General features: G+C 44.0%; 1 protein-coding gene across 2 annotated transcripts; it reads left to right on the top strand.

Annotated features, from left to right (window-relative positions):
* Nucleotides 1-38,921: 38,921 nt before the first annotated feature.
* Nucleotides 38,922-72,098, top strand: LOC126198753 (uncharacterized). Of its 2 annotated transcripts, XM_049935309.1 has the most exons (3): nucleotides 38,922-39,062; nucleotides 63,236-63,407; nucleotides 70,857-72,098. In XM_049935309.1, exon 3 carries the CDS (start codon nucleotides 70,870-70,872, stop codon nucleotides 71,980-71,982), a length of 1,113 nt encoding a protein of 370 aa, XP_049791266.1. In that variant the 5' UTR covers nucleotides 38,922-39,062; nucleotides 63,236-63,407; nucleotides 70,857-70,869; the 3' UTR covers nucleotides 71,983-72,098. The 2 variants fall into 2 exon arrangements, with proteins under 2 accessions (XP_049791266.1, XP_049791265.1); XM_049935308.1 differs by lacking the exon at nucleotides 63,236-63,407.
* The last annotated feature ends 72,081 nt before the right edge of the window (nucleotides 72,099-144,179 follow it).

Consider the following 144,179-nt stretch of genomic DNA (forward strand, 5'->3'; position numbering starts at 1 on the left):
TCACAGAAGTCTGCACATCCAAGAGGAGGTCACAAAACTTTACTGGACTGTTCTTCCTCATTCACTTTAAGGCCCAGATGTCACCCCATCGGATACCATCTGTTTGGCCCAAAGAAGGATGCACTCCGAGGAAGCAGAATGTGATGATGTGGAAGTTACAGATGAAGCAAGACGATGGCTCCAACGTTGATCAGTAAAGTGGTACCATGCAGGTTTACATACTGTAAGACGTCGTGGTCTCCTGGCCTTCATTTATTACATATGCCGCCCTCACAATCATATTCCGCACATCAAAACGCTTCATTCGAACCCAAATTCGATAAGGTAAAGTCAATGTTGTATGAATTCATGTAAACGATATGCAAATAACTAATAAATCGCAAGTGCGCACCGTGGTTGAAATACTCGAGGCTGGCGTACACACATACATTCCAGACACGACGGTCACAGGAGATTTTAGTTTGAGAGAGGCAACCGCACGCCAGGTGGCCAGTCCCAACCCATCTACGTCGGCCGGTGGAGGTCATTTCTCTTTAGAACGTTAGGAGCGTCTGTCTGACTTCTGTAGTAGTATGGAGGTGGAAATAGCATCTTTCGGGAGCCACAGGGTAAAGGGTACATCTCAGATTAATCCGTTGCACAGAATAACAGAATCTCAGATCAGCCCCACGCTCACAGAAAATGGCGACCCTGCCAGGATAGGTAAAATAGATACGCTACCAGGATAGGAAAGTGTCAGGATAGTTAGGTATGGCGGGTCGCAGCAGCAGCACTTTGAAGAACTTTCTTTCATGTATTAAATAGTTATTTGCAAAGATTTGGATCAGAATAGATACAGGTAGTGAAGAAAGCAGAATTCTAGGGAAAAGGGCGTGTGTTATTGTGTTGGAAAATTTTGCATTTTTTACTATTTTTGTGTAGCTGTTAGGGCATAGAATTTTCAGGTGATAGGCACAGACACAGAGAAGTCACGACGTTGTTGTTGGTTCAACCAACTGGTAAGTGGTCGTACAGTTTTGTAGATAGGGTTGTGGTGTGTTGAAAGAATTTCCATGTTAACGAGAGCACAAGCCAAAAGGTTACGTGAGAGACAGCAAGTAGACAAGATGGGGGAGAATCAACGAGACAGACAACAACTAAACGAGCGTATTGAGAATAGGACAGAAGGTGAACCTGAGAATAGGACAGACGGTGAATCAGAGAATAGGACAGTCGGGGAGCTGCAGAATCAGCAGGCTGAGTTAGACTGGGATAAAATTGAGACAGATCAGACAGATGGGAATCGAAGGGATGAGAACATCGAATTTCCAGAATATGAAATTCCAGGTAGGGCACATTCTGAGCCAGAAATAGACAGCCCACGTAGGAAATGGCAAAGATTAGAAGTGAAAAGAGCACAGGAAACGCGTTTGTTTGCCGCATATTCAGGGACAGAATACGCGTCAATACAGTCAATGAACCGGCAGTTAGCTAGCGTTCAAAGAGAAGTAGACAGTGAGGAAGAGGGTGTAATATCTCTTTATAATCGATGAATTATTCTGGTACAATTCTACCCTTGAATGACGTTTACTAATTTTCTATCTTAAAACTCGCAGAATCCATGTGCAAAGTAGTTTCATACAATAGCTATGCCATGAGCGCATAATTATTCTTTGTAGTACTCTCTCTGGTGGTTGTTAGAAAATAGCTTCCGAGATTGTCTTCGTGCCGATTAGCCTGAGCATTGTTTGAAGAATTGTAATCTGAATATTGTGATTTATGACAAAAGATAACTGATACGAAATTGTACAATTAAAAGGGAAATATATATATATATATATATATATATATATATATATATATATATATATATATATATATATATATATATATTGCTCCTTCATACAAAAGGTGTGTAGCAATTTACATTATTTGACATTTGATAATTAATGATATTCATCGATATATTGCGTAGTTGTTAATGAGAAGGGAACTTCCGAAAGACTGGATACGAACCTGCATTTAATAATCCAAGAGCTCCATTACTTCTTCGGAAGGTTAAACTTCATCAAAGCCAAATATCCGCTTGATCTGAGGTTTCCCGACTGATTATACAACGCTCCCAAAATTACGAGGCATTTTATTTGTACAGATTAGTAGACTGCCGCAAAGCACGAGCCTGCAGAGAAGAAGAATCATCACCTGATTTCATTCTAACAAGTAAAATTTCTGAATCATTTTGAGTGACTGAGTTATGACTGTGTTTCCTATTATGAGCGATTGATTGCTCGAACGAATTGAGAATTACATAACTACATAATTACATAGATAGGAGGAAAAATTACAGTGGTGTCAGTGTGACAGGACTCTCTTGGATTGTTATATAATATATGTATTTTTTGTTTCATGAAAACCAACGAGAACGAGACGTAACTAATCTGAAGAGAGATTCGGTGCCCATAGTAAAAGATTGCTGATACGAAGGAACGATTTCAACTATTGGACAAGACCTATACTGCAGAACAAGGCCAGATAATTCCAATTTTTACATTTTGTAGTTAAAATAGTTTGAAATTAATTTAGAAATAACTTTTTTCCAGATAGTAGTTAGATTGTAGATCTGTATATTGTGTGATTTTCGTATCTGGACATTGAACTTTATACCATCTGTGAAGTAATTTGAAAGTTAAGTGTGTCTACGACAGTAAATTTGAAACTGTATTTAGTCACTAGAACCTGATATTGACAGTTATTTAATGGTATTGACTAGAGCGGCATTTAAAATGTCATTGAATCAACAACGAGACGTGCAATAGCCTTCAGCTCTTTGCGCAGAAGCAGAGGCCACGGATAGCAATTCTGAGACGGTTGTGGCTAGCGGTAGCAATATAAATAATCCCACTGGTTCAGAAAACATTTATACAACAGCTGATCAGACTGTTGTTGACCCATTAGTTGTTATTATGCAACAGTTGTCTCTATTAGCCGAAAATGTGTCAAACCTTGCGAAGGCTCAAGTAGAAATTAAACGAGATTTTGCAGAAGCTCAAGCGGAAGTAAAACGAGATTTATCCGTTATACAATCTGAAGTAAAACGAGACTTATCAGCCATACAAAATGAACTCCAAAATCAATTAGCCGAAAATCAAACAGAATTACAAAATCAATTAAGAGCAACCTTTACCTAACTAGATCAGAGATTAAATATCCATACACAGGAAATAAAAGAACAGGCAGAAAGGACCGAACAGAATCTTATTGCTCAAATTGGGCAGGTCCGCCAACAATGCTAAGACAACAATAGTAAATTAAAAGCGGAACTAACCGAATACGTATCCGTCAAAATTGACACGATACAAAAACAAGTAGAACTGTTTCTTTAAGTAATACAAGCTCAAGAGGACATACAGTGTTCCGTAGCTATGATACCAGAAATTATAGAATCCCAAGATAATCTACAGAAGCAATTTGACGAAGTGAAGGAAAAACAGACGACAGTGGAACATAGAATGAATGTACTTGCGGGAAAGTTTTCAGAAATGACATTAGAGCGGCAAAATTCTCCTTCGGAAACGATAGAAGAAACTGTGAAAGTAGCTTTACAGTCAATTTCAGAGAGTTCCGAAGAGAATTTTTTCAACAAAGGGTTAAAGGAAGTTCGTGAACAACTTGGCGAAGAATTCTCGCGTTGGAAAGAAAATATCGAAAGATTACTAAATCTCTCGCAGGAGGGTTTAGGAACAGCGAGAAGTAGGAAACAAAATTCTCAATCTGCGCGTGACATTCCGTCCACGTCAAGATGCGATGTACACAGAACTGGAACGTCACAAGTTAGATTCGATATAACGGATAGCCACAGGGAAGAGTACGAACAGGATGATTTTTGGAATCGTAGTACCGTTGAGGAAAAAATGATTAAACAGAGACAATTTCAAATCTTTAACCCTGACAAAAAGAATGTTCATCGTGTAGCTTTTATTCGAAGTTTCAGAGGTCTATTTCCACGATCTTGGACAGAATGGCAAAAGATTAGTTTTGTATCTGGATATAGACAAGGATCAGGAGCATTGTGGGAATCCGAACAAACATCTTCTTTTAAATGTTATAAAGAATTTGAGCAGGCTTTTCTAGCAAAATATTGGTCTGCTAGAATACAAGAAAGACTTAGGCAGGAAGTATTATATTCAGAGCTTTTCTCATTTTCTAGAGGATCTCTAAAGAGATATTTTGAGAAATACGTTAATAAATCTTTGTATTGGGATGTACCGATTTCTTTGCCGGATATACTTAGGATACTCAAGTCCAGACTCCCCACCAGTATAAGGAATCAGCTGTTATATATAAATGATAAGGATATAGACTCATTTATGACTACGCTTGATCATATTGATACAATTGAGGAGGACAATAAAAGGTCAAGAGAAACGTCATATCAAAGAAGAGCAATAGAAGCGAATCCGAGGTGCAACTCGAATGGGAATGGCAGTAATGCTAGCAGTAACAATAATCATAACCAACTACACTCTCCTAGGAGACTTAGAAATGGACAAAATGCAAACAATAATTATTACCATAATGTAAACTTTAGTAATGGTGCATCGAGGGGCTATTTTAGGAAAAATAGGAATTTTAATCGATATAAACCAATGTATGGCAACACAAGACAGTTCTACCAACACCAGCAGAACAACAACAATAATTACACGAATCAAGCAAGACAATATAGACCGAATTCACCACAACAACCGATAATCACTGAAGTAGCTGAAGAGACAAATACCAATCGGACCAACAATCAGTCAAACTAAACATGACCGCATCGTGCCCCAGAGGAGCGGTCAGGGGATCTGTTAGGGGCGAAACAGTAAAATTACAGTTGTTTGGATATAATGATGGTGAGCTGTTGACTGACGAGCTAACAAAGGATGTAATAATGTGTCAGAATGACACATCGAGTGTTCCGGTATCGGAAGTATTTGTTGAAATAGAGGAAGTTTCAACGAATGTGATATTAGACACCGCCGCTTCCGCCAATGTCATCTCAGGCGCTCTTTTTAGGAGAATTATTGGGAAGAAGAAGGTACCAATTTTGCCGGTACAGAACTGCAAAATACAAACACAATTAGAGATGAAAATGGGAAATGTAGCAATAAAATGCACTTTCCTTATAGTGGAGAAGTTGTTAGTGGACTGTATTCTTGGTATTGGGAGTATACAGGAGTACAATTGTCAGATTAATTTTTTGGAAGGAATAGTTAAATTTAGATTAAATGGGGAAGAGATAACACTGAATTTAAATAGAAAGGAGACGATGCATGAGAAATATTGTCGCAGTGCCATAATTCAATTAATTGATACTACAAACGGTCGTTGGAAGGAGCTTTCAAAGGATTCGATACAACAGGAGGACTTTAACCAAACAATAATGATAAAAGAAAGGGAATCAAATCAGCTTACCGGAGAACAAAGGCAGCAGCTTCATTATTTGTTAGAGGCATATTAAGAGATTTTTGATGAGAAAACAGGAATTATTAAAGGGTATATTTGTCACCTACAAGTGAAGCCACATCAGACTTACTGTTACACGCACTATCCGACCCCCTGGCGTTTAAAACAATCAATTCAAAGGGAGATAAATAGAATGTTAGAATGGAACTTGATTGAGCCATCAACTAGTCCATATTGTTCTCCGCTCTTAGATGTTCCAAAACCTGGAGGCAACGTAAGATTAGTTCTGGATGCGAGAGAGATTAATAAAATAATAGTACCTGTAAGAACTCATCCGGAAGATATAGATGAATTAATTCAAAATTTCCAGGGTGTTTCGTACTTAACTAGTGTTGATTTGAGCAGTTCGTACTGGCAGGTCCAAATGGATGAATAATCTAGGAAATATACCGCATTTATCTATGCCGGGAGAAGTTACCAGTTTAGAGTTGTCCCGTTCGGACTTAATATTAGTGCCGGAATATTTATTTCAGCGTTGGATTATGTTCTTGGACCAGAATTGCGTGGTCGTATAACTGTGTTTGTTGACGACTTATTAATAGCCACGAAAACATGGGAAGAGCATTTGCATATTTTGGAAAGGATTTTTGTAGTTTTCAAGAAAACCGGAATTACAGTAAACTTAAGGCCCGTCCACACGCAACGATCTGTCTGCGCAAATGTCTGCGCACATCACATCTGCGCAGACAGATCGTTGCGTGTGGACAGAAGATTTGCACCAACCTGAAGTGTGTGCAAACCTGGAAGTTGGAGTTGGAGGTTTGAGCGAAACCTCTCAAATCTGTGGGTTGAAACCACATCTGCGCAGACAAGTTGGAGCTTGTAGACAGGAGATCGCCGCAAATCTGGCGCGAAACAGCTGTTTGCTCAGTCTAGTGTTTGTATTTGTGCGCACGGGGCATTAAAATGGCCGATACTCGTCAGTGTTCTCGAGAGTTTGTAAGTGAATTCATTGACATATATATAAACCACCCATGTTTGTGGAAGACTAAAGTAAAGAGTATAGTGACAGAGACAAAAAGACAGCAGCATACAATGCTCTAATTCAAAAATTGCGGGTATTATTTCACTCAACTCTTGTTTCGATATTGCAGTTGAAAATTCCAAATCGTTGTAGCTCCTTCCTGTTACTAGGAATCTTAATGTTACCACCAGCCGTTCGTGAGGAGAAATTGCCCTTCTCTATACAAGTATTTTTTCTCATAATATGAGGGGTTACAAGCTTTAAGAGATAATTGTAAGTTTCGACATCCATCCGCAAATAATTTCGCCAGTCATTAGGTTTGCCCCGCAACTCTCGCAGAAAATTTACGTGAGAAAACTGCTTTCGCTTTAGCAGCCACTGTCTACACCATCTTGAGCTTTCTCTGTTTCCTGCGGTTGGTCTGAATGTTTTTTGCAACACAAGTTGCGAACACAGACCACAACAGAACTTCCTCCATTTCTATACTTCAAAATAACTGAATTAAATTTTTGACGTTTACAGGTAGTCGCTTGCCACTGATATTTCTTTTCTACACCGACAGATGGCGGGCGAGTAGTAGATTGGGGTTTGTGTCGTGTGAACACACCACATTTGCAGCGATCTTTCGCATGTACAGACATCTGCGCCGATGTCTGCGCAGACAGATCGTTGCGTGTGGACCTGGCTTTACAGAAGTCTCATTTTGCTTTACCACAAATTAAGTTCTTAGAGCATATGATAGATGCGAAAGGTATCCTGCCTACCGAGAAGAAGATAAGTGCAATTCGAAATTTTCCATCACCACTGAATAAAATACAGCTGAAGGGATTTATAGGTATGGCATCGTTCTTCCGTCGTTTCATAAAGAGTCAAGCCATGAATTCTGAGGCATTATACCGGCTTCTACGGAAGGATGTGCCATGGCAATGGACTGAAGAATGTGAACTAGCTTTTCGAGACATTAAAGACCAGCTCGTTAACGCATCCTTATTATATCACCCTGATATGAATTGTGAGTTCTGTCTGTCCACGGATTCATCGGATGTTGGATTAGGTGCTTTTCTCTTCCAAATAAGGATATGAAAGGGGTACCAACATTCTGCCCGATAGCATTTGCTAGTCGAGTGTTATCACCATGTGAAAGAGCCTATACGACCACAGAACTTGAAGCACTTGCAGTTATCTGGGCATTCAAGAAGTTTAACTATTATTTATATGGTTCGAAAACGATTGTGTACGCGACCATCAACCACTAACCTTTTTGCAAACATGTAAATTATTACATCCCAGACTGTCACGTTGGACAATGACACTACAACAGTACCAATTTAAAATTATTCATGTGTCTGGCAAAGAAAATATTATTGCGGATGCATTGTCAAGATTCCCAGAAGGTTTAACGCCGGAAATAGAATCAGTAAATACTTCGGATTTTCCAGTATTACTGTTGCAGGACAATATCTACAAAACTTATTATGTACATCTTTGTAGAGATATGGGAAATTTACAACGAAAAGACCCTCGATGGAAGAAGATAATTCAACTAAAGGAACAACAAAATTCAAGGGCTAGTTTAGATCATTATAAATTAGTAAATGGAGTATTATTCTTCAGATGTGGGAAGGACAACAATCCACGGTGGTGTGTATGTATCCCGAAGGAATATGAGGAAAAATTAATTTGGTTGACCCACTTATCATGGGGACATTTTGGTGTGATCAAATGTGCCAATAAAATAGGAGCATACTGTTATTTTCCGAATATTCGGAGAAACGTGCACGAAACAATACAAAACTGTTTACTTTGTCAAAAGCCGAAACCGGATAATAGAGATAGTAAGCATGTTCTGGATTCAATTATTCCACAAGAGCCAAGGGCGTTAATTTCGTGTGATATCTGCGGCCCTCTTCCACGATCAAGAGGAGGAGTCAAATTCATTGTTGGATGCTTTGACGTATTCACAAAATATGTAAAACCATATCCATTAAAGTGTGCTACTGCCAGAGCTGTTGTAGTGAGATTGGTGCGTGACTATCTTCCTCATGTAGGTTTACCGAAATCCATAATTACAGATAATGCCAGAAGTTTTATCAGATTTAAATGGAAGCAAACGTTAACACAGCTTGGTATTCGACAAATTTTGACATCATGTTATCATCCACTAGGTAATCCAATAGAACGAGTTTCCTGAGAATTAAACCGATTCATGCATACATACTGCCACAGTAAGCAAACATCATGGGCTGATTATTTGTCAGAATTTGAACAAATATTTAATAATCTGACACATACCTCAACTAAATTTACTCCAACAGAGCTTATGTTTAGTCAGATTGAAAAGAACTTCTGGATCAACCATCTGCCAAAGTATGAAGACCAGAATTTAAAAAGGGAGGAAAAGATTCGACTCGCACTTGCCAATTTAACTAAAAAGGCAATACAACGGAAATTGATATATGATAAACGGATTCACCGAATTCAGACGTTTCATCTTGGAGAAAAGGTTTTATTGAGGCGACACATCCATTCCTCGAAACTGATGAAGAACATAAAGAAATCGAATCTTATTTATACCGGACCATATGTTATTGTAAATATACCAAATCCTGGATCATACTTGTTGGCATATCCAGAATCGAAAAGAATAAAGGGATTATTCCCGCATAATGATATTAAAAAATTTTTTGAAGGATCATAGGTCTGTGATACCAAATATGGAGAAGAATTTAGAGTGGAATTTGACTATGAGTCGAATGTGTATATAAATACCAAGATGTTTATGTTGTTTAGAGGGTAAGAGACAGTGAGATTACTCCTGTGATTGGTTAAGAGACAGTGAGATTACTCCAGTGATAGTTTAGCACAAAATTTTAAGATAGGTAGAAGAATTTGTTAATTACTAGTGTTTGTAAGTGTGGACTATGAGCAGAAGCCGTAGCGATAAACAATGAAAGTGCATCTACATTTCCTCAAGACACGGCACTTATGTGAGAATTGGGTGTGAAACTTGAACAGTGCGGGTTATGTAGGTAAATACGCTGTGTGTATGATGTGCGCTGTTCGCGCGAAAAACAAATGAACTGTGAAATGAAGCAACAGTCGATAATGTCACTGCTGCAAACAATTGAAGAAACTCGCTGGTTGCGTGAGAGAAAATTATTATAATTTTTAGATTTTTCATTATGCCTTCTCTACCAGGAGAATTAATTTAAGAATTTTAATTAACATTTTAAGAATAGCAGTTTGTGTTTTTCATATTATGGATATAATTGTTGAAATATATTTCTATAAATGTTCATGAGAGAATGAAGGAGATTCTGCGAGTGGATGATTTGTTAAATGAACATACGTCATCATTAATGATATTTATTTGCAGGTGGATCTATAGATCAATTAATTACAAGAATAACGAAAATTTTTCAGAGAATTTTTTCTAGAAATTATTCCTTTTGTGGAGCCAGTGTCATATGCCTAGGTTTAAAATTTTTTCATCAGGTGTAAACTTAAATTTTATCCATAATTTCGTAACTGAAAGCAAACATCGGACAGATTCAATGCTCTACTTCCACCTGCACTATAACAAAAAGAAGATTATATTAAAAAATTTTTTTTTGAGAGGAATACATTCGATATCAGCTACAACAAAATTTAAATGCCCACAGTCTACATGGCAATGTTTTGGACAATCATCAGTTGTTATTGCAAAACAACTTTGGTATTGAGGACTACAAAAAATTCGCGATTGTCAGGACTGATGGATGTTCCACTCTAGTACAGATGGAAGAATATAAAAATCCACTCCGATTTTGAGTTCAACGATGAAATATGGACTTCGTTGCCTTAACCCACTCTCTTCCAGGGATTTATTCAGTCAGAACCTTTTCTTATTCCACTTTAAACCTGTTCCATGTTCACGACCCTAACCATCTGTTCCTGAGATCATCTTGCTGTTTCTACGGCACATTACCAGCTTCTCTCCTGTACCATAAGCCACCGCCTGTCCTCCGTACCGCCTCCACCAAACGCTGTACATCGCCTACCCGCTGTCCGTACCCAGTGTTCCTGTTCCATCTACTTCACAACGAGATCGCCGGCTACATCATCGAAAGAAGAATTTTGAAAATATTTTTTGGAGCACTATTGTAAATTTTTTTGGCTATGAGGCACTTTTCCTTCGGTCTAATCTATGGAGCTTCTATATATTTCAAAATTACTGGATTTAGGCTTTCCTATCTTCTTTAATACCTGAGCTGGGGTCTATTCTTCCGGGAGGCCAGTTCCCAAATGGGTAGACCTTTTTCGTAATTACACCAATCTACATCTTCCCTGGTTATGTACTCGGGATGCGGGTATACCCCGGTACATGTAAAAGCTACAGCTTAGGTATTCTCGTAACTTACTGTCTTAACATGTTACCCATACTCTCTATAGTAAAATTCTATTAATTCAAAATATTCCTCTTCCAACAATTTTTTTTTGTTAGCTCGCAAAGTGTATTATCATTAACTTTGCTCGCTGCGAGGGGCAATTGTAATATCTCTTTATATTCGATGAATTATTCTGATACAATTCTACCCTTGAATGACGTTTACTAATTTTTTATCTTCATACTCGCATAATCCATGCGCAAAGTAGTTTCATACAATAGCTATGCCATGAGCGCATAATTATTCTTTGTAGTACTCTCTCTGGTGGTTGTTAGAAAAAAAGCTTCCGAGATTGTCTTCGTGCCGACTAGCCTGAGAATTGTTTGAAGAATTCTAATCTGAATATTGAGATTTATGTCAAAAGATAACTGATACAAAATTGAACAATTAAAAGGGAAATATATATATATTGCTCCTTCATACAAAAGGTATGTAGCAATTTACATTATTTGACATTTGATAATTAATGATATTCATCGATATATTGCGTAGTTGTTAATGAGAAGGGAACTTTCGAAAGACTGGATACGAACCTGCATTTAATAATCTAAGAGCTCCATTACTTCTTCGGAAGGTTAAACTTCATCAAAGCCAAATATCCGCTTGATCTGAGGTTTCCCGACTGATTATACAACGCTCCCAAAATTACGAGGCATTTTATTTGTACAGATTAGCAGACTGCCGCAAAGCATGAGCCTGCAGAGAAGAAGAATCATCGCCTGATTTCATTCTAACAAGTAAAATTTCTGAATCATTTTGAGTGACTGAGTTATGACTGTGTTTCCTATTATGAATGATTGATTGCTCGAACGAATTGAGAATTACATAACTACATAATTACATAGATAGGAGGAAAAATTACAAGAGGGAACATTTAGAATAAGTTGAACCTATCGTACACATTCTAAATATGCCCCAACAGCAGACACAGAATTTTGCCGAGTTACGAACGCCACGAAAAGGTTCCGTAACAGACGCAACTGTACCTGCAAACACAAGAGATACACAACAGAGAGGGTAGAATGCGGAGTTGTTTGCGCCACGTAATGGTTGAATGACAAACGCAACTAGTCATCAACATAGATAGCACGGGTTATTGCAGTTATCAAACTTAGAAACGCCACAGCGTAGCCCAGTAAACGATGTAACTTACCGAGTAGAAAACAATAGATGGAGGATACATAGTTCAGCAGAAGGTAGTGTTGCAGGACAGGACGCGATCATGCAGATGTTACAAAAAATGAACGCGAGCATGACGAAACAGAATCAGGATATTAATACATAGGTAACGAAAGAGAATACACAGATGACAAAACAGTATCAGGAATTGAAACAGGATAATCAGAACTTGAGACAAGAGATAAAGACACAGATTCAACAGGTTAAAATCCAGAGGGAAGAAGGGATCGCTAGAATTGATAGATCACTCAAATAAACAAAGACGCGAAAGAATCTAGAGAAAGAATTCAGGTACTAACACAAGGTCAGCAGCAATTACGCACTGACGTGGACAAGGTCCATTTGACATCGTAAACGTTGACAAAAAGGTGGAGCGTTTTACGAAAAAAGCCATTCGAACAGCAATACAAATTTCGGAAGAACAAGCAATTCAAAGAAAGGTCGGAAGTTGCACTGAAAAAAAAAATGATCAGCGGATCAATAAAATAGAACTTAACAACAAAGATCAGTTTGAAAAGCTTCGAACAGAGCTGATACAAACTATCGAAGAAAATATCGAGACCGATTACACCTGTAGCGAAACAACTGACGCGTCAAGTATTAATTCAGTACACGAACACGCGCCGTCTAAGAAAGTTCAAGTAGAACCAAGGCTAGACGTAACACTCGCGCAGAAATCGAAACAAAAAACCCCGATTAAAGTAATACATGGCATGCCACAGGACCAGGCACAGTATCTAGAAAAACGGAACACATACATTCAGCCGATACCAATCAAAAGACAGGTAACTGAACCAGTAAATCCAATGACACAATATAATAGCAGCACAGGTACTGTACCACGAACGACGAGAGTAGAAACACACGAACAACACTTTTGTTCACCAATGATACGACATGACGCGGATATGAGTCAGGAAATTGAGAATAGGCAGACAGGCAGTACATTACCATAGAATAAACACGACGACACAAGCAGTGGCAGATTATTTGAGTCCATGAATCAGCCACAAACCGGATTTATGAGTAGATATGATACAGACCACTTCCTTACAGTTAGAAAATTTCAACATTTCAAGGAAGAAGGCGGTAGCTTGCGTGCACGCACATTCATCGACCAGTTTCAAGCAGACTTACCAAACCACTGGAGCGTAGCTCACAAACTTGACTCCATTTGTGCACACATGTCAGGGACAGTAGCAGAGGTGATGCAAAAGATCGCGGCTACCTGTACGTCTTACCTACAGTTCAGAACAGCATTTCTCGAAAGATATTGGTCCAAGGAGGCGCAAAACAAAATTAAATACGAGTTACTTCAGATGACACCATATGAAAACTCAGGAGAGGAAAGCGTGATAAAATTCTTTGATACATGGACAAAAATAATCAATGCCTAGACAAACCATACAGTAACGGAGAGCTGATACGTCTGTGTAGAATGTAATTACCGGTAAAGTATCAAATCAGTAGGAAGAAATTAAAATACCGAAGAATTCAAAGAGGTTTTAAGGGAACTTGAATTTATGTTTAAAGAAGACAAGGTGAAAGAAAAAAGAAAGGAAAGGCAACAGCAAAAGGAGAGGACTAGGAACGAATATTCCAATAATAATAATCGTAATCCTAACACTAATAATTTCAGGCAATTTAACAGACAAGGACAGTGGCACAATGGAGACAATTGGCATAGAAACGATAAACAGAATAATTGGTACCGAAATAGGAACGGTAATGGGCACTCATACAGTGGTGGATACGGATTTAGGAATCAAAATGCCAACGGTGAAGGGTACTTTGAAAGAGGTCACGATGTTAGAAACAGCAACTGGTGAGTCCAGGGCGCGAATAATTACCGAGGAAATTATGGTCCACAAAGACAAGAACAACACAGCAAAGGGAAACCAGAAGTAGAAATTAGGCCACCAAATCCTGAAAAACGTAAAGATTGACGGGAAAATCCGGAAGAGGTTAGGCAAACTGACGTCCATTCATTAACACACTCAAAAAGGGACATTCATATTTTGGAAGTAGCTATATCAAAATTAGAAAAAACTGAAAACAGCTAAAATTCAGACAAACAGGGACTTAACGAAAATTTCCGATAAAGAGTCAGCACCAGATACACTTGAATTACGCTACATAGCCTGGGAAAACAGCATAGAATGGGAAAATTCAGAAAGCGAGGATGAACTGCCACCACTTCCGTGTATTAAAGAATTAAGCGATGAAGAATTGTTAACCGGACTTAGCAATATGTTTGACGAGAAGCAAGTAAATGAACGCGATAAAACAGAGCAGAGTATCCTAGATAAAAACAATACACAGACGCCACGTACACAAAAGACGTATAATATATACAACATGGGTGACTATGAGGAGATAGAGAGAGAGAGTACATTCGGGAATGTTTGGAAATGAAGGAAAAGGAGAGACAGGAGCTCGAAAACAGACGAAAAGAGGTGGATAGGTCGCAAACGATTTTGCTCACGGAGTTAACACCAAAGCAAACGCAAACACAAAGGGAAGGTACAATTATCCACAGGTTAAACTATGAATCTATATCAGAGGATTTGATGCAAGAAAAGGAAATCGTAACATCCACAATTATACAGCCCATATTAAAGATAAACATTGGTGAAATCACGACACAAGCAATCATAGATAGTGGGAGTCAAGTGACGGCTATATCAGAAAGCTTATTTGAAAGGTGCAATAGAGAGAATGAATTACCGATTTTAAGGACAAAAAGGATAAGAGTTTTTGGAGCCTTAGGAAAAAATGCAACAGAGGTGAAATACGAAACAAGTCTTTCATTCAATAGCCAAGGTTACGAATTTGAAAACAATTTTATAATCATACCAAAACTTACGGATGATGTGATAATCGGTGTAGATTTCATTAATGAGCGCAAGGTTCACATTTGCATACCACAAGGCTTCGTAACAGTAGATGATGTAATACTATATTTTATTCAGACTTTGAACGATGAAAAAGAACAGGGAAAAGTAAAGCAATTACATTTAAGTCAAGAAGGGAATGAAATAGAGGAGGAGAGACACCCTAGATATAAGTTTGAGGAAAACCTTGACCCACTCCCACCCAAAATAATAGAAGAAATTCATCAAGAAATTAGTAAGAAGATAGAGGAAATAGATGATATTTCACTCCACGATAAAAAAAATTTAGAAGGCATATTGAGATCACATGCGGAGATATTGGCACCAAAGACAGGTAGCATTAAAGATTTTCAATACCAATTTGAGGTCAAAGATCATAAACCATTTTGTGTTCCACCTTATTCCATACCATATAGTTATCGAGAGCAAGTATTTCTTGAAATCAGAAAAATGTTGGATGATGACATAATTGAACCCGCCAAGTCACCATATAATTCACCCTAACACGTTGTAAGTGAGAAGGATGGGAGCATACGTTTGGTACTCGATTCAAGACAAATAAATACAATTATAATTTTGGAAACAGATGGACCAGAGAAATTGGAAGAGTTGATTCAGAAGTTTCATGGAGTACAGATTTTTTTCATCCCTTTTTGCGTTCAAGTTTTTGGCAAATAGTATTGGAGCCTTCATGTCGAAAATACACAGCCTTTATTGTCTTTGGTCATTGCTACCAATTCAAACGTTTACCGTTTGACCTCAAAATTTCGTCAGCTGCCTTTATTCGCGGTCTGAATTCTATACTGAATCTCGACATACTTCAGAAAATTACTTGCTATGTAGACGACGTTCTTGTGGCGGAGGCAACTTCGGCAGGACATAATTATATACTGGATATTTTCCTACAAATTATGAAAAAACATGGGGTCACCGTCAACATTACTAAATCGCATTTTGGAAAATCAGAAATTAAATTTTTAGGACATATCTGCAAAAGGTATAACGCCAGACGAGAAGAAGATAGATATTCGTAATATTCCCACTTTCTACAACAAGAAAAGTCTAAGGGTATTCTTGGGGTTGATAAATTTTTACAAAAAATTTATATGGACAGACATACTTGCAGGACCGAGACTGTGTGCACTGAAAGGAAAAAACACAGCCTGGACATGGGATAAACAAGCAGATGAAGTTTTTCACTCTGCAGCGGAGTGTGCGCTGATATGAGTGTGCTTCATTCTATTAATTGTTGTGTACCATTCATTGTTTTTGTGTGCATATTGTAGTGTACTTCATACTACAAGAGATTGTTAGTGTGTATTGTGTCTCTTTTTCTTTTAATTAATGAGTTAATTTGTTGATTCGTAATTTATTTTTTGATTTAGTGGTTAGTACACGATTTGCGATTGCCCCTCTGTCTGTTTCCTTTTTTTCTCTTTTATCATTTCTTTCATTCACATTCTTTTAGGTGGCTCACGTGGTAGATGCCAATACCTTTACCTGTTTTTGGGTTCGTTAGCTCTACGGCATTTTCATTCTGGAAACATCCCCCAGGCTGTGGCTAAGCCATGTCTCCGCTATATCCTTTCTTTCAGGAGTGCTAGTTCTGCAAGGTTCGCAGAAGAGCTTCTGTAAAGTTTGGAAGGTAGGAGACGAGATACTGGCAGAAGTAAAGCTGTGAGTACCGGGCGTGAGTCGTTCTTCGGTAGCTCAGATGGTGGAGCACTTGCCCGCGAAAGGCAAAGGTCCCGAGTTCGAGTCTCGGTCGGGCACACAGTTTTAATCTGCCAGGAAGTTTCAAGCAGATGAAGAATTTCATAAGTTGAAGGAGGCATTGAATGATGCTTCAATTTTATCACACTCATATTTAAGTCAAGATTTCTGTCTAGTAACTGATAGTGCAAAGACCGGGCTAGGTGCGGTACTATTTCAACAAATTGAGGAAAACGGTAAGAAAAGCAGAGTACCATCGAAAGGAGAAAAGAATTACTCCATAACAGAACAACAATTAAAAGAATGAAGAAGTGGTAGGACATAATTAGAATAAAGAAATCACACACACACACACACACACACACACACACACACACACACACACACATATATATATATATATATATATATATATATATATATATATATATATATAATTTTTGCCACTATCAGGAAATTTTTGCATTATATAAAATCAGAGTTTTTTTGTAAATAACAAATATATGTAAAACAAAAATTGTATATATTTCTACGCATCAGAGGGACATCGCCACCAACACCAGTCACCAGCTCCCTTAACACCAGATGCTTCGAGATAGTGACGGAGAGGGTACAGACATGTTGAGAAAGCACTTATTGCAATAACAACAACATGAAGACCAACGCCACACTGGAAATGCAGGTTGCAACCAAGTTGGACTTCAGGAAGACAACGCACAGCATGAACATTTCATATGTCAAGACGCTGCTACACAACAGAAGAGCTTGGGGAGAATCATAATATGACGAGACGACAATGAAGGTACAAAAAATTACTAAGATCTACAAACTCATCAAGTACCAGTTGGAAAGGCAGTCAGATCCTACAAATCCTATACCACTCCTACATTAAAATTCACATATTCCTAGCCCAAGAAGAACAGAAGAATGCAAGAAAGAAGAGAAGAACAGAAGATGCAAGATGAAGAAGGGCAGAAGACAGCAAGATATCTTTCTCTCCTATCCTACAAAGCAAATTGCTACAAACGTCTTTCCATGAACTTTGAGGCATGGCAACTACTACAACCACCTCTCGAAAAATAAACCTTGAATCGTCAAACAAATACAAACGAATGGCATATGGAATATTAAGTAGTGCCAACCAACATTATCTAGAAATAGATTCAGCAAAATGAACAGTATTCTCCCTACCACATCATCAAATCACCATACCAAACCAGGTGTGAAGTACCAAGATGTCACAGCACAATATTGGGTGACGATCATTGGTCGTCAAATACAATCATCGAACTGCCATACCGTCCCATGTGTGACAGCAAAGGAGTACCAAGACATCACTGTTTATGCAGTCATCATCACTGGTTAAAAGTACCACTCCATGATGACAATGTCAACACGCAAGATCCGGCATCACATGCTAGGGTGCTTCTCTCATGATTTGTGGCACCCATACAAATGAGTCGACGCCTTCCAGTATTTCAGTGGGGATCATCGAGCACAGAAACTGACGCAGCAAAAAAGGAAAAGACTGATATAACACAAATGTAGAGTTAAGAAAATGATATATTTGTAAAAATATTTTTTTCCTTTTTTTGTAAACACAATTATTTTATTATGTATGTAAAGTCCACAATTTATAGATACCTTAAAACCTTTTGTAAAGAAACGTAGTTAGTATAATTATATAATCTCATAAACTCATGGAAAGTCTATTTATTTGTTTTATATGTAAAATAAGAAAAGGATTTGTGCAGGAATTTTCTTCTTTAAGTAACATTCAAAAACACCTTTTTTGGGGTAATGATATTAATACCGAGGATGGAATGAAGAGGAAACACTCCTACATTCTTACAAAAAAAACAAAAAAAAAAACAGTAACAAAAAGAAAAAGATAATGCCTAAATAAATGAAACAAAGTAACAAAACAGAGCTTTTGTGAACATTTACGCAAGCTTAACTAAAGAAAAGAAATAACCACACTAAAACATGATACACTGTACACTTACGAGTTTAGAAAAAATTAATATTGTAAAAATAATTTTTGGAAATGAAAAAGAAAAACAGAGACATGTACTGGAACAACAAAGAATAACAACCATTGTAAAGTCTATATTTGCCTAACAAGAAAACATAAATTGTAGAATAAAAAAAATTGTTAAGAATGGCTGAGAGAAGTTTATTGGAAAATCTAAAAGAACAATTTTTGCCGACTTTGTCAATGTTTTCCTTGGCATTGACAAACCCCAGACAAAAATTTTGTAGGAAGGAGGGAGATATGTAAGACGTCATGGACTTCTGACCTTCATTGCTTACATATTCCGCCCTCACAATCATATTCCGCACGTCAAAACGCTTCACTCGAACCCAAAGTCGATAAGATAAAGTCAATGTTGTATGAATTCATGTAAACGATATGCAAATAACTAATAAATCGCAAGTGCGCACCGTGGTTGAAATACTCAAGGCTGGCGTACACACATACATTCCAGACACGACGGTCACACGAGCTTTTGGTTTGAGAGAGGCAACCGAACGCCAGGTGGCCAGGCCCAACCCATCTACGTCGGCCAGTGGACGCCCATGGAGCGGACAGCGTTCGCCCGAGGGAAAGGAGGAAAGACCCCGTGTTCGGATTAAAAGCAAATTCCGGTACATTGTGTGGGAGCAGCCAGCCTACGCATTCTTTACACATAGCACACAGTTTCAGAGGGTTTTCACAGGGAGACAGCAAACGCCAAACGCCGATACTACAGGTTTCCGGATTGGTCGCCTTAAACGAAACGTCGTTCTCCCGTTTTAGAAGTACAATGCTGATTGGTAGACGATATTTCTGACGCCTTGAGCTGAAGGAGTAATGGTAGAGACCTAAAGATATACCCCTTCATGTCTGGCGTGGAGAGGCCCCTTACCGTTGTCGCTCTTGGAGCGAGGAACAAGTCTCTCCTCAGTACTTGACTGGGAGAGCACCTCTGTCGAGAGTGAATCGAGGTGCGACTCTATATTGAGTCCTTGTTCACTGTGTTGGCCAACACACTTATTGTGCAGTGTGAACAGACAGAGTTATAGTTAAACGCCTGCAAACGAATTTTTGAGTGGCATCGCGGTGGACTGGTTATATGACCGGTGTACCACGCCAATAGTTAGACTAGGGGCGAATAGGAATCCTTGACTTCATCAAGGCGTAGGAAGAGTTTGATTGGCGAAGGTCAGTCCTGATAGAACGAGAGTTATCTTATTTGTCAGCAGCGAGCGGAGCATACAGCAGTCATCGCAGCTTACAGTATTCTGTGCTACAGCTATTGTGTGCCCCATATTTCCTCCACAACAGTACACTTCACTGCATTTCACACGCGACAGCCTCGACCGTACCTAGCAACATTCTAAAGGATAATTATTCAAGTTGAGTAGGCGCACCTCTCAGCCATTCTGCCAAGTCAATAACAATCTTTGTATACAAATTTCATTAGTGAATCCTATCCTTGAGCGGTAAATTCACATTCCGAAAAGAACCAGGATATAACTTGTTCAATTCATAACTAAAAGTGCCATTGTGATTTCTCTGAATTTTTGGAAAATAAATAATAATTTTCGTTAGTTTCATGTTTTTCTTACACTAACTAGCACTATTCCAGTACCCTAGTATCCCACTAGTTATGTAAGAAATTTTGTGAATTTTTGTGTCATTTCCTTACAGCGGACGACTCCAGAAGATATTTATTGCTGAAAGTTTTTCAGGCATTTCTCTTTAGAACTTGAGGAGCGTGTGTCTGACTTCTGTAGTAGTATGGGGGTGGAAATAGCATCTTGCAGGAGCCACAGGGTAAAGGGTACATCTCAGATTAATCCGTTGCACAGAATAACAGAATCTCAGATCAACCCCACGCTCACAATACCTACCCAGTAAGGTGGTGTAAGGCAGTGACACTGAACGGAGATTACGAGTATGTTGAAAAATAGGCTTTTGTAGCCAAAACAGTGGGGAATAATAAGGTGTATTGGAATCTGAATAAAGACAACCTGCTTTCAGAAAAGAAAGTGTTCCTGAAATGCGGTAGAGAGCTGGTGTTGAGTGGAAAGGTACTAAGCCATAATGTATTTATTAATGTTTCTAAAAACACTAATGAACTTATTTTTAAAAAGCAAATGTCCAACAATAGCTTTAACAAATTCCCTCCGGAATGGAAAAGACTAAATTTCAATAACACAGCTGATAGCAAACATCTCAAAACGTCAACAGTATAATATCACTTCCTTTTAGTAAACATTGTAATACGAAGTAAAACTATCTTTACATTACAAACAGCAAAACATACGATCGAATGAATATGTCACGAATATCAATTATCGGCTATTGCCAGTAATTATCAAAACGCCATTGCCTTCGAATAGTCAAAATAACTGACAAATTTGGTTCAAATTCATGATGATAGAGGCGGGGGCAGAGACAACGCCATTAGCAATAATTCCGCATTCTCTAGTAAAATAGGACGGCGGTTACCACTACCACAGAAGTAGAAACCTTCATTAAAAATTTCAGTCACGGTACACAAGCATATTTAACTAGACCACAGTTAACTATAGATACAATCAACTATCCTGCAACACAGAAACAAGTCGTTGATTATTTAGTAAAAATTAAACGTACTACAAATGCAGAAAAGTACCAAGGTTTATGCAAGAAACATTGACTTGACTACTGAGGCATAACATTTTTCTGTAGGTTATTTTTTTTGGTAGATGCAAACAATTTAGTAAACAGCTCGAGCTCGTGGCAGTAACCAACAGGTAACTATAGACATGCCTCAGAAATAAGGTAACTAGATTAAACAGTTTTAACTGACTATGAAGTACAATTCTTAAATTAGAAGAATTACATCTGCATTCTATACCCTTAGCTTCTAAAATCAGTTTGGAATAGTGACAGACACAAATCCACACATATTAACTGAACTGAACTCAAGTAGTACAAGGCAAATTCTTCATAAATATCACATTTATATTCATAACAACGGGCAACCAGGATACGGAGTCAAAACAGCCACCACGCGACACCAAGCGACGTGCACACTAATCGGATGCTCACCATTATTTCTCGTAAAAGTCATCGCCCATTGACAAACGTTTGCGCAGAGAGCACCGAGACAAGGATGTAACGAAGATTAGTCGGAAACCCACGGGTAACATCCAGCAGACGCCACCGCGTCCAGTACTTGCGAAGGTCAAACCGGACTTCAACCTGGCACCACAAAGGACACAAACTGCTTGCAACTTCAATAGCAGAGGACACGCCGATTTCTGTGCGTTCTGCAGATGTAGCTGTTAACGAGCAATGTTCACTGCTGCGACCAACACTCGGTCCAGCCAAACCCGCAGTGAGCGAAAGCACAACTCTTATTGCCAAACGAGCACCGCAGACCTTTGGCCACAACAACGAGCCGCCTCACTTTCGCTCTTCGCCACCCGTGTCACACTCTCCCCTTATCTCCAGGTCGTCGCAGCCCTCAACTACCTTCTCTTCCGACTTGCCCTTTACAGGCAAGCTCTTGCGGCCAGAGGCATTCCATATCCGCGGGAATTACGCGAAATGAAACGCGGGCGCATGGCACAGTTCCATTATTTATCGAATGTCCCTCGTAGACTCAAGAACATTTTTATTATTGTTTGTTTACAAAAATTGAACCTCAAAGCTACTAGCATGGGTGGCGAGCAAACTGAATATGTCGTTCAGCATGGGTGTGGGCTTCTGCGCAATACCCAAGTATTAGTGCTGGCTGGACACCAATGTCGTGGCTGCCACGTAAGGGGAAAAATTGGTGGCCAGAGGTTCAGAACCTCATAATAGTAGAGGTGACAGGGACATCGATACTGCGGGACAATACAGGCTGTACATCTCATGGCTGCTCAGCTATTTGACGACAAAAGTTGGGTTTAAGTCTGCTGCTGCTGCTTGTTGACTTCACAATACTGGCTAGCTTTATATGTCACGCTGAATGGTCTGGAACTCATTCCCGCTCACGCTGCGGTGAGTAACGCATAAGCTGATTGTCGCTGTTGCTACTCGAGATGTCGGGACGCGGAAGGGGACGCAAAGCTGCTGCCTTGGCGGAGTTGCTGCTCACGCTAGCAGGAACATCCGGGAAGAAGACGAGGAAGACTGCAGCGCAGTGCTTTCGTTGCCAAAAGCTTGGCCACGTCGCCAAGCACTGCAGCGGAGCAGTTGCGTGGTTGAGGTGTGCGCAAGCACACGACACACGCGACTACAAGAAGCAGAAGGACGCCCTTTGTACCTGCGCCAACTGCGGCGGCGCACACGCGGCCAACGCCCGCTCCTGCGCCTACAGAAGAAATTGGCGCGGACTGGAGAAGAAGACGCAGAAGCAAGTGACCACCACACACGAAGAGGTGGTCACTTGCACAGAAGACGTCGTCGCCAGGCGCCTTAACGATGCCTTTCAAGAAGCCATGTCCGCCTTCAAACCCGCCATGGCGGAAGAGAGGGCGGCCATGCTGGCGGAACTGGGCGAGGCTCGGCGTCAGATTGCTGAGCTGACGCAAGAGCTTCGCTCAGCCAAAGCAGCTTCCGCCACAACAGTCGACACCGCCACCCAGGCGACTCCTCCTTGTGAGGACTTCGCGACGGTGGCCACGCAGACCGACGTGCCTGCCGAAGGGGAGGCAACACAGCACAAGACGGACACCGAAGCAGCAGCGCAAGAAGAAGAGTGGGAAGAAGTCCCATTCCTCCCGCTTCCAGACATGTACAGCGCAAGCGCTGTAACAAAGAAGATTGCTGGCTCGCTTCGCGATGGTACATTCCCCCACCACGACAACCCTTATCCCTTCGTTCCACCTAACCATCCTAAACCCCAACTCCCTCATCACCCTCATGGGTATCCAGAAGGCCTTATTGGTCTTTCTAGGGAGGAATTCAATCTAATTGATTCCTGCCCTATCTTCACACAGTTGCAAATGCGCTGCATCATCATCTCTCTGTTCAACAGAGAGTATGATAAAGCAGGAATCCTTATGCACGGTATCCCAACCGAGGAAGAGCCCTCAGCAACAGCCAAGAAGAAGAAGAAAAATCGTCATACCGACAAGTACAGGAAATAGGTCATCGGCACTCCTTGCCAGTCCAGAAATACCTACCAGTACAGAAAGAAGATTCGACAACATTCCCAGGGGAGTAAAGGCCAAACGGCCACAAACTTCCAATCGAACATCCTCACAGTGAGGAAGTCACAAAAGGAGCGCAGCAGGTCTGGAACAGTGGCAATGACCGGTTGTCACAACTAGGCTGTAGTACTTTGTGGAGACAGGCCTGGGTGTCGGCATGTGTCGTCCGATGATACGAAGAATATGTGAAACACGTTCAGTATAGATTACAACAAAACAAGTGAATAAGACTGAGAAAATAAACAGTAATAACTACCATTAAGGTAGTGTTCGAAAATGTCAGCACTGGTTTACGAACACGCTTTACAGAAAGTATCTTTATTTTTAAGAAATGTAAATACTGAGAAAAGTTAGTTACAAATGAAAAAGAGATTACAACTGAAACAGTCTGCAATGCTTTGAGTCTTTATAGGGTGAGAGCGCTTAGCGTTGCAGCTTATCTGTTTATAGACGATACGGCGTAATTACAATCAGCGTAAATTTTTACCAGATCTATCTATATCGCTCTCCCATCACGGTTCATTCAACAGCCATCACCACGTTTACGTGCGAAACATCTTCCGAAAGATGAAAATCGAATTTCAGAAACAGTTTGGTGCTGTCATATTTATGTGTTAAGGTCTGGAATGGATTTCTATCACTTATCACTTTTGTTACAAATGATTGCTGCTTCACATACATGCATTTTTTGTAATAAAAGTAATAGTTTTATTGACTCTGTTATTTCTAGTTAGTACTTCAGTTGTCTTTTCAATTTTCTGCGAGCTCTTAGGCTTGAGATTATCTTTCAATTGCGTTGGCTGTGAAGAGAGCTTCTGACAACAGGGATTTACATTGATCATTTCCATGTCGATACAAATAGCCTGATATACCAACGTAAATCAGCAGTTCTGAATGAAAACTGTTTTTACTTGTTAATAACACCTGATATCCTTCTGACACGATCTAAAATTACCCAGAGCATTAGATAAACAATTTTTTATAGACTGGTCTAAAGTTATCTTGAATAACGCTATAACTGCGTACCCGCTTTAAAACTGAAATTTTACTCTAAAGGTTCTAGGCGCTACAGTCCGGAACCGCGTGACTGCTATGGTCGCAGGTTCGAATCCTGCCTCAGGCATGGATGTGTGTGATGTCCTTAGGTTAGTTAGGTTTAAGTAGTTCTACGATCTAGGAGACTGATGACCTCAGAAGTTAAGTCCCATAGTACTCAAAGCTATTTGAACTATTTTTTGTAAAATGTTCGATGTCTGTTGTGATACGTAATTTGTTGCGTGCTGAGTATTTTCAAATAATGGTAAAAAGTGGTACAAAGTTACCCAGATTGACTGTAATGTAACTTCATCAGTCATGAAACTGCCATAGAAACATCGTTTTGCTTTGAATGTAATCCTCCACCTTTCATTGCATTCCTTATGTCATAGGCCAATGCGATATAGTTTATGTATAATTCCATGTTATTTTGTGTGCGATCACATCGATCCATACACACAGTTTTCCGTTTCTGAAGTTCCACACACAGTTTTAAAACTGTATAAACTGTATAGTATTCTATTCTGAAAGGTTAGAGGCAGATGTCTTCATGCTCGGTCAAATAGTTTTGCTTCTACTCCACTGCACAATAGGTCACTCCATCCCTGTTAGCCCAATATTTTGAAAATCTGACAGTCCATGCGCGTTTCAAAACCGGTTGTGAATTTACATGGGAGAGAAAATCGATTGTGGAAGTGGAAAAGCGGTAACTACACTCCTGGAAATGGAAAAAAGAACACATTGACACCGGTGTATCAGACCCACCATACTTGCTCCGGACACTGCGAGAGGGCTGTACAAGCAATGATCACACGCACGGCACAGCGGACACACCAGGAACCGCGGTGTTGGCCGTCGAATGGCGCTAGCTGCGCAGCATTTGTGCACCGCCGCCGTCAGTGTCAGCCAGTTTTCCGTGGCATACGGAGCTCCATCGCAGTCTTTAACACTGGTAGCATGCCGCGACAGCGTGGACGTGAACCGTATGTGCAGTTGACGGACTTTGAGCGAGGGCGTATAGTGGGCATGCGGGAGGCCGGGTGGACGTACCGCCGAATTGCTCAACACGTGGGGCGTGAGGTCTCCACAGTACATCGATGTTGTCGCCAGTGGTCGGCGGAAGGTGCACGTGCCCGTCGACCTGGGACCGGACCGCAGCGACGCACGGATGCACGCCAAGACCGTAGGATCCTACGCAGTGCCGTAGGGGACCGCACCGCCACTTCCCAGCAAATTAGGGACACTGTTGCTCCTGGGGTATCGGCGAGGACCATTCGCAACCGTCTCCATGAAGCTGGGCTACGGTCCCGCACACCGTTAGGCCGTCTTCCGCTCACGCCCCAACATCGTGCAGCCCGCCTCCAGTGGTGTCGCGACAGGCGTGAATGGAGGGACGAATGGAGACGTGTCGTCTTCAGCGATGAGAGTCGCTTCTGCCTTGGTGCCAATGATGGTCGTATGCGTGTTTGGCGCCGTGCAGGTGAGCGCCACAATCAGGACTGCATACGACCGAGGCACACAGGGCCAACACCCGGCATCATGGTGTGGGGAGCGATCTCCTACACTGGCCGTACACCACTGGTGATCGTCGAGGGGACACTGAATAGTGCACGGTACATCCAAACCGTCATTGAACCCATCGTTCTACCATTCCTAGACCGGCAAGGGAACTTGCTGTTCCAACAGGACAATGCACGTCCGCATGTATCCCGTGCCACCCAACGTGCTCTAGAAGGTGTAAGTCAACTACCCTGGCCAGCAATATCTCCGGATCTGTCCCCCATTGAGCATGTTTGGGACTGGATGAAGCGTCGTCTCACGCGGTCTGCACGTCCAGCACGAACGCTGGTCCAACTGAGGCGCCAGGTGGAAATGGCATGGCAAGCCGTTCCACAGGACTACATCCAGCATCTCTACGATCGTCTCCATGGGAGAATAGCAGCCTGCATTGCTGCGAAAGGTGGATATACACTGTACTAGTGCCGACATTGTGCATGCTCTGTTGCCTGTGTCTATGTGCCTGTGGTTCTGTCAGTGTGATCATGTGATGTATCTGACCCCAGGAATGTGTCAATAAAGTTTCCCCTTCCTGGGACAATGAATTCACGGTGTTCTTATTTCAATTTCCAGGAGTGTGGAAACGGATTTCAAGAATAGGTTTTGCAGTGTTTACATGGCCAACCAAAAACGATGTTCTTGAAACTGTTTATGAAATCTTGTTTAGGGAGCCACATGTGAACATAGTGGGTGTTGCTTATTACATTTAGTTTTAAACTGCGCATTACACATAAGCATTATGAAGAAACTGAAACACACATTGAAACTTCTGCACATTCAGTTAAAAGAAGGTTCGTGTAGCAATATAAATGAAGCAAAACATAGTAACGGTTCATATTACAGAACAAAAAAAAGTATTCTAGACAACCAAATACGTAGGTACAGAGTAAAAGGAAGCACAAGAAAAGAAGGAAGAAAAACAAAAGAATTGTCTCATAATGAGCAATATCTTCACAAGATATATGGAAGACCTGTGCAAAATTTGTCACCTGTAATGGATGAATGTCAAAGGAGTCATATACGGCGAACATTTTTTTTAAAGAATGGATAATAGTTCGATAGAAAACTACCATATTTCAATGCGTTAGACTTCAAAGTGTTTTCATACGATAATTGTAGCTTATGCAGAATGGAAATACGACCGCATTCATCTTCTGAACTGGACGCTCTTATGCAGTTTCACTCATGGTTTGTAACACAACCTGCATTGGATTAGCTTAGCAAGGATTGCAGCCTTGGAATTCGTCGTTTTTTATCTTCTAATAATGAACTGCCAGGTCCGAAAGCAACTGAAATATGTACGAATTGCAATGTCTAACACTTTGACATTTCAACAGCTGTTATGTTACGTTTCATCTCATGTAAAATTCTGACAAGTCTCTTCGACGTACAACAACTGGACTACAGTCTCTTTGACATTGCAAATTTAGGAACTACTAAGACTCTCTAATTCCAATATCTCAGCAGTAGAAAGTGCAGGTGCATCCTCTACTGGGGCAGAGGAAACAGCTGAGTGAAGACCGGGAAGTAATACCATCTTTTGCACCAGGACGTGCGTTGTGAGAGGTGTTTGGTGAAATCGAGTAGTGAACCGCTGGTAAAACATCCCTGATTGGCACATAGAGTAAATATCTCTGGAGTGAGCATTCACATGCGCAGAACAGATTTTGTGTTGTCAACATACATTGCCGGCGTGTTCACGTGTTCTCGGGACGTCGTGTGTTTGTCCGAATAGCGCCCTGTATACACTCCTGGAAATTGAAATAAGAACACCATGAATTCATTGTCCCAGGAAGGGGAAACTTTATTGACACATTCCTGGGGTCAGATACATCACATGATCACACTGACAGAACCACAGGCACATAGACACAGGCAACAGAGCATGCACAATGTCGGCACTAGTACAGTGTATATCCACCTTTCGCAGCAATGCAGGCTGCTATTCTCCCATGGAGACGATCGTAGAGATGCTGGATGTAGTCCTGTGGAACGGCTTGCCATGCCATTTCCACCTGGCGCCTCAGTTGGACCAGCGTTCGTGCTGGACGTGCAGACCGCGTGAGACGACGCTTCATCCAGTCCCAAACATGCTCAATGGGGGACAGATCCGGAGATATTGCTGGCCAGGGTAGTTGACTTACACCTTCTAGAGCACGTTGGGTGGCACGGGATACATGCGGACGTGCATTGTCCTGTTGGAACAGCAAGTTCCCTTGCCGGTCTAGGAATGGTAGAACGATGGGTTCGATGACGGTTTGGATGTACCGTGCACTATTCAGTGTCCCCTCGACGATCACCAGTGGTGTACGGCCAGTGTAGGAGATCGCTCCCCACACCATGATGCCGGGTGTTGGCCCTGTGTGCCTCGGTCGTATGCAGTCCTGATTGTGGCGCTCACCTGCACGGCGCCAAACACGCATACGACCATCATTGGCACCAAGGCAGAAGCGACTCTCATCGCTGAAGACGACACGTCTCCATTCGTCCCTCCATTCACGCCTGTCGCGACACCACTGGAGGCGGGCTGCACGATGTTGGGGCGTGAGCGGAAGACGGCCTAACGGTGTGCGGGACCGTAGCCCAGCTTCATGGAGACGGTTGCGAATGGTCCTCGCCGATACCCCAGGAGCAACAGTGTCCCTAATTTGCTGGGAAGTGGCGGTGCGGTCCCCTACGGCACTGCGTAGGATCCTACGGTCTTGGCGTGCATCCGTGCGTCGCTGCGGTCCGGTCCCAGGTCGACGGGCACGTGCACCTTCCGCCGACCACTGGCGACAACATCGATGTACTGTGGAGACCTCACGCCCCACGTGTTGAGCAATTCGGCGGTACGTCCACCCGGCCTCCCGCATGCCCACTATACGCCCTCGCTCAAAGTCCGTCAACTGCACATACGGTTCACGTCCACGCTGTCGCGGCATGCTACCAGTGTTAAAGACTGCGATGGAGCTCCGTATGCCACGGAAAACTGGCTGACACTGACGGCGGCGGTGTACAAATGCTGCGCAGCTAGCGCCATTCGACGGCCAACACCGCGGGTCCTGGTGTGTCCGCTGTGCCGTGCGTGTGATCATTGCTTGTACAGCCCTCTCGCAGTGTCCGGAGCAAGTATGGTGGGTCTGACACACCGGTGTCAATGTGTTCTTTTTTCCATTTCCAGGAGTGTATTTAGAATTTCACTACATCCCTAATACAGACGGATTCTTTTCGTACGTGTCTTAGATTATTTATATATGTTACACAGACATTTTAACAGTGTCCATTTGATACCGGGAATAAACCAGCTACGTAACTTTTAAGGGAAAGTGATATTACATCCTGCTTCTTTGCGATAGGTGTCACAGTTCAGATGCACTCGATTTTTGGTAGTTTTCGGTATGATACGGCACTTTATAGTATTACAGAGCCTGACGTACAGTTTCGCAGTGATAGTCTTGCAAAACGACGCTAGTGCTTTTGCAAGTGTCCGAAAAACACCGAATTTGCCAGACTTTAGCGATTATATCCCTGCTAATTCGTCCTTTTTTTCTGCTATTTCTGAATATTTGTTTTCTCGTTTATGCAACCTAAAGCACATTTTTTCTTACTGGTGACACTTTGAAGTATTTATTTAACGCATTTTACGTACTTGCTCCCAGTTTATTAAATAAATAGTAGACTCAGTAATCTATATACATAATCGACAAGTCACTGATAAATTCATGGAGGATAGTATTTGCTGAAACAACTAACCACTCTCTTTCCTGTACCACCAGCAAATTTACGAGAGGAAGCGATTGTTTGTGAGCTTTTGTACAAGCCGTAATATCTATTATATAGTCATAAAATCGTAGAAAAATAGGTCTACAGAATCAAGCCTTAATTATAATGCGTCTCGAAATTTTTAAACATATACAGTGTCTCTTACTAATTTGATAACTATAATTAGAGCTACATGGTATGTAGCCATGAAAAGTTACTATCCATCCATTCACATATTGTTCTTTGCATCCGTAGCAACAACAGTAATTCACCGTCGCTATTACACTATCAACAAACTGTGAAACACAACAAAAACTCTTGATATTATAAACTTCAAACGCTGCAAAAAGCACACACGCACAGCGAAGTCCCGAAAACACGTGACAGTCCTGGTTGAATGTTGACAACATGCGCAGAACGCAATGCTCACTCCAGAGATATTTACTCTATGGTTGAACCGTACTACTGTTCATGTTAGATACAGAGAAGTAGTCACGCTGGAAGAGTGAGCTGCAGAGCCCAGTGAGCTGTTGTCAGCAGGTACACCGGGGCAGCGGCGAGCATGAGCTGCGTCACCAACTGAAACCAGCAAGACTCCAGCTACTGGCAGCGAATGCTCGCAGTTGAATTACAGCTCCAGTAAACGGGCTTTTGGCAGTTTTGACTGGAATACTCTCTTTCAAATTCTAAAGGTGGCAGGAGTAAAATACAGGTAGCGAAAGGCTATTTACAATTTGTACAGAAACCAGATGGCAGTTTTAAGAGTCGAGGGGTATGAAAGGGAAGCAGTGGTTGGGAAGGGAGTGAGACAGGGTTGTAGCCTCTCCCCGATGTTATTCAATCTGTATATTGAGCAAGCAGTAAAGGAAACAAAAGAAGAATTTGGAGTAGGTATTAAAATCCAGGGAGAAGAAATAAGAACTCTGAGGTTTCCCGATGACATTGTAATTCTGTCAGAGACAGCAAAGGAGTTGGAAGAGCAGTTGAACGGAATGGACAGTGTCTTGAAAGGAGGATATAAGATGAACATCAACAAAAGCAAAACGAGGATAATGGAATGTAGTCGAATTAAGTCGGGTGATGCTGAGGGGAATTAGATTAGGAAATGAGACACTTAAAGTAGTAAAGGAGTTTTGCTATTTGGGTAGCAAAATAACTGATGATGGTCGAAGTAGAGAGGATATAAAATGTAGACTGGCAATGGCAAGGAAAGCGTTTCTGAAGAAAAGAAATTTGTTAACATCGAGTATAGATTTAAGTGTCAGGAAGTCGTTTCTGAAAGTATTTGTATGGAGTGTGTCCATGTATGGAAGTGAAACATGGACAATAAATAGTTCGGACAACAAGAGAATAGAAGCTTTCGAAATGTGGTGCTACAGAAGAATGTTGAAGATTAGGTGGGTAGATCACGTAACTAATGAGAAGGTATTGAATAGGATTGGGGAGAAGATAAGTTTGTGGCACAACTTGACTAGAAGAAGGGATCGGTTGGTAGGACATGTGTTGAGGCATCAAGGGATCACAAATTTAGCATTGGAGGGCAGCGTGGAGGGTAAAAATCGTAGAGGGAGACCAAGAGATGAATACACTAAGCAGTTTCAGAAGGATGTAGGTTGCAGTAGGTACTGGGAGATGAAGGAGCTTGCACAGGATAGAGTAGCATGGAGAGCTGCATCAAACCAATCTCAGGACTGAAGACCACAACAACAACAACAAACGAGCCTGCCTCCGGTTGTGTAACACAGCATAGGACAGGACGATACTAAAATTGTCGCCCCGCTTCCAACGAGCTGTACGGGATTACCATGTCATCTACTAATAGTGATAACTCTAAAAAAATTTTTTTTTTTTGCCGAATCCCATATGTAGATGTTGTATCTGACAAGACTGGCAAATGGCTTAGAAAAGAGGGTCTTATACCCTCCTACACCACGCATAATGTCGGGCACCTATTGAAGCACTACGAAACCAGAGAAGACAATCGCTACGCACAGTCAGGCGTCTATCGCATCCAGTGTAGTAAGTGTCCTTCCACATACATAGGCAAAGCTGGCCGCCCCTTTAACGTACGATTCAGAGTCATCAGGATCTTAGCAATTCGAAATGGTTCAAATGGCTCTAAGCACTGTCATACTTAACATCTGATGTCATTAGACTTAGAACTACTTAAACCTAACTAACCTTAGAACATCACACACATCCATGCCCGAGGCAAGATTCGAACCTGCGACGGTAGCAGCAGCGCGGTTTCGTACTGAAGCGCCTAGAACCGCTCGGTCACTACGGGCGGCGAAATTCCAAATCCGCTCTCACCAACCACCTGAAAGATCACAACCATTCCATTTCAAATATAAACACAAATTGCAGCACTCTACATATTCAACTTGAGGGCCCGGTTTTAAACATTTTAGAAGAAAAGGAAAACATCCGCAGCATTTGCCATGATCCGTCTGGCATTTTGAACGAGCAAACTGCTCTTAAGCACGCAGTCCTTTTTTTTTGAAGCAGCGTCGAGCCTCATTTCCTTCTCTTTTTGATTTGTAATTATTGTACGCCATACGTGTATATTTCTTATCTGGGTCAGTGTTTCTCGCCATTATTTTATGTGGCCCTCAATTAGCCTTAACGAATGTACGGCAGATGCCCGTTTCCTATAGTGAGGTCTGCAAGGTCCACACAGTTCATTTTACATAGCTGTAAAGTTGTCCTCTTTTAATAGTAGTTTGCATGTTTTTATTTTATGACTATGACGCATTATTGTACTGCGTCATTATCTGTGTCCTCACTAATTTAAAACTTTCCTGTTGTGCCGTTCCAGCGACGATTGTGTAGTAAAGACATTTAAAAAAATGGAACGAGAAATATTATACGACGAAATAAATTTACGCGAATCTTATGTGTTTCACCGACTGCATAGGCGGCGGAAAATATCCATGTTTCATTGTAAATATTGAATTTTAATCTTAGTATCAAGGAGTAAACTCTTAAAATGTAATAGTCTCTATGATGTTGATAAGGGAGGAAAACGCTCCTAGATTGTTCTTCTCTTCCTCTTCCTCCACTTGTTTCTGGTGTTACGAAGCAGACATCTTAAACTTGTTAATATAGTATGTTAAAGTTTCTGTTTGAGTTATTTCAGTATACTGTGAGCCCTCTGTCTTGTTCCTTGCGTTGGTTTAATTCTTCTTAAGACGTTTACAGTTCCACAATAAAAGCGGCCGCTGATTCAACGGACGCCATTACGCGTCGATCTAAAAAGCGAAATCATAGCGGAAGCGCAGACATCGCCCGCTTTAACATTCTACAAACATGTTTTCACGGCAATGAGCCGCAGCGGAGAGCAACATTAGTTTTAAGACTTTACGTTTGAGCTTACGCCGAGAGCCAGGATTCGACTACGACAGCCTGGATATGGTGGTAAGAGGAGTATTCTTCGAGTGTTGTGTGGGTCCACACTAAATTTTTGAGTCCATGCTCTTTAAACGACAAATATGCCGAGGCTAATTATCATACTGGTATATTTACATCTCACGTAAAGTTCTACGAAGTAAAAATCAGTTAACAGTTTTTTCATTTGGACCACACAATTAAATTTACGCGTGTTTTTAAAGTCACGCAATAATTGAAGTAAATAAATAAATATACTACTTTTCTTAAATACCCATTTCATTTGGCGCCCAACTTCGGCGCATGATAATTTATATATGTATGTGATTTATGTACTTGCATAACCATTGTGTGGTATTAATGTCAATGTAAAAAATTTTTTCGTGCACAACAACTAACACCCTAAGACGAAAGAAAGAAGATATTCTTGAGAAAGGAAACGAAAGTAATTGAAACAGCAAAACCTGTAACAAAAAGGTAAGGCTTAAAGTGCAAGAGTCCTGAAAATTTTGTGCGAAATATCAAGGCCATACGCACACGAGGAATCCTCGGTAAGAAACTTGAACAAAGAGAACAGATTTTAGAGAAACAACTCGGTAGCATACATTCCGAACTTGTGGTAATGCGTAGCGTATGCAAAGAAATACCGGATTTAGTTCAAAACTTAACTAGTCAGATGCAAAATTTGCTAATAGCTCACACTAGCCTTAAAAATGAAGTTTAAATTTTGGCAAGTCGTGTCGAAAATGTATAGCTTGGGGCACGTCAGAACATAGACAAACATCTAGACGCCCAAACAATGAAGGTCGAAAAAGAGTTTGATGAGTGGCGATCACGAAATCTCATCAACGATCGAAGTAAGCGTAAAATCAGCTGTTGAACAAGCGACAACGGATCTGAGCGCGAAGACCGAAGCCAGCGCTGCCGCAACTCAAGCAGAATTAGTTCAGCTAGAGTCGCGTGTACCAGCGGAGTTACCCGCTTGGCAAAGAGATGTCGCTCGGGGACTAACCGAACTGGAAAAGCAAGCCGATAGTCGAAGACCGGTAGTCAGATTCCTGGCTTGGAAACGAGCAATAACATAAACAATGTGCAGAGCGATTACACGCATGCACCACTGATTGACAACAGCAATTCAGAATTCGGAATGCCTTACTGTTCACCGCCGGATATAAGGATGGAAGTGGACAGTGGTCATTTACCGTACCATAAATAGGATAATGTGATTAAACATAGGCAGTTTCAACCGTTCAACAACGGAAAGCGTACCGTACACTCCGTGGTATTCATTAAAAGTTTCCGTAACGTTTTTCCACGGGGATGGACGGAAAGGCAAAGAATTTCATTCATCGTATCACTAATACAAGGTGACGCGGCCCTCTGGGCAACGGACGCATCCGAGAGATGCCATACCATGCAGCAGTTTGAGTACGCATTTCTACAAAAGTTCTGGTCCAATTATATGCAGTTCTGAGATGTTCAATCCAAGACTGGGAACCCTCCGCAAGTGTCTTGAAAAGCATATTAATAAGACTAGATACCAGGATGAATCAATGTTGGACCGAGACAAAATAAGGCCAATTAAAATAAAATTACCTAGTGACATAAAAAGTACTTTATTGATGTACCTGAATATGACCTTGAACAGTTTATGGAGGTTGTTGACTCTGTAGCTTTGCTTATCAAAGATATGAAAAGCGAAGGTAAATTTAATCATGCAGTTTGTAGTAAGCAATAAGCTGAAAACAATTGCAACGGTGTTAACCAACACCTAATGGTAATGGTAACAGTAACGAATGGAGGCAACCGATTCGGGGGCCGAATAATGGTAACGGGTATACGAATCAGTGTAGGAAAAGACGTGACGACGAGTGTATGAACCATGGATACAATGGTAACGGTAAAGCGCAGTGGCGGAGTAACCGTAACCAAGGGCGAGAATACAACAAACAGCCAGCGCAGTGGCAACCAAATACGGCGCCACAATGGGCACAGAATTCCAACCAACCTTCGAATATAACGGCTGGTTACAGCAACCAGCAACAATATCAAAATAATACGGCTTATCAAACTACACCACAGGGGAGGCAAAACAGCCTACCCAACAATCATAACAATAATCAAAATCATGAAGTGAGGATAGTGGAGGTGACAGACAAACTGTCAACCCACTCTAACCGACGCGTCAAACTAAAACCAGCCACAATCTGCTCTCCATTGCTGGCTGTGAGAGGGTGTTGTGAGGGCACATTTCGCACACAAGACGCCAATCTAAAAATGCTGTGGTACAATAATGAAGTTAACATTGAGGTGAATTAATGAACGTGCCTCAGAAGTGTGAACAAACCGATCAAGATGTCGTGCAGGGCAGCGCTGTACTAGCCGTGCGGTCTGGGGCGTCTTGTCACTGTTCGTACGGCTCCCCCCGTCGGAGGTTCGAATCCTCCCTCGGGCATGGGTGTGTGTGTTGTCCTTACCGTAAATTAGTTTAAGTTAGTTTAACTAGTGTGTAAGCCTAGGGACCGATGGCCTAAGCAGTTTGGTCCCATAGTCCTTGCCACAAATTTCCAATTTTGTCGTGCACGCCGTATTACAAGCAGATATCTACGGCGTTCCGGTCCAGGCGATAGTAGACACAGGTGCGTCGGAGAACGTCCTGAGTCTAGAATTGTATAAGTCGAAATAACAGTATACCTGCCTTGCCGGTTAAAAATTGCCGAGTGACAGGCACAATCGGCGCACAGTCTCAACTGATTAGGCACCAGATGCAGGTTGCGTTCAGAGTGGGTTCAAAAATGGTCAAAATGCCTCTAAGCCCCATGGAATTAAACACCTGAGGTCATCAGTCCCGCCGGCCGGTGTGGCCGAGCGGTTGTAGACGCTACAGTCTGGAACCGCGCGACCGCTACGGTCGCAGCTTCGAATCCTGCCTCGGGCATGGATGTGTGTGGTGTCCTTAGGTTAGTTAGGTTTAAGTAGTTCTAAGTTCTAGGTGACTGATGACCTCAGATGTTGAGTCCCATAGTGCTCAGAGCCATTTGAACCATTTTATGTCCCCTAGACTTAGAACTACTTAAACCTAACTAACCTAAGGACATCACACATATCCATGCCCAATGCAGGATTCGAACCTGCGATCGTAGCAGCAGCGCGGTTCCAGACTGAAGCGCCTAGAACCGCTCGGTCACAGCGGTCGGCAGTACAGAGTAGGAAATGAAGCCATAAAGCGCTCGTTATCAGTTTAAGAGCTGATGGTTGCTTGGATCCTGGGAACAGAGTTCCTACGCCACAGGGACGCAATAATCGAACTCTTGTGCGGAGAACTAAGTCTTGTAAACATGGTAAGCGAATCGTATTGCCAATCACGCACGCAAGAAAACCACGGCAAGTACTGCCGAAGCTTTCGAATAAATTATGGAAGTTTACAGGTTATGCATTTAGGCGCAGGCTTATGTGAACCAATGAATTTACAAATCAGAACACCGAAGTAAAAAGGGAACTCATAAATAGTAAAGCGTTAGAATCGGAATATTTGTCTCCTACACAGAAAAAAGAACTGACTCAGTTGCTAATACGAGAATGTGTTCGCAGTTAGGCCGGGTACTATCAAGGGATATACCTACAACATAGGGGTAGTGCCTCATAGCTCGTTTTGTAATGCGAACCACACCGTCCCAAAGTCCAAAAAGGAGGCAGTTAATCAGAGGACTATATACGTATAGAGATTTAAATGGATTTGATCAGTAGAGCAGTACCTAAATGTGTAAATAGTAGTTTAAACTTGTGATACATTTTTTTTCCCTAGTGTGAAGACAGAATATTTTAATAGTTGTGTATAGAAAAAAACCATGCATTAAAAGTTAACTTATGTGAGTAACTGTATCAAGTGCAGAGCAATACTGCTGATGATATCATTTCAAATGTTTAAAAATATAATGTACGACATAAGTTCGTGTATATTCTAAAGACTTATCCAAGCGTGAATGACAGCACAGAATTCTGAAATAATTTTGATTTGAATTTTCCATTAGTGTTTAGAAAAAGTGTTATTTCTTGTTGGTGAATAAGTATGTAGATATAAATGTTGTATATTATGCCCTTAGGCAATATTTTGATAAAAAATGGGAGATGTGTGAGCACTGATTTTAAAGGCGAACATGAGAGTAAGGTGCGCTGACACCAAGGATACCTCATGTGTTGTTTGTACACGAAATTACGCATTTAAGATACGAATCGAAAGTTAGGCCCTTGTAAAATGCAACCTTGATTGAAATTACTAAGATTTTTTCTTGCAGCTCTAAACATAGGAGCTTGCACTTTGAGCCTAAGTAAACGTCTTAGACGTCAGAAAGAAACACAAATAAGTGAAAAATACATAGATAACAGTACAGGCAAAGTTTTTGTAAAGTCGAGCGTGACATGGGACTCAAAGTGCAAAAAGTGACATGGGACTCGCCACAGATAGGACGAAAATACAATAGTATTGTCTAAAAACTGTTGGAGACATATTGTATGTACGCAAAACATAATTATGAACTGTAATTTGTAAAGGAAAGAACTCTAGAACCCTGAGTGAACTGAAAAACAGTCTGACTTGAATTTAAAAATGTCAGTGCCGAATTTGCTAGCTGAGACAATTAACCTTGAACTATGTGAAACTGTAAAAGTTAAGCTCTTTATTGTAGACGGTGAAGTGCAGATACTGAACGTTATATAGTGAAAAGACACGGAAGACGACAATATCGTGCACGAAAAACTGTGTGTGTTTGTTCTCTAAGAGTGTGGAAACTAACACAAAACGAACACAAGGCCAATGTCTTTGAGACAGACTATACTTTCATTTAGACGAACAATACGCATTTGATCTGCTATGCGCAGACTGTTAGAAATACAGCGAACGCAGCGGTGCAACGGATACTTGCTAAATACTCGTAGTAACGTACTCGTCATTGGACGCTGAAATGTGCCTGCAAGTGCGATGTGTGAAATAAAGTGTCATTCACGAAACTAAAGTGAGATGTGTACACGAAAACAATATAACGTGCGAACTGCGCGTCAATACAAAACATCTCATGAGTTCTGCCAGGACATGCTTCAAGGCCGGCGAAAGCTTCACATTAGCTGCCAGATTAATGATTCGTCCATTTCCTACTAGCTATAACGCCTGTAGCGGGAAAGGAGTGTTACGTTGTGTGTGTGATTTTCTATGTTCACTGACGGAGACGAGTTGCTCTGTACTGAGCGGGGGAGGGGCGGCGGGGGGGGGGGTTGGTGGCACCCCCGGGGGGGGGGGGGCGACCCCACTCCACTCCCACTCGCCCAGCTGCGGACAGATAACGAGGCCGAGGCGTTTTACATCAGCTGGCCACAACCGACGCGTCAACGAGTATTGCGTCTGCACGCACCGGGCTTAGACCTCTCTGCTTCCAACGGTTACCGGCCACCACCGCCAGGAACCAGCCTCAACAACACGACGCAGAACAGCTTTCGCCGCAACGAGTGAGCAATTTGTCATACATAACTACACGTTCACCAGGATCATAGCAAAAATCAAACACAACCTATTCTATTATTGAGATCTTGCAGTCGGCCGTGGTGGCCGAGTGGTTCTAGGCGCTACAGTCTGGAACCGCGCGACCGCTACGGTCGCAGGTTCGAATCCTGCCTCGGGCATGGATGTGTGTGATGTCCTTAGGTTAGTTAGGTTTAAGTAGTTCTAAGTTCCAGGGGACTGATGACCTCAGAATTTAAGTCCCATAGTGCTCAGAGCCATTTGAACCATTTTGAGATCTTGCATAAGTTATAGTTCAGTAAGTATGAAAATGGGTCACTTTATCACTCTGCCTAGGTTTTCCCCGGGGTTTCCCTCAGGCCTTGCCCAAATGGGGAGCGAATAGTCAGAATCCCTGGGAATTTTCAAAATATTACACTATCCCATATATGTGTGCCTGTAAGCATAATCTGAATTGCAAAAAGTCAAAGTAAGATACGACCTCGGTTCAGCAATTTAGTTACATCGTTTTAGAAAACCAAGCCACAGAAGATACATTCATTGTAATTTCAGTACCTGTGTATGCAGTGTTTATCTTGTTTAAATCCTGTGTACTTTCATGTTTTGTCTAAGTGACTACAAATGGAAATTAAAACCAAAAGAACTAGTAATCTCGACGAGATGTTGAAGTTGTTACTAAGTGTGAATCGTAATGACTTTACAAAGTGTGCGAGGGCTATGGACGCACGGAAAGAAATATTCGTGACCCACAATTAAAAAAAATTATGTGCCACGAACATTTTGGGGGGCATTGTGCCGTCCCAGCGACGATTGTGTCGTAAATATATTAAAAAAAAACTTGGAACGACAAATATTATACGATGAAATAAATGTACGCGAATCTTATGTATTTCACTGGCTGCGTAGGCGGCGGAAAATATCCATGTTTCATTATAAATATTAAATTTTAATCTTAGTATCAAGGAGCAAACTCGTAGAATGTAATAATCTCTATGATGTTAATAAGGGAGAAGAACGCTCCTAGATTGTTCTTCTCTTCCTCTTCCTTCGCTTGTTTCTGGTGTTACGAAGCAGACATCTTGCTGCAGGAAAGTAATGTAAGCTTTTATGCTCTTAACCTTGTTAATATAGTACACTAAAGTTTCTGTTTGAGTCATTTCAGTGTACAATGAGCCCCCTGTCATGTTCCTTGCGTTGGTTTAATTTTTCTTAAGACGGTTACAGCTCCACAAGAAAAGCGGCCGCTGCTTCAACGGACGCCATTACGCGTCGATCTAAAAAGCGAAATCATAGCGGAAGAGCAGCGATCGTCCGCTTTAACATTTAACAAACATGTTTTCACAGCAATGAGCCGAAGCGGAGATCAACATTAGTTTTACGATTTTACTTTTGAGCTTACGCCGAGAGCCAGGACTCGATTACCACAGCCTGAATATGATGGTAAGAGGAGTATTTTTCGAGTGTTGTGTGGGTCCACAATAATTTCAGTTTCTTTAAAGAACAAATACGCCGAGGCTAATTATCATATTGTTATATTTTCATTTTCACGTAATATTCTACAAAGTAAAAATCAGTTAACAATTTTTTCATTTGGACCACACAATTAAATTTACGCGTGTTTTTAAAGTCACCCAATAAATAAAATATATAAATATACTTCTATTCTTGAATAGCCACTTCACTGTCTTTCATGATGTAAAATACGCGACAGGCCGTATCTGATGTAAGCCTCGATTACTTGTCGACTTTTAGTTAGCAGGTTTTAAACTGACACTACTTTTAATGTCTCCTTTTACTGCTATCGCTGCTAGCTATTAATTGGCATAATAGTTTTGACAGTGTGGACTGTAAGGTTTCGCTGCTTTCCCTCTTGGTCAGTAGCGAGATGCTTGTAAATAGAAGTGTCACATGTGTATGTTCTTTTAACTGATGACTGGGGCGCGTTGTTCCACGTCGCAACACACACACACACACACACAAACACACACACACACACACACACACACACACATATATATATATATATATATATATATATATATATATATATATATATATATATATATATATATATCCCCACTAAATTAAAAACTTAGGCTCTTCAGCCTACAGAATTTGTTTTGAAAAGATGAAGATAATAAATAATAAGAGCAGGCGATAAAATCGGTGACTTAAATGGTAAAATGGCAGAAAATCGTAGAACTTAAAACGTAAAACAAAGGGTTGATGATGCTAATAAAGTACATATGAAGCAGACAGGTAAAATAATAGAAAGACAATTAAAAAAAACAAGGTGACAGTCTGGTTTCTGTTCGCAAGAGATACAAAATTCACACCCAGCGACAGCGTGGTTTCTGTTCGAAACACTTTGGGAAGACAAATAACATTGAACATTCACTTTTACACTGCACTAAAAAATTGGCACAAATATGACATACCACAGCCGAGGGCAGACGGGGGGAACCTGGACAGATGAGGGAAAAGGAAAGGGGAGGAAGGAGAGGAAAAAACGAAGTGGAGGGAGGGGGGAAAGGAGCCGATGGAGGATGAGGACCCACAAGAGGGGAGGGGGGGCAGGTGCTGGGTAGACACGACAGGGAGTGGGGAAAGGCAGAGGAGGGGTATACAAAAGGACTTGGGGGGAGAGGGGAGACAGATAGAGGTTAGCTGGGGAGAAAACAGGATGGGAGGGGGGGGGAGAGGGAGCCCAGGGAAAGGACAGAGGAAAGGAGGGGGATTGAGGATCAGAGTTGATAGGTGGGATACATGGAGGGAGAGAGGGCATCATCCAGGAGGGGGAGTTGACGGAAGCCACCTTGGGAAAGGAGATGAAGGGTGTAGAGATGGAGAGTAGGGGGAACGCAACAGTAAAGGCGTGGCAGAGGACAGGGATTGTAGAGGAAAGGAGCAACCAGGGGGTGAGGGGGATCAAGTCGGCGGGAGGTGTAGAGTATGCGGATATGTTCGAGGAATAGGAGCACATGTGGGAAAGGAATGAGGTTGTAGAGGATCTGCGTGGGGGACGCAGGCGGAGTACATGGCGCTCAAGGATCTGGAGGGACTTAATAGAATTTGGGGGGGATATCCAGGCAGGACTGGTATAACAGAGGATGGGACAGGTTAAGGATTTGTAGGTGGGAGGATGGTAGAGGGGTGCAACCACCATGTTCGGCCAGAGAGGAGTTTCAGGAGTCGGAGGCAGTTGTGGGCTTTGGATTGGATGGAGCGGAGATGAGGGATCCAGGTGAGGTGACAGTCAATGGTGAGGCCAAGGTAGGTGAGGACAGGGGAGAGGCGGACAGGACGGGTGCAAATGGTAAAGGAGAAATCCAGGAGCTGGAAGGAGCGAGTGGTACGACATACGATGATTGCCACGGTCTTGGAAGGATTGATTTTCAGGAGCCACTGGTTACACTATGCAGCAAAAAGGTCAAGATGATTCTGGAGAAGGTGTTGGGATTGTGGGAGGGTAGAAGCGAGGGCAAGGAATGCGGTGTCATTGGCATACTGCAGGAGGTGTACTGGAGGGGAGGGGGTTGGGGAGAGGGGAGAGAACAGAGCCCTGGGGCACACCTGCAGAGGGGTAGAAGGTGTGAGAATCGGCATTATTGATGGTAACGTAGGAGGGGCGGCGGGAGAGGAAGGAGGTCATCAGACGGATGTAGTTGACAGGAAGAGCGTAGGTTTGAAGTTTAAACAGGAGACCAGGATGCCAGACACAGTTGTAGGCCTTTTGGAGGTCGAGGGAGACAAAAATGGCGGAGCGACGGGAGTTAAGCTGGAGGGAAAGTGAGGCGTTGGAGTTGGTCTTTGGCAGAGAAGGAAGATCGAAAGCCACATTGGGTGTTGGGGAGGAGATGGTTTCGGCAGAGATGGTGATGGATGTGCTGGATAAGAATGGATTCCAAGAGCTTGCTGGACACCGAGGTGAGACATATAGGCTGATAGTAAGAGGCATCAGATGGAGGCTTGTTGGGTTTAGAGAACATCAGGATATGGGAGGTTTTCCACAGGTTGGCGTAGAAGCCGGTGGCAAGGATGACATTGTAGAGGGTGGCAAGGACTGCAAGGAAGGAGAGGGGGCAGTGTTTGAGGTGGCAGTAGGCAACGCGGTCTTGGCCGGGAGCAGTGTTGCGTTTAGTGCGGAGTATGAGGCTGATGTCCTGTGTAGTGATGGGAGTGTTAAGTTCAGATAGTGGTGTGTGGCCCAAGTACTGGAAGCTAGGAGCAAGGGGAGGAACAGAGGTATTCGTATGGTTGATGACTTCATGGAAGAGGGAATAATCACATTTGGGATCATCTGGGATGGAAAAAACATCGGATAGGTGAGAGGCAAAGTGGTTGGCCTTTCTGAGGTTGTCAGGAAAGGGACAGTCATCAAGGAAGAGAGGCTACTGGGGGGCGGGGATGGTGGGGCGGTGTGAAGAGTCTAGTTAGTTCTCATATCGTTATGAGGGCTGTCTGGTTTCCGCTAATGGTATACATCCAGTGTGCAACTGACAATGACTGTTGCTATATTTACTATTTATGTATACAGATCAAGAACAGACAGGAAAGTAAAGATCCTCGACTGGCCTGCACAGTCCCCTGATTTAACACCTGCAGAGATTGTTCGGATCTCTATGCAAATACGTATGCCTTTAAAAAATAATATTGTATTGTATTGTATTGTATGTTAACTGGGGACCTAGAAACGACGGAGAGGCTCCGTCCCCGCCGCAGCCGCAGTGGTCCACAACCCCACAACGACTACCGCAGTCCACTTCACCCCTCAGCCACCCCACACCGAGCCCAGGGCTATTGTGCGGTTCGGCCCCCGGTGGACCCCCCCCCCCCCCCCAGGAAACGTCTCACACTAGACGAGTGTAACCCCTATGTTTGCGTGGTAGAGTAATGGCGGTGTACGCGTACGTGGAGAACTTGTTTGCGCAGCAATCGCCGACATAGTGTAACTGAGGCGGAATAACGGGAACCAGCCCGCATTCACCAAGGCAGGTGGAAAACCGCCTAAAAACCATCCACAGACTGGCCGGCACACCGGACCTCGACACAAATCCGCCGGACGGATTCGTGCCGGGGACCAGGCGCTCCTTCCCACCCGGAAAGCCGTGCGTTAGATCTCACGGCCAACCGGGCGGGCCAAAAAATAATATAGTCAAGAGTAGTCTCTCATTTAAGTAGAAATAATTTACTTAGTACAAAATTTGGATTGGAGAAGGGTTGCTCGGCCGAGAAAACTGTTAACACATTCATTCACGAAATATTACAAATCCTAAACAAATATCGCCAGCTGCTATTTTTTGTGATCTTTCCAGGTGGTTGACCTGTAGATCACATTACTGTTCCATAAAACCTTAAGTTTTATGGAATTGATAACTCTGGATACAACTAGTATGAATCATACTTAAGAAACAGAATGCAAAAGCTTCTGTTGAGAAATTCAAACAACACTGGAAGGAGACAAAATCTTAGTGACTCGTCAGAAATCAGGAAATGAATTCCAAAGGGATCAATTTCGAGTCCACCGTTAGTCTTTGTATATGTAAATGACATATGTTTAATGTTCAACAAACAGAACTGGCAATTTTTGCATCCAATACTAGTATTATAATAAATCCCATCAGAGGGAGATCAGCAGAAGATATTATTAATGATATTTTTCAAAGAATTATTAAGTGGTTCTCTGTAAATTTTGAGAAAACTCACTATATTTGGTTCTGTACAACAAATAGTTATACCAACAGTTGATGTAGCACACGAACAGGAGTCAGTAAATATATCAGAATGCTCCAAACCTTTGGCTGTACGTACTGATGCGAACTTGAAATGGAAGAACCATATTACTGAGCCTCTCAAAGAATTAATTTCAGCTACTTTTGCTCTTTGTGTAATTTCTACTCTTGGAAACAAATGAAACACCCTCGAAACATAATTTGCATAGCTACACCGAGTAATGTCCTGTGGAATAATATTCTGGGGTAATTCATCACGCCGAATTGAACAAATTGATTGAACAAAAGCGAGTGACAAGAGAAAAATGTAGTGCTGACCTGTCGTCGTTTTGTGGGATCCTTTTCAAGGAATTAGGCATTCTAACTGCTCTATCACAATACCTATATTCGCCAATTAAATTCGCCATAAATATTCCATCACAATTTGAGAAGAATGGTGATGGTCACACCCACACAACACTAGGATGTGTATGCAGAGTGAAGTGACAAATGAAAATTTGAGCCAAGGCCAGGATTCGAACCTTGGTCTCCTGCTCACTGGGCATGTGTACTAACTACTATGCCCCTTGGCATAGTGGCTTGCACAACTGCATAGACCAGCCTGGTGTGCATCCCTCCTCAGTCCAAATTCCTATTTGCACCTCGACCCATCTGGTATTTCTCCTAACCCAAACAGCATTGTACAGGTTCTCAAACTGTAATTTAATAGTAGTTACAGTTAGGGAAATGACAAGTGGGCTGAGGTGGAAGTGGGAATTTGGACTGAGGACGGAGGTGTCCATGCCGTTGTGCAAAGCCTCTGTGCCAGGCTGGAGTAGCGGTCAGTGCATCTGCCTAGTAAACAAGGGGCCTGGGTTCGAATTCCGGCATTTCTTCAGTTGCATATATACTCTATGTGATCAAAAGTATCCGGACACCTGGCTGAAAATAACTTATAAGTTCATGGCGACCTCCATCGGTAATGCTGGAATTCAATATGGTGTTCGCACACACTTAGCCTTGGTGACAGTTTCCACTCTCGCAGGCATACGTTCAGTCAGGTGCTGGAAGGTTTCATGGGGGAATGGCAGCCCATTCTTCACGAAGGTATCGATGTCGGTCGGTGAGACCTGGCACGAAGTCGGCGTTCCAAAACATCCCAAAGGTGTTCTATAGGATTCAGGGCAGGACTCTGTGCGGGGTTGTTACTGTCGTGTAACCACTCCGCCACAGGCCGTGCATTATGAATAAGTGCTCGATCGTGTTGAAAGATACAATCGCCATCCCCGAATTGCTCTTCAACAATGGGAAGCAATAAGGTGCTTAGAACATCAATGTAGGCCTGTGCTGTGATAGTGCCACGCAAAACAACGAAGGGTGCAAGCCCCCTCCATGAAAAACACGACCACACTATATCATCACTGCCTCCGAATTGGCACTACACACGCTGGCAGATGACGTTCACTGGGCATTCGCCATACCCACACCCTGCCATCGGATCGCCACATTGTCTACCGTGAATCGTCACCCCACACAACGTTTTTTTTTTTTTTTTTTTTTTTTTTTACGCTCCTTACGCCAAGCGAGGCGTCGTTTGGTATTTACCGGCGTGATGTGAGGCTTATGGGCAGCCACTCGAATATGAAAGCCAAGTTTTCTCACGTCCCGCCTAACTGTGATAGTACTTGCAGTGGATCCTGATGCAGTTCGGAATTACTGTGTGATGGTCTGGCTAGATGTCTGCCTATTACACATTACGATCCCCTTTAACTGTCGGCGGCCTCTGTCAGTCGACATACGAGGGCGGCCTGTACGCTTTTGTGGTGTTCATGTCCCTACACGTTTCCTTTTCACTTTCGGATCGGAGACAGTCGACCTAGGGATGTTTAGGAGTGTGGAAATCTCGCGTACAGACGTACGACAGAAGTGACACCCAATCACCTGACCATGTTCGAAGTCCCTGAGTTCTGCGGGGCGCCCCATTCTGCTCTCTCACGATGTCTATTGACTACTGAGGTCGCTGATATGGAGTACGTGGCAGAAGGTGGCAGCACAATGCACCCAACATGAATGAAAAACGTATGTTTTTGGGGGTGTCCGGATACTTTTGATCACATAGTGTACGTTATAGATGTCTGAGACTTCGAAAAGTCTCTTGAACCATGTAGTTTCATTTGAGTACAACACAAAAGGAAAAAATATTTTTATTAACCAATATGAAAGTTATCAGAGGCTCAAAGATGTTTAGTTCGCATATATAAAAATGTTTGGTCATTTTTCCCATTAACATAAAATGTCTGACAGGTTGCAAAGCAATTTTTAAATCTAATGTAAAACAATTGGTCTTGAACAGCTCCATCTGTTCAATGCACGAATTTTTATTTAAAAACTGGAAACCTGTAAACAAAAAGAAAAAAAAATATTTTGTAATTGTAGTTACATGAGTAGAATCAAAAAATCATATGTTTATTGATGTTAAAACTAACGATGTATACCTGACCTGTAAACGGACTCTTTCCACATCATTTCGATAAAGGAATTGTTCAAATGGTCTATAGAACACATAACCAACTACCTAATATCAGCGTCCTGCCAACAGAGCTCATGAACTGACAGAATATGTTCTTTTGGAATTACGAGAAGTTCCTCAAGATGACGTTCGGAGGCTGCACGCCTTCACAGTGAGTACAAGAGTATATCTGTGCTCATGTGCATCACGTCTCTAACTGATGTTGATGATGGTCATCACTTCCAAATGGAATGAATGTTTAACCATTGGTTACCATTTATGTGATGGACGTGACGACAAAGTTTAATTAATATCGAACTGGAGCTTCATGGTTTAACACTTTGTGCATGAAACAAGCGATCTATCTACATTTACATCTACATCCATACTCCGCAAGCCACCTGACGGTGTGTGGCGGAGGGTACCTTCAGTACCTCTATCGGTTCTCCCTTCTATTCCAGTCTCGTATTGTTCGTGGAAAGAAGGATTGTCGGTATGCCTCTGTGTGGGCTCTAATCTCTCTGATTTTATCCTCATGGTCTCTTCGCGAGATATACGTAGGAGGGAGCAATATACTGCTTGACTCTTCGGTGAAGGTATGTTCTCGAAACTTTGACAAAAGCCCGTACCGAGCTACTGAGCGCCTCTCCTGCAGACTCTTCCACTGGAGTTTATCTATCATCTCCGTAACGCTTTCGCGATTACTAAACGATCCTGTAACGAAGCGCGCTGCTCTCCGTTGGATTTTCTCTATGTCTTGTATCAACCCTATCTGGTACGGATCCCACACTGCTGAGCAGTATTCAAGCAGTGGGCGAACAAGCGTACTGTACCCTACTTCCTTTGTTTTCGGATTGCATTTCCTTAGGATTCTTCCAATGAATCTCAGTCTGGCATCTGCTTTACCGACGATCAACATTATATGATCATTCCATTTTAAATCACTCCTAATGCGTACTCCCAGATAATTTATGGTATTAACTGCTTCCAGTTGCTGACCTGCTATTTTGTAGCTAAATGATAAAGGATCTATCTTTCTGTGTATTCGCAGCACATTACACTTGTTTACATTGAGATTCAATTGCCATTCCCTGCACCATGCGTCTATTCGCTGCAGATCCTCCTGCATTTCAGTACAATTTTCCATAGTTACAACCTCTCGATACACCACAGCATCATCTGCAAAAAGCCTCAGTGAACTTCCGATGTCATCCACAAGGTCATTTATGTATATTGTGAATAGCAACGGGCCTATGACACTCCCCTGCGGCACACCTGAAATCACTCTTACTTCGGAAGACTTCTCTCCATTGAGAATAACATGCTGCGTCCTGTTATCTAGGAACTCCTCAATCCAATCACACAATTGGTCTGATAGTCCATATGCTCTTACTTTGTTCATTAAACGACTGTGGGGAACTGTATCGAACGCCTTGCGGAAGTCAAGAAACACGGCATCTACCTGTGAACACGTGTCTATGGCCCTCTGAGTCTCGTGGACGAATAGCGCGAGCTGGGTTTCACATGACCGTCTTTTTCGAAACCCATGATGATTCCTACGGAGTAGATTTCTAGTCTCCAGAAAAGTCATTATACTCGAACATAATACGTGTTCCAAAATTCTACAACTGATCGACGTTAGAGATATAGGTCTATAGTTCTGCACATCTGTTCGACGTCCCTTCTTGAAGACGGGGATGACCTGTGCCCTTTTCCAATCCTTTGGAACGCTACGCTCTTCTAGAGACCTACGGTACACCGCTGCAAGAAGGGGGGCAAGTTCCTTCGCGTACTCTGTGTAAAATTGAACTGGTATCCAATCAGGTCCAGAGGCCTTTCCTCTTTTGAGCGATTTTAATTGTTTCTCTATCCCTCTATCGTCTATTTCGATATCTACCATTTTGTCATCTGTGCGACAATCTAGAGAAGGAACTACAGTGCAATCTTCCTCTGTGAAACAACTTTGGAAAAAGACATTTAGTATTTCTGCCTTTAGTCTGTCATCCTCTGTTTCAGTACCATTTTGGTCACAGAGTGTCTGGACATTTTGTTTTGATCCACCTACCGCTTTGACATAAGACCAAAATTTCTTAGGATTTTCTGCCAAGTCAGTACATAGAACTTTACTTTCGAATTCATTGAACGCCTCTCGCATAGCCCTCCTCACACTACATTTCGCTTCGCGTAATTTTTGTTTGTCTGCAAGGCTTAGGCTATGTTTATGTTTGCTGTGAAGTTCCCTTTGCTTCCGCAGCAGTTTTCTAACTCGGTTGTTGTACCACGGTGGCTCTTTTCCATCTCTTACGATCTTGCTTGGCACATACTCATCTAACGCATATTGTACGACGGTTTTGAACTTTGTCCACTGATCCTCAACACTATCTGTACTTGAGACAAAACTTTTGTGTTGAGCCAACAGGTACTCTGAAATCTGCTTTTTGTCACTTTTTATAAACAGAAAAATCTTCCTACCCTTTTTAATATTCCTATTTACGGCTGAAATCATCGATGCCGTAACCGCTTTATGATCGCTGATTCCCTGTTCTGCGTTAACTTTTTCAAATAGTTCGGGTCTGTTTGTCACCAGAAGGTCTAATATGTTATCGCCACGAGTCGGTTCTCTATCTGAGCGGGTTGCGGTGATGTACGTGTTTCTTTCGTTGTAGGTTGTAGACACCTCAATGTGAACTCTCCATCTCAATCTACAGGGGCAGCTCAGACTGATGCCATTGTCATAAATCACTGGGATAAGCAGTGGCTGCAGCTATATCCCTCCCTGCAGGCTTCTTCGGATGGTTTTCTTGAAAACAACTCGACCGTTGCAGCTATGACATAATTTTGCTGAGTGGCAACTGATAACACTGAATGGCCGAGCGGTTCTAGGCACTACAGTCTGAAACTGCGCGACCGCTACGGTCGCAGGTTCGTATCTTGCCTCGGGCATAGATGTCTGTGATGTCCGTAGGTTAGTTAGGTTTAAGTAGTTCTACGTTCTAGGGGACTGATGACCTCAGAAGTTAAGTTCCATAGTACTCAGAGCCATTTGAACCATTTGATAACACAGAAGAAAAAAGGCTCTGTAGACTATTAGATACATTCTGAAAAAACCTCTTCAAAAACCGTTTAACAAAATCAAATCGTTTATAGTAATTGTCTATGCAATTATACTCAATGCCGGCTTTCATAACCCGCAACTCGCAATAGCTCTAATAAGCGAAGCGAGGCTCGCCCGGAAGTGGATTTTTGAAGGCATGAAGTTCAGTTAAAATTCCTTATTACGAAAAGAATCCATTTGCCTAGTTATAGTATACACTGAGATTACACGAGAAACAGTTTATGATGTTTAGAGTGGTTCACCTACTCGACAAAATTTAGAGTCCGAAATCGAGTAGATGCTTCCTAAATCTGTTATCTAGCATGATGAAGACTCTCCTAAGTGCACCTTTCTTCTGAGGCAGAGCGCAGACCAGCCCAGTCCTTGAACCACCACGACTGCCCTCTGGCCACCAAGGAGAGCAGCTTTTATGTGGCGCAGCCGACATGGGAAGGGACACGCTCCCTCAACTCTCTACTAGTTGTTTTCACCCTGAGCAAAATGTAGTCTATCCGACCAACTAAATCACTCACAGAAATCCCATTTGGGTCTCTGCTATGGCTTCATAATTTTTAACATTCAGGGGTCTTTTCCTGATTTAATTCCGGGGAAATTCCTACTGAACAAAACAAAGAGAGGATAAATTTTTAAGGACGCAGATGGTCGGCTGTGTACTCTGAAAGAAGTCATATAGCTTTCATTTTGACTGAAGTAATAGATTTTCACTGCTCCGGAACCACACATCAATACACTACAAAATATGTCAAAATATCTAATTACAACCGGAAGTTAGTTTTCTGTAATTATTGGTTATCAGCGCCGTAATCTCCATAAGAATAACACGTACCGGAAGTGAGTTTTCCAGCAACACAGGTTAAGTAAAAATACTGGACGGTGAAAATTTCTAAGTCCCTCACTTCAACGCTTGACCTTGATTCGGATGTAGAAATTTTCACCGTCCAGTATTTTTACTTAACCTGTGTTGCTGGAAAACTCACTTCCGTTACGTGTTATTCTTATGGAGATTACGGCGCTGATAACCAATAATTACAGAAAACTAACCTCCGGTTTTTAATGAGCGTTGATAAGGACTTCCGCTTTATGACGGTTCAACGCAACACGGGGCCTAGTATTACTAGGCCCGTGTTGTTGGAAAATACTACTGTTTTTTTATTATTAGGGTAAGAGTTTATAACCTCAATAGAATAAAAACCTCAAAGTTGACCTTGATTTGTCATAAGGTCATAAGGTGTTGCGTTGAACCGTCATAAAGTGGAAGTCCTTATCAACGCTCATTAAAAACCGGAAGTTAGTTTTCTGTAATTATTGGTTATCAGCGCCGTAATCTCCATAAGAATAACACAAACCGGAAGTGAGTTTTCCAGCAACACAGGTTAAGTAAAAATACTGGACGGTGAAAATTTCTAAGTCCGAATCAAGAAATTAGAAATTAGAAATTTTCACCGTCCAGTATTTTTACTTAACCTGTGTTGCTGGAAAACTCACTTCCGGTACGTGTTATTCTTATGGAGATTACGGCGCTGATAACCAATAATTACAGAAAACTAACTTCCGGTTTTTAATGAGCGTTGATAAGGACTTCCGCTTTATGACGGTTCAACGCAACACCTAGAAAATATCTAGAACTTCGAATAATGGTTTGTAAACTTGCGCAGTCTGCTCTGACGCTGGCGTAAAAATGAACTGTGATAAAACCAAGATCATTCTGAGTGAATGGACACCGGAGGGAACTGTATCTGTTGGAAGTCCGCAACTTCAAAGGACCACAGAATACGTCTATCTAGGTCAGCTGCTGAATATTTCAATGTATTAAATTAGGCTAGCAAGATTTTGGAAGGAACTCCTTAGTTTTGAAGTGCAAGATGTCAGTCGAGCTGAAGAAAACAATTTTTGACCAATGTATGCTGCCAGTAATAACTTATGGCTGTGAGACGTGGACATTGAAGCAGTTCATTCTCAGAAGAGTAATAGTCCAAGGAGGAATGAAAAGATCAGTTTTGGGGAACACAAAACAAGACAGAAGGAAAGTAGTTGATATCAGGCAGGCAACAAAGGTCAGTGACATATTAATGGAGAGAGTGAATACCTTGAAATGGTAGTGGGCTGGTCATGTCGTTCGAAGAAAAATGGCAGGTGGTCAAAATAAGTACGACACTGCAGCCCAATTTACCAAAAAAGACCAAGAGCAAGACCAAGAGAAAGACCAAGAGAATGACCAAGACAAAGACCAAGACAAAGACCAAGACAAAGACCAAGACAAAGACCACTGGACAGTTGGGACAGAAACTTAAAAGAAGACAGCCCGACTGCACTGCCAATGGGAAGCTCAAGATCGGCATAAATGGAAGAATCTGCAGGGACCTGACGATACACGCCGTCTCAAAGAGGCCATATCGCCAAGTGATAGAATTGGCTGATGATGATGATCATCTACACTATCTGATCAAAAGTATCCAGACGCATACACTACTGGCAATTAAAACTGTTCACCAAGAAGAAATACAGATAATAAACGGGTATTCGTTGGACAAATATATTATACTAAAACTGACATGTGATTACATTTTCACGCAATTTGGGTGCATAGATATTGCGAAATCAGTACCCAGAACAACCACCTCTGGCCGTAATAACGGCCTTGATACGCCTGGGCACTGGGTCAAACAGAGCTTCGATGGCGTGTACAGGTACAGCTGCCCATGCAGCTTCAACAAGATACCACAGTTCATCAACGGTAGTGACTGGCGTATTGTGACGAGCCAGTTGCTCGGCCACCATTGACCAGACATTTTCAATTGGTGAGAGACATGGAGAATTATCTGGCCAGGGCATCAGTCGAACATTTTCTGTATCCAGAAAGGCCCGTACAGGAACTGCAACATGCGGTCGTGCATTATCTTGCTGAAATGTAGGGTTTCGCAGGGATCGAATGAATGGTAGAGCCATGGGTCGTGACACATCTGAAATATAACATCCACTGTTCAAAATGCCGTCAATGCGAACAAGATGTGACAGAGACGTGTAACCAATGGCTCCCCATACCATCACGCCGGGTGATACGCCAGTACAGCGATGACGAATACACGGTTCCAAAGTGCGTTCACCGCGATGTCGCCAAACACGGATGCGGCCATCATGGTGCTGTAAACAGAACCTGGATTCATCTGAAAAAATGACGTTTTGCCATTCGTGCACCCAGGTTCATCGTTGAGTACACCATCGCAGGCGCTCCTGTCTGCGATGCAGCGTCAAGTGTAACCGCAGCCATGGTCTCCGATCTGATAGTCCATGCTGCTGCAAACGTCGTCGAACTGTTCGTGCAGATGGTTGTTGTCTTGCCAACGTCCCCATGTGTTGACTCAGGGATCGATACGTGGCTGCACGATCCGTTGCAGTCATGCGGATAAGATGCCTGTCATCTCAACTGCTAGTGATCCGGGGCCGTTGGGATCCAGCACGGCGTTCCGTATTACCCTCCTGAACCCATCGATTCCATATTCTGCTAGCAGTCATTGGATCTCGACCAACGCGAGCAGCAATGTCGCGATACGATAACCGCAATCGCGATAGGCTACAATCCGACCTTTATCAAAGACGGAAACGTGACGATACGCATTTCTCCTCCTTACACGTGGCATCACAACAACGTTTCACCAGGCAACGCCGGTCAACTGCTGTTTGTGTATGAGAAATCGGTTGGAAACGTTCCTCATGTCAGCACGTTGAAGTTGTCGCCGCCGGCGCCAATTGTGTGTGAATGCTCTGAAAATGTAATCATTTGCATATCACAGCATCTTCTTCCTGTCGGTTAAATTTCGCGTCTGTAGTACATCATCTTCGTGGTGTAGCAATTTTAGTGGCCAGTAGTGTATTAGTGGGCATGAATGTAAAGTTTTTCCACCCTTTCCCTTTATCGTGGCTTCAACTCTGATGGGGGACTTTCAGTGAGGTTTCTGAATGCCTGTGGAGGAATGGCAACCCATTCTTCTTCAACAGCCAAAGGCAGAGAAGGTAGTGATGTTGGTGTTGCGCCCGCATCTCGTGGTCGTGCGGTAGCGTTCTCGCTTCCCACGCCCGGGTCCCCGGGTTCGATTCCCGGCGGGGTCAGGGATTTTCTCTGCCTCGTGATGGCTGGGTGTTGTGTGCTGTCCTTAGGTTAGTTAGGTTTAAGTAGTTCTAAGTTCTAGGGGACTTATGACCACAGCAGTTGAGTCCCATAGTGCTCAGAGCCATTTGTTGGTGTTGCATTGGATTCAGGGCAGGACTCTGGGCACGCTAGTCCGTTTCAGGGACGTTAATTTCCACAAACAATTGCCTTACGGATGCAATTTTATGAGAGGATGCATTGTCAACCTGATACAAACAGCCACACCTCCAGTCTGTTTCTCTACTGTAAGCAGTACCCAGTGTTAAACCCACCGCACTTATCGTTTTCTTAAGCGTAATGAGGGGATCACACCCTAAGTACGAATACCACCTCCTCTGTACTTTACTGTTGGCACGTCATATGCTGGGAGGTAACGTCCTCCTTCGGATCGGCGTAGGGTTCAGCGTCTACTACTACTACTACTACTAGTATCACTTGCCCCTTGTCCCGTGGCTACGCAGGGTCGGCCATGGTTAAACGGATTTGGCATGTTAATGGTAAGGGGTGGCCGGATGCCCTTCCTGCCGCCATCCTCTACCCTCCAGGACGGAATGAGTGTACCCCAACTGTCTGTGTCTAGTGTAAATCGTGAAATAGTGCGAACGTGTTTTCAAATGTCTGCGACGCGTGTAACTGAGGCGGAGTGTGGGGACCAGCCCAGTATTCACCTATCGGTATGTGGAAAACCGCCTAAAAACCACATGCAGGCTGGCCAGCACACCGGCCCTCGTCCTTAAGCCGCCGGGCGGATTCGATCCGGGGCCGGCCCGCCTACCCGAGTCCAGGAAGCAGCGCGTTAGCGCGCTCGCCTAACCTGGCGGGTCGGCGTAGGGTACAGTGTGATTCATAAATCGAAATCACTCGATTCCAGTCTTCCACTCTCCAGTGAGGTCATTCTTTTCATGACCTCAGTCATCGTTGAGGATTACCTACATAAATGCGTGGCTTACGAGGAGCTTGTCCACCACTGTACCACATTCTCTTTAACTCCCTATGGGCAGTCAATCTGCTAGCTGTACTGTTGGTAGCGATTCCTTCCGCTGATGTCAAGCGATTTGCACACACGACCTCGGCAATATTCGACAGTCCCCGCCCGTCAGGACATGAGGTTTAGCGGTGGGCGTCCTTTCGCGTTTAGATTTTACAGTCACATCACCAATAGTCGACTTGGGCAGCTTTATAAGAGTTGAAATATCCATGATGGATGTGTTACTCGGGTAACATCCAATGACTGGTCCACGTTCGAGCCACTGAGTTCTGCTGACCGACAAATTCTGATGTTACTGCTTCTCTCCTGACAATACAATACTCCCCGCCTGCATTACATACTGTTTTCCGGATGCTTTTGATCAGACAGTGTGTAAGTAGGCTGTTTATGTTTTCTTATTGGTAACGCCACGTAGCGCTCTGTATGAAAATCACTGGCTGTGCTGTGTGCAGTCAGTGGCTGGTTGGCATTGTTGTAATACTCGCCATTGTAGTGTTGGGCAGCTGGATGTTAACAGCGCGTAGCGTTGCGCAGTTGGAGGTGAGCCGCCAGCAGTGGTGGATGTGTGGAGTGAGATGGCGGAGTTTTGAGAGCGGATGATCTGGACAGAGACAGTAAATTTGTAAGGCTGGATATCATGAACTGATATATACATATATATTATGACTTTTGATTACTATTAAGGTAAATACATTGTTTGTTCTCTATCAAAATCTTTCATTTGCTAACTATGCCTATCAGTAGTTAGTGCCTTCAGTAGTTTGAATCTTTTATTTAGCTGGCAGTAGTGGCGCTCGCTGTATTGCAGTAGCTTGAGTAACGAAGATTTTTGTGAGGTAAGTGATTTGTGAAACGTATAGGTTAATGTTAGTCAGGGCCATTCTCTTGTAGGGATTATTGAAAGTCAGATTGCGTTGCGCTAAAAATATTGTGTGTCAGTTTACTGTTGATCAGAGTAAGTAAAGAGAGTAATGTCTGAGTACGTTCAGTTTTGCTCAGCTGTTTGAAAAGCAAATAATGTAAGAGGTTTACCAGCACAGCAATTCACTAATTTTTCTAAGGGGACGTTTCATATGTCGACCCTTAGCCGAGGATACCTCACTGGAATCTTCTGATTTTTGCTTGCAATTTTTGTAATTAGTGTAGGTATTGTTTATTGCTAGCGCGTAATTATAGAGAGAATTTCCTTTGTAGTTGTAGTTTTTCATTGTTGTACAGTAAAACAGTTGTGGCATGCATGTAGATTTGCAGCAAGTATTTCGCAGCTGCGCTTGCAATTAACGAGATATTATTTTCAGTGCTATGTTAATGTGTTCTCTTATTTTTGCTCTTCAAATTGTGCTTTTCTGTGTTATCGTGTGAAATATTGTGACAATAATGGCGTGTGATAAACGTAATACTAGGCTCCAAAGTAAACTGAGAAATGACAGTGAAGACGAAAGCAGTGTGTTAGCGCCACCGAGTAATGAATTAACTAATATTCAAAGTAGTAATTTGGTAATTGTGCATAGGGAAATGGAGCGGGCTGCAAGTAATGGTGTAGACAGTGAAACAATTAGTGAACAGGGAGCATTATCGATCGATCGGTCGCCAACAGCTCGCCTCAGGATTCCGAAATGACAGGACACAATCTTGCAAATACTGTAGATTCAGGTTTTGCGTCCTCACCGTTTTCTCAAATAAGTCAAGACACATTTTCTGCTTTTCAAAATGCGAATATTGCCGGTTCAAATGAACTGCCGAATAGCATTGAGGAACATGTTTCAGACACCAGTGCACTGTTATTACTGTTAATGCAACAAATGGGACAAAGGCTACAAAAGTTAGACACAACGCTTGAACAAAATGAGAAACAAATGGGACAAAATCTTCAAAAGTTAGACACAATGGAACAAAATCTTAAAAAGTTAGACACGATGGAACAAAATCGGAGACTAACACAGCAAAAGCTTCAAAAGTTAGACACGATGGAATAAAATCAGAGACAAACACAGCAAAAGCTTCAAAAGTTAGACACAATGGAAGAAAATCTTCAAAAGTTAGACACCACACTTGAACAAACACGTGAAGGTTTAACTGCTGAGTTACTTAAAATCGAATCGAAATGTCAAAAAGTCTGTAATGACGTAAAAACACAAATTTGTGAGCATTTCCAACCTATTTTTTCGCGTCATAAAAATGCATTACAGAATCACGAAGCAGCCATAAAAGAAAACTGCAAACTATTGTTCATGAAAATCACGACACCTTGCAAGCTAAAATTGACTCAGTTGCATCTACCGATTCGGTTACGCAACTTGCAAAAACTCAGGAAAACTTAAAGGACACAGTAGATACGATTTCAACACAAATGGACACTCTGAAACTTGGTTCAGAAAAACACACACAGGAAATAATTTCACTATGGGATAAAGTAGCCGAACTTTCTGATCAGTTCACTAAGTTATCTACAAAGGTAGATGATGATCTGAATGACACAAGACCTGTAGCCTTCACTGACACTGAAGAGTATGAACAAATTAGAAAATTCAAACAAAATCAAAATCAAATCAATACACAGTACAAAATAGAAATCCGGGAAGTACAAGATCAGTTGGCACAAGTAATACAAGAATTACATATTTCAGAGGACACTCGCGCTCCAGTACGGGAAGAGGGACATAGAAATACGGAACAACCACAAAATAATAACACAGGACACTTCGGAAATTATGAAAGAAATTGTCAAGGCGCATTGAATTTTGAGATGAAACCGCCGAAACGAAGTAACAATGAGCGATGTGCGAATCGCCGACGCGATGATTTTGACAATAACCTGTTCATCACTACAAGTAAATTCAAAACATTTAAGAATTCTGACAATGACATTCATCCACAAGCATGGCTTCAGCAATTCTCTCATTGTTTTCCTCCCAACTGGTCATTGAGCACAGGTTAGAATTTATGTGTGGCTACTTGGAGAATGAACCAGCTGTGAGAATGCGATCGGTCATTCACGATTGTCACAGTGAAGGAGAATTTTATCATGTCTTCCTCTCAGCATATCGGTCTCAAGCTACACAAGACCGAGTAAAACATAGCATCATAATGATGAAACATTTCGAACAATCTGAATTTTCCAGTCTTGTGAAATATTTTGAAGACAGGTTGCATAAGAATCAGTATCTTTCAAACCCATACAGCCCCTCAGAACTCATCCGCATTTGCTTAATCAAATTACCTGAACATTTACGACATATTATTTTAGCAGGATGTTGCAAAGACGACATTGAAGCTTTTCAGGGACTGTTACAGGAACTGGAAATTGACCCTGACAATCGCGAAACGCGAAAACAGGAACACAACAATTACAGGTCACATCCGTCGCAATTCCGCGATGAAAGAAATAATAACTGGACACGAAAAGGCTATTCTTACAACGCAAATCGTGAACAAAACAGACACCACCCATATGACAACCACTGGCAGAGTAACAGTTACAGAGAAAGATCGCATTTCCGTAGTAATGAATATAACAGAGACAATCATAGAAACAGACAATATGGCAACCAGAACTATTATTATCGTGGGAGACAGAATAATTTCAGACGCAACGGTCCACCGTGCAGTGATAATGTAGGGAGAAATTCTCCACCACTTAACCGACAAGAAAGAAACTACAGGAACTACCGACATGACAGACGATATAATCATAACGACAGGTATGAATTTCATCAGAACTGGCGGGATTTAAACAGGGCAGGGCCCTCTCGACAAGGTGAATTTGTAGAAGTTAGGTCTCCAAATCCCAATAACGGCGCGCGTCAACAAAGAGACAATCACTCGCACCGCAGGCAGCCACGTGCGCTGGCTGGCTCAGAGAAAAATAACATAGACGCTAACCTTGAGAAAAACTCCAGTATTCTTTACCGACGTATACCACATGATAATTGCATTGAAGTTGAAACTCTGTGTACTAGGAAGAGAAAAGGCTTACACCACATTACACATGTAAAACCGTTTATTGAAAGATAATCCGCTTTTTAATTTAGTCTTTGCCATAAAATTTTTCACTTCACGCTACTAGTACAATTTGTCACACTGACAAACTATTAACATGCAACTATGTTTTAAAGTTAACTATCCAGTCAAGAACCTAGGGAACTTAGGCAAGTAATTACGAATGCATTGTTATAATGAACAGACGACACAGTGTTGTTATTTGTACATTCTTCCTTGTTAGTTGCATGATTACGTAACGAATATATGGCTTACATACTTAGAACATATACTGTTAATGAGATTTTAATGCAACATTTTGGTTTACTTGAAAAGACATTGTTTATTTGAAGTACTTTCTGTGAGATTAAAGGTGACTTAGTATTTGGTTTCTTTGACAGCTACACGATTTTATCACGACGCTACTAATGAGTGACAATTTACAATGTTGCTTTTGTGGTGTTTCTGTTTTATATCTGTACAGTTTTCTGAATTCTTCTTGAAAGGAAAACATGTTTTAGTAGTAACTTTTGTGGTATAGCTACAATGAGACAGCCTTTTCCGTAGCACAACAATACATTACAGTATAGTACTTTCTTGATCACGGTACTGTACGTAATAACTACGATATCTATAGCATTTAACTTTTGTTTATTACGAGGTGAGTACATTGACTTCAGCAAAACTTTGTTTACAGAGGACGATAACTACGACACTTCCACAGAATTATCTTATGGCAAGACGCACATTTAGCGTTAAAGGACACGTATTTGATTGATTAATTTTGTACTTAAAACATTAAATTTTTTAAAGATTTTTGAATTACTAAGAAAGTTTTCCGTGATACATTTTATTCCATTTCTGTAATCTGTAACACCTGAGGGTATAATTACATTAATCCTCAGGGGGGTACACGCTTACTTTGTGTACCATGTGTTTGGCAAGCACAAGGAGCCCTAGCTAATATGGTATTTGCTTATAAAACTTTACACATCGGTACCATGTTTCTCTAACACAGAATTACACAGCTATCTGATTATTTAACTCAGAGAGACAAACATTTATTTTACTACATCAGTGACAGATGTTTACGTAATTACACTGTTGGATAACTTCACACTTATGAAGTTGTATTTGTCTGTACTTTGTGAACTGTTCATATTTTTTCGGAACCATTGTGATACTATGAGAGCTTTGAATGTCGTATTTGGTATGGGATCATGATTTTTAAAGTACGTTTGAGGTAGATGACACTTTTGAAATGAGCAGAGAATTTTTTTTAGGTTTTAAAATATTCAGAAAGCTACGACGATTTTGAGATGTGATTGATCTGTTATGATGTTATTATTACGACGATGATGTGTATTATGCTGTTGAGGTATGTTTATGATCAATGAGATGTTTCTATATGAGGAATCCGATTATGCTATGTATTTATTATGATGAAATATTGAAGACGTGTTGATGAATATGTATATGTGTAATAAGGTAAGGAATAAGGAGTAGTGGTTAGGGACTGTGACTTGTGAAAAAGGATGATGGAAACCAAGAATCGTACTTTGAAGAGTTATGAAATGTGTGTAAATGCGTGAATGTATCACAATGCCAACGAAAATTTTTTGGACACTATTATATTTAAAGGATTTTGTTTCTACACATTTGTAACGCAAATTCTCGACCTGTGAAATGTTTATATGAGACTGTCACTGTAGTGCAAACTGGTGTCGTAAATATTTCGGTAAGAAAGTTAAGTGCCCACCTTCACGTAATGCGTCGTGGGCACCCAGCTGCGTGACACTTGCCTGGAAAAAAGCCGTTAGTGTATGCCTTTCAGAGGCACAGGTGGAGAAAAAGGAGGCCATTATCCTCGCTATTGACATTTCTTTGTAGAAAGCATCGCCAATACGACACGCTCAAACTTGAAAACATATGATTACACTGTGGAGCTCGTAATTTATGATATTTACTAAAATACCTAATGAAATGATGAGAAACATTTCACATCTATTGTCTTGCTAGTTGAAAGATTGCTTACTGCATTATGAAATGCCATATGGCTAGTGAATGACATTTCACACCTTGCTTTGCCTATTTTCTTTAATATCTAGTTTCTAGCTGCACTGCAGCATTGGTTAAAATAAAATTTTATAGATGTACTAATATAGATATTTTCTGTCTACAGATCCATTAAATAATAATTTTGTGATATACTTCCAAAAAAATGAGGGAGCACAAAAAGACATTTCCCTTCACAGGAATTGCATACATAATTTTCTTTTCAAGTACTTGGGGGTCCGGCCCCGGTAGCTGTGTGGTCAGCGTGACGGCATGTCAATCCTAAGGTCCCAGGTTCGATTCCCGGCTGGGTCGGAGATTTTCTCCGCTCAGGGACTGGGTGTTGTGTTGTCCTAATCATCATCATTGCATCCCCATCGACGCGCAGGTCGCCTACGTGGCGTCAACTCGAAAGACCTGCACCAGGCGAACGGTCTACCCGATGGGAGGCCCTAGCCACACGACATTTCATTTCATTTTTCAAGTACTTGGTAATTTATTTCATAAAATAAGTTTTTGTGGTGCACCACTTTAATGACATAGATATTAAGATGTGAATAGACATTTCCCTTTTCTGCATTGTTTTCTTTAATGTAATATTTTTTCTGCTTGAGCTTTGTCATGTTTAGGTATAAGTTATAGCATTTACTGCTGCTGTTTTCCAGGCATAGTGTTACTAAATTTGACTTTGTATTACTCTATTAAGCCAGTTTTACAACTGATTTATTTCTCTTGTTTGCTGTACAGTGCCTTACATTAGTTGTAATATTGCAATTGCTTTGCTAATTTAGATTTACTGCTGCTTGCTTTGCCAATTTGCATTTTTCTTGTCATTGCTGTTTGTGTTAATTTGTTATGTGCTGCTGCATTGCCTCATCCCTTGGTATATATATCTGAGCTCAGTAGATTTAAGTTAGGTTAAGAGGGGGTAGACTATATAAGAAACTAACTATGATGAAACTTTGTGAGTGCACAAGTGGTGGTTTATGGACTTGCTATATTCTCCGCAAGACTCTTCAATAGTGATTGTGCACCTGCTGGCCGTCTCTACAAGGACTACAGTGGGTCTGCATCTTTGATGGCCCACCAATACCATTATTTCTACAAGGAATGCACTGGATCTGCACCTCTGGTGGCCCACCAATACCGTAATGTCTACCAGGACTACAGTGGGTCTGCTCTGTGATGACCTACTTACCAATATTCTTCAAAACTTCGACTATGTTGTGGGTTTGCTCTGTTGTGGCCCATTACCTGTCTGCATGTCAAGAGTCAGCACTGTCTTTCCGTTGGAAGGACAACACTATTTCTTCAAGACTGCATGGAAATCCACTACTTCCGTGTGCATTTTCTTTTACTGCTCAGACTTTGAGAAAAAAAAAACACTGCAATTTTACTATGATGGGTGATCAGGACTGTCTTTATCGACTTTGAGAAAATTTTAGCTTTTGACCAACATTGTATCAATAAGTGTATGCATTTGATTTCTTCGTTATTGTAATTGTGAAAAAATTTTAACAAATATGTATTGGCCAGTGCCCAAAACAATTTGTAAAAATTTTTGTGGGGAGCATGGGGGTTATGTAAGTAGGCTGTTTATGTTTTCTTATTGGTAACGCCACGTAGCGCTCTGTATGAAAATCACTGGCTGTGCTAGGAGTCGTCGCGTGGACGCCGAGCGGAGAGGACCTCGCAGCGCAGCCGCCGACCGCCAGCAGCCGTAGCTCGCCCTCTACCCCCTCCAGCCGGCCGCGCGCCAGCCGGCCTCTACCAGCGCTCCGCAGCCAGTCGCGCGGCAGCGCCCGGGGAGTACGCATCGGCCGATCACGGTACAGCCGCCTAGCGGCAACCGGCCGAGTGCCGAAGGGTTGAGCTCGCTCCCCTTCGACACAAAACCGCGCAACCAGTCGCGGACTGCCGCGAAAGAGCTTCGACTCGCAGCTCCCGGTAGCCTCCGGTTACCCAACGTGATTCTCACGTTCTTTTAGGGACTATGAGGCAGTACCAGGGCTCCTTCACGGGACCAAGCCCGCGTGCTGCAGGCCATTCTTCTTCCGCACCTCCTTTAGGTGCAGCGCTTGCACGAACAGCGCATGTTAGCGAAACTTAGGGACCACCCACTTCAATAGGGAACAAGAGACACTTCTCTCGCCTATCGAGAAAAGCAAAGTTGTCGTTTCCCCCCTGCTGCTTTGGTGTAACAAGGATTTGCATATTCACAAAACGACGGTAAAAATTTACGAGACCTAGAAAACTACGGACTTGTCTTTTTGTGGATGGAACTGGAATGGCTCTGATTGCTTCTAACTTTTCAGGATCCGGCTGAATGCCTTCAGAAGAAATAATATGTCTCAAAAACCTCACCTTTGACCTACCGAATTCAGACTTTTCCAAGTTAACTGTAATTCCAGATTCTGCAAAAATACGTAACAAACTGTTGAGGATGCGATTATGTTGTTCCCATGAAGCTTCTGCTATTAGAATATCGTCCACATATAAGGTGATGTGACGTTTTAAGAACTCAGGTAATATGGAATTTAGCCCGCGAATGAATGCTGCTGAAGAAATGTTCAAACCAAAAGGAAGTTTCCGAAACTGATAACAAACGCCGAAACAAAGGAAAGCTGTGTATTTTCTACATTCTGGATGAAGTTCGATCTGATAAAAGCTGGATCTGAGATCAATGGAAGACAACACGTTTACACCATTAAAATTTTGAAGAAGTTCTTCCAACGTTTGCGGCCTGTCTGTTTCAGGAATAATGATAGTATTGATTTGTCTCGAATCTAAGACAAGCCTGATTGATCCATTTTTCTTCTCAGCAACATGTAATGGATTGTTGTATGAGCTTACTGCAGGCTCAATAATGCCCTCGTCAAGCATAGATTGTATTTCTGTTCTAACACGGTCCCTATAATGCGCCGGAATTACGTATGGTCTAACACAAAATTTAGTATGCTCACGAACACGAAATTGGTATTGACATCCCTTGATTGTTCCTGTTTTGTGAGTAAAAACTGTGGAATGTGCTTGTAAAATCTCAAAAAGGTCTTGCCTATCATTGTCATTACAATTCTCAATTGTTTGAATTTTATTCTGAATTAACTCATTAGTATCAAATGCGCCGTCGATATCACCCCTGTCAGTACTTGCAGAGTGATTGTTAGTGTCAAGTTCCGTCGAAAATTCCGAACTGTTTTCTAACAGGAGGTAAAGCCGATTAATTTCTTCGTCATGGTTTGAGAGCCAATCTTCAAATTTCAAAGCTACTGACTTACCTTCTTTTTCTAAACTTATTTCAGCATCGTGAAAGCTTAAGATTGCTTTGTATTCATTCAAAAAGTCTACTCCCAGTATAATTTCCGTCGACAATAATGGAACAATAAGAAAGTTCATAGAGAAACTGTGGCTTTGACAAAAGAATTCTAAGTTGGTTTGTTGGCGTACATCTACACTTTTTCCAAAGATTGCACCTTGTAAATTAATCTTACGTAACGGAAGTGTGGGGCAATCGTTCGATTTGTTGCATTTGCTAAAGGCTGTTTCACTAATTACTGAAATGGGACTGCCAGAGTCAAGTACTGCCGTAAATTTTACGTCATTTACTGTAATGTGAATCACAGGATATGCAATGTTCTTATGTTTTACGTCGTGTTCCTGGAGTAAGATGTCCCTAATGTCTTCCATTTTTACGTAATTACTAGCTACGGCAGCTGCGTCGTTAGTGTCATAAGTACGTTTTGTGGCGGCCAGCGGTGTGAGTCATTGCCTATTGTCTCTTTGTTGGCGCGCGTCGTTATTGGGATTTGGAGACCTAACTTCTACAAATTCACCGTGACGAGAGGGCCCTGCCCTGTTTAAATTCCGCCAGTTCTGATGCAATTCAGGTCTGTCGTTACGATCACATCGTCTGTCGTCATGTCGGTAGTTCCTGTAGTTTCTTTCTTGTCGGTTAAGAGGTGGAGAATTTCTCCCTGAATCGTAACTGCGCGCTGGACCGTTGTGTCTAAAGTTATTCTGTCTCCCTTGATAATAATTATTTTGGTTCCCAAATTGTCTGTTTCTCTGATTGTCTCTGTGATAGTCATTACCGCGGAGAGGTGATCTTTCCCTGTAGTTATTACTATTCTGCCAACGGTTGTCATACGGGTGGTGTCTGTTTTGGTCACGATTTGTGTTGTGAGAATAGCCTTGTCGTGTCCTGTTATTACTTCTTTCATCGCGGAATTGCGACGGATGTGACCTGTAATTGTTGTGTTCCTGGTTTCGCGTTCTGCGATTGTCAGTGTCAATTTCTAATTCTTGTAAGAGTCCCTGAAATGCTTCAATGTCGTCTTTGCAACGTCCTGCCAAAATAATATGTCGTAAATGTTCAGGCAGTTTGATTAAGCAAATGCGGATGAGTTCTGAGGGGCTGTATGGGTTTGAAAGATACTGATTCTTATGCAACATGTCTTCAAAATATTTCATAAGACTGGAAAATTCAGATTGTTCGAAACGTTTCATCATTATGATGCTATGTTTCACTCGGTCTTGTGTGGCTTGAGACCAATATGCTGAGAGGAAGGCATGGTAAAACTCTCCTTCACTGTGGCAATCGTGAATGACCGACCGCATTCTTACAGCTGGTTCATTCTCTAAGTAGCCGCACATAAATTCTAATCTGTGCTCTAATGACCAGTTGGGAGGAAAACAATGAGAGAATTGATGAAGCCACGCTTGTGGATGAATGTCGTTGGCAGAATTCTTAAATGTTTTGAATTTACGTGTAGTGATGAACAGCTTATAGTAAAAATCATCGTGTCGGCGAGTAGCATATCAGTCATTGTTAGGTCGTGTCGGCGGTTCCATCTCAAAATTCGGTGCACATTGCCAATTTCTTTCATAACTTCCGAAATGCCCTGTGTTATTATGTTGCGGGTTTTCCGTATTTCTATGTCCCTCTTCCGGTGTTGGAGCGCGAGTGTCCTCTGAAATACGTAATTCTTGTATTACCTGTGTCAGCTGATCTTGTACTTCGCGGATTTCTCTTTTGTACTGTGTATTGATTTGATTTTGATTTTGTTTGAATTTTCTAATTTGTTCGTACTCTTCAGTGTCAGTGAAGGCTACAGGTGTTGTGTCATTCAGATCATCATGTACCTTTATAGATAAGTTAGTGACCTGATCCGAAAGTTCGGCTACTTTCTCTGATAATGTACTAATTTCCTCCATGTGTCTTTCTACTGTGTCTTTTAAGTTTTCCTGGGTTTTTGCAAGTTGCGTAACCGAATCGGTAGATGCAACTGAGTCAAATTTAGCTTGCAAGGTCTCATGATTTTCATGAACAGTAGTTTGCAGTTCTTTTATGGCTGCTTCGTGATTCTGTAGTGCATTTTCATGCCGCGAAAAAATAGGTTGGAAATGCTCACAAATTTGTGTTTTTACGTCATTGCAGACTTTTTGACATTTCGATTCAATGTAATGTAACTCATTAGTTAAATCTTCACGTGTTTGTTCAAGCGTGGTGTGAAGATTTTGTTCCATTGCATCTAACTGTTGCTGTGTTTGTCTCTGATGTTGTTCCATTGTGTCTAACTGTTGCTGTGTTTGACTCTGATTTTGTTTCATTTGCTGCATTAATTGCAATAATAATGTGTTAGTGTCTGGAATCTGTTTCTCTACGCTTTTCGGCAGTGCATTTGCACCGGCAACATTCACATTTTGACAAGCAGAAAATGTGTCTTGACTTATTTGAGAAAACGGTGAGGATCCAAAACCTGAATCTACAGTATTTGCGAGATCGTGTCGTGGCATTTCGGATTCCTGAGCCGAGCTATTGCCGACCGATCGATCGATAATGCTTCCCTCTTCACTAATTGTTTCACTGTCCACGCCATTGTTTGCAACCCGCTCCATTTCCCTATGCGCAATTACCAAATTACTACTTTTAACGTTAGTTAATTCATTACTCTGCGGCGCTAACATACTGCTTTTGTCTTCGCTGTCATTTCTCAATTTACTTTGGAGCCTAGTGTTACGTTTTTCACACGCCATTATTGTCACAGTGTTTCACACGACAACACAGAAAAACACAATTTGAAGAGCAAAAATAAGAGAACACATTAACATAACACTGAAAATAATATCTAGTTAATTGCAGCTGCGAAATACTTGGTGCAAATCTACATGCGTGCCACACCTGTTTTACTTTACAACAATGAAAGACTGCAACTACAAAGGAGATTCTCTCTACAATTACGCGCTAGCAATAAACAAAATCTACACTAATTACACAAACTACAAGAAAAAAAATCAGAAGATTCCAGTGAGGTATCCTCGGCTAAGAGTCGACATATGAAACGTGCCCTTTTAACTATTTATACATACGACTGTGATTAAACTGACGCACAATATTTTTTAGCGCAACGTAATCTGACTTTCAAAATTCCCTACAAAAGAATGGCCCTGACTAACATTAAACTATACCTTTCACAAATCACTAAATCACTTACCTCACAATAATCTTCATTACTCCCACTACTGCAATACAGCAAGCGCCACTACTGCCAGCTAAATAAAAGATTCAAACTATGGAAGGCACTAACTACTGATAGGGATAGTTAGCAAATGAAAGATATTAATAGAGAACAAACAATGTATTTACCTTGATATCATCATATATATAGCAGTTCACGACAAATTACAAAACTCCGCCATCTCTCTCCCCACATCCACCACTGCTGGCGGCTCACCTCCAACTGCGCAACGCTACGCGCTGTTCACAGCCAGCTGCCTAACGCTACAATGGCGAGTATTACAACAATGCAAAGCAGCCACAGACTGCACACAGCACAGCCAGTGATTTTCATACAGAGGTGGCGTTACCAATAAAAAAACCTAAACAGCCTACTTACACATTATGTTGTTTGAAATTGCTTTCTGCGCAGCATTTGCGGTTCCTTCTGTTTACGTGTCATACTTACCTGTAAACGTTGTACAACATATTCTCGACATACTGTCGGTTGCAAGAGCGACAAATAGACTTCAGAAATCAGCAGCTCGTGTTCTAGCGTTGCTGGCTCTGGATCAAGGGGCTCCGGGTTCGATTCCCGACCGAGTCAGGGATTTTCTCCGTTCGGGATTTGGGTGTTGGTGTTGTTGCATCATTTCATCATCATTCGTGAAAGCGGCGAGTCTGGACTATGTAAAGATTGGGAATTTGTACGGACGCTGACAACCGGGCAGTTGAGCACCTCACAAACCAAATGTTAACATCATCATACAGATTGGAAAAAATAAGCGGTCTAAGGGGCTGCAGTCATGGACTGTGCGGCTGGTCCCGGCGGAGGTTTGAGTCCTCCCTCGGGCATGTGTGTGTGTGTGTGTGTGTGTGTGTGTGTGTTTGTCCTTAGGATAATTTAGGTTAAGTAGTGTGTAAGCTTAGGCACTGATGACCTTAGCAGTTAAGCCCCATAAGATTTCACACACATTTGAACATTTTGAACAAATAATACATGTTTCACTACATAGCCGCAGTTTTTCTTTACTTTCTGGCTACCGATTTCAGTGCACATTACGATCCTCAAGCCATCCTATGATTATAAAATTCCAGCAGGCCTACGTAGTTCGACAATACAAGACAAAATAAAAAAAACTATTCTTTATGACTGCAAGGTATTTAATAATAATAACAACAACAACAATAATAATAATACTGGTAATTTTGAAAATGGCATGAAACATGAAATCAAGAAATTGAATAATATAATAGTCCCAACTGTAATAAAACATTAAAAGCAAAATAGCAAATATATTTAGTCAGTTTTACATTCACCGTTTGCATACGGTTTACATCACTATAAAACATCGATCTGACTATGAATCTCTAAATCATGCAAGTGTTGTTATAATAACAGCTTTAAACAGGATGAACATTAATAAAAACCGACAAACTGCACGGACGGATTTCTGACTGGAAATTGAGGAGAAAACGTCCTATGAACCTGTTGTGTCCGCAATACGTCGTTGCCACGGTAGATGGCGCTGACGAATGGAAGCTCCTCTGACCACGTGCCGTGTGCTGTTTGACTGTTGCAGGCTGTGTGTTTGACACAGCGTACGGTAAGCAGCAGAATGGTCCAGTGTTCATGTCGGGAACAAGATGAGATGGTGTTTGTTTACGGCCAAACGGATGGAAACGGTCGATATGCAGCACGGCTATACTAAAGCAAGTACCCTCACAGAAACCGACACATCACACAACATTTCAAGCCCTTTTTGGGTGTTTGTGTGATCATGGGTCAATTCAGACAAACGAATGTGCTGGGAGGCGGCGGAATGTGCGTACATCTAATTTGGAGGACCGTACTGCCTTTCGGCCGTTTCCAGCTGCTTGGACGTACAAACACCATCTCAGCTTGGCTCAAATGGCTCTGAGCACTATGGGACTTAACTTCTGTGGTCATCAGTCCCCCAGAACCTAGAACTACTTTAAGGACATCACACACACATCCATGCCCGATGCAGGTTTCGAACCTGCGACCGTAGCGGTCACGTGGTTCCAGATGGAAGCGCCTAGAACCGCACGGCCACACCGGCCGGCCGACACAGGTTCACAAGAGCTTTTTTCCTGGATTTTCAGTCAGGAACCCGTCCCTGCAGTTTGTCTGTATTGTTAATGTTCACTCTGTTTATTAAAAACACAATATTACTTTTATTGAAAGGAAATCGAGCATCCAGAGGCAATAGTGGGGATGTGTGGCTACATATTACTCCGAAAGCGTCAGCTAGCGGTATTTGGCGGCATTTCCTGTTTCATGTTTGCCCAAGCAATGTGTGTGTGGGTGCTGGGACCCTTAGCGGTGCTGCTTCGCGTCTTCTCTGCGCCGTTCTTTTAATATTTGACACACCTACTTGGGAAGCAAGCATGACGACTGCGTGCCAGGGATAAGGGGCTACCTACAAGTTTAATCTTACATTTTATACCATACGTTTACTGTCGTAGAGAAAAACATTTTAGACATTTTGTAATTTTCTGTCGCGGTTTTGTTCGAACTATACACTGAATTTTTTTGATCATAGCGTGGCCTGAGAATGGTACTGTGTACCGAAACCGATAGCCAGCAGGCCAAATTAAAAATTTGCAACTGTAAACAGAAATAAATTTTATAATATTTTACAAATTTGCAATTGTAATCAGAAATAAATATTATTTATAATACTTTACAAATTTCGTATAATTTGCATTCTTCGTTCGTAATGATTCCCGTTGCTCAAACAGGACATATATGTTGTAGGTGAGGAGGTGGCATGCCGCCCACGAATTTCAGTGAAGCGCTGAACCTACCAGGGGCCTACCTGATGACAACCGGCGTTTGCCGGCTCGTCTCGGCCGTGGATCCACCACCATACTTGCTCCAGTACCACAAATCGTCCACCGTGAATCATGTGCTGCGCACAGTATTTGGGGTGCTCTTCATGCTACTGGGGCTCGGCAAGCACGGCGGAACAGATGGAATGATGCTCTGGGAGTCCACGTACGCGGTGATAATTTTGGTGGCCTATCTGTTGGAGAAAGACGTCTGGAGCGGAGGTCCTGCACAGGTGGCAGCACGCTGGGCGATTTTTGTGGTGATGTTAATGTTGCTTGGACTCTGGATGCCCGTTGGGACAGATGGCACGCTGCTATTGGAGGCCACAGACGTGCCGATAATTTTGGTGGCCTATCTGACGGCAACGGGCGTCTTCCAGCTGGTCGGCGACGCAGATCCCACGCAGGCTGAAGCACGCCGGGAGATTCTTGTGGTGTTGCTCATACTCTTTGGACTCCTTGTGCGCTCTGGAACAGGTGACATTCTGCAGTGGGAATCCGCGGTTGTAGTAGGCCTGATGATAGCCTACCAAACCGCAAAAGGCGTCTTCCTGCTGGCCAGGGACAAACAGCACAAGGTAGCCTATGCCTTCCGTGCACTTTTAGGATTACTTCTCCTTCTTCTTGTGTTCTCTGTGCTTGTCGAAATGAGGGACACGTTGCTACTGGAGTTTCCTGTGGAGATGAGCCTGATGGCAGGCACACTGACATCCATAAGCATCTTCCAGTTGGCGTGGACTACTGGGGCTCCACTGAAACAGGTTAGCCTCTCGTTCTTCGGGCTGCTGCTCATGCTCCTTGCACTCGGTGTGCACCTCGGAACGGATGCCATGTTTCCATGCGAGATTTCTATGATGGTGAACCTGATTGGTGCCAACCTGACAGCAATCGGTATCTTCCTGCAGGTTTGGGACAGAGATCCCACAATGATGCACGCTTGCCGTGCACTCTTTGGAGTGTTACTCACAGTCATTAGGTTTTTCCCAACCAAGGGCAAAGTGAGGGACATGGAGTATTTTGACATGTTAGGCATTCGTGGTGATCGTTTTTAGAATGCCAACTTAAAATGTTTGGACACTCACTTCTTACCCTAACTCATCTGATTCAAAGTCAAACTTTTCTGTGATGGACATCTGGTTTAAAAGTGAAAATAAACATGGTAATTCAATTTTCACTCATTACTCATTTATTTGTCTGCTTCATTTTGATGCCGAAGTGATAGTATAATGTAAGTGGTAGTGCTTCTACAATCCTGCAGATTTTGCCTATGTTACTTGTGAGACACAGAGAATGACATTCAAAATGGAAGGTGGAAACTGGAGTCGGACAGTACAAAACTTTTTGTTTAATAGAGTATAAAACAATACAGATGCATTGAAGCCTCTGACGAGGACAAGCTTAAAAATTCACAGCCGGCACAGAAGTGACTTTCATGTACAGGATCTCTCTTGAGAGTCTTCAGGTAAGTATTCTCTGGGGTTCCAGCAGATACTTGCAATTTCGTTTTTGCTTTGTGTAGCCAGAGTTAGCCCAAGCAAATAGTGCTCATCAAGTCTTTCATGCGACCCCGAGGTTGCCGGAAAACATTGGCTTGGTTCCCGTTACAAACAAAATTATTTTTCGCGGAGGTACAATCTCTCTATGCTACTAAATGAAGGTGAAACTTCTTAATAAAAATTTTACTTAAACTGCTGAATGCTTACTCAACGTTCGTAAGCTGCTGAGTGAAACTTATTGTACTGAGACTACTTTTTCTTTACTTATTCTTATCATTTCAACACTGACCCAAAATATTCTAGTGCAACGCAATCTGACAACTCAAAAAATGATAACCTGACTTCAAATAATTAATACAAAATAAGCGCCCTGAAACAGAAGAAATCCTAACGATAACCCATACATATCATAAGTCACTTACCGTACAGAAAATCTTCATTACACGAACTACAGCTATACATCAACCAGAAATACAGCCAGCTAAATAAAAGTTCTAACTACTGTAGGCTCTAACTACTAATGGGCGTGTGGTTAGCAAAGGAAAGATTTTGTTGCAGAGCAAACAATGTATTTAGCAGATTTTACCTTAATCATGTGACAACCAGTTCAAAAATAATTATATAATCATCAGTAACAAATCTCCATGATGGATACACATTCAGACAGTCCGCTCGATCTAATAATGCAACCTCCAACACTGCTAATTATTAACTTCTAACCTCCATCACTGCTGACTACTCACTCCCAACTTCCATCACTGCTGGCTGTTCACCTCCAAGAGCGAGTCCAACCAGCCACAAAGTCTCTTACAGAGTGTGAACAGCGTTGTCAGAGTTGTTACTGCAGATCGCTACATAGCGCTGCCAACATACAAACACATAAACAGGCTACTTGCAAAGGCAGTTCGTTTATTGCCAAACGCTTTCGCTTCTTTTATTTGTGAAGCATCTTCAGTGGCCTGTGACACAAGTTCCTTTTTATACGTATAGTAACTGTATTATGTGGCCGCCCGGTTGGCCGTGCGGTGTAACGCACGGCTTTCCGGGCGGGAAGGAGCGCCTGGTACCCGACACCAATCGGCCCAGCGGATTTGTGTCGAGGTCCGGTGAACCGGCCAGTCTGTGGATGGTTTTTAGGCGGTTTTCCATCTGCCTCGGCGAATGCGGGCTGGTTCCCCTAATTCCGCCTCAGTTACACTATGCCGGCGGTTGCTGCGCAAACAAGTTCTCCACGTACGCGTACACCACCATTACTCTACCACGCAAACATAGGGGTTACACTCGTCTGGTGTGAGACGTTCCCTGGGGGTTCCACAGGGGACCGAACCGCACAATAACCCTGGGTTCGATGTGGGGCGGCGGAGGGGCGAAGTGGACTGCGGAAGTCGTCGTGGGGTTGTGGACCACTGCGGCTGCGGCGGGGATGGAGCCTCTCCGTCGTTTCTAGGTCCCCGGTTAACATACAATACAATACAATACAACTGTATTATGTGGTAGTTACCGTGTGTTATTGTGTTACATTTTGTCATGCTTTTCAGTTGTTTTTGAGGTTAAAACCGACTTTTGTAGCACAAATTTCGGGATGTGAAATTATCGTTCGATGATGCTTGCTTATCGAACTATAATTCCACATCCCGAAATTTGTGCTATAAAAGTTGATTCTAACCTAAAAAACAATGTAAAAACATGACACAATTTAACATAATAATATACTGTAACTACAGGTGTGTTTTTGTGGTCTTCAGTCCAGAGACTGGTTTGATGCAGCTCTCCATGCTACTCTATCCTGTGGAAGCTTCTTCATCTCCAAGTAACTACTGCACCATACATCCTTCTGAATCTGCTTAGTGTATTCATCTTCGGTTCTCCTTTATTATGTTTATAAAAAGAAACATGTATTACAGGCCACTGAAGGTGCTTCACAAATAAAAGCTGCGCGGAGTGGCCGCGCGGTTTCAGGCGCCATGTCACGGATTGCGTGACCCCTCCTGCCGGAGGTTCGAGTCCTCCCTCGGGCATGTGTGTGTGTGTGTGCTGTCATTAGCGTAAGTTAATTTAAGTTAGTTTAAGTAGTGTGTAAGTCTAGGGACCGATGACCTCAGCGGTTTGGTCCCTTAGGAATTCACACACATTTGAACATTTTTGAAAACAAATAAAAGAAGGGAAACGCGTATGACAATAAACAAACTATCTTCAATTAGTTTCGTAGACGGAAAATACCTCCACGAATTTTGAAGCAACTAAGAAACGACGGAAAACACCAAAAAAGCGGAAATTGTTTTTAAAGCGGAATTTCACGTGCCCATTCAATAGAACGGCTCCACGTTAGTCCGGGCGCTGATAGCCGCGCAGGTGAGCGCCCCACACACCAATTATCATCATCATCCAGATTAGTCTAGTGCGATATTTGTTTTATCGATATTAACGAGGGCAGTAAAACTCTAAGAATAACCAGTGAGGGAGCAGCGACAGCATTGTCTGACCCGCGCTGGATGCAGCGCTATTGAGTCGTTACTTGATTGCTGTTTATACTTCGTGTTTTAAAAGGAATATCTGGCTAAACTAATCTGAAAGCGCTCTGTCGATGGACACGTGAAATTCTGGTTTCTGTTGACACTGGGGGTCGCATGAAAGACGTGACGAGCAGTAATTATTTTGTCTGACTCCAGCTACGCAATGGAAAAAAGAAATTGCAGATTTCTGCCCAAATACCAGAGAAAATGCGCCTGACGAGTCTTAGGAAAGACACACGGTATATCGAATTTGTTTCATGTAAGTCTGAAGATTTCGTTGTCATGGTCATTGAATGTAATAAATATATTCTAGGTTGTTAAGGCCACGTTACTTTCCTTTTCATACTTTTCTTCAGTACTGCACGTTTCAACCACTCTGGTGGGATCATCTCCAGGTGTCCCCAGTTGGCTGAACACTGTTGAAAACCAGTGTCACCTTCAGCTACAAAAAGATATTTTCCCTTGTTTGTTATTGGGTAAAGTTCTTCAGCATACAATTGGTGGGGTATAGGTAGCGATAGCAGGTGATGAAAGACGGGAGGGTGGGAGGAGAGAAATTAACTAAAATGTTATTATTGTGCCGCCGACGTGACTCCCTGATAGTTGTTTCTATTCCTCATGCACTGCGGTTTCGTATTTACAAAACTTTCCTCATCTCGATTCAGCGGAGAACTTCCTCATTTCTTACTCGCTCTGTCCGTCATTTCAACATCCTTCTATAGCACCACATCTCAAACGTGTCGATCCTCTTCTTTTCTTGTTTCCAGCAGTCCATGATTCATCTCTATACAATTCTGTGCTCCAAACAAAGATTTCTAGAAATTTCTTCCTCAAATCAAGTCCACGTTTGATGCTAGATGGTTTCTTTTGTGTAGGAATGCTTTCTTCATCATAAAAGAAGGCTTCTTTTGGGTAGGAATGATCTCTTCATCTGGATTAGTGTGCTTTTTACATATCACTTGTTTCATCAATCGTCTGTTATTTTGCTTCTAAAGTAGAACAATTTCTCTACTTCATCTTATCATTGTCCCCAAGTGTGCTGCTGAGTTAATCACTAATCTCATTCCAACTGCTCCTAGTTCTTTTCAGCTTTATTCTATTTTCCCTCAATCTACATCCGTGTTCATTAGCCTGTTCTTTCCATTCAGCAGGTCATATGATTCTTCCTCACTTCCACTGAGGACAGAAGCGTCATTAGCAACTCTGCAGACTGATTTCCTTTCGTCTTGAAAATAATCTCATCTTTGAAACTTTCTTTCATTTCCGTCGTTACTTCTTCGATGTACAACACTAATAAAATGTGTGAAAGATTGCCGCTTTGTCTTACACTCTGTTATAATAAGAGTACTTCTTCTTTGCCTTCCATTGTTATTGTAAGGACAAGGAAAAGTACAAGGACAAAAGATGGCTGTGTCCATTTGAAGTGAAACATACTGACATTAACCTACACTGATTTAAGTAAACGTCCAAAAACGCGCATTTCGGTCGCCAAAGGCATGTTTGGATCCCACTCAACTCTAATGCAATTCCAGCTGCTCCACCTTACTAGGTCTGATTCAAGGAAGCAACAACGTATTGTTGATGGGGATCACCGTAGACAATGGATTCTAACAGCAGATGGATGAGACACACTGCAGCCAATTCACTAAACATTTCATAATTTGAGAAGACCCAGTGATCAGCTATAGCATTCAAACCTGCGCCTACGTTATGGAATGGACAGTCCACAATCACAAATTTGTACGTCTATTTGCTGCAGACCACCACGATGGGGCACTTGATGCAAGGCAAAAATCCACATGGACTGATGGTAACTGGACAACCGAATGTACGGTATCAGCATCTCAAAGGGTCACATGAGATCATGCATTCCACTTGCCAAGATGAAACCGCTGAGGTAGGTGTTGACGCTATGCCCATGATGGTAATTTCTGTATGGCATGAACTAGGGTACCTGATACACACGCCATTATCTGTCTCTGGCGAAATTACAGGAACCTACAGTCAGATCATGAACGCCCGATCATTTGTCTAAATCACTGTGCAAATGATCTGTGCCTAAAACAAATCATTGTCCCATTCTATCCCTCTGGAATTGTTGGAGGAACACTTCATGAGGGTACATCTGAGAAACAACAACTTGTTCACAGGAGCTAAGGTTTTTATTGTTTGTTGTTTGGGGATCAGTATTGGTCGAGCTGCTTATTTGTCGACTTACCCGCCTGATGGTAGGACAACATGCGGTTAACATCACTCACTGCTACTCAGGAGAGTGGTTGCCAACCTTTCTCAGACCGTTACCACTGATTGCAATTAGACACTGTGTTTTAAAATGAATGACGAAGGAATTCGTGGTGCATTGTAAGTGTCATCCGCAATTCATTCTCAGATAAGAATACTGACTATCCACAGTGAGGGTAGACAGTTGTTACAAAACATCCTTCCCGTGCATTCCTCTCCATTGCGGCTCTGGTCTGACCTGCGCACCATAACCCCATTTAAAAATCAACCAAGTTAAAATGTGAGCACTATACCTACTGATGATGAATCACTTGATTGTTGGACTCCTTACTTTTGAACTGGCAGAAATTGGAAGGCTTCAGGGTTTTAATGCTTTGTGTCCGACCACATAATAATAATAATAATAATAATAATAATAATAATAACTATGGAAGAGTTACAACTACTAGTTTATATAAGAGCACTCACTACACTAAATATACACACTAGACAGAGATCAGAGCAAACCAACACACAGAAGAAACCCACAAAACCAGCATGGCAACACAAGCTACAGATCGGAATAGAAAAACTGAGAAAAGACATCGGACAGCCAACACAATTTATAAGAAATGAAATATCAGAAAAAACGAAAAAGGTTAGGTAAAATCTCACAACAAGAAGCGATAGAGCAATTAGATGAAAAAAAGCAGAAATTACAAGCATTGGCCAAACGACTTAGAAGATACAAAAAAAATGAAAATAGAAGGAAACAAAACCAAACATTCAACACAAACCAAAAGAAATTTTACCACACAATAGATAACACACACACATTAAAATAGACAATCCACCAAACATAACAGACATGAACACTTCTAGAGCAACATATGGTCAAACCCAGTACAACATAACAGACATGCACGGTGGATACAAGCAGAAACAGACACATACAAGATGATACCACAAATGCCTGAAGTGATAATTTTGCAACATGAAGTCATCCGAGCAATTAATTCTACGCACAATTGGAAAGCCCCTGGAAAATATAAAATAGCAAATTTCTGGCTAAAGAAGTTCACCTCAATACATTCACATCTAACTAAATTATTTAACAGTTACATTGCAGACACATACACAGTCCCTGATACACTTACACAAGGAATAACGTATCTGAAACCTAAAGATCAAGCAGACACAGCAAACCCAGCAAAATATCGCCCCATAACCTGCCTACCAACAATGTACAAAATACTAACTTCAGTCATTACACAGAAATTAATGACACATACAACACAGAACAAAATTATAAATGAAGAACAAAATGGCTGCAGCAAAGGAGCACGAGGATGTAAAGAGCAACTGATAATAAATGCAGAGGTGACATACCAAGCTAAAACTAAACAAAGGTCGCTACACTACGCATACATTGAAACTTCCTGGCAGATTAAAACTGTGTGCCGGACCGAGACTCGAACTCGGGACCTTTGCCTGTGAGGAGAGGCGTGAGTCGTGCTTGGGTAGCTCAGTTGGTGGAGCACTTGCCCGAGAAAGGCAAAGGTCCCGAGTTCGAGTCTCGGTCCAGCACACAGTTTTAATCTACCAGGAAGTTTCATCTCAGCGCACACTCCACTGCAGAGTGGAAATCTCATTCTACACATACATTGATTACCAAAAAGCTTTTGATAGCGTACCCCACTCATGGTTACTACAAATATTAGAAACATACAAAGTAGATCCTAAATTGATACAGTTCCTAAACATAATAATGAAAAATTGCAAAACCACACTTAATATCCAAACAAATTCAAATAATATCACATCACAGCCAATACAGATTAAGCGTGGAATATACCAAGGAGACTCATTAAGTCTTTCTGGTTCTACCTTGCACTGAACCCACTATCCAACATGCTAAATAATACAAATTATGGATCTAATATTACTGCTACATACCAACTCAAAATCACACATTTGCTATACATGGATGATCTAAAACTACTGGCAGCAACAAATCAACAACTCAATCAATTACTAAAGATAACAGAAGTATTGAGCAATGATATAAATATGGCTTTTGGAACAGACAAATGTAAGAAAAATTGCATAGGCAATAGAAAACACACTAAACAAGAAGATTACATATTGGATAACCACAGCTACTGCATAGAAGTGATGGAATAAACAGATGCCTATAAATATCTAGGATACAGACAAAAATAGGAATAGATAACACAAATATTAAAGAAGAACTAAAAGAAAAATATAGACAAAGACTGACAAAAATACTGAAAACAGAATTAAGAGTAAGAAACAAGACAAAAGCCATAAATACTTATGCTATACCAATATTGACCTACTCATTTGGAGTAGTGAAATGGAGTAACACAGACCTAGAAGCACTCAATATACTTACACGATCACAATGCCACGAATATACAATACATCACATACATTCAGCAACAGAAAGATTCACATTAAGCAGAAAGGAAGTAGGGAGGGGATTTATACATAAAAAACCTACAGTATGGACAGGTAGACAATTTAAGAAAATTCTTTATAGAACGAGCAGAAACTAACAAAGTACACAAAGAAATCACTCATATAAATACATCGGCTACACCATTGCAATTTCATAACCACTTCTACTACCCTTTAGATTACATAACATCAACAGATACGATGAAAGTAAATTGGAAAAAGAAAACACTACATGGCAAGCACCCGTATCATCCAACACAGCCATACATCGATCAAGACACATCCAACACATGGCTAAGAAAAGACGGAAGGATTCATGATTGCAATACGGGATCAAACAATAAACACCAGATATTACAGCAGGCATATTATTAAAGATCCCAATACCACAACAGATAAATGCTGACTTTGCAAACAACAAATAGTAACAGTAGATCACATCACAAGCGGATGTACAATACTAGCAAATACAGAACACACCAGAAGACATGACAATGTAGCAAAAATAATACATCAACAACTTGCCATACAACATAAACTAATAAAACACTACGTTCCCACATACAAGTATGCACCACAAAATGTACTGGAGAATGATGAATACAAATTATACTGGAACAGAACCATTATAACAGATAAAACAACACCACATAACAAACCTGACATCATACTCACCAATAAAAAGAAGAAATTAACACAACTAACCGAAATATCCATACCCACTACAACAAATATACAGAAGAAAACAGGAGAAAAAATTGAAAAATACATCCAACTGGCTGAGGAAGGCAAGGACATGTTGCATTAAGGTAAAGTTGACATTATACCAATTACACTATCAACTACAGGAGTCGTACTACACAATATCCACCAGTACATTAACGCAATACACCTACATCCAAACGTATATATACAACTACAGAAATCTGTAATTATTGATACATGTTCAATTACCCGAAAGTTCCTAAATGCAATGTAACATACACCGTACAGTTAAAAGGAAGTCACGCTTGATCAAGGTCCACGTCACTTTCCATTTTTAACCAGACATAACGTCTGAGAAAGGTATATAATAATTATAATGTGTGCAGCACTATGTTAGCCCATATGTAGTTACTGCTGTGTCTTGCTGTCAATTAATTTATTTATCTGTTTTGAAACGAGTAATGAAGCAATTTATAGACTACTGAAGGTACTATCTACAACTCGTAGAAGACATTTCTTGAGATATTCAGCATTTGTTTCGTATGTGTCTCACTTTTATCATCAGAAATGTACGGGACAGAGCACAGCATGTGTGTCTGGTGAGTGGAGTATGTGAGGAACCTGTAAACACCGTTTTAATCCTACTAATTGAGAAAAAGCAATTATTGATAACTTATTTGAAGAGCATTAGAATCTTACAAAACTGTGATAACAGTAATGATCATTTGAAAGTAATTCAGTGTGTCACAAACGGAATCCAGTCGTTTAGTTTTTACACCTCAGAAAATTTTAGTTTGCCCCTCAGGTGGTAACTACCCCCAGGCTGGGAACCACTGCTCTAGGGGACCACACACTGCTGGAATAAGTCCCTGGTATTCAGCCTACAACTTTGTGCAAAACATAAAAGGATGTCGTATAGGCATATACGTACACTATCTGGTGAAAGATATCCAGACACCTATTCGTGGACATTAAAATGGGGTGTGTCCTCCCATCACTTTAATGACCGTTTCAGATCCGCTGGGGACACTTTCAATAAGAGGTCCGAGTGTCTTTGGAGGAACGGCAGTTCGTCGTTCCTCAAGAACTGAAAGCAAAGAAGGTTGTGCTGTTGTGGAGGCTGGGTCTGGAGTGAAGTCGACCTTGTGACTCATCCCCGAGGTGTTCCATTGGGCTCAGGTCCCGACTCAGGCACACCAGTCCATTTTAGGAATGCTGTTTTATGGCAACGTGCATTGTCATCCGACGCAAGTGATCATCATGTCAGAATTGTTCCTCTACTATACACAGTACGCAACTCTGTAAAATGTGTCCATATCTGTCCGTATTTTGCGGTTTCTTAAGCGCAATTAGTCGACCACACCCTAACCACGAAATATACCTGCACACCATAAAACAACCTCTGCTGTACTTCACTGTCGGCACTACACATCACGGCAGGTAACTTCCTCCCAGAATTCGCCAATCCAAAATCCTTCCATCGGGTTACCACGGAGTATAGCGCGATTAAATCATTCGTTTCCAGTTATCTACGGTTCCGTCACGTCGCTCTTTACACCACTCGAGCATCGCTTAGTACTGACTACTGAAATGTGTGATTTATGAGGAGTCGCTCGACCATTCACCTCCACTCGTTTGAACTTCCAACGCACAGTTATTGTGCTAAATGAATTGCCGATAGCAGTTAGCAACTCACAACCCATTCTTTCCTCTAATTTCATACGATGACACTCCCTCTCAATCAATATCAGGTGACATCCAAAGACTAGCCCACTTCGATTCCCGGCTGGGTTGGGGGTTTTCTCTGCCCAGGGACTGGGTGTTTGTGTTGCCCTCACCATTTCATCATCATTCGTGACAGTGGCTAGGTTGGATTGCGTAACAATTGGACTGCGTAAAAATAGAGACTTTGCACGGGCGCTGATGACCGCGCTGTTGCGTGCCCACAAACCAAGCGGCGGCGGCGGCGTCGTCGTCCCCGCCTTACACTGGCAGGTCTGCCTCTCGTGTCATCTAGTGGTCAATTCCGCATTACACAGGGGTGACTGGATTCTTACGATAAGATGTTTATACGGTTCAAATTACGATAGGCGATACATGTGTTCAAGTCCAATATCTCATTACTTAAATATTATAACTGTTAACTGCGAGGTATATCAGGTAAAGCACTGACTGGATGAAAAGTGGCTTCTGTATAGGCCACGGCACAATAAAAAGGAAAAATACGCGTAGTGTCTTCGCTTCTGTTGATGCAAAGTAATGATGGAAAACGTATCAAGCATGACTGAATGTGTGTGAGCACAAAAATTCCATGAACAGTTTTTAATATTACTCGTATTTGCAGGATCATTAGCAACGATGACATAGCTTGAACAATTCATAGCACTTCGCGATGTTTTTAAATAATCTTTCTAACACAAATATTTAGTCAGCTTGTAGGGTATTAATTTCGTAGAATTCGCCATTACTCCTAACTACCTTAATTGTTTTTATGATACTGTAAAGTTAATCAAATAAGCATGGCACATGCCAATCTCAGAAGTTGAATCTATCTCGTAATTCGTTCTGACTTATTCTATTGCGCACAGTGACGTGTTTTTGCGCGTGTCTTTAGTATCTGTATCTAACTGTATAATTAATTTAATTAACTATTACGCACATCTCATTACTAAATTCAAATTTGTATGGCTCACATCGTCATACAGTTGGAATAGTACCTCACATAGGGCGTTCACTGACATTTGGCTGATGTATGAAGTAATCATCTTTATTCAGGGTTACTCGCAAAGAGACTGCCAAACAAACACTGCCAAACAAACACTGCCAAACAAACACTGCCAAACAAACACTGCCAAACAAACACTGCCAAACAAACACTGCCAAACAAACACTGCCAAACAAACACTGCCAAACAAACACTGCCAAACAAACACTGCCAAACAAACACTGCCAAACAAACACTGCCAAACAAACACTGCCAAACAAACACTGTCAAACAAACAGTCGGAAGAGGCTTTGAAGGCCCAACGGCACCGACTGGCCGCCGTGCCATTCTCAGCCATCAGGCGTCACTGGATGCAGATACGGAGAGGCACGTGGTCAGCATACCGTTCTGCCGGCCATTGTCAGTTTTTGTGACCAGTGCTGATACAAGTAACTCCTCAATTGGTCTCACAAGTGCTGAGTGCGTCCCACTTGCCAACAGCACTCGGCAGACCCAGACGGTAATCCATCCAAGTGATAGCCAAGCCCGACAGCTCTTAACTTGGTGATCTGATGGGAACCAGTGTTAGCACTGCGGCAAGGCCGTTGTCTACTTACAAAGATAGACCCATTTTAATTAATTGCTTGAAATATAAATCAGGTATGAGTAATCTGCATACTGTTGGATGGAAGAGCATGTGCAGGTTTGATTACTACTGTTAGAGTGATGACGATTGCTTAAACGACAACTTGAGTGATCGTGCCTATACACTGTTATTTCGCTTCAGTTGTAAGACGGCTGCTGCAGCAAAAGGTTCTGGTCGCAAACGTTTTGGAGTCGGATATTTCAGTGAAGAGAGCATTTAGTTCGGATTTGGCATTGAACTACGAAGCGGGAAAAAAACCATTGGTTTCAGAAATTTGAACAAGCTGTGCGTATCTGCCTGGGTCGAATGAAGACGTGAGAAGAATTGAAGGAAGTTTTGTGCGTAGACCAAATATGTCAAGTAACGGAGTTATAAAAACTCGAAACATTTGAAACAATTGTAGGAAGAGTTCTGAGACGCTGTTAGCTTTACACGCCTTACCATTTACAACTTATGCAGAGTCTTGTTGAAAACCACAAGGAAATGTGTGGCTTTGTAAAAGAGGTAATTACATTCCACCTCAATGAACAACTCTGACCGACCTGCGGAACCGTACTAAAGCTGCAATGAACTCAGCAACGCAAGAGATCTATTCGATACGAGCTCGGCTCCGTTCGGATGTTTATTGTACAGCAGAAGTAAACACTGAATATTTGTAACCTGTGATTGTAAATTTTTAAACTGGCCGTTTCCATGTAAGTGTAGATTATTGATATCCCATTCATAATTTGTGAAATATAAATTAATTAAGCGTAGACCATCTTAAAGAATAAACGTGTACTATAATAACTCTTAAAGTGTTGGTTATATGGATAACGCCGATCCATCAATAATTACAGTACCAGATTTCGTATCGAACGGTAGATTGGGATTTTGTGTTACTCTACTGGTTTTAGTAGTTACCTTTCACTCTGTCCCAGATTTTCAGTGTCATTTCTCCGTATTTAGCCATTTTTTTCTATCAGCTAGAACTTCCGAATTCACTCGGAACTGCTGCAAGAAGGATAACCGGACAGCTCTGCTGTCACCCTCTCTGACGGCGCAGTGGCTTGATAACTGAGGATCACACGCCCCTGACACACGCTAAGCGCGCCAAATACACCTGTAACGCAGTACCTACACGTCACCTGGACATAATCCTACCGAACCCATTTAGGATGGATGTCACTGAGTAATATTTGCACTTTCGAGCGAGTTGCCATCGTATTGAGATGGATCGAGATGGCTCCCTAGCAATTACGACACGCTACTATCGCAACAAAGCCGAAAGGGGTGCACAGTGCAATGGTATGGGTATGTCTAGTTTACTCAATTGACAGGTTTTAAAGGGTCTGTTGCTTCATTTACCACCATTCAGATGTCATGTTACTTGAATGAGATTTTCACTCTGCAGCGAAGTGTGCGCTGATATGAAACTTCCTGGCGGATTAAAACAGTGTGCCCGACCGAGACTCGAACTCGGGACCTTTGCCTTTCGCGGGCAAGTGCTCTACCATCTGAGCTACCGAAGCACGACTCACGCCCGGTACTCATAGCTTTACTTCTGCCAGTATCTCGTCGTCTACCTTCCAAACTTTACAGAAACTCTCCTGCGAACCTTGCAGAACTAGCACTCCTGAAAGAAAGGATATTGCGGAGACATGGCTTAGCCACAGCCTGGGGGATGTTTCCAGAATGAGATTTTCACTCTGCAGCGGAGTGTGCGCTGACTCACCTGGCGTGAGTCGTGCTTCGGTGGCTCAGATGGTAAAGCACTTTCCCGCGAAGGCAAAGGTCCCGAGTTCGAGTCTCGGTCGGGCACACAGTTTTAATCTGCCAGGAAGTTTCATATCAGCGCACACTCCGCTGCAGATTGAAAATCTCATTCTGGAAACATCCCCCAGGCTGTGGCTAAGCCATGTCTCCACAATATCCTTTCTTTCAGGAGTGCTAGTTCTGCAAGGTTCGCAGGAGAGCTTCTGTAAAGTTTGGAAGGTAGGCGACGAGATACTGGCAGAAGTAAAGCTGTGAGTACCGGGCGTGAGTCGTGCTTCGGTAGCTCAGATGGTAGAGCACTTGCCCACGAAAGGCAAAGGTCCCGAGTTCGAGTCTCGGTCGGGCACACAGTTTTAATCTGCCAGGAAGTGTCATGTTCCTTATTTTGATTATAATTCGTTTGAATGGCAATCTAAACCGAAAGCATACATAAAATAACAAAGTGTAAACAATATATCACATCCCATTCATTCATTCCATTCCCCTTCGCCCCATTCACTTACATCAGCTGGGCTTGCGAGTCCATGCACCGTTCCTAGAGCGCCTGTTGCAGCTTTTTTAAAGTGTTCATTGCTGTCGCCAAACGTGGGATTGGACGCGCAGGAGATGTGTCGTGGATGGCTCGTTCGCCAGACTTGACGCCTCTGAATTTTTCCTTGTGAGGATTCGTAGAAGACGTTGTTTATAAAGACGTTCCAACTACACCTGAAGACATGCGAGAGATATTTGTCAGAGCATGTGCTTCGATAAGTGTCAATGTGATAAGGAATACCACTCAATCCATGATAAGAAGATTGTAGCACTGCAATGATACAAATGGTCATCATATCGAACACCTTCTGTAAATGGACGTTCATGCCACCTTTTCGACCTTAGTTGACCTTCAGAGACCTTACTGTTACACATCATTGGATTCGTCTCGAGAGCCGCTATCTGAAAATAAGTACCAGACTATAGCACCCAATGTAAAAAAAAAGAAAAGACCATATCTTTGAAACGACTCCACCTTGGAACAAAAAACTAACGTCATATTATGGCCCCCGTTGTCCCATGCAACATTTGTCCCACAAACTTTTCAGCTTCTACCGTACTTCCGGAGTTATTCTTGGGGTAATAGTTTGTGACTCACCCTGTATAATAGTGTTTCCAATCACCATACAATCTGTGGTTTCAGACAGTGTGATCCAGTCAAATACTTTACATACTTATTAAAAGAGGTAGCCCATTTCTGTAAGTAATCAAATGCTATGGTACAGCCAGCTATTGTCTCTTCCTCAAATTTCGAAATCAAAATAATTATTTCTTGGTTTACTAAAATTCATCTTGGTTTGCATGCCAAGAAAATTGGCAGTCTTCCTTTCATTCAGACATATTTGAGTGTTCATTAATAGATTTCTAATTTTAATTATTGAGACTTTATTCTTCTCCACGATTTTTATATATCTTTTCAGGGAGAGTCAAGGTCGACTGCAGGAACATGAACTAAATTTCACTGATCGAAGTAGTGAAAAACCCGAAATTATTTTTGGTGGCCTGTAGTAGGTGTCAAAAGTTGTTTTAATGGTATCCAACGCTTAAGAATTCTCTAAGCTGCGGGCATTAACGACAGCCACACTGCATTTGAGTGAGATACACGAGTCTGATGTTTGACATCAGCGTATAAGCAGAACTGTCTCAGTTTCTCTGTCCTTACCGCGTATACTGAGAAACAATTAGATATTTTCATGACGATTATTTCAATATCGACAGTTAAGACTCCAGCAACGCTTAATATAGTATTGTGGAAAACATGGCAGACAATCCAATTCCTTCTACATTTATTTCTAGCTCTTTAATTTGGTGAAATCCATTCCGCTGCCGTGTCGATGAAGCCCCAAATAAACGATTACTTTATCTAATCAAATTTACAGTTGTATTAAAGTGTCTGAACAAAACTTTGCAATGGTCTCCGATGTTTTGATATTCAGCGAATCAAACTTCAATAGCTTCTGTTGGATTCAGTCAGTTTCAGTGAAGTATTGAACAACTAAAGGAAACATCTTCTCAACCATGTGGTTCGATGCGTCGGTGCCTACGCCGTAAAACGAAACTTCTTGCAATTGTCTTATGCATTCGTACACGAAGTGCGGTGGGACAATATTTTTAACAATTGCTAAAGCTTTGGTGCTGGTTGTAGGCTGCTTTGCGGCTCCTTTGGAGTCAGGATACATTGTGGCAGTAAGTTTTACGGTACAGTCAAGAGAAACTGAGGACTTGTGATGCTTGACAACTTTATAAGCTGCTTCTAGTTCTGCAACAGCAACGAACAATTCCTCCTGGGTATCTTCTTTGATCATGAATGTAGAAATAGACTTTCATGTCGATGATACCGCGAACCGATTTGTATGATTCCTCGTAGCAATGTGATGCCTCACATCTACCTTACCTCCGTGAGTTACTGAGAAGAAACAGCTACAAATTTCACCCAACGTTTCCTGATCCGTACGTCCTCTTTTGATAAAAGGCCACTCTTTTGGGTATTCATCCGAAAAGTGACATTCTCTCTTTCCATTCTTAGGCATTTTCGTAAGCTATGATGAGGTGAACTATTTGATGAAAACTATACGGACACCTGGTTGAAAATGACTTAGAAGTTCATGGCGCCCTCCATCGGTCATGCTGCAATTCATTATGGTGTTGAACCACCCTTAGCCTTGATCACAGCTTCCACTCTCGCAGGCATACGTTCAGTCAGATGCTGGAAGGTTCATTTGGGGAGTGGCAGCCCATTCTTCACGGAGTGATGCACTGAGGAGAGGTATCGATGTTGTTCGGTGAGGTCTGGCATGAAGTCGCCGTTCCAAAACATCCCAAAGGTGTTCTATAGAATTCAGGTCAGGACTCTGTGCAGGCCAGTCCATTACAGGGATGTTGTTGTCGTGCAACCACTCCGCCACAGATCGTGCGCTATGAACAGGAGCTCGATCGTGTTGAAAGATGCAGTCGCCATCCCCGAATTGTTCTGCGACAATGGGAAGCAATAAGATGCTTAGAGAATCAATGTAGGCCTGTGCTGTGATAATGCCACGCAAAAGAACGAGGGCTGCAAGCCCCCTCCATGAAAAACACGACCACACCTTAGACTATTACTGTTCGCACTACACACACTGGCAGATGACTTTCAGCGGGAATTCGCCATATCCACAACCTGGCATCGAATCTCCACATTGTGTACTGTGATTCGTCACTCCACACAACGTTTTTTCCACTGTTCAATCATCCAATGTTTATGCTCCGTACACCAAGCGAGGCGTCGTTTGGCATTTACACAGCCTGATGTGTGGCTTACGAGCAGCCGCTCGACGATGAAATCCAACTTTTTCCTCACCTCCCACCTAACTGTGATAGTACTTGCAGTGGATCCTGATGCAGTTTGGAATTTATGTGAGATGATATGGATAGATGTCTGCCTATTACACATTACGACCCTCTTCAACGGTCGACGGCATCTGTCAGTCAACAGACGAGGTCGGCCTGTACGCTTTAGTGCTGTACGTGACCCTTCACGTTTCCACTTCACTATCACATTGGAAACAATGGCCCTAGGGAAGTTTAGGAGGGTGGAAATCTCGCGTACATACGTATGACACAAGTGACACCCAATCACCTGACCACGTTCGAAGTCCTTGAGTTCCGCGGAGCGCCACATTCTGCTCTCTCACGATGTCTAATGACTACTAAGGTCGGTGATATGGAATACCTGGCAGTGGGTGGCAGCACAGTGCACCTAATATGACGTATATTATTGGGGGTGTCCGGATACTTTTGATCACATAATGTAAGTTTATCAGACGGTAAAAAGCCGACAATAACACTTTAATCATCGAAGTACGCGTCACTAACACTTCACGCCCTACAGGCCCACAATAATTTATTTATTTTTTATGGTTAAGTTCCTATGGGGCCAAACTGGTGAGGTCATCGGTCCCTAGGATTGCACACTACTTAAACTAACTTACGCTAAGGACAACAAACACACAAACACACAAACACACACACACACACACACACCATGCCCGATGGGAGGACTTTACTTCCAAAAGGGTTGGGGGAGGGGGGGGGGGCGCTCCAGCGAACCCTGGAAAGGCGGCCTTAGACCGCGCGGCTGCCTCACGCGGCCCTGCAATAAACACTTCAGACATTACTGACGTGTTCGTATCACATTTACAAAGAATCGACTAATCAGATCGCTAGTAAATGGGAACTACCCGATTCTTTCGCGTGGCGCTGCTTAAATAGTTCCAGCCCCGTACCACTGGAGAAGTCTGGTATTTCCTAAAATGATGGCGCTGGATGTAGGTGCTTACATCGTCGATAGAGGATACGCAGCATCCAACGCCATCTGGTCAACAAACTTGACACACAAAACTGAGGCTGAATTTATAGTTTGCGCTATCAGATGGCGCTATTTCAGCACTTGAACCAAGTTTGCAACAGTATTTTGCGAAATCGGGACAAAATTGGGTCTTGTCTGGATGTCTGGACCAGGTGGTTCATAACGGTGACGGTCTCGGTATATCGGGACGGATGGCAACCCTACCTCTACCCCACTCGTCAGTGTTCCCGAATAACAAACATGGAAAGAAAAACTTGCGTTGCAAACATCACATCAACAAATTTAACTCTTTTTATGAACCCACATACTCGCCTTTTTACGACTACCTATAGCGTTTTGACTTTGGTGCGTAGTAACCTAAATTAAAATATTAATGTTACATATCGAAATTGAACTATAAATTTGATAATTAATGGCTTAACATCGTGAGGAATAAAATAAAATGAAGTAAAAGTAGTGTGGTGGCAGCTGGAATCGAACTTGTGCCAGGTAATTGCCACTCAGTTCACTTTAACAACCATGGCACTAATTCAGCAACAACTCCTCTAAAATTCCTCGTACTCTACGCTCACACACTACTTTATATACACTGTCAAAGAAAAATACTGATCTGGTGCTGTGAACAACACACTGTAGCAGTCAGTGCCAGAAGGAATGACGTTCAATCAGAGTATGTGCAGTCGACATCAGACATCAGTGTCCCTTCTCTGAGTTGAGCGTAGTGCCGCTGACCATTGCAGCACTCGACATTGGTTTCTATTCGGTACAGATAGGGCACTGCAAAACATGTTGTCGTGCATTTTATTTGCATACCAGCACGTATCTTAAGAGAAACTGGACAATTTAAGTGCGATATTACACAGTGCGCTGTAACACGTTATCACCGGCCGCCACTGAACTTGAGGCAAGTTGAATAGAGAGGTTGGTCGATTGGGGGTTAAGAACTGAAGAGCGACGTCATCAGTTTTGCGGCCAAGAGGAAGTTCAAGTGGAGTTAGCGCAGTTTTCCAGAATTTCGTCCGAATTATCAATACAGGAGTGGTAAAACGTAGGCACTGAAAGTAATATTTATACTAGAACTGCGACAAAAATTCAAGGAGAAATAGTATATGGACCAGGCCAGTATGTATGTGAGGCGGACGAAGTGTCTTCCAGGGTGCCACCTGCATACGGTATTCCTCCATCTCAAATAAGGGGGAGACAGTTACAGAGTTAAGAGTTTCTTCTAGCCAGAAGTTTCGTAACAGTAACAATAAGGAGGCTAACACGAGTTGGATATCAGCTGGACCGACAAAAATAAAACAAGATAGAAGCAGGTGAGTGAAGCCAGGTGAGCGTCCCCTGGGGCTTCACATGCGACGGGAGCCGTTCCTCCCACAGCAGTCCCACCAGACAAGTGTTAAAGAGGGGAAAGGCGCCCACTATCAAACTGAGAACTACCCTTCATATAAAAGCAATTAAAACAGTAAAAGAGGGATGTCCGAGGCAACTGGCAGAGGGGAGGGTTGAGGGTCCCACAGATTCAGCACGCGGCGATGGTCACCCAAACATCAACCACCAAGTAGTTTGAAACGATATATTTGACAATAAAAACAAGTGTCGTTGAGGGAATGGGGAATCAGTTCAACTGCACTCGAGTCGTTTGCTAATATTAGAGGCCGAGTAGGAAGCAGCCAGATTCCAATAGCATGTCGCGAGGATGATGTGTACAATCTTCACTCTGCGAATGATACGGCAAGCTTTCAGCCACTGCTTATAATGGCTTTGTGACCTCTAGTGGTGGGGCCGGACTATTCGCTGAGAACGCCACCTGCCGGCAGTTGCTGGCTACCACTCTCTCTCCGAATCGGTAACGTCGATATCCTCTGTTGTGGATTCGATATTATGCAGGCGAGATACAAGACGCCTCATTGCTTTTCGGGTTAATACTCAGTTCACAGGACCTCATGCGCAATTTACGTCATTTTGATTTCACATGCTGTAGCCAATGTGGTCTGTCGACTTCCGTGGTCTGTTGACGTAAGGCTAACATGACGTCATGCTCTTTTTTTTCTGAAGGATACGCTGATCTCTAAGTAAGTTGCTCACAGATGTATCAAGCTCAGCGTTGATGTGGCCTGGGCTGAAGTGAAGGGAGAGATTAGAGTGTTTGCAAGAAGTAATTCCGAAATCTACTGATATACTATGGCAAATTTGTTCCTAGTAAGTCTTCGTGAACTCTGAACGTGAGCCGACTCCTTGAGTTACAAGCAAGAAGACCAAGCTGAAGCCAGCCAGTATTGAATTCAATAGTGTATACATTCATAAAGGTGCGTCAGTGCCATCAGTTTATTTTTAGAAATTCGGATAACTGGTTTTAGAGTTTAGTCTGGGATTAGAAATGGCGGGAAGCCACTATAGCAGGTAAATCAGCAGTTTTTCTTCTGTGTCCTATGAATAAATGCTGTTTCAAAACATCGGATCTCTCGAAAACGCTTCGCTGCTGGTAAAATTTCTTCTAATAAAATGATCAGCCGATAAATATTCTTTTAATATTTATACACCGCTGAGGCTAAGTTTCCTTTCAAGTCTTTTACTGCTTTTTGTTCTGAGTGGTACTTTGTTTTACCAGAGCCTTACAGAACATTTCCGGCGTCATTGGCTAGACAAAGGGAAAGTCGATAGCAGTTCTGCAGTTTTCGATACTGCATGTGACGTCAAAATGATTTCACATGCGCATTAAGTATTATCCTTTTTTTTAAAAATTTCTCTAAGTACTTATATCGATATTTCTTTGTCACTACGTAGTGATCAAATATTGGCATGTCATTTCTAATTTTAGGATTTAATCATTCTGCTTCGTGTCTGCGTATGCTGTCTTCAGTTTCACGACTGCACTGACAGTTTGTAGAACACTGTTTCCGACGAATTCCGCTATCTATTTGCAACTGCATTAGTTGCTCGCTTTCCCGTCGAGGTTAAAAGCTAAGTGTATTCTCACTTCCACTGCGCTGAAGCTGGCGGTAAACATTTTACTTCTCTTATTATAACTGAAAGCTACATTATGTCCAGCAAAAAGGAATAAATGGTATGTGGCGTTGCAGCAATAATAATAATAATAATAATAATAATAATAATAATAATAATAATAATAATAATAATAATCCGTGCAACCAGACAGCAGTGGGTTTTAATGGTTGCTAAACGAAAATGTACTGCTGAAGACGTGGCAACGTCGTTTTACTGCGGGAGTAGAATTTGGAAGACGATGCTGCTTTGCAACTTACCTGAATGTCATCCAAATTTTAAATTGGAACGAAAATAATACAGTCATTCGTTTGAAATGCTCAAATTTAATAACAAATATGACTTGCTGTCATTGAAGTTTTAGGCAACCCCTCTTTCAAAGCCTTGTTTATTTCATATTTTAATTGCCATAAATTCAGTCTTCCCTCTGCGAACCAAATTCAATTTCATGTTTGTGTGGCCATCCTCCGCAGCAAGCACAGAAAAATTTGTTTTGTAAATAAAAATAACCTTTCTTCCTACACTGTATTTTCTCTCAGGCGCGTTTCGCCTTTTTCACTTCAAGGCATTTTCAGTGGGATCTAGAATGAAACAGTTTTGTTTTGGTGTGTTATTTGTAGATTTTGAAACAGTAAACGTTTCGTTTTTTTGTTTCGACCAAACATCGCGCAGTAGCGTGACCGTATGACAGGAAACTCCGTTGCCAACAATGAACGCGAAGAAGTGTAAATAATCACTTATTTACATAAAACGCGAGACGTGAACTGTCTAGTCCACACATGTCCAAACTATTATTCTAGATACCGGTGAGCGTGTCTAAATAAAAAAGGCGAAGCGCGTCTGATAGAACTAAAATACAGTGCAGCAAGAAAAGGCAGATTTTATAAATAAACTACTACAATTTGTACTGTGTTAACGGAAGTCTCAGTTTTGTTCTTCACTGTTTATGTTTAGCACAGTTATTTTCTTGATGTAACCGTTTTTAGTTTTTAATGGTCATAGTTCTACACATAGTAGTTACCAGACGCATTCTTCTACTTCATAGAGTGATTAGGTCAAGTAAATGCATACTCCATTGTTTGACAGCAATTTTTATAGGCCTTCCATTGGGACAGGTCCACACATCGGTGTCAACAATGTTGCTCCAATGAGTAGATCGATGAAACAGCGTTGCACCCAACGTTGGGCCCAATGTTCATACAGCGCCATCGCTTGTCGGTATTTCGACCGAACATCGAAGGTCGTTCGGCCAATACCGAAACGCCGATCTCTCACTGGCGCCAGTGTTAGTTGTTTTGAAACACGAGTGTTTGTCGCTTGTATTTATAAGTCAGATGTTTGAAAACAGCGTCTCATTCATAGTGGAGTAACGTGCAAGTTGTTGAGTTTCTTGCACCAGCAAGAAAGGCAGTTATGGTTCCTGCTATGAAGAACAAGAAGTCACTGCGGCCGTATGGCGAACAAACAAATAAGCAATTGCTGAATCTCATTTGAGAACCGTACCTGCTCAAGGTATAAATACACGCACATATCTAAAATAAGATTATTGGTGCGTATATTTTTTGTATGTTCTGTTATTGTGCTGTGTTTTGTGTGCTGTGATGAGTTTGTTTACGTTGCGATAAAGCTTGATTCATTCAGGTGTTTGCCATGTACTTTATAATATGTCCCAAGTACTTTGTGACGATGGAGAATCTTGACAAATATTTGCATTGTGCTTTAACATTTCCGAAACGTCAGCACCGTAACGTATGTTTTTATTGTGACTGAAAATTTAGTTACTGGATAGAAGGTACGGTGAATTATATATTTTTTCTGTATTTGTAAATTACGACCGGTTCATGAAAACCTGCAACAGACGAGAGTCCGGTAATTTTTTGTTGGTGTCTGGAAATTCGAATGAAATATTTTCACCTTAGAAAATATGGATTATGGGCAGAAAGACCTGTAACATCCTACGAACATATATTTGCTTTAAAGTGTAATTTCAAATTATAATAGAAGCCTTTTGTATCCAAAGGAAGTGCAAATTACTCTATGGAACAGTCTTGGTATACTTTTGTACTTGGATACTGTAGCCATTTTCCAAAGTTTCGATCTACATAATGAACATATAATCTAATTCAGGAGAAAGCTAGTTTAGCTAGGTCGTGTCTTAAGTATTAATTTCACAAACTTACGATCACCAAAAAACTACTTTGTATATTCGACTGGCTGGATGGGTTAGGTAGTAATCTGATCAGTGAGTCAGATTCCGTACTTGATCCATATTACATTTTATTTCAAATTTAACCATTTGCTCTATACGACTTGTATAAACTTTTTGAGAAAGCTTTCTCCTAATTCTATTCTCTAAAACTTCGACTACACATGTCTCCAATTGATTCTGGAATTTTTCAGCATTGAATGTATCTTATGTATTGGCGTAGTAATGGGTGTATTAAAGCATAAACACTGACCCTAGACAATATTCCGAAGCTTGTCTAATTCTGTCACACGATAGGGCGTCAGACTGGAGTATTTGTATGAATGTGTTAGTCATTGGCAACCATTTTCTGCGTTTTTTTGTTTTGTAATGACAAAATTATTCACGTTCAAAACCGAAATGCACCGATCGTAATCTGCCCGGCAGACATGCTTACGTTGACTGCATGAATTCAATTGAATGTAGGCTTCCGTGTGTGGGCGCTCTCTCATAATTATTGTCCAGTGTTGTGACCAATGTGTGGGCGATGGGCAACACGTTGTCGGGCAGCATCGTACAGTGGCATGGAATGAGCCAAATACAGTGTTTCCTTTGATACGTACAGAAACAGCCACGAATCATAACTTCCGTCTTTTCAACAGAGCCGTTTAGTACCTGCGAACAGTGTCGCAAACCCCTCTGCCAAACTCTTCAGACTATGTACATACGATTTAAAGCATCCATCTCAACAACAGCACAAATAATTCGCCGAAGTGTGTAACACGTATGCTTTGCCGGCGATGGGCGAGGCATGACAGAATCTCTGACCAGAGAGTAGTTTATTGTTGGTTGTTGCTTGTCGCGAGTCTGCGCTAGTCTGTGCGAGTCGACAGTAGTAGTCGGTTGGCTTTAGTAGCGAGTGGACATAGTCTGCGGGAGTCGGCATGCGTCGGCTGTCTGCTCTGGTCGCGACTCTGGTCAGAACTCTGGAGGATGAGTATTGTTGTAGAAGGTAAAGAAGCAGCCTTGCGCATAATTAATAATGTACGTTAATTGTAATTTAATTTGTTCAAAAAATGCCCCAATAATAATTATTATAATATAAAGCAACTCTCTTAAAGAAAAGCATTCATCTCAATTTCCAATGCATTATCATTGCTTCCAAGAATAAAAAAAATGTATATACGCCAGCATTGCACGAAGCTGTGTCGAAGAATGTATAATTAAGATCAGATATGATTTCAGTTTTATTGAGGTAAGAATTTTTGCTTTTTTTATTCAGAATACAGGGCCGAAGGTCAGCGCTGCTGTCCTTATAAAATTTACCAGATATTTCTGTTAGGTTACATTTCGTTCATGGTTCATTATTTAATTAATATTATTGTGTGGTTTTTGGTCAATTTTCATTTATCAATTTTTTGCGGGGAATTTACGCTTGGCTCCATTTCACATTATTCATTTAAAATTTCTGCGGGGAGGTTACAAGTGTCACGCTGGATCACAATGATAGTGGTGGAAAAAATTTATTGAAGTTGATAAACGCCGTTCGGGAGAACTACAGTGTTTACATAAGGGTCGACTTAAGACTCATTGTGTGAAGATACCCATGAACACATGTCCACGTAACAAATTAGGAAGACCTGAAGTGGGTAGCGAATGTTCTACTACTGTTTATTACTAAAGATAAGCGATTCTCTCAGAACCTTCACTCAGTTGCAGGTTGCCTATCTATCTGCCACAAGAGGCAACGAATATTTTATTTTCAATATTTCGTATAATTATTGAGCGAATATAAAAATTGAAAATGCTGATATGATAAACTCTTGTGACATACTATTATGTTAAAGTTTGAAACGGTAAGCCGAGTGTTGCAGTTAGAAAGTATGTAGTCTTTGATACAGAAATGACGGGGCACAAATACCTGTACTTCATCCAGAATTTGGGACTAACAGCTCTCAGTGAGTTCCAACAAACTGTAGACAACGTCAAACCTTTTCTAAACTTGTTCTCGCTTACATACTTTACGTCAAATATTTAGCACTTTAAATCATTTGTACAATAATTGGAAGTTCGTAGCTGTTTTATATGTGGGCGTTAGATTCTTTGAAGTATCGGGATATTTACTGGTACACAATACATGGTTAAGTACCCGTTAGCCTGTGATCGCTGAACAAGGGAAGAATCACTAGAAATCGCGGAATATATACGAATATAGAAATTAAACAACTGGCTATCCTCTTATGGTCGTCGAAAATATTTACTGCGATTGCAAATTCGACTCATTTTCTAATTTACTGAAAGCAAGTATTGTCACCATAATTATGAAATACGCTGGCACCAAAAACAAAGTAACAAAACAAAACCGAAAACAGTCTTAGTTACGTTGGATGTTACAGGCCAGTTTACAAAGGTGTCATAACATACTGGAACCGTTTCAGCAGTCAATGGAAATACATATGGTGGTGTGAATATAACCGCAATTGCACAACCACGGGAGCACATATCTTGGCGGCTACAGAAACATTTTTCGGTAACAAAAACAAAAAATTCTACCGTAATATAAACAGAAACGAATAGCCGATGTAAGCAGCCATCGTGGTTGGATTACAACAGCAGTAAAATGATACAAGCGCGAAAACAAAGTATGGACTTCAGAGTTCTAAGGTAATGTCTGTAGACAGTATCTTATGATTTCCCCACACATGTACCCAGAATGAACGATTTTGGTCAAAGGATATATAATAATGTGAAATGGATAACGTGTGTGTGTGTGTGTGTGTGTGTGTGTGTGTGTGTGTGTGTGTGTGTGTGTGTGTGTGTGTGTGTCTGCGCGCCTGCGCCTGAGCTCAAGATCTACCGCACACGCGCACACAAAATTAAAAACTATGCAGCATTCGAATGAGACAGATATTGGGAGATGTGATGTCCATGTTCAGACAGACAAACGATTACAGTTTAAAAACAGGTGATTTATTCAAGAGAAAGAACATCACAAATTGAACAAGTCAGTAACACATTGGGCCACCTGTGGCCCTAGGCAATTAGTTATTCGGCTTGGCATTGGTAAGAGTTCTTAGACATCCTCCTGAGGGATATTTTGCCATATTCTGCCCAACTGGTGCGTTAGATCGTCGTATTCCCCAGATGGTTGGAGGGCCCCGACATCTTCGCTTGTCAGTTCGAAACGAGGCGCATCACATAAGACTGTTCTACTGCAGTCAGTGAGATTCCAGGCCAAAGAAGTGTGTGTAGACGTTCGAGATAATGGTGGGATACCAACCTGATTGACGCCCACTACAAAGCTCGATTATGTGAAGTGGGAGTCTTGAGCTGTTTCTTTTCTTACCAGAAATTCTTTGGTTGTCATTTGCGGCATCCTTAATGCAGTGGTACGTCGACGATATTCTACATTCCGTTTAGTTGCTCCCCATGCGAAGTCTTTCTGGGCTTATATTTCAGCAAGATAATTTTGGACCGCACACAGCAAGAGTTTCTACTGCTTGTCTTCATGCTTGCCATATCCAGGGATGTCGAATCTGTCCCCAGTTGAGAACATTTTTATGTTTATGGGCAGGGCCCTCCAAACCGCTCTGTATTTTAACGATCTAACGCGCCAGCTGGACACAGTTTGGTACGATATCCCTCAGGACATCCAACAAATCTGTCAATGCCCATCTAAACTGCTGGCATAAGGGCCAGAGAGGGACCAACACCTCACTCTCAGTTTGCGAAGCTCTCTTAAGTAAATTATCTAATTTTTCTGGCATTTTAATAATTTTTTGTCTGTACATGTTTATCATATCTACTGATTCCCATCCCATTCCGATAATTCCTTCTTGATTCATCCATTTTTTGTCTTTGATTGTATTATGCAAGTAATGTGCTAATATGAACGTACCTGGTAAGCTTTGAAAGGATGAGTTACTTAGCAGTAAGTTTAGATTCATCAAGACCATGTAGCACTAAAGACCGTACCTAGATCTGAAGATCACTATTCTCTGAGTTGTTGCGGAAATCTCTTCAAGGACAATAAGCTCACTTAGGAAAAGCTCCAGATCGTCTCTTCTACATAATCAAGCTGCCTTCCTTTCTAACTTAGTTAGCATTTTCTAAGGAACTTCCAGTGGCACGTTGTGCTTGGTTGTCCGAAGATAGTTCTCAAACGAAGATCTATAATCGTCACTGGTGTAAAGGTCTTCCATAAATGACAATACCACCTATTTGTCCTTTAAATCGATAGACAGCCGACAGTATGGCTTTGGTGTGTTGGATACTGCGTCTTATTGTCTCACTTAACGTTCTGTTAGACTGAAGTCCATTCGTACTTTGGTGTTCAGTAACTGTGTAGCTAATGCTTTAGATACAGAGCCTTACGTAGTTTCAGGTTTTCATATCCGAACATATGGACCTTTTAATTTCACATTCTATTTTGATAAGGCTTATTCATTTATTGCTCCTCTTTAATATTAACTCATGTTCAGAGACGTGTATGTGGTGCAATCCTTTTCTTGAGCTGTCTATTTAATACGACTGTCTTGCATTTTCATGTTACAGTTTCAAGGACGTGGCTGTAACAATGGATTTACTCCTTCCATTACAAGGAACGGATGCTTGCCAGTTCCGAAACCTAAGGAATTTAGCACACCTATTGTCTCCATCTGCGCATTGGCCGACGGCTTATATCCCGTTTTCCAGTTTGATTACCATGAAATGCTTCCATGGCAGGCATTGAGGTGGCGTCCTTTTGATGTCATACCATTTTATTGGTAGAGTATAACACCATACACTATTACTAGGAGCGCAAGTTGCCGATACTGTTACTCCTTTGACAACAATTAAAGTTAACCGAGATCGTGGGCTAAGGAAAAGTTATCTGACTAAATTTCGTCACCAGAAAGATAAGTTACAGAAACGGAGAGGTAGTTGTTTTAGCAGGAATCAAATCAACGGTTTTTAAAGTTGGGAAAGTATATCTGACGGTGCGTATGTATACAGTCGGCAGCCTAATTAGGCGAAGTAATTTCTAGTTAATTTACTAATCGAGTAAACTAACTGCTGTGTAACTTTACTTGGGACAACTTTTTTTTGCAAACCTGACGCTTAAGTAAAAGCACATTAGGATATATTGGAACAGAAGCTAGACATGAGCAAAAATAAAGAAAATGTATTGGCAATGAATCCTCCCTCCCTCCCTCCCTCCCTCCAACAGTATACTGTTTTGTTTTGAAGTTACAGACAGTGACCATTACAAACAAATAGTAATTAACGGAGAAGAGCACAGCAATCTGTCAAATGGCTGGAGTACTTAATTACTGGGAGGCAGTAATATTGATAGATATCAGGCTATCATCGTAACAAATGGACATTTATTGAGAGGACGCTGACTGATAATGATTTTATTAAGTAGTTGGTAGTTATTCCTACAAGAAACACGTATGTGTCGAGAATGATTACTGACTTTCATAAACATTTTCACTAATATTTGCTAAACTACTGGCTCAACACAAGGGGGCAGACAGAAGCTGTTCTGAATAAAATAGAAGTGCCATGAGTAAATGCACTAATTTCATACATTAAACTTAAGGATGTAGCTCACGATTTTAAGACTGTTGAGAAGGTAATACTTTTCTTTATGTAGAGATAGTATAATAACATTTAGCGTCACTTGGACATATATTTATGATAAAAGCAAGCGACTACAAACTTTTAGTAAGGCACAGTAATAATACACACGAACGCAAGTACATTAAAAATCTGTAAAATATTTTAGTGTGGGCCTTTGCATCTCCTGGTCTACACTTGGATTTTATGACACACTTTCTATTCTCTTACTTTTATTAAGGAAATGTTTTATATCCATTGTAAACTGCAATAAAACTTTTTTCTCGCACTCATTCTTTTGAAACACTTCAACAACTCGCTTCATTGACCACGTGGAGTATTGCATACGAAAGATGAAAAAATCCAGAAATTTATTACTCCAATAAATGTTAATTATTAGGACAGTAATACTCCAGTAGCCGAATAAATTAGGACACACAGAATACTACAGCAATAGGAAAAGTTATCTAACCAGGTAAATGACATTGGATAAATGTGTGTTATCAGACAAAAGTTGGTAACATGTTTCACGAATCATTTTGCACGATACGTCGTAATGATGTTGAATTACTAATTATACATCCACATCGCAAATTTGTACACAATTACATTGTGAACATTTCTTTTTTATGAAAGCAACTATAATTTGAACATTTAGGAAATTATCTCCCCATGCTATTACGTACAGTATTGAACCTTACTTATACTGAAATTGTTGGCTGTGGCGATTTGCGACGCGTGAATAAAATACTCAAGCGTAATAATGGCTCTTTATGTAAAATACCCTGTAAATATCTTCTTGACGCCGGAATTTCATGATTCGGAGCAAACCAATAAACGCTATGATTTAATAACCAATATATATGCATCTACACACTCGTGGCATAATTCATCCAATCTTGTTGTAGGTGCCACGAAGTCGTGTTCCACTACTTCGTGCCAAACCATCTTCGACATCGCCTGAAGCTATTCACTGTGGAGGCGCTTCTGTCGATGTTTTATATTGCGTGCAATTCATTTCCCACGCAAGAACCCGTTTACATGAATATTTTAACGCATTATGAAACAAGAAACACATTCGTATGTTAACTTTGGTTATGTAAAGTTACGAAAATAGTATTTTAAAATAGTATTTTCATATGTGTAATACGAAAACATTATAACATTACAATATTCATAGGACCTCTAATTTATATAAGGGAGTTACAATCTATTTCGGATGTAACTATTAAAGTGCTTATCCTCTACTGTCTTCTCATCTAGTGTGTCTGACGTCTTCACACTCTAAAATTTATGTAAGAAGTGACCTCAGAAAGTTCATCTCAGTTGTTTCAATTCTTCGTTCCTTTTTTCTTTGAATACAGTTTTGACTACCATACATAAGAACAGGCTTAATGTTCTCTTTTCCCCATAGTTCTGTCTAGGTACTATTTTGTAAAACCATTTATAGCGTTATGTTTATGTATACTTCTAGCCACATCTGAATTAGTTTTGTGTACGGTATTAATAAATCTGACCTGAGATATTTAAACGAATTTACCTGTTCTATTATCTTATCGTTGATTACTGGTTTAGCTTTTCTTACGCCTTTCCCTTCCATTGCCATTATTTGCTTCATTTACAGACAATTATTCAATAAATCTGTAAAGTAACATTAAATTTAATGTCATTTTCTTGTAGAAAGAGACTTCGGTCTCTTGTATGAGAACCTGGTCGTCTAGGAATAAGTTAATAAATTCTCTCTTCCCAGGTCCACACACTTTCGATTTTTTAAGATTCTGTTCTAAAACTTTCGAAAGAGATTGCTGAGATCACCTGGTTAACAGCCAACTCTTCGTTTATGCTAATGTTAATGTTGTCGTGTAGTGATTTAGTCGCATTCAACGAATTTAGAGGTACATTGTGGTCCGTATTTCTCTTGATTTCATCCTTCCTACCTTATATGGCTCCCCGTCTAGTAAGACTGGTAACGGTTTGTTGAACTCTTTTCTACCAGATGTTTCGGATAACATTTATTAGAACAAAACGTCCGTTTACGAAAGTTGGAGTGTTCCTCTCGTAAGAATGTTTCTACTATTGCCTGGAGCTTCCTTTTAATGGCAGAGGAGTAAATTTTATAAGCAGCATGAAAATGGATAGATCCCTGTAATACTAGCGCTTTAATACGTCTCCTTTCTTGTATGTATCTGTAATTCATGCTACTAAACTTCCTCTGGGATTTTCCCGTAACATCAATTATCCAGGAACCGCACAATTTTTTCAATGTAATACTGACATTTTATTTTCAGATTTATTGCATGTTTTTTGTAGCCTTGTTCGTGGCCTCCTTTAAAATACGTTCCATGTCTTATTTTGATTGCACTGTATTCTCAAACATTCTCATTATTTGTATAGCAGAACTTTTCTTCCTGAACTAGTAGCAGCTTGTAATAGTGTAAAGATGCCTTTCCTGGTATTACCATTTTGCTTTGTCGTTTATTTCCCTACACAAGTTTCCGAATTCTCTGTATCTGAACATTTGTGCTCAGTCAGTCTCTTTTTTAGACAGTCCTTTCGCAGCTATCTTTTAACTATCTAGTAAGTTTGCGAACTATCGCAATTTACTTTTTATACTGCATCACCTCTTCCAGTTTCTAGCCTTTATACCTCTCGCCCTAAATTTCTAGAAGCAAGCAAATGTCACGTACCTCGTTTTTGAAATGCATAATAAAAAGGAATGATCTACATTATGTCAAAATAAGAGTAACTAAGCCGACAACATAGTGCCGCGAGTCGATGAGTAAAAGGCCGGCGGCTGCTTGGTCCCTCAGGCTATCACCCCCAGCGACTGAAGCGCCGTCGCGGCGGCAATGGCGAGCGCGACAGAGAACACCAGGCAGCCGGAGACGAAGAGGCCGAGACTGCAGTAGAGCGCCGACCGCGGCAGGAAGTTCTCGTGGACGTAGTAGCGAGCCACGCCCAGCCAGCCCCACACGATGGACAGCATCCCCACCACCGCCGCGCACGAGACCGCCAGCGCCGGGTCGATGATCGTGTCGCGCCACGGAGCTGCAAGCACAGTGCTAGCGTCACCTTACAACCAAACACCTGAACGTAACATATAGTACATTTTTGCATATAGCTATTTTTCCATGTGTGTTATATTCTGATCGAATGTAAAGTTTGCTAATTGCTTCAAAGTTAATGCCCAGTCATGTGTGGATGACTGGTACTGAAATAGAGGGTAGCTAAACAACAGTAGAAGTGTTTGACTTCCTGTTCAATGAATCCTTTACGAGAGTAAAACGTCGAGTTACTAAAATTCAGTCTTCTTGTCAATGTAAAGGAGTGGCATTGAAAAGCAGCTGAAATCCTTAATACTGAAGAAAGCTCCAAGAATCCCTGTCAGATTCGACACTGAATTCGCAGCCGAGTTAGTCCCTCTTAACTATAATCTATCGCGGATCCCTCTGAGAAAAAGCCGTGTCAGATGTGGCACTGCGCTATGTGAACACTGTGCACGCTGAAACTTGAACAATTAAGAAAAAATTAAGAAACTTAACTGTTGGAAAACCTTTTAAATGAAGCAGGGTTTAATTACAATAGCAAGGATAAAAACAGTAACGATTAGATTAAGCAGTATGGAGGTATTAAAGTAATAACTAAGCGAGCTTGTCAGTTAATTCAGAGGTGGCTCGAGCATGGGGAGGCGAGGTGGCATGGGTGAAGGCGCAGGTGGTGGCTAACAGCATGGTGGGCAGAGCCAACATTGCCATGAAAGGATAGTAGCTGGCGCAGTGGTACAGAGAAAGGACCTGACGTAAAAGTTAAGCAGTTCTCGGGTGGACACCCCTTCTCTTTGGTACCTGTGGGTGAGTCCATCGGCAGACCCAGCCAAGAGGAAAAATTGTCCACCACACATTTTAATGCAGGGAGCGAAACCCTATTTACAATTTGTACAGAAAGCAGATGGCAGTTTTAAGAGTCTAGGGGTATGAAAGGGAAGCAGTGGTTGGGAAGGGAGTGAGACAGGGTTTTTTTTTTTTATTTTGGTTTTAGGGCGCAAAACTGCTAAGGTCATTAGCGCCCGGTCCGTGACTGAGGAAAGAATAAAAACTGAAAATTGAAAACAGCAAAAATTGGAACGAAACTCAAAAAATTGGACACTAAAAGCAGAAACAAGGCTTAAAATTCCACTACAGATAGGGGTTGATGGTCCCCGATAAAACTTCAAATGACTGGCGGCATTTCACTGTCACTAATAAACTGGAGAACGCGGTCGGCTGAGCGCGTGTCATCTGCTAAAATCGACGATAGATCAGGCGATAGCTGTAGACGGGAGCGTAACGGATTAAAATAGGGGCATTCAATTAAAAGGTGTCGTACCGTCCACAGCTGAGAGCAGTGGGGACAGAGTGGGGGAGGATCGCCGCTTAAAAGATGTCGATGGCTAAAAAGACAGTGCCCTATCCGGAGTCTAGCTAAAATTACCTCCTCCCGACGACGCGTTCGGGAGGAAGAGGTCCAAGCGCAAGGAAGGGCTTTCACTTCCCGCAATTTATTGCGGGGAAGTGTTGACCAATGCGCATGCCATAAATGAGCAACTTTGCGACATAAACCGCTCCGTAGATCGGTGAAGGGAAGCGACTGAATAGCTGGCCAAGGAAGAGAAACTGCAGCCTTGGCTGCTATATCAGCCGCCTCATTCCCACAGATACCAGCGTGTCCCGGGAGCCAGAGGAACGCCACCGAGACGCCCCCCAGGTGGAGCAAGCGCAGACAGTCCTGAATCCGGTGGACCAGAGGGTGCACAGGGTAAAGAGCTTGGAGACTGAGGAGAGAGCTGAGAGAATCTGAGCAGATTACGTACTGTATCCGCTGATGGCGGCGGATGTAGTGGACAGCCTGGAGAACAGCGAAAAGCTCCGCAGTATAAACCGAACACTGGTCGGGAAGCCGAAAGTGATTTGGGGCGTCGCCAACAATATAGGCACTCCCTACACCCAACGATGTTTTCGAGCCGTCGGTGTAAATAAATGTGGCGTCCGTCATTTGTGCACATAGAGCAGCAAATGCCCGACGATAAACAAGTGAAGGTGTACCGTCCTTGGGAAACTGACAAAGATCACGGAGCAGACAGATCCGGGAACGCAGGCAAGGCGGTGCTGTACCCCAAGTTGTCAAGAAGGTTTTAGGAAAGCGGAAGGAAAGAGAATGGAGCAGTTGACGGAAGCGGACTCCCGGGGGTAGTAGGGAGGAGGAGCGGCCTGCATACCCTACATCAAAGGAGGCGTCGAAAAAAGGGTCATGGGCTGGATTAGCAGGCATGGAAGACATGGCTAGCATAACGGCTCAGAAGGACCGCTCGCCGATTGGACAGCGGAGGTTCAGCAGTCTCGGCATAAAGGCTTTCCACAGGGCTAGTGTAAAAAGCTCCAGACACTAAACGCAATCCACGGTGGTGGATAGAGTCGAGACGCCGAAGAATAGACGGCCGAGCAGAGGAGTAGACTATGCTTCCATAGTCCAATTTCGAGCGCACTAAGGCGCGATAGAGGCGGAGAAGGACCACTCGGTCCGCTCCCCAGGAGGTACCATTCAGGACACGGAGGGTGTTGAGCGTTCGCAGACAGCGAGCCGAAAGATAGGAAACGTGGGAGGACCAGCACAGTTTTCTGCCAAACATAAGACCCAAGAATTTAGTGACGTCTGAAAACGGAAGGTTGACAGGACCTAGATGTAAGGAGGGCGGAAGAAACTCCTTACGTCGCCAAAAATTAATACAAACGGTCTTCCTGGGAGAAAAACGGAAGCCGGTTTCGAGGCTCCAAGAGTGGAGGCGATCGAGACATCCTTGAAGACGTCGTTCAACAAGGCTGGTCCGTTGAGAGCTGTAGTAGATCGCAAAATCGTCCACAAAGAGGGAGCCCGAGACGTCAGGAAGGAGACAATCCATAATTGGATTTATAGCGATGGCAAACAGTACAACACTCAGCACGGAGCCCTGGGGTACACCGTTTTCTTGAGAGAAAGTACGGGAGAGAGTAGTGTTCACCCGCACCCGAAATGTTCGCTCTGCCATAAATTCGCGAAGAAAAAGGGGCAGCCGGCCTCGAAAGCCCCAAGAGAACAGTGTGCGGAGGATGCCTGTCCTCCAACAGGTATCGTATGCTCTCTCCAGATCAAAAAATATTGCTACCGTTTGGCGTTTCCGGAGAAAATTGTTCATGATATAAGTGGAGAGAGCAACAAGATGGTCAACTGCAGAGCGATGCTTTCGGAATCCGCATTGGGCAGGTGTTAAAAGACTGCGTGATTCCAGCCACCAAGCTAAACGGTAATTCACCATACGCTCCAAAATCTTACAGACACTACTCGTGAGAGAAATGGGGCGATAGCTAGAGGGGAGATGTTTGTCCTTTCCAGGTTTCGGAATGGGAACGACGATAGCTTCCCGCCAACGTCTGGGAAAGGTACTGTCGGTCCAAATTCGATTATAAAGGCGAAGGAGGTAACGCAGACTATGGGTTGATAAATGCAGCAACATTTGGACATGGATACCATCCGATCCAGGGGCGGAGGAGCGAGAAGAAGAGAGGGCATGTTGGAGTTCCCGCATGGAGAAAACAGTATTGTAGCTTTCGCGATTTTGAGAGGAGAAAGCAAGAGGTCGCACTTCCGCTGCACGTTTCTTCGGGAGAAACGCTGGCGGGCAATTTGAAGAGCTCGAAATCTCAGCAAAGTGCTGACCCAATGAGTTAGAAATTGCGACAGGGTCCACTAAGGTATCATGCGCGACAGTGAGCCCAGAGACCGGGGAGAAACTAGGCGCGCCTGAGAACCGTCGAAGCCGACTCCAAACTTCCGAGGAGGGAGTGAAGGTGTTAAATGAGCTAATAAAGAATTGCCAGCTTGCCTTCTTGCTATCGCGGATGACGCGACGGCATCGCGCACGGAACTGCTTATAGCGGATACAGTTTGCCAAAGTAGGATGGTGACGGAAAATGCGAAGAGCACGTCGCCGCTCACGGATTGCGTCACGGCATGCCTCGTTCCACCAAGGAACTGGGGGGCGCCGGGGCAATTCGGAGGTGCGTGGTATTGAACGTTCCGCAGCGGTAAGAATAACGTCGGTAATATGTGTGACCTCATCGTCGACGCTGGGAAAGCGACGGTCATCGAATGTCGCTAGAGACGAAAAAAGTGTCCAATCGGCTTGGGCAAACTTCCAGCGTCGCGGGCGCATATATGGCAGTTGAGGCTGCAGCCTAAGGACACATGGAAAGTGGTCACTCGAGTGTGTATCATCAAGGGCGAACCATTCGAAGCGCCGAGCTAGCGGAACAGTACCGATCGCAAGGTCCAAATGAGAGAAATTTGTCGTGGAGGCAGACAAAAACGTGGGGACCCCAGTGTTGAGGCAAACTAGATCCGCTTGGTGGAAGACGTCTAGCAATAGGGAGCCACGTGGACAAGGATGTGGAGATCCCCAAAGCGGGTGGTGGGCATTGAAGTCCCCAACCAGCAAATAGGGGGGTGGAAGCTGACCAAGAAGATGAAGGAGATCAGCTCGTGCCATTGGTGTGGACGATGGAATGTATACAGTACAAAGAGAGAACGTGTATCCAGAAAGGGAAAGACGGACGGCGACAGCTTGTAAGGAACTGTGAGACAGGGTTGTAGCCTATCCCCGATGTTATTCAATCTGTATATTTAGCAAGCGGTGAAGGAAACAAAAGAAAAGTTCGGAGTAGGTATTAAAATACATGGAGAAGAAATAAAAACTTTGAGGTTCGCCGATGACATTGTAATTCTGTCAGAGACAGCAAAGGCCCTGGAAGAGCAGTTGAACGGAATGGACAGTGTCTTGAAATGAGGGTATAAGATGAACATCAACAAAAGCAAAACGAGGATAATGGAATGTAGTCGAATTAAGTCGGGTGATGCTGAGGGAATTAGATTAGGAAATGCGACATTTAAAGTAGTAAAGGAGTTTTGCTATTTTGGGAGCAAAATAACTGATGATGGTCGAAGTAAGGAGGATATAAAATGTAGACTGGCAATGGCAAGGAAAGCATTTCTGAAGAAGAGAAATTTGTTAACATCGAGTATAGATTTAAATGTCAGGAAGTCGTTTCTGAAAGTATTTGTATGGAGTGTAGCCATGTATGGAAGTGAAACGTGGACGATAAATAGTTTAGACAAGAGGAGACTAGAAGCTTTCGAAATGTGGTGCTACAGAAGAATGCTGAAGATTAGATGGGTAGATTACATAACTAATGAGGTATTGAATAGAATTTGGGAGGAGTTTGTGGCACAACTTGACTAGAGGAAGGGATCGGTTGGTAGGACATGTTCTGAGACATCGAGGGATCACCAATTTAGTATTGGAGGGCAAAAATCGAAGAGGGAGACCAAGAGATGAATACACTAAGCAGATTCAGAAGGATGTGGGCTGCAGTAGGTACTGGGAGATGAAGCTTGCACAGGATAGAGTAGCATGGAGAGCTGCATCAAACCAGCCTCAGGACTGAAGACAACAACAACAACAACAACAACAACAACAACAACAACAACAACAACAACAACAACAACATGTTCAGGGTTTTATCTGTATGTACGTAACTCAAAGTATGAGGTAATTACAAGCCGAGTGAATATATTTCGTTGAACAGTTGGGCTAATATCACTGCCACCGATGGGGAGATGGCTCATTTTCGGAAACACGGTTCGATGGTTGAAGTGAACAGACGTGCAGCAAGTTTTGCTCCATCTCGACATAGCGTTTTGTTTGGGCCATACTGCGCCAGCAACGTCATGCAAGTTTCACAAGCTGTATTTCTTTCGTTGTATTATCATTATCGACGATGATCCTTTGGTCGTGACACACAGTTTGTGAGATTTGTTGACTCTGGAACTATCAAATTACTTATGGCTTTCGCAACTATCATGGTGAGGTGTGAGAAGTCCCACATGATGAGTATTCAAGGCGTCTTGCCAACAGATGTTGAGTTTTAGTGATTATAAAACTCTTACCTGAGTGAAGTTTGTTGTGGTCTATTTACCACTGGCAATAGCACACAAGCATTAGAGTAAGCTCTGAATTGTCATAGGCGCTATCTTTGTATTTTTGTACGTAATGATTAATGTGCAACCACTTAATTTGAGGACACTGGGCCTCCACAATATAGTTCTACCAGAATTAGGTTTCCTTTATTGGTAGTTGTATTCAAAATCCTGAAGTGTAGTTGGATTGAAAGATTCATTAGGCAGAGTTCACACATTGCATAACTGCACTAGAGGTCAGGGGAGTTCCACAGGTTGGAGAAGTGCAGCTGGCTACCAAGGATGCAGTACAGGCAGGTAGGTCAATACTAACAGTGCTAAACACTCCTTGGAATTACTGCCTACTGTGACAGTAAGTAATGCCCAACAGTCTTTTCTCTCAGAGTCAGCCAATGTAATTTTGTTGTGTTCACCAACAAAACTGTGAGTGAAAATTAATCAGACAGCAAGAGGATACGACAAACGATACAAGTAGTTGGATAAAAGCACAGATCACACCCATTTACAACATTAGTGAGTAGTTGGTGGGTTGGTTGGTTGATTGGGGGAATGGGGGACCAAGCAAGAAGGTCATTAGTCCCACAGTAAGGTGATAAACTATGAGAGGAAGAATATACACAGCTCACATTTCAACAGAAATGTAAAAGCGGCAAACAAAGAGGCACAAGGAACATCGAGCAGCAGCAAGGGTTAAAAACAAGAGTGGGCTAGGTGGGGAACACCAACAGCAGGGGGCATCCCAAAGGCGTTATGCACAAAGGGGTGTCAGCACCAACACTGACCCATACCATTTCCCACAGCATACCATGACCACAACAACTGGGACAACACCAGGGGCAGAAGACAAAAGTGTGCGCAAAACAGTACAAAAGACCAGCCAAAACTTAGGGAAAATGAGTAAGGGAAGCCTCACTGGCATGGAGGAAAGTAAGGCCGAGTACCTCCCAAAGCAGAACCAGCACTAAGCCAGGGACTCCAGGTCCGGAAGGAAATTTAGGTACTTAAATCTGAGACGAAAAACCACTCACACAAAGAAAACCAAGGATGGCCATAACCTTGCAAGGTGCCATTGGTCAGATGAAGTTTATTAGACACAAGTGTGGGCCCCGCCCGCCCTTCCCCCAATGTTATTTCCCACGACTGAGCAAAAAATTAATTGGACACGAGTGCCGGCATATGCCTTCGCCAGCACACCCGTTGGCATTAGTAAACATTGTATAGCACACGCTGAAGTAGACGTGCCTATGGCTAGAGAAGACCAAGACATGTCCCCAGGCTACGTGCCGATAATGGCCCCGGGGAAGCGTGCATATAGGCAACAACGACCGCCGCCACTTCAATCTCTGAACCTCAGTATGTCACATCAGGACTCAGTTTTCAGCAGTACGTCGCACTGTGTTCTAGTCTTCCATAGTGATAGTCGTCGCCTCATACCTTAGCTAGCTGTGAGGGAACGTTAGTCATTGTATATAGTTGTGATATGGACATGGACAAGATTCAAGAATTAGTACACGATGTTTGAATGCTGTTAGCCACCAAACTCCAGACTGGACTAAACTGAAGTTAAGTACTCAATGGATTCCTGTAATAAAGTTGTTTTAACCAAGTGTACATTTTGTGTTGAGTGAGAGGAACATGGCTACCCACCTATTGTACCACTCTCTCGATATCCAGCCAGGAATCAAAGCATTACAGGAGGGCACTGCCACAATAACATGAAGCTGAAAATTCTCTAACCAGAGGGATAACGGAAAATTACCACTAGTGGGATGCCCCTCCCTCCTCCCAGGCTGTCAGCAAGCTCATTACCCAGGGTACCCATATGGCTGGGAACACAAAGGAATTCTATCGAACAAGCAGTAGTCAAGACTGGCGAGAAGGTTGTGGGTGTCAAGTACTAGGCAAGAGATACTATTCTGTGCCAACAGAAGATGAAGGCATATCCCACACGATTCTTGAATTTTGAGCAATCAGTGTACAAAAACTATAGCACCATGAAACTCCTGTAAGAGTGGCGAAACAAATGGAACCCCGCTGGGTCGCTGGAAGCTTTAGGATCCTGTAAGAGATTTGTCCAAATCTATGGCCAAGGAACAAACCAAGGGAGGCAGGGTATTCGAGACAGAACATGAGAAACAGGACAAAGAGGGATGAGGGAAACCGCTGTAGAACTAAGACGAGCCCAACCAGTAAACCCACCTAACGGCAGGCAGCAGGTGGGCAACACCCTGAAGCAGCAAAACAGATATAATAGGAGGGATCAACAGGGAAAGAACAGATAGCGATGGCATAGGAAACCAGGAGCTGGTACCATTGCATCGATAAGGGGTCGAAATCCCTACATCAACCAGTAGACTGTCATCGGGGCTAGTGCAAAAGGCCAAACAGATAACACAATGGTCGACCAGATTCATGAGAAGCACTATCGAAGGGCAAGCTAATCATAGCCAAGACGGGACAGAACTAAGGTCTGATAAAAGAGGAGAGCAAGTAGAACTATCTGCGCCCCAAGGAAGTGAAGGGTATTGAGTTTACAGAAACAGCCAATCTTCAGAAAGTGGATGTGGGCGTCCAAGTAAGCTTGTCGTCAAGCGGAAGACCTAAAAAATAGAACTGTAGGATCATGGTCAGGCATTGGGCTTCGAGGAAGAGCTCTGTATCAGGATGGTCCATACTAAAGAGGCACAAGAGGCAACACCTGCAATTGAAGGGAGAGAACAGAAAACCATATGAATGTCCATACGTAAGTGTGCCAGATGGCAACCTGGAGCTGTTGCTCTGCAGAGGACACCGAGTGGGATGTATGCCAGATACAGAAATCATTCACATGCAGAGCAGGGGTAATCAACCGTCGAATGGAAGATTGAAAGTCCATTAATAGCGATGAGAAAGAACTCAGTACAGAACCCTGTGGAACGCCATTCTCCTAGGCCTGCAAGAGCTGAGAACATTACCAACGCGAACTCTGAAAGAATAATGGAAGAGGAACTGGTGAAAAAAGTCGGGAGGGGCCCCCAGAGGCCCCATTCATGGAGTGTAAATAGGAGGTGATTGCGCCAAGCTGTGTTAGGCCTTATGGAGATTGAAGAAACCTGCAACAAGATGGCGGCGCTGAGATAAAGCCTCCTGAACTGTGGTTTCCAGTCAAAGCAGATGAATGATTGGAGACCATCCCTCCCAAAAGTTGCACAGGTAAGGAGACAAAATGTATCGAGAATTGACGACCCAGCTGAGCCAATAACCCACCATCCATTCTAGTAACTTGCTGGGGACATTGGTCAGTCCGATTGGTAGGTAACTTAAGGGACGATGGATCCTTGCCAGGCATAAGGGCAGGAACCACAATACTGTCTCACCATTGACAGTGGAAAATGCCTTGGAGCCAAATACAATTGAACACTTTGAGCAGATACTGTTGTCGTTGAGGTTTGAAGCAATTAGTTATGAGTGGTATCAGGGCGAGGGGCTGAATTGTGGGAAAAGGAGAAGACCAGAAGAAGCTACCATTCAGTGAAAGGTTTATTGTAGAATTCTGCCTGACAAGGGGTAAAACATAAGTGGAAAGCCCCAGCAGACCATTTCCATAGGAGGAAGGTGGCTGGATAGGGAACTGATACCAGTGCCTTTGTAAAATGGATTGCAAGGTGTACCATGAGCACCAATGAATCGTGGACGAAGTCCACTCTGAAAGGCAAGGCTGGGGATGGAAAACTGCCAGTGACAACCTGAAGAGCAGAGTATAGCTCACACCCATGACAAAGGGACAGATGAGCTTAGAGAGGAAAAAAGTTCCCACCGCACCTTCTTGCTCTGATTAAATAATGGGCCCTGGGGTGATGTTTAAGAGCAGTAAGACCAGCAGAGGTGGCAATCACAGGTGGGAATGGCAATGCTCCCCCATTGGACAGGTCAGTGCCAAAAGAGGCGTGTCGAGTCTGGTATAGCAATGCCAGTGGTGCAAATAATTGTATGACATGAGACGATTTCTCCAATACAACTTGACACAGGGAAGAAACACGATCTGGGAGATATGTAAGGGCCAATCAGTGCACTGGCAAGCCCAGTGGGCTAACCTGGACACTGCAAGCCTGGAAAGGAACGATAGAATCAACGTAAGAGGTCACCATCACACATCATCAGGGAGTGACAAGTGTGATGAAGGGAGAAGCGGGAATTTGGGGAAGTGAGCCAAATATCTGTAGCAGAGAAGGTGCCATTAGTGACACTGAAATGGGTAGAGAAACCCTCATTATGAAGCCACAGATCGTGGTCTGTAAGAAACTGGTATATGAGACCCAAACTAGATGAAAAAGCAGTGCTCCACAGGGAGTGACGAATACTGAAATCCCAAAGGAGGAGGGAGAGTGTGGGTAGTTTCTGAAGGAGGGAAGTTACGCCAGCGAATGCAGGTGGCCTACCACAAGAGAGATACAGACTGCAAACAGTGACCACAGAGTCCAAGGAGATGTGGATGGCAACTGCTTCCAATTCGGTATGAAAGGGGATCCATATAGTAACAATGTCTATATGGAACGAAGTTTAGACACCACCAGATGCCCTCAAGAGGCCGACCCAGTTCCGAAAAAAGGCACAGAAGGCATGAAGGGTCAGTGATAGAGCATCAGTAAAATGAGATTCATGGAGAACAATACAAGCCGCAGAGTAAAATGCAATAAGGTAGACAAGAGGTGTGTGTGTGTGTGTGTGTGTGTGTGTGTGTGTGTGTGTGTGTGTGTGTGTGTGTGTGTGTGTGTGTGTGTCACAAGGACTGTGCATCCCATGAGGACTGGCAGCAGGCCTCTGGTCTGGTAGACGCTCCTGGGAGGGGCCGCATCACTATGAACAAACAGCATTCACCGAAGACAAGTAAAATTTCTCTGGACAGGTAAGGGAAGCGGTACCCTGAATGGAGAGACTGCAAGCCATAGGGGAGGTGGAGAGTAGAGGGGAGTAAGACAGAGGCAAAGATGTGAAATACAGGGTAAAGGTGGTAAAATTTCTGACGAGACTGTAGGATAAGTGATCAGGAGACTTCTACTCCTGTAATTTCTTTTATGTCCTCAGTATTGGTCAATCCATCTAATGTGGATCATGATCATGGGCGGCGCAAAGCAGGTGATCCCTTCCTCTAGTGGGTGTCCACAGGATTGGGGGTTCACTGTACAGTGGGAAGACGTGCCCAAAACGAAAAAAACAAACAACTCATAGGTGACAGGACGTATGGCTTCACATCACACTGATAACACACAACTGACATTCTCTGGGACGATATTCCTCTCAAACGCCAGAATAAAGGCGCTGTTATCAATACGACTGTACTTAACACACTTTCCGAACACACCAAACACAATGAACATTCCACCACTCCAGATTGGCCGTAGTTCCTCATAAGTTTCAACGATAAGGTCCTTATGAAAAATGGCTCCCTGAACGAAGTTCGAAGACAAACTTCGTGGCAGATTATAACTGTGTGCTGGACAGAGACGAATTCAGGACCTTTGCCTTTTGTGGGCAAGCGCTCTACTATCCGAAGTAGCCAAGCATGACTCATAAAACGTCCTCACAGGTCTAATTCCGCCAGTAACTCGTCTCCTCCCTTCGAAATCTGGGAAGTCGCCAAGATGGTCACAGGCACAAAGAGCTGCAGACTTGGTGCCAGTAGAAATTTTCATCAACAGCAAATCCAACCGCAACTTCAAGAGTTCACTTCGCCAAACTTATCTTCGACAGTTCCCACGAAAAATAACTGCTCGTTGGAAGCGAAAGTGTACCCATCAGCCCTAGCGCAGATTAGGTAGCGGGGAAAGAGGTTTATCCCAAGCCAGCGAGCCTGGCCCTGCTCCCAGTGTGCAGCCACAAAAGGCAAGGCTGCAGGGTTATACGAAGCAGCATTAAAAGATCCATTCCCAACTAAAGATGGCCATAGAGGAATGGCCACCTTTAAGCTTAATGTGTGTCATGTGCAAAGTGTCCACCCTGATGCCCCACTGCTGCCATCAGGAGGCTCTCCCTGTGGGCAATACTCAGTCACAGCAATTGCCATCTGGCATGGTGGCTACTTCTGGAAGTTCTGATGCTCCAGAATGACAAGTAATTACTCTTAGGCATAGACATGGAGGTATCATGTCATGTCAACAGTTTGACTCCTGTGTCGTCAGGGAGCTCAAATGAAGGAGTATATGATGACCCCCACACTGAGTGACTACTGGTCTGGCTATATAGCATTAAAAGAAAACATGGCTGAGGAAAATACAGAAGAGGCGGTAAGGCCACATGCCAAAGACCCTACATAAGGTATTCTTCCCTAATTGGCTGATACCATGATGAGAAAATTTAGAAGGAGAGCTCAAACAAAGTCGAGGGTGGGAGGGGGGGGGGGGGGCAAAAATCAAGTAAGGAAACAAAAGGAAGAGGAACAAAGACCAGAGGGAATATTAGAAAACAGGAGTACATCTGGGCTGAAGTAAGAAAGAACACAAAGAGGCATGAGAGGAGAGGTGAGGTGAGATGAGGACATGGAGGGAGGGCATTGCGAATGGGGATGTAGCCCTGGAAGTAAAGAAGGACCTCAAAAGCTTGAGGTCCCACGTTCACCATACACCAATTCATGGAAGGGCTGTGAGTCCCCTGGGGAGACGAGGGTAGCAGAAGGGATCCGCAAAATTACCTTCCAATATCCTTGACATCTATTTGCTGTAGGATCTTAAAAAAAACATGGATTCCAGAAACATCAAACATGTTAAGTCCAACTCTCACTTCTTACATGATATCGTGAAAGTAGTATTTCTCGAGTTCTGAAAGTCATTTGACACACACACACACACACACACACACACACACACACACACACACACACACACACACACACCGGAAGTGTGATCGTGTGATTTATCAGAGGAAATTTGTGACTATTGATAATTTATGTTGGGGTCACAACATTTTATCTAGGATGAGATATCCTCAGACGTACAATAACTTACAACTTCAGCCCAGGGAAGTGTGTTTGTCCCTTGCTGTTGATATTTTATATTTAAGACCTTGTGAACAACATCAATAGTGACCTCTGTCCTTTTGTAGGTGGTGTTGTTACTAATAATTACGTACTATGTGAAAGAAACCGCATAGATATTCAGTGAGATCTAGATACGATTTCAAGGTGCTAAAAAGATTGGCATCTTGCTTTAAAAATTCGCAAATGTAAAATTGTAGACTTCACAATACGAAATAACTGTCCTTTGACTATAACACTAATGAGTTTCAGCTGGAATCCATTAACTGAAACATGTGGGTTTAGTTGGTTGGTTGTTTGAGGTTAAGGGACGAAACAGCAAGGTCATCAGTCCCTTGTTTCAAATATACTCCATTCTACTAACGAGACATCTCAGAAAAGTCAGAACAATAAAACGGAAAAAGGGAAAAACGTAAAAGGGCAGTCACGTTGTCATTGGTAAAAACAAATGAGGGAAGTCAGCAAGAGAACGAACCCAAAACACTATGCTGAAGCAGCATAGGCAAGACCACCTGTGACTTAAAAGGTACAACTGCTATAATGCAGAAAATACGTATGGGAATAGAAAGACTAACCAAGCCTTAAAAGAAAGGGGTAAAAACAGAGTAAAAGGGGAAGAAAAGAGGATTCTGGTCAGGGAGGTGAATCAGGAATCTCTGAACACTGCCTACAGTGGGAGACACCCAAACACTCACTGCCCTGCCCCAACACCAGAGAGATTAAGAACCTTAAAACTGAGAATAGAAACCACTCTCCCGGAGGAAACCGAGAACCAGAGAGACCATCCGGGAATCGTCAGCCAACATCAAAGGTAAAGTGTGGGGGAGTCTGTACTTAGCACGCAGAGCCAAAAGAAGGGGGCATTCAACCAAAATGTGGGCCACTGACTGGAAGGCTCCACAACCACATATCGGGGGTGGCTCATCACGCAAAAGAAAACCATGGGTCAGCCTGGTATGGCCAATGCGGAGACGACACAGAGTGGTCGAGTCCTTTCGGGAGAGGCGAAAGGAAGAACGCCATGGGCCTGGTGTCACCTTAATTGCACGAAGTTTATTAGACAGTGGAGTAGCCTCCCACGAATTGGCCCATGACTGTGCGAAGTGGGATTTGATGTGAAGCCGTAAATCCGCTGCAGGAGGGGTTACAGAAAACGGGGGGTAAGTAACTGCTCCCCCAGCCAAACGATCAGCGAGCTCATTACCCGGGATACCCACATGGCCAGGGACCCATAGGAAGTCAATGGAACAAGCAGCACGGTGAATATCAGCGAGATGGTCATGGATGGCAGAGACCAAGGGATGGCGCGAAAAACACCGGTCAATAGCAAGAAGGCCACTCATCGAGTCCGTACATAACAAAACGCGGTTGTGTTGGGATTGTGTAATAAAGGTAAGGGCCCGGGAAATTGCCATCAATTCCGCAGTAAACACCCCACATGTAGGTGGCAGCAGATGTTTTTCCGTTCCAACAGAGGACGTGAAGGCATACCCAACATGATCAGCAGATTTAGAGCCATCAGTGTAAAAAACAACAGCATCCCGAAACTCCAATAAAATTTGGCGGAAAAAGGAACGGAACACCACCGGGGGGGGGGGGGGGGATGGAATCTTTCGGACCGCGGCGGAGATCCATCCGAATTCGAGGCCGAGGAACTAACCAAGGAGGGGTGGAGGGGAGCGAGGAAGACAGGACAAATAAGGAAGCTGAAAATCACGGTAAAGAGATGCAAGGCGCAGCCCAACCGGTAAACCCGCCCGTGGGCGGGAGTCGGGTGGGCGACGTCCATGGTCTGGGAACAGGATAGAATAGGAAGGATGAGTGGGAGAAGAACGGATAGTGAGGGCATAAGACACCAGAAGCTGGGACCGCCGAACAGAAAGGGGGGGGGGGGGATCCCAGCTTCAACCAGGAGACTATCAACAGGGCTAGTAGGGAAGGCACCAGTGACCAAACGGATACCACGATGGTGGACTGGATCCAGCACGTGCAGTGTGAAAGGAGCAGCTGAACCATAAACTTGACAACCATAGTCCAAGCGAGACAGAACTAGAGCGCAATAAAGACGGAGCAGGAGGGAACGGTCCGCACCCCAAGAGGAGTGGGCAAGGAGGCGAAGGACATTAAGTTTACGGAAACATCCTACCTTCAGGAGTCTGATATGGGGCAGCCAAGTGAGCTTGTTGTCGAAAAGAAGACCCAGGAAACGAAACTGTGGAAACAGAGGCAATCGTTGTGCAGTGAGATAGAGCTCTGGATCAGGGTGGACCGTAGTACGGCGACAGAAGTTGACCACCCGCGATTTTAAAGGAGAGAATTTAAACCCGTGTGAGAGGGTCCTTGCAGAGGCACGCCGTATAGCCACCTGGAGCTGCCGTTCTGCAGATGCCATCGAGGAGGAACTAACCCAAATGCAGAAATCATCCACATACAGGGCAGGGGCGACCAAGGGACCGACAGAGGCCACAAGTCCATCGATAGCAATGAGGAAAAGGACACTCAAGACAGAACCCTGTGGGATGCCCGTCTCCTGGGTCCGTGGAGAACTAAAAGCAGTACCAACTCGAACTCTGAATGACCGATGGATCAGGAACTGGCGGATAAAAATCGGGAGTGGGCCCCGAAGACCCCACTGATGAAGGGTTAGTAAGATGTGATGGCGCCAGGCCGTGTCATGGGCCTTGCGAAGGTCAAAAAACACTGCAACCAAATGGCATCGCTGGGAAAAAGCCTGCCGAACTGCGGATTCCAAGCGAAGTAAATGATCGATTGGAGATCGTCCCTCTCGAAAGCCACACTGGTGATGGGACAATAGATCCCGAGATTCGAGGACCCAAGTGAGCCGTCGGGCTACCATCCGTTCAAGTAACTTACAAACAACATTGGTCAAACTAATTGGCCGATAGCTGTCAACAGATAGGGGGTTCTTACCAGGCTTAAGGACAAGAACCACAATGCTATCCCTCCACTGAGAAGGGAAGTCACCCTGGAGCCAGATACGGTTAAACACCCGAAGAAGATGTTGCCGTTGTGGAGCACTGAGATGTTGAAGCAGTTGGTTATGAATGGAATCTGGGCCAGGGGCCGTATCATGAGAAGATAGAGCAGAAAGAAATTCCCATTCAGTAAAAGGTTCGTTGTAAGATTCTGACTCACAAGTGGTGAAACATAAGGTGAGAGCTTCAGCCTGCTGTTTTTGATGAAGGAAAGCAGCTGGATAGGAGGCTGACACTGATGCCACTGCAAAATGGGTCGCAAGATGGTCTGCGAGAACTAATGGGTCCGTACAAATGCCATCTGGGAGGCGAAGGCCGGGGAGGGTGGACTGCCGATGGCAACCTTGGAGAGAGCGAAGTGTAGCCCATACCCGTGACAGAGGGACAGTGGAACCAACATATCCGCTTGCTCTGTTTGATTAAATAACGGGCTTTAGCGCGAAGGCGTTTAAAGGTAGTAAGGCTGGCTACGGATGGGTGCCTCTTGAAGTGTTGCAAAGCTCGACGGCGATCACGGATGGCAATGGCAATGGCCGTACTCCACCACGGGACTTGCCGGCGACGGAATGGTCCAGATGAGCGCGGGACAGCAAGGTTGACAGCAAGGTTAGCAGCGCGAACTATCGCGTCAGACACGTCACGTAGGACGTCATCAATACAACCCGACAAAGAGGGAGAAAACTCGACCTGTGCAGTGTATAGAGGCCAATCGGCGCGGTGGAAAGACCAACGAGGTAACCTGTCCATCGGGGAGCGCGAAGGGAGCGTGATAATCAACGGGAAATGGTCACTATCACAAAGGTCGTCGTGTGGCGACCAGTGTAATGAAGGGAGGAGAGAGGGAGAAGAAAGAGAAAGATCAATGGCAGAAAAGGTACCATGACCGGCACAAATGAGTAGGGGAGCCATCATTAAGAAGGCACAGGTCGTGGTCTGCAATAAATTGGTCTATAAGAAGACCTCGTCTAGATGGAAAGGCACTGCCCCACAAAGGATGATGAGCATTAAAATCCCCAAGGAGGAGGAAGGGAGGAGGAAGTTGCTGAAGAAGGGTGGTTAAGGCAGCAGGTGTAAGAGCCCTGTCAGGAGGGAGATAAAGATTGCAAACGGTGACTGCAGAGTCTAAGTGGACCCTAACAGCAACCGCTTCCAATGTAGTTTGGAGAGGAATCCACGTGCTAGCAATGTCTGTACGGACCAACGTACAAACGCCACCAGAAGCCCGCAAGGGTCCGACCCGATTTCGACAGAAAACACGGAACCCACGGAGGGTCGGTGAGTGAGCATTAGTAAAATGAGATTCCTGGAGAACCACACAAGCTGCAGAGTAGGACGAAAGAAGGGATTTCAATTCCGGAAGGTGACGATAGTAGCCATTACAATTCCATTGGAGAACCACAGAACGATGGTTTAAATGAGGGCTGAACACGCTAAAACCAGTCAAACCGCCGGGTCCCCACCCGTCACCGACAAGGAGGGGGGCGACATCCATGAACGACAGGTCACAATCCGGTTGTGAAGTCGGGGAAGGGACCTCCGGTGACACCAGAGGCTCTTTGTCCCGGGACTTATGTTTCTTCTTCTTTTCAGGCTGAGATCGAGGAGGGCTGTGTGGCATAAAGGAGCCAGCTGCAGCAAGATCAGGAACAGAAGAGACCGGGCGACCTGGGGGCCGACAGACCGCGGCTCTCGCGGGCGCCGCGCGGCAGCAGACCTTTGACCTGGAAGGTGCCGGGAAGGGGCATCCTGGGAGAGGCGCCCTTGACCGGCAGACGCCGAAGGAGTGAGACACTTCTCCGGCTGGGGAGGGGGAGCAGCGCCCGGAGGAGAAGGTGTGGGAGCCGCAGGGGAAGGGGGGAGGAGAGGGGTCCGGGATGGGGCTAAGGAAGGGGGAGGAAGGGGTGAAGATGTAACCAAGGCGTAACTAGATGTCATGGACACGGTGCAGTCGTGCATATGTCTTACGGGCCTCTGTGTAGCTTAAACGATCGAGGGACTTATACTCCTGTATCTTTTTTTCTTTCTTATATACTGGGCAATCTGGTGAACGTGGAGAATGACTACCATGACAATTTACACATACATGAGGGGGAACACAGGGACTCCCCTCATGGAGTGGACGTCCACCGTCACCACAGAGAGGGTCCTGAGAACAGCGAGAAGACATGTGGCCAAAACGCCAGCACTTAAAACACCGCATAGGAGGTGGGATGTACAGCTTCACATCACAGCGATAGACCATAATCTTAACTTTCTCAGGAAGGGTATCCCCTTCAAAGGCCAGGATAAAGGCACCAGTATCAATGCGATTGTCTTTAGGACCCTTCTGGACACGCCAAACGAAGTGAACACGCCGCCGTCCGAGATTGTCCCGAAGTTCATCAGTTTGAAGGATGAGGTCCCTGTGAAAAATCACACCTTGTACCATATTTAGAGACTGGTGAGGGGTAATGGACACAGGAATTGTGCCAGGCAGCTGAAGCGGTTTTTATCAGCAACGAACCCGACCGCATCTTGCTCAGGGAGTCCACTTCGCCGAACTTGTCTTCAATGTGTTCCACAAAGAATAAAGGTTTGACACTGGTGAAAGTATCTCCATCAGTCCTGGTGCAAACTAGATAACGGGGGAAAGGTTTTGCCCCTAGACGACGGGCCTGACCCTCTTCCCAGGGGGTAGCCATGGAAGGGAAGGCCGAAGGGCAAGAGAAGCAGCACTTGAGGAATCAGTACCACGCAGAGAGACGGCCGCAGAAGAAGGGCCAGAGTTTTGGACCCATATGCGTTTCATCTGCATAGCGTCCGCCCTGATACCACCCACTCCGATCAGGGGCTCTCCTCACGGGCGCCACCCAGCCACAGCAAGGGCTGTCTGGCACGGCGGCCATTGCCGGGAGTTCCGAAGCTCCAGGATGACGAGCAACCACTCCAAGGCATGCATGAGGTGGTCACAGCTCAGGTATCAGAAGTGTGATCCCTGTGTGTTCAGGGGGATCATCCAAAAGGGTACAGAGCGACCCCACCACACGGGCTGGCTACCGTGCTGGCTATGCACCCTAGCATCAGACAATGACGTGAAAGAAAAGGTGGAATGTACTAAGATGGCGCACGTCGGAGACACTAGGTAAGGTGCTCTTCCCCAAATGGCTCACACTACGGAGGAGAAATTTTGTAATGGAGGTCAAACCCCAGAGGGGGACCAAGGAATGCCAAAAGGAGGAGATGATTACGCAACAAAGCCGGAGTGTAAAACCAACAGAACCAGGAGGATAGCAGGGGCCAACATAAGCAAGGACACCAATAGTGGGAGAGGAGAGGGCGAGGGGAAAGGAGCATGGAGGGGAAAGGAGGGGAAGGGAAAGGAAATGCAGCCTGGGAGACAAAAGAAGGCTGCAATGGCTCGGGGCCCCATGCTCGCCACGCACGTATCCACAAAAGAGTTGTGGACCCCCTGGGGGGCATGTGGGTTTAACATTGGAAGGATGTACAATGGAATAAGCACAAAGGCTCAGTCGTGGATATAGCACGTGGTAGACTTCAGTTTATTGGTAGAATACCGAGGAAATATGATTCTGAAAATAAGATTGCTCACAGATTATTTGTGTGACCCATCGTAGAATACTGCTGAAGTGCGTGACTCATCTAGTAAGATTTTGGTTAAACGTCTATGAATTGGTCTGCAGTTAACGTTGATGGCGATCTTCAGTTGAAAATTCGTGATTACCGAACGTCAAATTAGGAATGTGCTGATGCACTTTGAAGCATTTTCGTGGTTTTCCTAAAGATTAAGCAAACACATGATGCTGGTCGACGCTAAAATAATATTGTGTGTAGTGTGAAGACATTTTTGTTTTGATTTTCCGGAATAAACTTAGTCTGTGAAAGAGGGATTAATGTTATTTCACTTCACATTACTACCTGCAGTTTTAATAAAGTTACGACTCCTTTAATTTAGGGATAAATGCAACAGATGCATTGGTTGGCCCCAGGAGAGTGTCAAAGCCTATGTTTCGTAATTCAACCATTCATCGGGAAGGGTTTTCCTTGCTTTAAGTAACTCTTCGTGCCGACATGTGGGTGCCCAGGAGTCGAACTTTGGCGGAAGAAACTGTTAATAACTTAACTGTTAAGTCATTTTTTCATGAAGGCAGCAAGAACAACAGAACATTTAAAACAAACATTTCTCCCTGAAATATTATCCTTATTAACGTCGCATATGTGGGCTCATCCGGAATTCTAATTAAGTCTATTTTCTTGAACATAATAGGGAAGTTAGACACATGAAAAGAAGAATATGTAACTTAAGCAGTTATTCTGAATGAATCGAGATACCTTCCATTAAGAATATGGACTACACTCAATGACTGCGATGTCACTTTTAACCCACAGCAATCAGTCGCCCTTTCCTTCCAGGCTTTAGTAAAGCAAATATAGGTTTCGGCTGGTACCTAGTCATGATCAATATACACTACTGGCCATTACAATTGCTTCACCACGAAGATGACGTGCTACAGAGGCGAAATTTAACCGACAGGAAGAAGATGCTGTGATATGCAAATGATTAGCTTTTCAAAGCATTCACACAAGGTTGGTGCCGGTGGCGACACCTACAACGTGCTGACATGAGGAAAGTTTCCAACCAATTTCTCATACACAAACAGCAGTTGACCGGCGTTGCCTGGTGAAACGTCGTTGTGACGCCTCGTGTAAGGAGGAGAAATGCGTACCATCACGTTTCCGACTGATATAGGTCGGATTGTAGCCTATCGCGATTGCGGTTTAACGTATCGCGACATTGCTGCTCGCGTTGGTCGAGATCCAATGGCTGTTAGCAGAATATGGAATCGGTGGCTTCAGGAGGGTAACACGGAACGCAGTTCTGGATCCCAACGGTCTCTTATCACTAGCAGTCGAGATGACAGGCATCTTATCCGCATGGCTGTAACGGATCGTGCAGCTACGTCTCGATCCCTGAGTCAACATATGGGGACGTTTGCAAGAGAACAACCATCTGCACGAACAGTTCGACGTCGTTTCCAGCAGCATGGACTATCAGCTCAAAGACCATGGTTGCGGTTACCCTTGACGCTACATCACATACAGGAGCGCCTGCGATGGTGTACTCAACGACGAACCTGGTTGCACGAATGGCAAAACTTAATTTTTTCGGATGAATCCAGGTTCTGTTAACAGCATCATGATAGTCGCATCCGTGTTTGGCGTCATCGTGGTGAACGCACATTGGAAGGGTGTATTCGTCATCGCCATACTGACGTATCACCCGGTGTGATGGTGTGGGTTGCCATTCGTTACACATCTGTCACCTCTTGTTTGCGGCACTTCGAACAGTGGACGTTACATTTCAGATGTGTTACGGCCCGTGGCCCTACCGTTCATTCGATCCCTGCGAAACCCTACATTTCTGCAGGATAATGCACCACCGCATGTTGCAGGTCCTGTACGGGCCTTTCTGTATACAGAATGTTCGACTGCTGCCCTGGTCAGATCTCTCACCAACTGAAAACGTCTGGTCAATGGTGGTCGAGCAACTGACTCGACACAATACGCCACTCACTACTCTTTATGAACTGTAGTATCGCGTTGAAGCTGTATGGGCAGCTGTACCTGTTCACACCATCCAAGCTCTGTTTGACTCAATGCCCAGGCGTATTAAGGCCGTTATTCCGGCCAGAGGTGGTTGTTCAGGGTACTGATTTCTCAGGATCTACGCACCCCAATTGAGTGAAAATGTAACCGCATGTCAGTTCTAGTATGATACACTTGTCCAATGAATACCCATTTATCATCTGCATTTCTTCTTGGTGTAGAAATTGTAATGGCCAGTAGTGTACTATTTCATGGTTTCAATGCATTTCGTAGTACGTCAGTCCCCTGTTATCTGGGCTTCTGTCACTGTTCATTCGAGACTTCTTTACTCTTGGCTTTAATTATTCCATTTGTCATATCTATTTCCTGAATCAATGCAAAACATTAACATCCCAGATGCAACAAAAGCTCTGTTTTCCAAATTATGTTCCAGCTGTTCCCCTTCATTCACTTTAAAATCACATGGCGTTTTCAAATAATGAGTTAAGTGGGAGGAACATTTTGTGAGGAGGTAGATAGTTATGGTTAATACGTTAATACTGAGCGTTTATTTTTGGCATCATTAATATACACGAAGTCAGAATCAGAATTCAGCACCTGAGAGGATACTTGTGCTGTGATGAGACTAATGTAGGTGTGAATGGCAACATTAATGACATTTATATAAAGTGAAATCCAGCCTAATGGAGGCTGATATTTGTGTGTTGCTAGCAAAGCCTGTGTCTGAAGTTACTTGGCGGTTGGTGATAAATGTGGACGTATGGTCGCTACCGAAAGACGACGAGGGTTGCACTGTTCGGTAATTTGTAGGCTGCTGAAGAAGTCTGTACACAGAAGAAACGAATCCCCAGCAGATGAACGAATGTGATCAAGAGCACGAGATACAGCCACCAGCTCTGCAGTAAAAACACTGTGGCAAGAAATGCTGTTCAATATGTCCACGGACATACGCGAAGCCGACGTGACCATCAGCCATCGAGCTACATGTCAAGAATCGAGAGGAAGTGTCGCGAAGAGCCGCGGGGTGAACTGACTTATTTGGGCCATGTGTAAGGTCCAGGCGAAGTCGTGGCCTAGGTGTACACCAAGGAGGTGTACGCAAATGGACATCGAGTATAGGAACTCCCGATAGAAGTGATCGGACATTAACTACAATTTTAAGACCTGACCTGGACCTTTTTTTTTTTTTGGTTTGGTTTTAGGGCGCAAAACTGCTATAGTCATTAGCGCCCAGCCTGTGACTTAGGAAATATTAAAAAAAAAAACGAAACAAAATCAGCAGCAATGGGAACAAAGTCATAAAATTGGAGAAACTAAAAGCAGAATGAAGGCTTAAAAATCCACTACAGAAAGGGGTTGGTTGTCCCCAAAAAGAGCTTCAAATGACTGACGTCATTTCACTAGCACTAATAAACTGGAGAACGCGGTCGGCTGAGCGCGTGTCATCTGCTAAAATCGACGATAGATCAGGCGATAGCTGTAGACGGGCGCGTAACGGATTAAAATAGGGGCATTCAAGTAAAAGGTGTCTTACCGTCCACAGCTGAGAGCAGTGGGGACAGAGTGGGGGAGGATCGCCGCTTAAAAGATGTCGATGGCTAAAAAGACAGTGCCCTATCCGGAGTCGAGTTAAAATTACCTCCTCCCGACGACGCGTTCGGGAGGAAGAAGTCCAAGCGCAAGGAAGAGCTTTCACTTCCCGCAATTTATTATTGGGAAGTGTTAACCAATGCGCATGCCATAAATGAGCAACTTTGCGACTTAAACCACTCCGTAGATCGGTGAAGGGAAGCGATTGAATAGCTGGCCGAGGAAGAGAGACTGCAGCCTTGGCCGCTATATCGGCCGCCTCATTCCCACAGATACCAGCGTGTCCCGGGAGCCAGAGGAACGCCACCGAGACGCCCCCCAGATGGAGCAAGCGCAGACAGTCCTGAATCCGGTGGACCAGAGGGTGCACAGGGTAAAGAGCTTGGAGACTGAGGAGAGAGCTGAGAGAATCTGAGCAGATTACGTACTGTATCCGCCGATGGCGGCGGATGTAGTGGACAGCCTGGAGAACAGCGTAAAGCTCCGCAGTATACACCGAACACTGGTCGGGAAGCCGAAATTGATTTGGAGTGTCGCCAACAATATAGGCACTCCCTACACCTAACGATGTTTTCGAGCCGTCGGTGTAAATAAATGTGGCGTCCGTCATTTGTGCACATAGAGCAGCAAATGCCCGACGATAAACAAGTGTAGGGGTACCATCCTTGGGAAATCGACAAAGGTCACGGAGCAGGCAGATCCGGGGACGGAGCCAAGGCGGTGCTGTACCCGAAGTTGTCAAAAAGGTTTTAGGAAAGCGGAAGGAAAGAGAATGGAGCAGTTGACGGAAGCGGACTCCCGGGGGTAGTAGGGAGGAGGAGCGGCCAGCATACCCTACATCAAATGAGGCGTCGAAAAAAAGGGCATGGGCTGGAATAGCAGGCATGGAAGACCGATGGCTAGCATAACGACTTAGAAGGACCGCTCGCCGATTGGACAACGGAGGTTCAGCAGTCTCAGCATAAAGGCTTTCCACAGGGCTAGTGTAAAAAGCTCCAGACACTAAACGTAATCCACGGTGGTGGATAGAGTCGAGACGCCGAAGAATAGACGGCCGAGCAGAGGAGTAGACTATGCTTCCATAATCCTATTTCGAGCGCACTAAGGCGCGATAGAGGCGGAGAAGGACCACTCGGTCCGCTCCCCAGGAGGTACCATTCACGAAACGGAGGGTGTTGAGGGATCGCAGACAGCGAGCCGAAAGATAGGAAACGTGGGAGGACCAGCACAGTTTTCTGTCAAACGTAAGACCCAAGAATTTAGCGACGTCTGAAAACGGAAGGTTGACAGGTCCTAGATGTAAGGAGGGCTGAAGAAACTCCTTACGTCGCCAAAAATTAACACAAACGGTCTTACTGGGAGAAAAACGGAAGCCTGTTTCGATGCTCCAAGAGTGGAGGCGATCGAGACATCCTTGAAGACGCCGTTCAAGAAGGCTGGTCCGTTGAGAGCTGTAGTAGATCGCAAAATCATCCACAAAGAGGGAGCCCGAGACATCGGGAAGGAGACAATCCATAATTGGATTTATAGCGATGGCAAACAGTACAACACTCAGCACGGAGCCCTGGGGTACACCGTTTTTTTGGGAGAAAGTGCGGGAGAGAGTAGTGTTCACCCGCACCCTAAATGTGCGCTCTGCCATAAATTCGCGAAGAAAAAGGGGCAGCCGGCCTCGAAAGCCCCAAGAGAACAGTGTGCGGAGGATGCCTGTCCTCCAACAGGTATCGTATGCTCGCTCCAGATCAAAAAATATTGCTACCGTTTGGCGTTTCCGGAGAAAATCGTTCATGATGTAAGTGGAGAGAGCAACAAGATGGTCAACTGCAGAACGATGCTTTCGGAATCCGCATTGGGCAGGTGTTAAAAGACTGCGGGATTCCAGCCACCACGCTAAACGGTAATTCACCATACGCTCCAAAACCTTACATACACTACTCGTGAGAGAAATGGGGCGATAGCTAGAGGGGAGATGTTTGTCCTTTCCAGGTTTCGGAACAGGAACGACGATAGCTTCCCGCCATCGTCTGGGAAAGGTACTGTCGGTCCAAATTCGATTATAAAGGCGAAGGAGGTAACGCAGACTATGGGTTGATAAATGCAGCAACATTTGGACGTGGATACCATCTGGTCCTGGGGCGGAGGAGCGAGAAGAAGAGAGTGCATGTTGGAGTTCCCGCAAGGAGAAAACAGTATTGTAGCTTTCGCGATTTTGAGAGGAGAAAGCAAGATGTCGCATTTCCGCTGCACGTTTCTTCGGGAGAAACGCTGGCGGGTAATTTGAAGAGCTCGAAATCTCGGCAAAGTGCTGACCCAACGAGTTAGAAATGGCGACGGGGTCCACTAATGTGTCATGCGCGACAGTGAGCCCAGAGACTAGGGAGAAACTAGGCGCGCCTGAGAACCGTCGAAGCCGACTCCAAACTTCCGAGGCGGGAGTGAAGGTGTTAAATGAGCTAATAAAGAAATTCCAGCTTGCCTTCTTGCTATCGCGGATGACACGACGGCATCGCGCTCTTAGCTGCTTATAGCGGATACAGTTGGCCAAATTAGGATGGTGGCGGAAAACGCGGAGAGCACGTCGCCGCTCACGTAGTGCATCACGGCATGCCTCGTTCCACCAAGGAACTGGGGGGCGCCGGGGCAATTCGGAGGTGCGTGGTATTGAATGTTCCGCAGCTGTAAGAATAACGTCGGTAATATGTGTGACCTCATCGTCGACGCTGGGAAAGTGACGGTCATCGAATGTCGCTAGAGACGAAAAAAATGTCCAATCGGCTTGAGGAAACTTCCAGCGTCGCAGGCGCATATATGGCCGTTGAGGCTGCAGTCTAAGGACACATGGAAAGTGGTCACTGGAGTGTGTATCATCAAGGGCGAACCATTCGAAGCGCCGAGCTAGCGGAACAGTACCGACCGCAAGGTCCAAATGATATAAATTTGCCGTGGAGGCAGACAAAAACGTAGGGACCCCAGTGTTGAGGCAAACTAGATCTACTTGGTGGAAGACGTCTAGCAATAGTGAGCCACGTGGACAAGGATGTGGAGATCCCCAAAGCGGGTGGTGGGCATTGAAGTCCCCAACCAGCAAATATGGGGGTGGAAGCTGACCAAGAAGATGGAGATCAGCTCGTGCCATTGGTGTGGACGATGGAATGTATACAGTACAAAGAGAGAACGTGTATCCGGAAAGGGAAAGACGGACGGCGACAGCTTAGAAGGTAGTGTTTAAATGGATTGGGTGATAATGGACAGTTTCATGGAGAAGAATCGTGAGTCCTCCGTGTGCTGGAGTGCCTTCAACAGAGGGGAGATCATATCGGACGGACTGAAAATGAGGGAGAACAAAGCGGTCATGGGGACGCAGCTTTGTTTCCTGAAGACAGAAGATGACCGGCGAGTAGGATTGTAAGAGGATCGACAATTCATCCCGATTGGCTCGAATACCGCGGATATTCCAGTGGATAATGGACATAGGGTGAACAGAAAATGGAGGACTGCGACCAAGGTCGCTGTCAATTCAACGACTGCTCTGAGCTTGCGACCGACAGCATGGAATGGCATTCAGCCGAAGGCAGAAGATCCTGATCCATAGGTTGGTCAGGAGCAGCTCCTGCCACCAGCGAGCGGCCGGTTGATCGGCCGCCAGCAGTGCGCCTCGGCGACACAGAAGACGGCCGAGGGCGACTTCCGCCAGGTGGTGCTGTAGATGGGACACGCCTTGGCGGAGAAGGAGAGGAACTGGGTTTCTTTGTAGCCTTCTTGGAAGTATGAAGTTTAGAGGAAGGAGGAACCGATGGTCGGGAAGTTGCCGTACGTAAAAACTCTTCACGAGTATGCTCTTTTTTCGAAGTCTTGGTGTCTGACTTTTGGGCTCGAGATTTAGCAGAACTCGACAAAGGGTGAGCCAGAGAGTGGGCAGGCGAAAGTGGTGAGGTTGAACGGGCGATCTTTGCGCTGGCCGATCTGACGACCGTGGCACTAAAGGTGAGGTCGCAAGTCTGCGTGGCCGCCTCCTTTGTTGGCCGAGGAGAAGCAAGGACAGTGCTGTAGTTTCCTTTCTGAGGCACGGTGGGCTGTCGACTGGCGAATAATTTTCGAGCAGCAAAGGTCGACACCTTTTCCTTCACCCTAATTTCCTGGATGAGTTTTTCGTCCTTAAAAACGGGGCAATCTCGAGAGGAAGCGGCGTGGTCACCCATACAGTTGATGCAGCGAGGGGATGGAGGTGGACAAGCACCCTCATGGGCATCCCTGACACACGTAACACATTTGGCCGGATTGGAACAGGACTGGCTGGTGTGATTGAACCGCTGGCACCGATAGCAACGCGTAGGGTTCGGGACGTAAGGGCGAACGGAAATTATCTCATAGCCGGCTTTGATTTTCGATGGTAGTTGAACTTTGTCAAATGTCAAGAAGACAGTGCGGGTTGGAATGATTTTCGTGTCAACCCTTTTCATAACCCTATGAACAGCCGTTACGCCCTGGTCAGACAGGTAGTGCTGAATTTCTTCGTCAGACATGCCATCGAGGGAGCGTGTATAAACGACTCCACGCGAGGAATTTAAAGTACGGTGCGGTTCCACCCGGACAGGGAAGGTGTGCAGTAGTGAGGTACGCAGCAATTTCTGTGCCTGGAGGGCACTGTGTGTTTCTAACAACAGGGTGCCATTCCGTAATCTGGAACAAGACTTTACAGGACCAGCAATTGCGTCGACACCTTTCTGAATAATGAAAGGGTTGACCGTGGAGAAGTCGTGACCTTCGTCAGACCGACAAACAACAAGGAACTGTGGCAACGATGGAAGAACTGACTGTGGTTGAGACTCAGTGAACTTACGTTTGTGAGCAGACATAGTGGAAGGTGAGGAAACCATTGCGGAAGAATCCCCCATGATTACCGGCGTCTCCGATGGCGCGCTCCTTCCTTGTGGGGGCCCTCTCTGAGGGCACTCCCGCCTTAGGTGATTGTTCACACCTCAGGTCACTCCTCCCGACAAACGGACGGAGGGACCAATCGGCACTTTCGGAAGGTATCAGCTCGGGTAATCACCCCTCCCTGGGCCTGGCCGTTACCAGGGGGTACGTACGTGTCCTACCTGTCTACCCGGGGCGGGGAATTACGCGTTACCCCGTCACCGGCTACGCATGGAAGTGCGTGGGTTGGCCTTCAGACACGCACAGGGAGGAAGAAAGGGAAAGGAAAGAAGAGAGGTCTCAAACGCCGCAGCGGAGAAGGTAGAGAGAAGAGGTAAGGAAAAGAGAAGGACAAAGGAAGGATGAAGACTTACAAGCGAGGAAGGAAGGCGAAGAATGTATATTTACAAGCGTCCGTCTCCGGACGTAGGCACAAACCATAACCCCAGAGAAAGGGAAAGAAAGAGCCAGAGGTGAAGGGGGGGGGGGGCGAAGATGGGGGATGGGGAAGGATGCGGAAAGGGAAGGTATGCAGCCCGGAAAGGAAGGAAGGCCAAATCAGCTCGGGGTCCCGTGCTCGCTACGCACGTATCCACAAAAGATTTGTGGATCCCTGGGGGGCTGACCTGGACCGCTGATGCGATAGATGAACCGTCGTGGGTGGGAAAAGGAGACAGCAATTCAGATGCGCAGGAGAACTATGAACGTGTGCAACGTGAATGGCGAGCAGTTGCACACACCTGACCTGTAATGGAGGGACTCCAGCCTCCTCCAGGCGCTGGTCAGCGGACACGTCCTAGAAGCTCCCGTCGCTAGTCGAACGCCAATGTGGTGCACCAGGTCGAGTAAACGCAATGCTGACGGTGCTGCCGAATCATAAACCAGACTCCCATACTAAAGCCAGGATTGACAAGTTATCTGTAGAGCTGCCACAGCATAGAGCGATCTGTACCCCAGTTGGTGATGCTGTCAGAGGACGGCATTGAGGTGCTGGCAGCACTTCCGCTTAAGCTGACGAAAGTGAGGAAGCCAAGTCAATCTGGGGCGGGGAGGAAGAGGGGCGGGGAGGAAGATGGGCGGGGAGGAAGAGGGGTTGTTTGTGGGAAGAGACTAAACAGCGACGTCATCGGTCTCATCAAATTAGGGAAGGAAATCGGCCGTGCCCTTTCAAGGGAACCATCCCGGCATTTGCCTGGAGCGATTTAGGGAAATCGCGGAAAACCTAAATCTGGATGGCCGGATGCGTGATTGAACCGTCGTCCTCCCAAATGCGAGTCCAGTGTGCTAACCACTGCTCCACCTCGCTCGGTTGGGGGGATGTGAGTTTTGGCGGAGGGGGGGGAGGGGGGCGGAGGGATTTTTTTTTGTTGGGGTTTAAGGGCGCTCAACTGCTGAGGTCATTAGCGCCCAGTCACTGTTGTGAGAGCACATGGACTCTGGTAAAACTCAAGGGGATGGGGGGACACCAGAAGGACCTGACAAAGATGCAGATAAAATAAATAAAAAGGTTAAATGTCCTTGGACAAGCCAGTTAAAGTTATAAAACGCAGAATACGAGCAGCTGCTCGAGCATCATCAGCTAAAACATCCGGTAAAGTAGATGGCAGGGACAGGACAACACGAAATTGACTAAAACGGGGACACGACAATAAAACATGGCGCACTGTTAATGCCTGACCACAAGGGCACTGCGGGGCTGGGTCACCGGAGAGCAGGTAGCGGTGGCTAAACCGGCAATGCCCAATCCGCAACCTGGTCAGAAGGACCTCCTCGCGCCGAGATGGTCGGGAGGATGTTGTCCAAACAGTTGGGAGCAGTTTTACTGCCCGGAGCTTGTTTCCTTGGAGGGATGACCAAGCATCCCACCACAACGACACGAGCCTCTTACATACATCCCCACGAACGTCAGATGACGGGACACAATGGGAGGCTGGCCGAGGCAGGAGGCCTGCAGCCTTGGCTGCAGCATCCGCAGCCTCATTCCCAGACACTCCTACATGTCCGGGAACCCACAGAAAGCTTACAGAACCACCATTATCAGCGAAAGAATGGAGGGACTGCTGTATCCGTTGAATCAAGGGATGGACCACATAGGGAGCTCCAAGGCTCTGAAGAGCACTGAGTGAGTCAGAGCAGAGTACATACGATGAATGGCGGTGGCGGCGGGCATACTGAACGGCCTGATGGAGAGCAAAAAGCTCGGCCTTAAAGCTGGAACATTGGTCGAGGAGCAGGTATTTAAAGGTGGCGGCCCCGACGACAAAGGCACAGCCGACACCATCGTCAGTTTTGGAGCCATCGGTGTAAATAAAGGTGTGACCGGCAAGTCGAGCACGAAGTTCGACAAACCGTGAGCAATACACTGCAGCCGGAGTACCCTCCTTCGGGAGTGAGCTGAGGTCGAGGTAAATATGAACCGGAGCCTGGAGCCAAGGTGGTGTCGGGCTCTCACCCTCTCTGAAGGTGGTAGGGAGGGCAAAATCCAACTGTCGAAGCAGGCGACGGAAGCGGACTCCGGGGGGCAGCAGGGCAGACACATACAACCCGTACTGACGGTCGAGAGAATCGGCGAAGAATGACTTGTAAGAGGGGTGGTCGGGCATAGACAACAGCTGGCAGGCATACCGACACAGCAGTACGTCGCGCCGGTAGGTCAATGGTAACTCGGCAGCTTCAGCATGAAGACTCTCGACAGGACTAGTGTAGAAGGCTCCGGTCACAAGACGTATCCCCCGATGGTGGATGGAGTTGAGCCGGCGTAAGAGGGATGGCCGAGCGGACGAGTAGACGAAGCTCCCATAATCCAACTTCGATCGGACTATGGACCGATACAAGCGAAGCAGGACAGTGCGATCCGCTCCCCAAGATGAACCGCTAAGAACTCTGAGGACATTAAGGGAACGTGTACAACGGGCCGCCAAATAAGAGACATGTGGAGACCAACACAGTTTCCTGTCCAACGTCAGCCCTAGGAACTTAGTTGTGTCCACAAATGGGAGAACAACGGGGCCGAGATGTAAGGACGGCGGAAGGAACGCTTTATATCGCCAGAAGTTGATACAAACCGTCTTCTCTTCAGAGAACCGGAAGCCATTTGCCACGCTCCATGAGTAGAGGCTGTCTAGACAACGCTGAAGGCAGCACTCCAGGAGGCATGTCCTCTGGGCACTGCAGTAGATCGCGAAGTCATCGACAAAGAGAGAGCCTGACACATTAGGTGGAATGCAATCCATAATTGGATTGATCGCGATGGCAAAAAGGGCTACGCTCAAGACGGAGCCCTGAGGCACTCCCTTCTCCTGGAGGAAGACGTCGGACAATACGGAACCCACACGTACCCTAAACTTTCGATCCGTTAAAAAGGAATCAATAAAAAGGGGCAGGCGACCGCGTAGGCCCCACCTGTGCCTAGTGCGGAGGATACCTCCTCTCCAACAGGTATCATAAGCCTTCTCCAAGTCGAAGAACACGGCTACCGTTTGGCGCCTTCGCAAAAAGTTGTTCATGATGAATGTCGACAAGGTCACAAGGTGGTCAACAGCGGAGCGGCGGCGACGAAAGCCGCATTGGACATTAGTAAGTAGCCGTCGAGATTCAAGAATCCAGACTAATCGAGCATTAACCATGCGCTCCATCACCTTACAGACACAGCTTGTAAGAGAAATGGGGCGGTAACTAGAAGGAAGGTGTCTATCCTTCCCGGGTTTGGATATAGGAACAACAACGGCGTCACGCCAACGCATGGGGACTTGCCCTTCGGTCCAGACGCGATTGTAGGTACGAAGAAGGAAGCTTTTGCCCGCCGGAGAAAGGTGTGCCAGCATCTGAACGTGAATGGCATCTGGCCCCAGAGCAGAGGACCGGGACAGTGCAAGCGCACGTTCGAGTTCCTACATAGTAAAGGGGGCATTGTAAGTTTCCAGATTCAGCGAGTGGAAGGAAGGTCGCCGAGCCTCTTCTGCCTCTTCTGCCTCTTTCCTGGGAAGGAAGGCAGGATGGTAATGGGCGGAGCTTGAAACCTCCGCGAAAAAGCGGCCGAAGGCGTTGGAGACAGCCACAGGATCAACAAGGACCTCATTACCCGAGGTCAGGCCAGGTACCGAGGAGTGGGCCTTAATGCCAGACAGCCGGCGCAGGCTACCCCAAACGACGGAAGAGGGAGTAAAACTGTTAAAGGAGCTGGTGAAAGAGGCCCAACAAGCTTTTTTGCTGTCTTTGATGACTCTACGGCATTGCGCTCGGAGTCGTTTGTATTCAATACAATTCGCCAACGTAGGATGGCGGCGAAAGATGCGTAAAGCACGTCGTCGAGCACGGATAGCGTCCCTACAAGCCTCGTTCCACCAGGGGACGGAAACGCGACGTGAAGAAGAAGTAGTACGAGGAATGGAACGTTCGGCAGCATTGATGATAACAGCCGTGAGGTATTCGACCTGACTGTCACAACTGGGAAAATCGTGGTCCGGAAAGGTCGCCAGGGAGGAGTAAAGTCCCCAGTCAACTTTCAGTGTGTTCCAGCTCGAAGGACGTGGGGATGGGGTGTGGTGCAGGAGACGAACGACACAGGGGAAGTGGTCGCTCGAATAGGTATCAGAAAGGACATACCACTCGAACCGACGGGCAAGAGTGGTAGAACAGATAGAGAGGTCCAAGTGGGAGTAGGTATGAGTAGAGTCCGAGAGGAAAGTCAGGGCGCCAGTATTGAGGCAGACAAGATTGAGATGGTTGAAGACATCCGCCAAGAGTGAGCCTCTTTGACAGGATGCAGGAGAGCCCCAAAGGGGATGATGGGCATTGAAGTCGCCAAACAATAAAAACGGCGGGGGAAGCTGAACGATCAGGTGCATCATGTCAGCCCGACTAACAGCAGATGACAGTGGAGTGTAGATGGTACAAACTGAAAAAGTAAAAGCAGAAAGAGTAATGCGGACAGCTATTGCTTGGAGTGGGGTGGTCAATGGGATGGGATGGTAATGGACATCGTCCCGAACGAGCAACATGACTCCACCATGAGCTGGGACACCGTCCACAGGGGTGAGGTCATACCGCTCCGAGGTATAGTGGGTAAAGGCAATACGGTCAGTCGGGCACAACTTGGTTTCCTGGAGACCAAGGACGAGCGGACAGTGCAGGCGGAGGAGCAGTTGTAATTCCTCCCGATTAGATCGAATACCTCTTATGTTCCAATGAAACAACGGCATCACTAGTCAAAAAGTTGGGGGAACGAGACGGGGGAAGAGCTGGTCACCTCGACGGCCGCGGAGGGCCAGGCTGCGAGGGAACAACGCTACAACCGACGGGAGGCGGATCCGGTTCCATCAACTCGTCGCCAGCTGCAGCCGCTGTCCCTGGTTGTGTAGGAGGGGCAGCATCGTTTGCCGGCGAAAGGCCAGCTGAGCGCCTGGCAGCAGAGCGTCCCGGCGAAACTGAGGACGGCCGGGAGCAGCGACTCACGGATGGAGTGTCAGACAAAACGCGCCGGGGTGGAGAAGGGGATAGAAACTACTTCTTGGAGGCCTTCTTGGAAGGCCGAGGAGGCACAAGGATGGTGGGCTGGACCCGAAGAAGGTTCTCACGCGCGGGGTCCGTTTTGGAATGCCGGACCTCGGAAGCTGGGGTCCGGAACGTTTCCCCGATGGACGCATGAGAAGAGGATCGCTTCTCAGGTGGCGTGGAGGCAGGAGCAGGAAGGGTGGCCCCTGGGGCAGAGGGGGTGGGGGCCACGGGGGAGGAGGATTTGGGAGGCGGAGGCAGAGCCCCCTGATGGGCAGAGGAGGTGGAGGGGGGACAGGATAGGGGTGAGGATACCGCGGAAGGAGTGGACACGACTGAGGCAAACGAAGTGGTCAATGGCACGGGATGTAGGCGGTCATACTTCTTCCTGGCCTCAGAATAAGAGAGCTGAACCAAAGTTTTGATTTCCTGTATCTTCTTCTCCTTCTGATATGCGGGGCAGTCTGAGGATCTAGGCGAGTGGGCGCAAGGACAATTAATGCACCGAGGTGGTGGGGTGCATGTATGTTCCTCACAAAGAGGACGTCCACAATCGCCACAAAGGGGCTCAGCCTCACACCGTGACGACATGTGCCCAAAGCGCAAACACCTACAACAGCGCATAGGAGGCAGGACGTAAGGTCGCACATCACACCGGTAGCACATCACCTTTACCTTCTCCGGGAGAACGTCCCCCTCGAAGGTGAGGATAAAGGCCCCGGTGTCGATGCGACGGTCTTTGGGGCCGCGCTGGACTCGCCGGACGAAATGCACGCCTCGGCGCTCCAGGTTGGCCCTGAGCTCCTCATCAGATTGTAGCAGGAGGTCACGATGAAAAATAACCCCCTGCGTTCTATTTAGTGCCAGATGTGGGACAATGGAAACTAGGATGTCCCCTAGGCGGTCGCACGCCTGGAGCGCCGACGACTGTGTGGAGGAGGTGGTCTTGATAAGAACGGACCCTGAACGCATCTTGCTGAGAGCCTCGATTTCCCCGAAGATGTCCTTAATGTTCTGAACAAAGAACATGGGCTTGGAGGTGGCGAATGTCCCCCCATCGGTTCGAGAACAGTCAAATAGCGGGGGAAGTACTTCGCCCCAAGCTGGCAGGCCTGTCCCTCCTCCCATGGAGTGGCCAAGGGGGAAAGGGCAGGAGTACCAGAACTAGAACTAGAAACGGTACCTTTTCTTTTGAAAGACTCGGCCGCAGAGCGACCTGATACGTGTTGACGTTTCATCTGCGAAACGTCCGCCCTGATACCACCCACTCCGACCAGGGGCTCTCCCCACGGGCGCCACCCAGCCGCAGCAAGGGCCACCTGGCAGGATGACCATTGCCGGGAGTCCTGATGCCCAAGGAGACGGGCATCTACTCCTTGGCCGACGTGGGGAGGGTGCAGCTCAGGTATCGGCAGTACGATCCCTGTGTTGTCAGGGGGCTACAACCTAGAAGGTACATGACGACCCCACCACAACGAGCTGGCTACCGTGCTGGATTTCTGGTGCCATGGAAAGTCCATCATGATCGCTGGTGCAGATGGAGATGCACTATGGGCGTAACTTGGACAACCCATCAGGCGTTTAGGCCCAATTTGAGGAATAGTGGGTATGGTTACAACGCCGGTGCAATGCTGAGTGCCAAGGTCTTAGTGCACTCAGGACCAGTGGTACACCACGTAAGGTGTCCTTCCCCAAAAGGCTCGTACTTCTGTAGAATTTAGAAAAATGGAAGTCAAACCCCAAGGGGGACCATCACATGGAAGGCCGAAACGGTTGAAATTCCTTTGTCACCTCTTACGACAGGCAGGAATACCTCGGGCCTATTCTTACCCCGCAGGCGGAGGGAGGCGGAGGGAGGCGGAGGGAGGCGGAGGGAGGCGGAGGGAGGCGGAGGGAGGCGGAGGGAGGCGGAGGGAGGCGGAGGGAGGCGGAGGGAGGCGGAGGGAGGCGGAGGGAGGCGGAGGGAGGCGGAGGGAGGCGGAGGGAGGCGGAGGGAGGCGGAGGGAGGCGGAGGGAGGCGGAGGGAGGCGGAGGGAGGCGGAGGGAGGCGGAGGGAGGCGGAGGGAGGCGGAGGGAGGCGGAGGGAGGCGGAGGGAGGCGGAGGGAGGCGGAGGGAGGCGGAGGGAGGCGGAGGGAGGCGGAGGGAGTGCTCCTATGTTCCTCACATTGCTCCTTGGCTGTTCCAACAGTAAAACATGCCAGATTTGCTCCAAATACAGTACACACCCAGCCTCAAAATGTAGATTGTCTTTAGTACCACAAAGACTGCGGAGGGAGGCGGAGGGTGGACTAGACACTGAAAGTACTAAGCGGAAGGAAATTCTTGATAAAAATCGGGAGTGGGCCTTTGTGACCCCACTCATATAATGTGACAAGGATATGATGTTGCCTGGTGGTATCATACACGTTGTGTAAATCAAAAAGGACAACAACAAGGTGTTGGCCTCTGGAAAAGTCTTAACATGGCAGACTCGAGGAACACAAGATTACCCATGGTATAGCGACCCAGGCGGAAGTCAGTAAGCCAAGTGATTCTAAGATCCAACCCAACTGCCGACACACCATATGTTCCAGCAGTTTACGAAGAACGTTGGTTAGGATGATGGGCAGGTGGCTATCCACATCAAGAGGGCTTTTGCCAGGTTTGAGCCCTGGTAAGACTGTGCTCTCACGCCAGTGCGATTGGAAGACGCCATGAGTTGTGTAGGGCAATGTGCAAGGGCACTGAGGAGCTCCCACTCTGTAAATGGGGCGTTATAGGAATCACTGTGGTGTTTAGTGAACGAAAGGACTTCCATTCCATTCCATTTGCAGTTTGAGAGTGCGAAAGGCTGGGGGCATGGGGGTAATTCTCTGATGATGAGGCTAGAGCATAGTGCTTAGCAAAGTGTTCAGCAATCGCGTTAGTGTCGGTAGATAACACGCCATTTATATACTGTGAACACCTGTTTGGGTCTGGTACCCAAAAAGTTTGATGTTTGCCTAGAGTTGGTAAGGTGACGTATAGCACCCAATGGTCGAGACTTATCTCTCCCAACGCCCCTGTTTATGTCTTAATAAGCTGGCGACACACGCGCACACGCGCACACGCGCACACGCGCACACGCGCACACGCGCACACGCGCACACGCGCACACGCGCACACGCGCACACGCGCACACGCGCACACGCGCACACGCGCACACGCGCACACGCGCACACGCGCACACGCACACACGCACACACGCACACACGCACACACGCCATTGTTCTTGTAATATCCCTATAGTCGCAGAGGGCAGTGGTTTGCATTTCCAGGAACCAGGATTCCTGAAGGGCAATGCAGAAAGCAGGCGTAAAGCTTAATAGTTGCCGTAGCTCAGCCAGGTGGAGGAAGAAACCACCGCAATTCCACTGGAGGATGACGTTATCGTGAGGCTGGGAATGAAGCGCACATGGAGGCAGGTTATGCGTCAGTCACCTGCTGCCACCGGTTGATAATTTGTAGACATTTATATGGCGGATGAGGCATCAGTGATATCCAGGCCCGCAGGGGATGCTAAGAACTCCACTGCATCCTCAGATGCAGAATTTATAGGGCGTGGTGGTTTTGGGTCCAGCAGAGGGTCCTGTTTCTTAGAAGGGGCTGGGAAGGTTTCTCTGTAGCAACTTCAGGCATGGAGGAAGACTGAAGCACTTCGTCCATCAGCTTTTGGATCCTTGAGCCACTGGCGAGTGTCTGCAATGGCATTAATGGAGACCTTGGAAGAGGGCCCCAGGGGACCCCTTCTGCATGAGAGGAGCTGGAGGAGGTGGTTGCTTCTCTGGCAGGGGGAAGGGGACCAGTGTCATCTGCATTTGGGGGACCCTGCTTCTGAAGTAGCTGCATTGGGAGAAATGGATGATTTGCCCCCTACCACCATGGAGGCAGATGTATTCTGGTGGCCCACAGGGCCCACTGTTCATGGCACAGTGTGAGGGACCACTGGTATTTCGGACAGCAATGGTGACAGCGGCAGCATATGTTGACGTCAACCGAATGGGGTGTAATCTTTCAAATTTATATTTAGCCTCTGTGTAAGTCAACCGGTCCAGGGTCTTTTACTCCATGGTATTCCACTCCTTTTGTAGTACTGGGCAGTCTGGCAGGCAGGGGGAGTGCTGTTCTCCACAGTTGATTTAAGTGGGAGGAGGCACACAGAGTATAGGCAATGAAACTCCCTCAAATGCCAAGATGAAGGCACTAGTAGCAACCCTGTTGTCTTTGGGTCCCCTGTAATTGCGCCAGTGAAATGAACATCATGTCGTTATGAATTGGCATGCAGCTTGTCAGACTGCAAGAGGAGATCCCGATGGAAAATGATTCCCTGGACCATGTTGAGTCATTTATAGGGAGTGACAGAAACAGGAATATCACCCAGCTTGTCAAAAGCGAGTAACGCTCGGGAATGGGCTGTGGATGCAGCCTGAATCAAGACTGCACCATTTCGCATCTTGGACAGCGCTGTCACTCCTCCGAACTTATCCTCAAGGTGTTCAAACGAAAAATTGAGGCTTCGTAGGTAGAAAGGAGTCCCAATCAGTTCTGTTACAGAAAAAAAAAAGAATCTGGTTCTCTCTGTTCTGTAGCCCTACATTCCTCCCATGGTGTAGCGAGAGAGGGAAACTATTTAGGGTCTGCCTGTCAGCATTGTATTCGATCTTGCCCTTAGACACTGCTGGTGCAATATGGTCACCAGCAAGATATGACTTAGTCCACTTCATTGTGTGTCATCCAACCTGATGCCACCCACTTCTACCAGGGGTTCTCCCCATGGGCGCCACCCAACTACAGCAAAGGCCAACTGGCATGATGGCCATTACCAGGAGTCCTGATGCCCCAGGAAGACAGGCATCTACTCCTTGGCATATGGAGGAATTTACAGCTCAGGCATCATCAGCAGTGCGATCCGTGTTGTCAGGGAGCTACCAACAGGTGGTTACATGATGGCTCCACCACAAAGAACTGGCTACTGTGCTGGATATTGGGCGCAGAGAAATTCAGTATTGTCATGGAGGCGAAAGAGGACAGGAGACAACGGAAGAAGATGACATACGCCGCAAAGTATCCTCACCCAAATAGCTGAATCGCAGGTGGAGATGCAAAACCATGACAAAAGATTCAGCAGCTCTGATCTAACTCATGCACCACGTAAAGCGTCCTTCCCCATATGGCCCACTCTTCTGTAGGATTTGGAAAGTGGCAGGTGAAACCATGTAATGGGACCTGAACTCATAGGGCCAAGAAGTCCTTTTAGTCGCCTCTCACGACAGGCAGGAATACCTTGGGCCTATTCTAATCCCCAGACCCGCAGGGGGAGTGCTGTTTTCACGAGTGGTGCACTCAGCCCTTGTGAGGCAATCTGTGGAGCTACTTGATTGAGAAGTAGCTGCTCCAGTCTCAGAAACTCACATACTGCTGGGAGAGCGGTGTGGTGACCACATGCCCCTTCATATTCACATCCAGTGACACTTGTGGGCTGAGGATGACACGGCAGCCGGTCGGTACTATTGGGCCTTCATGGCCTGTTAGGGAAGAGTTTAGTTTTTTTAGGTGAGCCAACAGATGGTTGTGATTAGCCCTACATCAAGTGGTAACAGAACAGAGGTGATTAAGCTTATTTAGAGGTTTTCTAATGCAGTGAGACCACATTATGCAAGCTGCAGAAGTAAAATTAATTGTCCTTGGTTTAATGATTTTGGAGGTCGTATTGTCATGGGCATACATGTTAGCTTATTAATTTGTCAGGCAATTTATTGTGTACATTTAGTATGTTAATTTTTGAGAGGTATTCTACTGTGCGAATGTGCATATTTTGTGGGTATGTTCTTTATGGGTATTTTACAGAAGAATTCCAAATGGGTTAACTCTGTATTTGTTCTAATATCTGAGTTGAAAGTATGAGCTACAAATGAAGGGGAAAGAGTTGCTTAATGAGCTGCAACTACTGTAATTGCTGTTTTATATGTAAATATGTCAGGTTGACTATGCAAAGGGGACGAGCTTAAATGAGAATTTTTATATACTACGTATTTCGTAAGACCGATTTTAATTTGGTCATACACAAAACTTCTTTTGGTGTGCAAGCGTGCTGCTAGTAATTGGGAGAGGTTAGTTAAGCATTATAAAAGCGAAATAAAAGGAAACTAAAGTTTTGGATTAGGGTAACTTATTTTGTATATTTTGCATGAGATACTGTTTTGGTTTGTGGGTTTGTCTATTCGTTGGGGTTTTATTTGGTTCATATACAGTGTTGTGCGTAGTTTGATTGAATATGAATTTTTAATTCATGGTCTTAAAACGTGGTAAGGCAGACTGATGCGACTCATTCGGTAATGTTTTTGCTTTTTGGTAGCGTAATGTCGACTGGCTGGCAGAACAGTTGGAAACACCACCAAACTAAGCTGCATTATTATAAGGGGCTAGGAGGTACATATCAAGACATCAAAGGCGTTGTGATCAATGGTCATTTGTGCACTTTTATATTAAGTATGATGATACAAATGGGCACATTGTAAGCCATTACAAATGGAGTAACAGGTACATCCGTAGAGAATATTAAGCAAATAATAGTCCAAGAGTTTCTCCAGACTGTTTGGAAGAGAAAACTGTGTGACACCTTGACACTCAATACTGTGTGTGGACACCTGACAACTTTATTAAAAAGCAAACTGGGGAGAAGTCTTCTTTGGAAAAATTCAAGGGTGATAAGACTTGGTACTGTAAGTAGGCTGTTTATGTTTCCTTATTGGCAACGTTACGTAGCGCTCTGTATGAAAATCACTGGCTGTGCTGTGTGCAGTCTGTGGCTAGTTTGCATTGTTGTCTGCTATTGTAGCGTTGGGCAGTTGGCTGTTAATAGCGCGTAGCGTTGCGCAGTTTGAGGTGA

The sequence above is a fragment of the Schistocerca nitens genome, chromosome 8 (assembly GCF_023898315.1).
Source record: "Schistocerca nitens isolate TAMUIC-IGC-003100 chromosome 8, iqSchNite1.1, whole genome shotgun sequence".
Classification (NCBI taxonomy): Eukaryota; Metazoa; Arthropoda; class Insecta; order Orthoptera; family Acrididae; genus Schistocerca; species Schistocerca nitens.

Coding starts and splice junctions, on each gene's coding strand:
- LOC126198753 (XM_049935309.1), top strand. CDS start 70,870: ATGCCGCCCACGAATTTCAGTGAAGCGCTGAACCTACCAGGGGCCTAC.